We start from the raw sequence: 101,846 nt of genomic DNA, 5'->3' as shown, positions 1-101,846 counted from the left end.
ACACAGGAACCTCAACAAAGAAAGAAGAAAGTGGATCGGAGGAGGGCCAGGGACAAGCAGGTGGCGACAGGGCAGAGCAAGACTGCTATTTTGAGAATTACTAAAAGGCTCAGACGCCAGCTGGCACTGGAGACCTTTATTGGTGGCAGTGCAGGCAGCCAAGCAGGATCACCACATCTGTTTGAAGGTCACGTGGCTTCCCAGCGTCCCTCCCTGTGCTCTTCACCCTTCGCATTTTCCTACACTGTGCCCTCATCCTCCCTTGTCAGTTAGATAGTGTCTGCTGACCTCTGGCTGTTTACACAGTTTCTGTCCTTTTAGTTTCTCTGGCTTACTGAATGACTAATACAGGATATTAACATTGATTTAAAAAGAATATTGCCAGCCATCATGACTCGGGCTTGGAACTCCAGAGCTCTAGAGACAGAGGAGGCAGCACTATTATGAGTTCAAGTCCAGCCTGGGCTATATAGCAAAACCTGACTCAAAACAAATAAATAAGAAAACTGAACTAGAATGTAAAGACTATGACCCAATGGTAGTGAGGAGTGTTCCAGCAGGCACCAGCTTACTCCTGTATGCGTTGCAGTCCATCTCCAGGGCCTGGGCTGTTTCTCCCCAAACAGAAACACTTCCTACAGTTTTCCTTCATCTTCCAACCCACTTCCACATTTCCATCTCATTATTTCCAGCTAATTTTCATTTATGATTATGGATGTTTGTGTCTGTGCACCATGTGTGTGCCTGGTACCAGTGGAGACCAGAAGAGGGCATCATGTCCCCCGGAAATGGAGTTGCAGGCAGTTGTGAGCTTCCATGTGGGTGCTGGGACCAAAACCAGGGTCTCAGGAAGAAAGCCAGTGCTTGCAACTGTTCAGTCATTTCTCCAGACCCTCGAAGTGTTGTGTTGTTGTTGTTGTTGCTGTTGTTGTTGTTGTTAGGGTCTCATCAGCCCAGGCTGTCCATGAGCTCATTTTACAGCCAAGGGTGTCCTTGAACTCCCCCCCCTCCCAAGTGCTGGGATTGCAAATGTGTGCTACCATGCCCAACTTCACTGTCAACTCTTCCAGAAAACTGTATTTGTAATAATAAAATAGAGATCACTGAGTTGGATGTGTTCATTTGAGGCCAGCTTGCATAGTGAGAACCTGTGTCAAAAACAAAGGGGGCAGAGAAGGGAAAGAGAGAGGAATCACAATGGATGCTATCACCATCACCACTGCCACCGCTCCCGTTGCTACCACCAGTGTGTGCAGTGTTTTGTGTTTATGCAGGTGAATATGCACAGTATGTGGAGACCAGAGGTCACCTTTGGGTCTTACATCTCAGGAGCTTTCTGCCTTGCCTTAGTTAATTTTCTTTTTCTTTCTTTCTTTCTTTCTTTCTTTCTTTCTTTCTTTCTTTCTTTCTTTCTTTTTTTTTTTTTTTTGACAGGTTTTCTCTGTATAGCCCTGACTGTCCTGGAACTCACTTTGTAGACCAGGCTAGCCTCGAACTCAGAAATCTGCCTGCCTCTGCCTCCCGAGTGTTGGGATTAAAGGCGTGTGCCACCACGCCCGGCACTTAGTTAATTTTCTAATGCTGTGATAAAATGCCACAACCAACGCAACTTATAGAAGAAAGAGTTTATTTGGGGTTTATGGTTTCAAAGGATTAGCGTCTGTGATGGCAGAGTGAAGGTAGCAGACAGTGGGCAACCGAAGCAGCCGTGTTGAGAGCTCACATCTCCATCTACAAGGCAGGAGGCAGAGAGGGCTCATTCCAAATGGCATAAGTCGTTTGGAACCTTAAAGTCTGCTCTTAGTAACACCTCCTCCAATAGGGTCACACCTCCTAGTCCTTCCCAAACATTCCCCACAACTGGAGATCAAGTATGAGCCTGTAGAAGCCATTCTCATACAAACCACCACCCTGTGACACAGTCAGGGTCACACTTACGAGGGCCCAGCAATTTCAAAGTTTAGAGGTTGGGGGGGCTGCTTAATGCATATCATCAGGACCTGCTGTGTGTCCATCTCGCAGACTCTTTCTTCTCCAGTGCACCCCCACCCCCAGGCTCTCACAACTACTCTTTGTAGGAGGCAAGATCCCCTACCTGGAGAGCCACAAATCTTGGTTAGTGCTTGGTAATTTTAGGATACCACCTCCCTTCTATGAACCTATTTTTTCATGACAGTGTGTTTCAGTGACACAGGATTCAGTTAGACTTGCTGGCCAGGAGCCTTAGGGACCCTCCTGTCTCTGCTCCTAAGACTGTGATTACAAGAACACTGTACAACCTAGGTCTGGCTCTATTTCCCAGGCTGGCTCCAATTGTACAAAGCCCCTCTTTCAGTGCTAGGCTCCTCCCCTCCCAAAGTGCTAGGATGACAGGCAGATGCCACCGCGCCCAGCTGGAAGCTGCCATTTTGAAACCTCTTATCAGGCACACACACTTTAATTCTGTGTTTGACTAGACTCTCATTAGACAAGTGGAAGACACCAAGCATATCCATTTATTAAAATCCCTATCATTGCTGCACTTAAGAATAGACAAGTCCAGGGGCCGGGCGTGGTGGCGCACGCCTTTAATCCCAGTACTCGGGAGGCAGAGGCAGGCGGATTTCTGAGTTCGAGGCCAACCTGGTCTACAAAGTGAGTGCCAGGACAGCCAGGGCTACACAGAGAAACCCTGTCTCGAAAAACCAAAAAAAAAAAAAAAAAAAAAAAAGAATAGACAAGTCCAATAGCAATGTGGATTAGGGCCATGATGGGGGTGACACCTGCCTGGGGGGTAGTTTGACAGCGTTGGTGAGCTAGGAATACTTTTGCTCTGAAGGGTGGAAGCGAGGGTTGCTCCCCAGCACCAAGCTACCAGTAATCCTATCCCTCACAATGGCCATCCTGCCTCCCAGAAACTTGGAAATAAAACCCTGAACCGCTGGCTGGAGCAGTGGTTCTGGTGTTAACAGAGCACACTGCTCTTCCAGACAACTCATGCTTGATCATCGCACCCCTGTAGGACAGGTCACAGTCGCCTGTAGCTCCAGCTCCATGGGATCCAACGTGCTGTTCTGCTAAGAGCCCACACGTGTACATGGCAAATACACAGAGATACATAGAGTAGAGAGGGTTCAGCAATTAATAACACGTATCACTCTTACAGAGCGTGATTGTTTGGTTCTCTGTACCCGTGGCAGCCGGCTCACAGGAACTCCAGTTCCAGGGGATTGGACACCTCTGGCCACTGCAGGAACCTGTACTACGTACACATACCCACCCTCACATATATAAATATGCATAGTAAATATTTACAAATTGAGTCAAGAGCCTGCATCGCAGGAACAACTGTCTGGTATTTCTGCTTCCTTTTTGACAAGAACTGAATTTTCTAGGAACACAACACCTCATACAATTTAAGAACACTTAGGATTTAGTCTCCAGTGGTGTCTTGGTCTTCACTGACTGTATCACTGCACATCTGCCTGTATCACTGCACATCTGCATCAGTGCACATCTGCATCAGCCTACATCTGCATCAGTCCACATCTGCATCAGTGCACATCTGCATCAGTCTACATCTGCATCAGTGCACATCTGTATCAGTCCACATCTGCATCAGTGCACATCTGCATCAGTCTACATCTGCATCAGTCCACATCTGCATCAGTCCACATCAGTATTAGTCCACATCTGCATCAGTCCACATCAGTATTAGTCCACATCTGCATCAATGCACATCTGCATCAGTGCACATCTGTAGATGCACCATCAGTGGGGTTTCCCCCCCAAAAGTCCTGAGGACACTTGCAGAACACTGTCCTTTAAGCACAGTGGCCACTACCATCTTCATCAGAGCAGCTGTCTGATGACCCAAAAGGGACTGTCAAGATCAGGTCTGTGGAAGTTTCCTCGGAGAAAGTGGACATGGGAAGTAAGTAAGACCCTCACTGAGGCTCCAGCTGGATGCAATTCTGTCCCTGCTGTCTGTGCAAGAGTATACCCATGGTAGAAGGATAATTGGGGGTGGGGGAGGCGTTTATGCAGCTTAGCTATGCAGGGCTGGGACTTGGAAGTGATGTGGGGGCTTGGCTAATGGTCATAGGCCACTAGGGGTGGGTCTTTAGAAGTTATAACCCAGGGCTGATCTATTGTGTGGTGGGTTGAAGATGCTTGGCCCAGAGATTGGCACTATTAGGAATTGTGGTCCTGTTGAAATATGTGTGTCACTGTGGGCAGGAGCTTTAAGATCCTTATCCTAAGCCAGGCGAGGTGGCATACACCTTTAATCCCAGCACTTGGGAGCCAGAGGCAGGTGGATTTCTGAGTTCGAGGCCAGCCTGGTCTACAAAGTGAGTTCCAGGACAGCCAGGGCTACACAGAGAAATCCTGTCTCAAAAACAAAAACAAAACAAAACAAAACAAAATCTTTATCCTAGCTGCCTGGAAACAAGCTTTCTTGTAGCAAGCAGCTGTCAGATGAAGATGTAGCCTCTTAGTTCCTCCTGCACCATACCTACCTGGATGCTGCCATGCTCCCACCTTCATGATAATGGACTGAACCACTGAACCTGTAAGATAGCCCCAGTTAAATATTGTCCTTTATAAGAGTTGCCTTGGTCATGGTGTCTGCTCACAGCAGTAAAACCCTAACTAAGACAATCACCATGTGATTGAGCTACTCCCTCCTACCACTACATGCCAGTCTACCATGCCAGCCTACCATGCCAGCCTACCATGCCAGTCTACCATGCCAGCCTACCATGCCAGTCTACCATGCCAGCCTACCATGCCAGTCTACCATGCCAGCCTACCATGCCAGTCTACCATGCCAGTCTACCATGCCAGCCTACCATGCCAGTCTACCATGCCAGTCTACCATGCCAGTCTACCATGCCAGTCTACCATGCCAGTCTACCGTGCCAGCCTACCGTGCCAGTCTACCATGCCAGCCTACCATGCCAGTCTACCATGCCAGCCTACCATGCCAGCCTACCATGCCAGTCTACCATGCCAGTCTACCGTGGTGGGCTGAAATCCCTTTGAAACCATGAACCCAAGCAACTCTTTCCTCCTTCATTGTTATACATTTTGACCACAGCAATAAGACAAATAACACACCTGGCCTTTTTCCTGGCAGACCTGTATGCATTCCCTACTCTCCTTGACCCTTGACCCTCTTCTCTAGGCCTCCTTCTCTTGTGGCATTTACCATTCTCTAACAGCTTGCCTTCCTGGTAATTATGGCATTATTGTGGCTGTCAGCCTACCCCAGTACAACAGAACATAAGTCCCATGGTAGGAATGGTCTGTGGTCATGGCAGCTCACCAAGAAGTTCACTAGGCTTGTTAATGGGTGGAGGAGGGGAGTCTCTTTCTCTCAGAGATTGCTCAATAACTATTACTCATTCATTCATTTTACTGGTATTGGAATTCTGTCGGGACTCCACCCCCCACAGTTAGCTGGCAAAAGCCAGGTAGGCCTGACCCACTATAAAAGGGGCGGCTTGCCCCCTCTCTTGTCTCTCTTCTCTTGCCTCTTGCTCTCCCTCTCTCTGCATTCCCTTCCTCCATTTCCCCACGTGGCCATGGCCAGCCTCTACTTCTATACTCTCTCTGTCTCTGTCTCTGTCTCTCTCTGTCTCTACTACCCTCTGGACTCCCCTCCCCATGCCCTAAATAAACTCTATTCTATACTATACCATCGTGTGGCTGGTCCCTCAGGGAGACGGGATGCCTTGGCATGAACCGGCCAAGGCATCCCCTTCCCCATACCTCACTGCACCCCCATAAAACATATTCTTATACCCTTTTTTTGTAATAATCTTTTTATAACAACTGGCGTGTTTGTTTTGTCTTGTTTTTGAGAAGTGGGAGGGAAGGAGTCAGAGTCTCGTGCATCCCATGTATCCATCCCATCAAATCCACTATGGATGATGACCTTGAACTTCTAACCTACCTGCCTCTGCTTCCTAAGTGCTGGGGTTGCAGGTGTACACTGCCATTCTGTTTTATGAGTGTGGGGCTCAAACCCCAGGATTCTTTCATGCTGGATAAATTGCTAACGGAGCTGTATTCCTGGCTCTTTTTGTTTTGAGACAGATCTCATTATGCAGCTTATCCTTGCCTCAAGCTAGATTCCCCTGCCTCAGCCTCCCAGGCAGTACATTGGCAGGAACTCACACCACCTACCCTAATGAAACCTCACCCGGCACAGCACAGGAGGTGCCTCCTCGTGTGCCGGTGAGTGCTCCCTGGTGGGTTTTCTGTGCCTCTGTCACTTTCACCGTGTGTACTTGAGCCTAACAGAGCACTGGACTCCTCCATATAGCAGAACTTGGTAGAGTAAGCTGGCATACTTTATGGTAAGTGGCCTTCTACTATGGGGTGTCCACCATGATTCCTTAGGACAGACAGAAGGAGTGTCCCTCCTCTCTTCCACCCTCTGGCCTCCTCACTTCCCAAGATCCCCCATAGATGTACTTCCGGTCTATCTGGAAAACATTTCCCTCCTACGGAGGTAATGACTTCCGCCTGTACCCATTACCATCAGCCCTGTTACACTGTCCTGCTCTGAGTTCTGACTACTCTCTGTCTCTAGGGAGGACTTGGCTGAAATCTCCGAGGCAGGAGATGAATCCTGATGAGAGCCAAAGTTTCTCTGAGGCGGCTCATGGCCTATAAGCTGCTGCCCAGAATGCTGTGAGTGGGGGAAGGGAAAGCTCCCTTTGGCTATTGTTGCAGACAGACAGCAGGACACCAGCACACACACTCAGCAGCTGCCCTCGTGGGTATTTGCTATGAGGCTGTTGAGCTCCAAGAGCTCCTTTTGGGAGGACCATGCTGTTCTGGTATGTCATCATTCCAACTTTCTCATGGTAAGCTGTCATTTCCAGAGAGAGAGAGAGAGAGAGAGAGAGAGAGAGAGAGAGAGAGAGAAAGAGAGAAATGAGACAGCCTTGGATCAGCAAATGGTTCTTCACTCACTGGCTGTGCGATCCAAGGCTTGTTACTAAGCCTCTCTGTGCTTCTGCTTTCTCATCTATTTTCTCCCCTTTCTCTCTTTCCTCTTTTAGATAAGAGCTTGCTAGGTAACCCAGGCAGGCTTTAAACTGAAAATGTTCCTGCTTTAAGCCACCAGAGTTCAGGGATCATGGGTCTGCATGACCAAACCTGACTCTCTTCCTGTATCAGTGGTATCTGTTCCTCTGTTTAAAAAAAGCATTAGCTGGACCTGGATTGTGCAGACAGGGAGAGGTGTGGGTTTGACTCCTATTGTGACCTGGGTATCTGGGAGCTATAACCAAGGAGCAGGCTGGAGGCTGCTGATAGGAAATTACCAGGAGAGAATATTAGAGCTGTCTTAGTTAAGTTGCTCTCAGCAGAGCAGGAAGAGGGAGGACTTAGTTTATTCGAGATTTCAGAGGCATTGGTCCAACTTCTATCACGCTGGCCAAGAAGCAGAGAGAGGGATGGTAGCAAGAAAGGGGTGAGGGCAGAGCATCTCGTGTCCACCCCCTGCTTCCTCCCAGGGGTGCCATCTAGATGAGAATTCATCAAGATCCAAGGTCAGAACTTGCAGTATCTAACTGTGGGCAATCTGTCACACACACAGCAGGATGGAATGTCTCAAATTAATCATGAGGTGATTCGAACTCCAATCAGGACCACTGTGGCGACTAGTCACCACAGGGAATTAAGGAGGTTTCTGTCTAGGCTGAGCTGATGAAACTGTCACTGCAGATAGATCAGGTGACAGATACCATCTAGGAAGGAGGCCCTACTCAGACAGTGAGGGGCAGCAGGTATTAGGGCTCCTTCTTCCTAAGTGACTGTGCAAGGCTCTCTGGCAACACTAGGGTTCACAGGGGAGTATACAGGCAGGCTTAGGAGTTGGTCAGGAGCCTTACAGTTAGGCTACACAAAGAATCTTAGTCATCTCTGTTCAGCTCAGATATAAGAGGCAGAGGCAGGGCACTGAGCTCAGAGTTATATGTAGATCTAAGTCTAGAGAGGACCCGCTGCGCTTTCTAGGTTTGTAAGTCCCAGAACAAAGAATTGGACCAGGGTGAGAAAAAAGTAGAGGTGCTGATGGACCCCACCTGGGAGTGTGATGAGTCTTTTAAGGCCTCTCCTCTCGGGAGAGCGCCTTGGGTGAGCTTGGTTTGTTCCTCGTAGCCCTGGTGAGGGAGGAGTTCCCAGGCCTTCGGCCAACTGGCTTCTTTCATATGCTAATCTCCCCTCCAGCCCTATTCCGCCACCAGTTGCTGTTAACAGAAGACCACCCCACCTCCCAAATTGGGTGCTTTATAGAGAAAAAAATATATAGTTCACACAGTCTCCAGCTGGGTAGGGATATCTGTTCAGTGAAGAGGAACAAATACAGCTTCTGGAACATTCCTGTGAAGCAAATTGCCTGGGTGCTTCAAAGGTATCAGTAGCTGGAGTGGGGGCGGGGCAGGGGTGAGGTGGGAAGCTCTGTAAAGCTCTTGCATAGTAAACAGGAGGTCCTGAGTTCCACCCCCAACCCTGGGGGCGGGAGGGGCGGGCGGGCAAGGAAACAACAAGAGTCGGGATTGGCAGAAGAAAGGGAGGAGGTGGGGTCAACTGGACTAAAGTAGAGTAACGTGGAACTGATGGTTCACAGCCGACCTCCTCTGCTTTCCTCTGTTGGTGCTGGCTATTAGTGCGAGCAGGAAGGTCCTTGGGATTTCCCAGCACCCAAAGCTGAGAGAGCTGCCATAGGGAGTCGACTGGGGAGGGATGGCACAGTGGGTGACGCACTTGCTGCAGAAGCCTGAGCATTCGAGGTTGGACCCTCAGCATCCACGTAAAATTGGGCTCAGTCTGTAATCTCGGCTCCTACCTCGAGAAGACGGCCAGAAGTAGCCTGGGGAGTCCCCAGGCCAGCTCGGGAATGCAGCTGTGAGCACCAGACTCAGCTTCCCACAGGTAGAAGGAAGACAAATGTCTCTCGCTGAACCTTGAACTCAGCCGGCCACCAGTAAACCCCAAGTGTTTTCCTCTTTCTAGCCCATGCCCCACAACCCTCACCCCAGAATGGGGTTACAGTGTGAGTGCAGTCACCTCTGGCTTAGTGCTGGGGATTTGAACTCATGTCCCCATGATTGCAGCAAGTGCTCTAACTCACTGAGCCCCACTGATTTAGAGACACTTGTCTTAATTAAAGGCATGCTGTGCTAGCATTAAATAAACGGGGCTGTCTGGTGCTTTCAGGTTCGTCTTGGAGTCTGTGTGTGGGATTCTTACGATTCTCTGATGGACCCAGTCATGCCAGCCAGCATGGCACAGAAGCAATGTAGGTCGTGTGGCCCTGAGGTCAAGCAGACCCAGACCATAGCACTGGCTCCGTAGTTTACTGATGGGCAAGGCAATGTTACATAAGTTTCCTTTGTCCCTGTCCGAATTACCTCCCCGTGTCTAGATTTGCATGTCTTTAAACTTAAGACACGTTATGACTATGTTTTCTGGACCGGACTGGGAGACCAAAGCTCAAGCACTCTGTTCTCCTGTCACATGATTGAGTGCATGATATCACGTGCCAGGTGGGCACCTAATCTGAGCTTCTTTGACCAGTGAGTCCCTTTCGTAGACTGGGCTAGATCCTTTCCTAGTCTCCTTTCCTTGACGAAACCTCCCTTTTCTGCCTCACACTAGAGGCAAGTAGCCACAAGAGGGAGCCAGAGAGCAGGCATGGGAACCGGTCAGGCCACCTGGGGAACTTTGCCAAGTTTGTATTGATGGCACGCGACTCTGCAGAGGTAAACACCATCTTCCCAGGAGAGGGCAGACTAAATCTTGGTTATAATGAGTGTTCCCGAAGGTGGCCAGGGTTCTGCTAGGTCTCTGGGAACCTGATCTCTGGCTGCTATGAACCGGTCACAGCTTCTGAAAAAAACACCAAGTCAAATCCCTTAGTGTCCCAGAGTCACCACCTTTCTTTTCTTTTCTTTTTTTTTTTTTTGGTTTGTTTTGTTTTTGTTTTTGAGACAGGGTTTCTCTGTGTAGCCCTGGCTGTCCTGGAACTCACTTTGTAGACCAGGCTGGCCTCGAACCTTTCAAGTAGTGCTTTATGGTCTTTTTCAGGCTAGCTGAGGATATTTGGGCAGAGATTTGGGTGGGGCATTTATTCCGTTTTTGTTTGTTTGTTTATTAGTTTTAAAAAGTGTTTCACTATGTGGTCCCAACTGGCCTGGAACTCCTTTTGTAGAACAAGCTGTCCTAAAACTCACAGGTCCACCTGCCCCCACTTCAGTGCTGGGATTAAAGGCATGAGCTACCATGCCTTGCCTTGCCTTGCCATGTGGGCGTTTAAAAAATGCCTCAATGAACACAAATGTGCTTACATTTTAAAACGTATTTCTCTCTCTCTCTCTCTCTCTGTGTGTGTGTGTGTGTGTGTGTGTGTGTGTGTAAGTCAGACAACTATTTTTAGTAGGTAGGAAATTCCCACCTTTATACCATGTGGGTAGGAGTCAGGCAAGCGTGGATTCAAACACCTTTATCCAGCTGAGCGGTCTTGCGTGTATGTTAAAGAACTATGTCTATAACCATATCGTGATCTTCTTGGTCTCAGAACTAGGTGATAATATCCTCTGAGATAAGCAGGCAACAGAGTCTGTTTGCTGGTATAGTGCTTCCTTAGGGAAGGACCCTGCAGTGCCTGAAGCACCATGCAATAGTCAGAACGACAGCTGACACAGACACACACACACACACATTTCTTAACAGTACCGGAAAGCAAATGGCTTGCAACTTATCATCCTCATCCTTCAGATGCAGTTCAACGGAGAAGAGCCACGGCGCTATGTGGCTTGTCTCCGGAACATCCTCATCTGGGGAACGCCACCTCAGCACCCCCTCAGCGCCCCAAAGCTTCTATCTGTGTTGTTTCCTGTGCGAGTACAACTCGGAGCATTTAAGCTGTTGTACCAGACTCATCTTGCCCAGTGTCAGAATCTCTCGTTCAAGACAGGCTGGGTGTGAAGTATGCCTATAGTCCTGGCACATCAGGAGCTCAAGTCCGGTCCGGCTACTTGAGACTCTGTCTTGAAAAGCTAACATCATGGGCCCCATGTGAGAGCTTAGAAGGTAAAGGTGCTTGCTGCTGTGCTTGACAGCGTGACGGAAAACAAGAATGGACCCCTACATGTTGTTCTTGGATCTCCATACATGCTCCCATGGACCCCCAATAAATAAAATGTAATTTAAAAAAACACCTCTCTATTTTGTTATGAAATTCCCCCTCTGTAGCTCTGACTGCTTTTAACTTTCAGCAATCCTCCTGCCTCAGTCTCCTAAGTGCAGATTACAAGCCTGAGCCAACAGTCTGGCTGATGTTTTCCTTCCTATTGAAAGGCAGGATTTCACTAAGTCACCGGGACTGTCTTGGAAAGATCTGGGATGACAGGCTGGGTCACCACCCTGACCACTTGGTTTGTTATTGGATGGACAGTGTCGCTCTAGTGGTGAGTGGCAGGGTGCTCACTTCACTGTGGTGTCTGATTCTGGTGATCCGAATTTCCATGTGACTCTTTGCATTTCTTTAGGATCCCACGGTGTGGCCAGCAAGGCTTTTGGAGCTAGTCGCTCCAGCCCCAATGCCTTCGGCATCCCCTGGGGACTCCATGGCCCTGACATCTGCTGAGCGGAGGGGTGGGGCTTTCATGGGAGACAGTAGTGTGTGTACACCGGAACGAGCAGTAGTTGTCCATAGCCACCGTCTGCAGGGACCTGCTGGTTGCTAAGAATACTGTAGCCGGCCCCTGGATACCAGGACGACACGCGGCAGCCTGCGCACAATCCTAGGTCCTACCCAGAGCACACTGTGAGTGTGAGAGAGGCGCTGCGCCCGGGTGAGACGGTTGCCCTGCACAGAGGGTAGCGGCTGTGGCACGGAAGCAGGAGCTACGCAGGTGGATTGGGTGAAAGTGGGGCGGGAAGCAGGGGGGAGCGGGAGGGGGCGCGGGCGGATCTAGGAGCTAAGGGCCCCGACAGCCTCTGCACCCCAACCCCAGCGCTGGCCTTCTGTGGTAACAAAAAACGGGGTAGGATTGTCTAAACTGCAATTTGCATGAGAATAACTTCAAGATCAATTTCCTTTCTTAAGAAAGTCCCATAGCCACAGGCCCAAAACCCCGAACGTGTCTAAGCCAATAATAAAAAACGTCTCCCTTCCTGCCTGTCTTCCACCGCGACTGCTTACCGCCAGGTCTGCGGCCAACGCAAGAACCATCTCACAATGTCTAGGGCAGAGTCCCCGGCTACATGGGATGGTTTCCAGAAGAGAGAGACTGGGTGGGACTTGTGTGTCTCCTATACTTGGGGTTCTCTTGTGTGAAACAGGGAGAGTTCTGGGACGCTACTGCTAAGCACCCTAAGATAACAAAATGATGAAACTCTAATACTGCAGAAATCAGGAAACGGTGCCTGACAACTGAGAAAGTGTTAGAACCTAGTGGGGAAACCCCCACCCAATTCCCGACTCGGCGTGCACCCAAAAAATCACGAAAGACCATCATCTTGATGTAAATGCATGAGGACGTTTAATTACAGAGCTCCGGCCTGACTTGTATCCCACACAGGAGATAACGGATGTGGGCCACGAGGCTCGAAAGCTAGGGGTTTTTATGGGGTGAGGGGCTTAGGGGTGTGGAATTCAGCATAGTGACACACTAGACACACTATTGGCTTATTCAAACATTAACAGAAAGATTACATGTTAGCAAAAGGGCATCAGGACTTTGTTCCTGTGGGCTGGGGGCTTATCTTTGTTCACATAGCAACCAGTTGATGTATGACTTTACCAGCGTCAAGGGGCAGTAGACAGAGGGGAGGTTCTGGCCAGGTGGTGTTGACCCAGACAAGATAGCCCTGTTATGTCTTCACATTCATCTTTATCTTATGGTCAAGATGTTCCCAGGAATGTTTTAACTACGGGGCATACCCAGGTTTGTTTTTCTTTTTTCTCAGCCCCAGGCAGCCTCTAGACTCACAAACAACCAGCAATTTCTGAGTACTTTATATGACTTTCAGGTCTTGAAATTTCATCTTTCAAAAGGACCTTTTGCCTTGTGGTTCCTCCCCACTCTCTCTGTGACCCCTGCATTCCTCAGTTGCTGGCAGCTGGGGACTTATCTCTGTCCCAAACCAAGCCATCCTCTAGGGGACCATCTTCTACTTCCTCTCATATTTTAAGGCCTTTCCTCAATTTGTGAGGAAGAAAAGTCCCATCTCTCCTTTAGGGAAAAAAAAAAATCACCATTTTGCATTTAAAATGTAAATTTTACTCACTTGTTCTTAAGTTTTTGTTTGTTGTTGGTTTTGGTTTGTTTTTGTTTTTTCTTTGTTTGTTTGTTTGTTTTGTTTTGTTGGGTTTTTTTTTTTTTTTGACAGAGTATCCCTGTCTATGGGCTGACTCCATTCTTGTAGCCCTGGCTGGCCTGCCTTTGCTATGTAGACCAGGCTGGACTTCAACTCATAGCTCTGCCTTCCTCTGCCTCTTGAGTGCTGGTGGTGCACCCCAAGATTTTATTTTTATTTTTAATTATGAGCATGTGTGTGGTTTGTACACATTAGTGCAGGACCCCTGAAGGGCACTGGATCCCCAGGAGCCAAGTTACAGGCAGTTAGTTACCTAAAGTGGGTGTTGATAGGTGATTTCTCATCTACCAGTGAAATGAGCCAACTCAAGCCAGATCAGAGTATATTAAAGTCAGGTTTATTGGGAAGCTGGGCCCCAAGGATGGAGGCCAGGGAAGTTACAATGGGGAAAAGGGGTGGGTATGGGAGGAAGACAGAGCTCTTTAGCAGAGAGAGAAGAGGAAAACAAAAGAGAAGGAAGGGGGGAGGGAATGAAGGAGGGTGACGGGGAGGTGCAGGGAGAGGCAGAGGGACCAAAATGTCTGGATTATATAGGGAAGAGCCTCGGTGGAGGGTTGCCCAGTCCCTGGGCTGCTAAGTTCAGGGTTAGGGACAGGGCATGCCAGGTAGGGACTGAGAGGTGCGGGAAGAACCTGGGGGCCAGGTCTGCTTACCAAATCCCACTCTCTGCAATAACAAGTGGTCTTAAACACTGAGGCACCTCCCCAGCCCAATACATTTATTTTTAATTACATTAGTTAATTGTGGTTTTACCTTTTGTTTTTGAGACAGGGACTCTTGTCATAGTTTGGCCTTAAACTCATGTGTAACTGAGGATGCCCTCAAACTCCAGATTCTCTTGCCTCTACCTCCTGAGGGCTGAAGTCACAGGACTCACTGGCTGCCCACTGTCTGGTTTATCTGTCGCGAGATGACTCACAGAGCTTTGCGTATGCTAGGTAGCCCTCTGCCTGTTGAGGACATTCCTAGCCCTACTTAGCGTTTTTGATGTGGGTGTCAATATTGCAAGCTAAGAACAAGAAGTATAAGTCCCATCCCCCCCTCCCACTCCCCCCTCCCACTCCCCCCTCCCTCCCTCTCTCCCTTCCTCTCTTTCTCCTTCCTTGTTTAAGAGACAGGGTCTTTCTCACTATGTTTTCTGAGCTGACTCCATTCTTGACATCCTCCTGCCTCGGTCTCTCAATAGCTAGGAGTTCAGACTTGTGCCACTGCCCCCATCTCTTTCCTTCCTTTGGAATGTTTCCTTCTTAGAGGCCTCACTGAGGGAAGGTAGAGTGTATCTGCTCGGCTGTGATTTCTCTAGGTTGAGTCTTGGGTGACTAGAAAGGACGTGAGCCACAAACGTCCCATTTATCTCCAGTGTTGCCTCCGCTGAAGAGGTGGAGGATTTTGCTTCCATTTCTCAGATAAGGAGGGTAAAACTGAAACTAGAAGAGGATGAAGAACAAGAGTCAGGATTTGAATTTTGAACTGCCTGCCTTGAGCTGTCAGCCACATCCACACTGCTTCCAAGGCACGGGCCACCTGGGATCATAATTGTGAGCTAAGGCTACCTTCAGATGCTGCCTCAGGGGTGCTGGCTGCAGAACACACTGTCCCAGAGTTGGGAGCATCTGTGAGACCAGGGTCTACCAGTACTATGTTACCAAGGGACCCACAGTTCAAAGCCCAACTTACTTCCTTATAGTGTCGTAGAAATAAAACACTGAGCTGAAAAGGACTTTGCTCTCTTTATTGTCTTGATGCCAAGAGGACATCGGAGGAGGAGCTCGGGCCCAGGAAGGAAAGAAGAGTTGAGCCCCAGCGAGGGCCTTGGTAAACCACAGCACTCAACCCAGGCGCTGGAATACAAAGCAGACAGATCTGTGCTAAAGGTAAGACTTGGCTTTTCATTGGCAGGGAGGGGACAGGTGCTAATGAGGGGGCATTTGTAAAACTTTCCCAAGCTGGGTCAACAGTTCCCCTTTCCCTGCCACCAGCTGCGTGGCAGGCTGCCCAACAGAATAAGGTAGACACTAGGCCAGCATGCGGTGTGCACAGGGATCTCGTACAAGGGCTGAAAGAGATGAGACTTAACGAGTTATTTTTAAAAAGGAGGTGTCTGCTTCCTTTTTCTTTATGTCTGCCTAAGCAGTCTTCTTCCCAGAGGCAGTGCCCCAGGGTTTAGCATCTCTGCAGTTGAGCTTTCTTCCTGGAAAACAGGTCTCTCTGGCTATAAAAGCCCAAGCCTCACAATAGTCTCACCCCACCTCTGGTCACAGAGTACAGAGGGAAATTACTGGGATGTTCCTGCGGACCGAGGGAGGCTGAGTTAGGGTCAGCAAAGGAGGTCACTAACATAAAGGGGATGCTTGGGAATGTGTCCGGGAAGAAGCACCACACTGGGCTGCCCTGTGGCTTATTCCTGGGTATGGATGCAGAAAACGTACACCATGAACATATGTTAGCCAAAAGAATTATGATCTGGAAATCCAGAGCACTCCCGTTAGGACCACCTGTGCTTCAGCTGCCTCCTACCTAGTGAGAATCCAGGCTTTTCTGCTCCTCACTGTGTTTTGCTAAATTACTGTTTCTTTCTGACCTTGGTTTCCCCATCTGTAGAAATGGGTAAGATGCTATGAGCTCACACATCTGCAGGAAAATATCAGAGCTGATAAGAATACATGATATATTGTCACCTTGATCCCTGCAACCTCCTTACGCTCTCTTGATCATCTTCCTCTGCTATCATTGATGATGTTGTTGATGATAGCAACCAAAGTTTAAAGTCTTTGGGTAGAGGCCCTGGGGTCACATCCCACTCTGCTTCTGTGCAACCTTGAGCAAATTATACAACCTGTTTGACTTCAATATCATCATCATAAGATGGGCCAGGCAGACCTCCCCAGAGGTTTGAAGGTTTGATGGCTGAGATGAAATAGCTTGGTTTAGTGTAGACACACAGACAAGCCTTCAGTACATGGTTCCATCTTTATTTATGAATGTCAGCATTACCCTCATCAAAGGAGATTCTCTCTGAACTGGAGGGAGGAGAAGTGCCCATTGGGGATGGATACCAAGGAGAGGATTTGAGCCTAGCAGGAAGTGCACACCTGTGATTCCAGCACACGGGAGACTGAAGCAGGAGGATTTCAATTTTGAGGCTCCAGATCAAAAATTTGTTTCCAAAATCAGAGAAGAAAACAAAAACAGAAGGAAGATGGAGAGAGGGGAGAGGGGAGAGGAGAGAGGAGAGAGGAGAGAGAGAGAGAGAGAGAGAGAGAGAGAGAGAGAGAGAGAGAGATGGCTCAGTGGATAATAGCACCATGCAAGCATAGAGAGTCCAGCATCCATGTGAAAGCCAGGCACAGTTGTGGACTCCAATATCTACAGCACCACCAGGGACAAAGACAGAACTTCTGGCCACCAGCCTAGCACCAGGTTTAGTAAAAGCCTCTGTCTCAAAGGAATACAGTGGGAAGTGATAGCTCAGAACACCCAAAGTTCTCCTGAGCCTCTTCTCCGAATGTACATGTACTCATGGTGGGAGACGGGCTATCAGGAAAATCCCCCACCAGCGTTATGTTAAGGTATAAACGCCATCAATATCCAGTGAATCACCTGTTGAATATTTGTGTCATGATTTCCCGGAATGAGGTGATGAGGCTATCTGATTGCTGAGGTCATTTGCAGTCAGAGACCAAGCCAGCTGTGGGAATGCTAATCATCAGAAACGGCTGTCTCTGCAAAAGAACTGATCAGAACAAGCAGAGGATTTCCATGTTGTTATTGAACGTTGGGCTGAACCAATTCCATTTCCTGTGGTCTTTTGAGTCTGAAGAGCATTTAAAAATAAAAGAAAAACCGGTTTCATTTTTTTTATAGTTCACAAGAAGATTTGGAAGCCTCTAATGGCTGTGGTTAACATCCACATTAAATGAAAAAAAAAAAAAACGGTAAAGAAAAAAGTTATTTTTCCATAAAGAAGATGAGATTTCCTTTTTGACAGAACATTGAGGTATAAACAGAGTAATCAAGGGAATGTCCTTTAAATGAGGACAGGAGGGACTGTCTCCCTGAGGTAGATTTGCCTCGAGATCTGTCTTTCCAGTGATGTGTAAACTACAGGGTCCGGTGTATGCTCTCTGACCAGCTGAGCGGTTGAAGTTGAAGGTGGACCATGCTTCCCTTGTTGCATATTCCATGTCCTGCTCATGGAGCTTGAAGTGACTTGAATCTGAGGTTTGTGTGCTTGAACACTCCCAGCTGCTAGTGACATGTTGGAGGTGATGGGGCCTGCTAGTGGAGATGGATCCCTAAGCTGAGGACCCACCACAATAGACTGAGAGTCACTCTAACCATGAGTTCAGACATGGCCTTTCTATGATTCCATCAAGTCTTCTGTCACAGAGATGAGAAAATTAACTGAGAGAATCTGTATTGTTTCAACTTGGATTTTGGGCAACATATTTTTTAGTTTTAAAAGTCATGGGCGGGGCCGGAGAGATGGCTTAGCAGTTAAGAACACTGACTGAGTTCAAATCCCAGCAACCATATGGTGGCTCCAACCATCTGTAATAAGATCTGACACCCTCTTCTGGTGTGTCTGAAGACAGCTACAGTGTACTTACAGATAATAAATAAATGAATCTTAAAAAAAAAAAGTCATGGGTTGAGAGAGATGGCTCAGCCATTAAAGGCTAGGCTCACAGTCAAAAGTCATAAGAGGCACTTCTTTGTCCAAGATGATTTCAGGGCTGGGAAGATGGCTCAGTTGGTAAAGTACTTTTGTTGTAAGCATGAGTTCACCCTCTAAAAGTGGACCCTGGCCTAGTGAGATGGTTAAATGGATAAGAGCTCCCATTGCTCTTGCAGAGGCCCAGCGTTTGGCTCCCAGCATTCACATGGCAGTGCACAACCATCTGTAACTCCAGTGCCTAGAGACTAGCTGTTCCCTTCTAACCTCTCAGGGCTCCTAACTACACATGGTACATACATGCTCAGGCATATGTACATGTGTGAGTGCAGGCACACACACACACACACACACACACTCACATGCACACCATTTCAAATGTCACAAAAGAGATGATAAAAATTCAACACTTTCTCTTGTGTCTTCTACACCAAACATCATTCGGCCACATGGTAGATGACCACCCTATTTGTTTGGGGGGGGGTTACCATGGTAACCACCTTTAACCTTATGGGATCTGTTGTCTCATTGGTTATTGTGTACACATGTACACATGCCTGAGTGTGTGTCTCATTATATGCTTTGGTGCTTGATCCATGTAGCTATCCTGCATGCACGCTGTTCTGAGGGCTCAGGAGTCCAGCTCACCAACTGTCTCCTTCTCTCCTTCCAGTGTCGTTATTTTAGCCTTTTTCCTTTGTAGCTAAGAATCAGGGTATCTCAACTTTCACATATCGAGATGTTTGATCAGGAAACTTTGTTGGCTTGTGCTTTGTGAGATGTTGAGTGTTAGACCCACCTGTATGCCAGAGATGGCAACAACATACTGTACTAGTTCTCTCTCTCTGTCTGTCTCTCTGTCTCTGTCTCTCTCTGTGTGTGTGTGTGTGTGTGTGTGTGTGTGTGTGTGTGAGATGTGTGTGTTGGTACAGAGATAGGTCCTGGCTATCCTGGAACCCTCTATATAGACCAGGCTGGCTTCAAACTCACAGAGATCCACCTGCCTCTTCCTCCCAAGTGCTGGGATTAAAGGCATGTGCCACCATGTCCAGCAGTTACTTTTCTCATTGTTGTGACAAACTGCCTGACAGTTTGAAGGGAGTGTTTATTTTTGGCTCCCACTCGGAGGGTCCATCACAGTGGGGAAATCTTGGCAGCAAAAGCCTTTGACAGCTGATGATATTACACCCACAGAGAGCAGAAATGATGAAGGCTGCCCTCGGCACTGTTCCCTGTATTGTGGAACCCCAGCTCAGCCCATAGGATAGTGCCTCCCATGGTTAGAGTGGGTCTGCCCACCTCTGCTAACCCCATCTAGAACCTGCTTCTCAGGCCTGCCAGAGATTTGTCTCCCAAGTGATTCTAGGTCCCATCATACACACACACACACACACACACACACACACACACACACACACAACATTGAAGTCTGTCAGACACATACACACACACACACACACACACACGACATTGAAGTCTGTCAGACAATGGGACATTCAGTTTCAAGACCCCACCTCCATACCTCCACATTTGGATCAAAGTTCTCTTCCAGTTTCACTCTCGGGCTTCTAGATGCTGCCGTCATGTACTGTGGCAGTTAAACGTTTTATGTTTCTTGAATGTTGGGAAAACAGTTTGCTCCTGTGCTTCCTCCTGCTGAGGCTGTGGTGGGTGTCACTCCACAAGTTCAAGGCCAGACTAGACCACATAGCAAGACCCTATTTGTTTTTTGTTGTTGTTGTCTGAGACAGGGTTTCTTGGTGAAATAGCCCTGGCTGTCCTGGATTTGCTTTGTAGACCAGGCTGGCCTTGAACTCACAGAGATCTACCTGTCTCCTTGGTGCTAGGATCAAAGGAATGCACCACCATGGGTGAATTCCCGTAAAGAAATGTTCCTTGCAGTCAGCAATGGACCTGGCAGGGACTCCGAAGAAGAAAGCAGCAAGTGCCATGGGGGCCTGTCCCAGTGTTGGCTCAGGGCACCTGTAGGAGAGTGTGGCTTACCCTGTGACAGGAAAGGAAAGAAGTGCTCCCTGGGAGGGTCAGAGTTTGTGCCAGGGCTTCAGGATTTAGGCTCAGTGCCAGGTCCAGCTTCCTCTAGTGTTTTGGCAACAGACTAAACACCTCTGTTGACGTTTGAGTGCTCTTGAGGTCCTGGCTTGTGGACACAGAGGGGCAAGGCACAAAGAAACTTGGGCTCTGGGACGTCCAAACTTGCGTTATGTCTCAACAGAGTCTCCTAGGTTTGGTGGTACGAGGCTTTTCAGGACTAGCCAATTCTATTTCAGCTGGCCCATAGTTGAATTAAATTCCAGTATTTTCTACCTAGAGTTAGTGCAACATCCCCAGGTTAAGGGCTCAGTCCCACCGGGTACCACAGTTCAGATACAAGTGACTAATCCAGGCTTCAGTTAAAAGACAAAATTATAGTGAGTTTATTTGAAAAAAAAATATATATATATATACACAAATACATACAATTTTTCAAATCATATTTATTTATCTGTTTGCACAGCTGTGACACACATGTGGTAGTCAGAGAACAACTTTTGGGAGTTGGTTCTCTCCTTCTACCGTGTGAGTCCTAGGGACTGTCCTCAGGTCATCTTGCTTGGTGCCATGCTCCTTTATACACTGAATCACCCTATCTGGCCCCCATCCCCTTTCAAGATAGAGTTTTGTACCCAGCGTGGTGGTGCATGCCTTTGATCCCAGCACCAAGGAGACAGGTAGATCTCTGTGAGTTCAAGGCCAGCCTGGTCTACAAAGCAAATCCAGGACAGCCAGGGCTATTTCACCAAGAAACCCTGTCTCAGACAACAACAACAAAAAACAAATAGGGTCTTGCTATGTGGTTTAGTCTGGCCTTGAACTTGTGATCCTCCTCTCTTATCCTTTTGAGTACTAGTACCACAGGTCTACACCACCACACCTGACTAAAATACACAATGCACTAAGTTGCCAGTGTCTTCTTGATCTTTTTATCTTCTTTGCTGCACTAGCTGTGTAGTGCAGGCCTAGTATGCAGCTGGCCAATGCTGGACCACTAAGCAGCTTCCCCATCTTTGAGTGATCTTCATTGACTTGTGTTGTGATTCTAGAAGCAGGCAACTGCCCAGTTTTGATTAGCTGAGTGCATGATAACCAGAAAAAGATTGGGAGGTCCAGAAAAGGAACAAAAGCAATTGATTGATTAGTGGTTCTAAAGTTACTTTCCCCAAAAAGGTTGAAGCAGAGGGGCCTTGCCTGTCCTGTTGGCTGAAATCGGCTTGTTGGGAAATTGGCTATCACCTCTCCTGATTTTTTAGAAGAGCAAACAATGAAGTTTTGACTTAATAAGAAACTTTGGTGTGAACGACTCCGTGATGGTTTGTTCTGTGGAGTCTGGCACACAGCCTCATTTAAGTTTTATTTAATATTAGAAAGCTTTTTTGTGTGGTGTCTCTATGTGTGTGTATGTGTGTCTGTCTGTCTGTCTGTCTGTCTGTCTCTCTCTCTCTCTCTCTCCATCTTGAGGGCTTACAGCTGAATTAGCTCACCCTACCTAGTTCTTTCTGAACTCTGACTGACTGGTTTAACTCAGCTATTCTGGCTCAAACTCCTTTCCAAGCTGACTGATCCAACATGGCTTCTCTCAGCTTCTCACTGAATTGCTGTCCTTGGCCTCAAACTAACTCTGGCAATTAGTTCTAATCTTCTGGCTCCTTCTTAGTCTCTGGCTTCAACAACCTCTGCTGCCCTACACAGAACTGCGTGAACTAACGAATGAACTCAACCCCACTGCACTGCATTCCCTGTACTGACTCCTAACTGACTTTCTTCCCCGCACTGCTCTTAAATAGCTTCTCTTTCCTATACTGCTCTGGAGAGAGTTGGGCATATCCTCATTCTGTCAGATCGTTCTCTGATTTGTCACTTTGTCTGGCCCTCAATTAGATGTCACTTTCAAATGTGGCTGCTTACTTCTACAAACTGATTTTACCTTAAAGGTATATAATAAGGGCATGTCTGTATTACAGTCAGATCACAACCTTGCCAGAGTGCCCATGTTGTTGTGTTGTTGAATTAAAATTCCTCCTCTTCCTCCTCTTCCTCCTCCTCCTCCTATTTTTCTTCCTCTTCTTCTTCCTCCTCCCCCCTCCCTCTCTGTCTCTGTCTCTGTCTCTGTTTCTCTCTCTCTCTCTCTCTCTCTCTCTCTCTGTGTGTGTGTGTGTGTGTGTGTGACATATGTGTATGCTTATGAGGGACAGAAGTGAACTCACTGCTATGTATGTGACTTTTTCCACGGGTGCTGAGGATCCAGACTCAGGCCCTCACACTTGTGCAGAAGCAGTTTACTGACTGCACATCTCCTGAGAGCCTCGACACTGAACTTCTCTGACCTTCCTGCTACTCCTTCAATGGTTTAGTCATTTGCTGAAACTGCTTACACAACTCAGGGAAACAGTTAATACTCTTATTTATTTATAGGTTTATTGTCATAGTTATGAAAAACCTCTGACCAACAACCAGATGAAGGGGAGACAGGGTGAGGTGTTTAGGGTAGGCACGCCTCTTTTGCTCCCTGTAGACAAATGGCACCAATGAAGTATGCTATCCAAACAGTGCCTGATGTGTTGAACCCATAAGTTCCTGGAACCCCTGAGTTAAGGGAGTGGTGTGAGGTCTTCATTGCATCAGCATGAGCTTGTGAACCTGCCATCTGCAGCCTGTGTCTTCATCTAGGACAACAGAGGCGAAACTGAAAGCCCAAGCTGCTGCTCTGTCACCCCAAGAGTCATTGCATTAGAGTAAAACAGAAAGTTTCTGAGCACAGGTTGCTCTATCAGGAACTTTGCTCAGAGACCATATAGTTCCTATTATTATTATTATTATTATTATTATTAAAAAATTAACTTTAGAGTGCTAGGATTCAAATCCAGGGCCATGAGTACACTAGGCTAATACCCAACAAAGCAGCTACAGCCCCAGACCTGAAGTTTTAAGTTTAGATTGAAAGACTCCAGGGCTGGAGAGATGGCTCAGAGGTTAAGAGCACTGACTGTTCTTCCAGTAGGGCCCAGGTTTGATTCCCAGTACCCACATGTCAGCTTGCAACTGTCTGTTACTCCAGTTTGAGGGGAATCTAACACCTTCATGCAGATACCAACACTCATAGAAATAAATAAGCAAACAAATAAATGAAAAGGAATCACTTTAAATTTTAAAAATTATTTGTTTGTTTGCTTGCTTGCTTGTTTGTTTTTTAAAAAGGAGAAAAGGAAAAGAGAGCTTCCCCCATGGTCTCTCTTGCTCTGGCCATTGTAAGGCTCTAAGGCGCTCCCTGTATATGCCCTCTCTTTTCCACTTCTGTAGGAGAGTAACTTTAAGACCAATCACTTTTTGTTCTGACTCTGCTTCACTCAACTTTCTCCTGGCTATCAAGCCAGTCTCCCCCCAGCTCATTAGAATAGGGATTCTGTTTTACAAAATTCAATGGTGCTTGATTCTAGAATCACAAATAGGACTCAGTGAAGTTCACTCAAAGGCTGGAGGAGGGGCTGAGTGGTCGAGTGCTTGCCCAGCATGCTTGAGGTTCCCTACCTAGCATAGTAACAAGAAGACATGGGTGGAAGACACAGACGGAAGACCAGCAAACATGGCCACAAGCAAGGCTCTGGCAAGGCACACCTGTGGGAAGCAGGGTCCACTCCGGTTCACAGTGCTGGAGGCCCTGAAGGAAACTGATGCAGCAGCCCAGGTCCCTTCATGACTTCCAGTCAGACCCAAGTGTCACTTGGCCCCAGCTTTGATGGGATTGGCTGTTTTGCCATTTCTGTCTGTCTGTCTGTAAGTTCTTTGTGTCCTTTTGAGACTAGAAGTCTGTAGTTCAGGCTAGCCTTAAATTCTTTTTTTTTTTTTTTTTTTTTTTTGGTTTTTCGAGACAGGGTTTCTCTGTGTAGCCCTGGCTGTCCTGACACTCACTTTGTAGACCAGGCTGGCCTCGAACTCAGAAATCCGCCTGCCTCTGCCTCCCGAGTGCTGGGATTAAAGGCGTGCGCCACCACGCCCGGCTTAGCCTTAAATTCTGTATCCTCCTGTTTGAATTTCCAGAGTCCTGGGATGACAGGTACACGCCATCAAGCCCCTCCCTTGAGATTCTGTGCTTTTGCCGTGTCTAATGGGTTGTCCTTTGTGGGATTACACCTGACTTTTAGTTTTCTAGCTTCCGACTCTTTCTCACTTGCAAGCTAGACTTATGAATAAAACATCTCATATCCACTTTGCATTCATAAAATATAAATACCGTTCAAGAATTAAATACATGCCTTGGAATCTATCCCTGGATTGTCTTGGCCTGCTAGTTCCCAATAGTGACGCGGAGACTTTTTACTTATTTGTGAATGCTTAGGCCTTACACCTTAGGCTTGTTTCCAACTAGCTCATGTAACTTAATAACCCCATCTAAACTAATCCACTTTTTCCATGTGGCCCGTGACCTCTCATTCAGTCCATACATCTGGCTTTCTCCTTGTCTGGTTGGTGAACCCCCCTCCCCCTTCACCCCCGCCATCATCTGATTCTTTCCCGGAGTTTCTCTCCATTGCTGGAAGTCCTGCCTTTCCACTCCTGCCTCAGCCATAGGCTATCAGATTTTTATTAAACCAGTCAAAAGGTGATGGAGAAGAGTGTTTAAAAATAACCATACTGGGCTGGAGAGATGGCTCAGCGGTTAAGAGCACTGACTGCTCTTCCAGAGGTCCTGAGTTCAATTCCCAGCAACCACATGGTGGCTCACAACCATCTGTAATGGGATCTGATGCCCTCTTCTGGTGTGTCTGAAGAGAGTAACAGTGAACTAACATACATAAAATAAATAATAAAATAAATCTTATTTTAAAAAAAATAACCATACCAAAGTCTGGATAGTACTCAGCACTCCCCTGGCACAAAAATCAACACGTGAATAATATGAACACGGTCGTTACACAGTGCGCAAGAAGGTCATCCCAACAGAAAGCTCAATAAATCCCTTTAATAATGAAAAATACTTTTAAAAAGTAAGGTATAACCATTTTTGCTAGAGAGTATTTAATTCATTAAATATTTATTTTTGTGTGTCCGCATGCTATAGCGAGTGTGTGGCGGTCAGGGGTTTACGTGGAGACTCAGACCTTCCTTTCAACCACATGAGTTCTGGAGCTGGAACTCATGTTGTCAGGCTTGGTGGTTACCGACGGTAACTTTCCTCACCGAGTCACCTCCACAAGCCCTAAGAGTTTCATCTCCCCTCCCAATCTGGACACCGTAACACTGAAATCATAGCGTGGTTGTTTCCGGGGAGTGGGGTGGGGAGTGTTGAACACGGGCAACATTTAGGTCTGACTCAGAGGCAGAAATGCTCTCTGAAAAAACCCCACAGATCTTGCATTTGCAAATATTTAATTACCAGGAAGTGTTTACATGCGAGTGAAGGTCTTGTTTGTAGTTGCCGTTTGAAGGCTGTTTCCCTTACAGACATTTCTTAATTCTAAGCTGAAGGCGTCCCTAGTATTTGTGATGGGTGCTGAGGTCCCATAGTCTAAGTACCCATCATTTGTATGCTGACCAAAGTACCCACACAGGCACAGGCCCAGTGAAAAATGTGCAACAAGGATGGACACCTCTATTGTCATGCACAAGCCTGAGGGACAGATGGCCAGGCATCTGGGCCACACCCTCAGAAATATGACCATCACTACCCCCTGTGTTAGCAGTTATTTTTCCCTATGGCAGTCCTGGGGAATGAAGCCGGGGATATTCTCTCTCTGTCTCTGTCTCTGTCTCTGTCTCTCTCTCTCTTTCTCTCTCTCACACACACACACACACTGCACACATGCACTAGGCAAGTGCTTGCCCACAAGTTACGGAAAGGCACAGTAAGAGTCCATCAAGATGATATGATATGCCTGGTAAGAAGGGACTGTGACAGTAGCTGGATTGTCTACTGGACAGAGTCTAGAATCTCTTAGGAAACAAAGGTATCGGCACATTGGTGAAGAAGTTTCTAGGTTCAGTTAGTTGAGGTGAGAAGGCTCAGAATAAATGTGAGCGGCACCTTTCCACGGGTTCCCAGACTGCCTGAGAAGAAGAAAGCACTGAACATCAGCCTTCCCCCTCTTTGCTTCTCAAATGTGCGCATGCACCAACCGTGTGCGCTGCCTCACTCTCCTCACACCGTGGCTCTCCCAACTGTGCTGTGTTGGTTTCCCGGAGCTGGGAGCCAAAACATAAACCAACCCTCCCTCCCTCCCTCCCTCCCTCCCTCCCTCCCTCCCTCCCTCCCTCCCTCCCTCCCTTCCTTCCTTCCTTCCTTCCTTCCTTCCTTCCTTCCTTCCTTCCTTCGACCCCTCTCTTTCTATGTAGCCCAGGCTAGCCTTGAACTCACTTATGGTGCTCCTCCTGCCTCAGACTCCTGAGAGTTGGGATTAGAAGAGAATCCAGGTGAATTATTCTCTTTAGATTCCTTTTCCTCCCTCCTTTTCATCATGTTTTGGTTCCGTTCTTATCACACATGCTATTTATTTATTCATTTATCATAGATTCATTTCAATAGAAATCCTGTGTGCGGAGTGGAGATGGAACTTAGGACTTTGACCATCCTGAGCTCTACAACTGAGGTCAACCCTCAGCCTGTAGCAGTAAGCTGATGTCTATTGTCAATAGAGAATGTGTATACTTTGTTTATAATTATGGTTAGATTTCCAGTCAAGGACAAATGGCTAAATGAGGTGCCTACTGACATATCAAAGTGGACTCTGGCCACCAGGTTCTCCCAGCATTCTCTCAGTGCCTACCTGTTACAAGGTCCTCCTGGTTCCTAAACTTCTCCAGTGCAGAGGCTGGGCTGGACTTTCCCTTCCCTATATGATCCGTTTGGGCTACTTGGATCCTTTTAAGCTGTTTGGTCTCTTGGCCTCTGGTTTCCTTGGTTCTGGGCTCCTCACGTGGTCTCCCAGCCTCGTGACCTCACTGATTTCCCCTCCCTGTTACTTCACAAGGCCTGGCTCCGGGCCATGTTCACTCTGGACCCTTCCAGATGTCTGTGGCTGTGCTCTCCCTCACATCTATTGTACGTTCTCACGTTCTCCTCACCATACCTAGCAGCAGTCACATCCTCCCTCTTATTTCTTTTTCTTCTTCCTGTTCTTTTTTTTTTTTTCTGTTCATCTGGTACTGAGACCTCAGGAGTGGCATAAACGAACTCCTGTCCAAGGGACTTGACTGCTTCAAACCAAGGTGCGGATCCGACTCTCCTAAGCTTTGTTCGGATCATTTGTTTCTGCGGGCTTCTGCTACCCGCCAGGTTTGGCCTCATTCCAAATTCCAGAGTCTGCTTTGATATGTTAATAGGTAGCTCAGCCACTTGTCCCAGGTTTGAGACCCAATAGACTGTACACACAATGCTAGAAGAAAATCTTTATTTTAGTGTGACTCTCGGTGCTGTGGCTGGAACATACCTTAAGCATGAGAGGTGAGTGCATCTCAGCCACTGCGCTCAGAAGTAGTTACACAGAAATATAGGCACATCTGATTTCTCAGAGTTTGAGGAGGGGAAAGATTCCTGAACTGTGCAGCACTCTGAATGAGCAAAGGTTTAGGAAACTCCACCAACAAGTGGGCAGATACTCTTAAAAATACATAAATAAATAAATAAATAAGGAAAGAAGTACCCAGAAATAGTGAGGGAGGTCTGAGTTTACATTTTGCTGTATTTGGATAGATCTGAGTGGTTTATGATTTATGAATAGCTGAACACTCAGCTGCTGGGGTTGGCAGAGATGTGGCTACATGCTATAATATGCTATCCAGTCAGGTTACAGCTTGCTCTCTATGGAGACAGCTTGGAAACAGATTTAGTTGCGCAGTTTTCATGTTTTTATGCATGTATGTATCCAAGAAAACACACACACACACACACACACACACACACACATATATATATATATATATATATATATATATATATATTTCATTATTTATGAATGCACATGTCTGTGTGTGAGTATGTGCCTGTTCTTGTGGATACCCCAAGAAGCCAGAAGAGGAAGTCAGATCCCTGGAGCTGGAGTTGCAAAGCAGCCTAATGTGTGTGATAAGAACAGAACTTATGTACTCTGGAAGAGTAACTCGTGTTCTTAACCACCAAGCCGCCTCTCTACCTCCCCATATTTTAAATCCTATTTAGATCGAACTGAGCGAAAGAAGCCCGTCTCCAAGAGCTGTGTACTATGGGCTCCATTTATGCAACATTTTGGAAAAGGCAAAGCTATGTGAGCAGAGAACAGATCTCTGGTGTCTAAGGGTAGAGCTATCTGTAGAGAGCAGTAACTATAAGGTTTTGGATCACGGAACTGCTCTACGCTAATGATGAAAACACTGTGCTAGTCAGCTTCCTGTGACTGTAACAGATACTTGGGCTGACCAGTTCACAGTTTAGGGAAAGTTTATATGGCTTATGGTTTTGGAAATTCCAGTCTGTTCCTCGAACCTATTGGTTTGGGCTTGTGGCCACTATCGAGGTGAGGAGGTCAAAGAGAGGAAGAAAGGGCTGGAAACCTAGAGTCTCCTGTAAGGGCATCTCCCCTCAGTGACTCAAGACCTCCTATTGGGCTCTACCTCTCACAGTCTTCCCATGGCAGTACCAGTCAGGAAGCTAGCCTCGAATACACAGGCCTTTGGGGAGACACAACCCCGAACAGCCAGTGCACATTCAAAATAAAAGTCACTGAAGGCTAAAGTCAAAAGAAAATTCAGGTGGTGCCCATGATCCGATTTACTGTTTATGCAGAGAAAACAAAATAAAACAGAACAAGCAAAAAGAACACACACACACACCACAAAAAACAAACAAACAAACAAACCAACAACAACAACAACAAAACCCCTCTCACTTTAAAAGAGAACAGGAGTTTATTCTAGAGCCAAATTTGAATGGTCATATACTGGGAACACAGATTTAAAGTGTTCCCAAATTCCATGTTCCAATTGGAAGCAGTTTCACGATGTTTTATAGTTCTACAAATCAAAGAAAGTCACGAGTCAAGGCAAGTTTAAAATACGTTGGTGGGTACATCAGAGCGGTACTTCAGAGTACCAGCTCTGGGTTACAGCAGGGTGGGAGAGCTTTTCCTAGGTCTCAGATGCTATCTGATGACAGTGTTGGCTTCTAAGTTGGTGGAAAGTAGTGGTCTAATAAATGAATAGATGGCAAAAGGTTCTTTATCTGTTCACCACAGGATGTTAGTTCTGACACAGAAGTGGGCAAGGGATGGCTGCTCTAGGGGCATTAGAACTAGCCCAAGATAAGGTAGTTAGCTTCCAGGACTGAAACACTCCAGTCACTTCAGTTCTAATTCATCAGTCTTGGCAGACACAGCTGCTCTCCAGGAATCCCCCATTATCATGTTTGGACTTTACGAGGGTGCAGGAACTACCTGAGCTCAGGAGACACACTGCAGCGTTTGGATTCTGACTCGAATGTTTAGCATCAAATTCTCCCAGCATGCAGTGTTTGCTGGGCTGATGATGAGCTTTGGATGCTCATTCAACTGTTTCACAGAATCTCCAACGCACCGCTGGGTTTCATAAGTCGGGAGTGTCTGCGGGTGACTCTGGCCACACACTGCGGCCTCAGAAGGGAGCTTGCTGTTTCGGCCGGCCTTTGTTGGACAGGGCACCATGACATAGACATAGTCGAAGAGCTGCTGAAGACATCTTGATCGAGATGTAGATGTTAATTAGAAAGACTTCAGTGGAAATGTGTTTCTTTTGTGTGTGCAACAGTCTGAGGTTGCTGTCAGGAACCCTCTGCACCTTTTTTCCTTTATTTAATTCTCTGTGTGTGCTTGTGTGTGTGTGTGTTGCATTACTACATTACTCAGGCACCATCCACCTTACTGTTTGAAACAATCTCTCTTGCCTGAAGCTTGCCAAACAGGACTGGCTGGCTAATGAGACCCGGGAATCCTGGTCTCTGCCGCTCCAACAGCGTTATACCACCGCACATGGCTTTTTTTTCCTTTTAAATAAAGTTATTTGTTTACTTTACATCCCAATCACAGCTTCTCCCACCCTCTCCTCTTGGTCCCTCCCTCTCACCCCCCCCCCCACACACACATGGGACACACATGGAGGCTGTACTTTTGAGGCAAGTACTTTACCAAGTGGGCCATCCCCCAGCCCTTGAGCTCTCTGTTACTCCTAGGTAGAAGAAGGAGGTACCATCCTGTTTCCAGCTGACTTTTTAAAAATGATTTAAATATTATTTTATTTTATTTGCCTGCATGTATGTCTGTATGAGGGTGTCAGATCCCCTAGAACTAAGAATTACAGACAGATGTGAGTGGCCATGTGGGTGCTGGGAATTGAACCTCGGTTCTTTGAAAGAGCAACCAACTGAGCTCTCTCTCCAGCCCCCTTGTCAGTCGTCTTCACCGGCTGCGGGTAGAGTGGGGATTGGAGCTGATCATCCAGGCAGTACTGTGGGCTTCTTACATATCTCTTTTATTGCTGCAATGAATGGTTATTTGACTTCAATGACAACTTATTGTATTTGCTTGGAGGCCTTAAATTGCACTTCTGAAACCCATGTGTTTGGGGTTTGATGGAGAGAGGGAAAAATCATGATGTCAGTGTATTCAAGGTTTTCCTCACCACTGCTTCCCCAGACAGCTGATGTGACAGCTGATGTTTTCACAAATGGCTTTCATTTTGAATGACTATAAGTTGGGGAAATTCTTGTCTCATTTCATTTACAGTTATCATGTTTTCTGTCAAGAGAGCTTTTTTTAAAAAAGAAAAACTAATTTTATTTTGCTTACTTATTTTTTAAAACACACACATATACATACATATATATATATAATTTTTCTAAGTTCTTTGAGAATTTTGTGAAATATGTTTTGATCATATTTTTCTTCCCCCAGGCCTCGGCCCCTCTCAGATTCTCTCCCCCTCACTGAGAAGATAACTGCAGTTGGGAGTGGACAAGAAATCCAACTTCTTTATACTAACACACATATAGTGCATATCTTTAACCTCAGAACTTGGAAAGTAGAGGCAGGTAATCTCTGTGAGCCTGAGGCCATCCTGGTCTACAGAGAAAGTTCCTGGACAGCCAGGAGTTGATTCTTCACCTTTTCACCATAAAGAAACAATTGGCATTAAGATGATAATATGCCGTTGCCCTAAGTTAATCATTATCCCATGTGCACACAACCCTAGACGTCACACTGAACCCCATGGCTATGTAAAATATGATGCCAGTCAACAACGTAAATTGGTTTATAGAAGCCTGCTCTATAGAATCATTGATGTCAGCAGTCCCCAGTGACATCTGCAGACCACATTGCATTGGGTACAGTTCCTGAAACTGGGGACACAGTGAGGACACAGTAAGCACTAAGAGACAAGTTTCCATGCAGGGATCTGTTCAGTTAACGGCCTCTCCTTTCTGTTCGGGAAGGACAGATAAAAATATTTTTATTTTATGTGTGTGGGTGTTTTGCCTGCATGTATGTCTGTACACCATGTACATGCCGTGAATTGGATCCCTTGGAACTCGAGTTACAGACGGTTGAGCCACCACGTGTATGCTGGCAATCAAACCCAGGCCCTCTGCAAAAGCATCAAATGCCCTTAACCACCGATCCACCTCTCTATACTCTTCTCTATACTCTTCTCTATACCCTTCTCTATACCCTTCTCTATACACTTCTCTATACCCTTCTCTATACCCTTCTCTATACTCTTCTCTATACCCTTCTCTATACCCTTCTCTATACACTTCTCTATACCCTTCTCTATACCCTTCTCTATACTCTTCTCTATACCCTTCTCTATACCCTTCTCTATACCCTTCTCTATACCCTTCTCTATACTCTTCTCTATACCCTTCTCTATACCCTTCTCTATACTCTTCTCTATACCCTTCTCTATACTCTTCTCTATACCCTTCTCTATACTCTTCTCTATACCCTTCTCTATACCCTTCTCTATACCCTTCTCTATACTCTTCTCTATACACTTCTCTATACCCTTCTCTATACCCTTCTCTATACTCTTCTCAGTACCCTTCTCTATACCCTTCTCTATACCCTTCTCTATACTCTTCTCTATACCCTTCTCTATACTCTTCTCTATACCCTTCTCTATACTCTTCTCTATACACTTCTCTATGCCCTTCTCTATACTCTTCTCTATACTCTTCTCTATAGCCTCTGTATGAAGGATTTTTATTGGCACATATTTATGTCCTCAGCAATAGATAGGTTTGGTAAGTTGTTTTTTACAAACTATATCATGCATGTTAACCATATTCACTACCACATCCTCCTTTTTCTCTCTGCTCTTCCCTCTAAGCCCTTTTATTCCCCCAGACAGTCTTGCTTCTACTTCCAGAGAGAGAGAGGGGTGGAGAGTCATTTTATATATCTCCATAAACCCCAAAATCTACAAATGAGAGAAAATATTATCTAATATCTATCTATCTATCTATCTATCTATCTATCTATCTATCTATCTATCTATCTATCTATCTATCTATCTATTGAGAAAGGGTCTCATTACTTAGCCCTGACTGGATTGGAACTTGCTATGTAGACCAGCCTTACCTCATCCTTGCAGAGACCCTCTTGCCTTTGCCTCCTAAGTGCTGGGATTAAAGGCATGCATTATATATGCCTGAGTTTATTTTCTTTCTAATTAGGGTTTTTTTTTTAAGATTTGTTTATTTATTGTATGAGAGTACACTGTAGGCTGCTTTCAGAAACACCAGAAGAGGGCATCAGATCTCATTATGGATGGTTGTGAGCCACCATGTGGTTGCTTGGATTTGAACTCAGGACCTTTGAAAGAGCAGTCAGTGTTGTTAATCTCTGAGCCATCTCTCCAGTCCCTTCTTTTTAGTTAACTAGCTAATTAATTAATTAATTAATTAAGTCTTTTGAAAAAGACTCTCTACATAGCCCTGGCTGTCCTGCAACTCACTATGTAAACCAGGCTATCCTAGAACTCTCAGAGATCCACCTGCCTCTGCCTCCTGAGTGCTGGAATTAAAGACATACATAGCCATACCTGAATATTTTCTTTCTCAAAAAATACTTTTTAATATACACAAGTGTTTTGCCTGCATGCATGTATGTGCCCCAGATGTGTGCCTGGTGCCAACAGAAGCCAGAAGAGGATATAAAATCCCTTGGAACTGGAGTTAGAGGTGGTTGTGAGCTACTATGGAAGTCCTGGGACCTGAACCAGGGTCCTCTGGAAGAGCAGCAAGTGCTGTTAACCACTGACCCATCTCTCCAGTTCAGTGAGATTTCTTTGAGTCTGACTTCTTTTGCTTAATATGATAATCTCCGGTTGTACACATTTCTCCATGGTTAGCATAATTTCATTCTTCATCAAGACTGCATAAAATCACCATACAGATTCTCACCTCAGTGGCCTGGAGGGGACCCTGATGTCCCTTCAACTTTAGGCTCCTGAGGTTGTCAGTCTCTGAGTGCTTTTTATGCGGCCTTGGCTGCTGGCTTTGTTCTGTTACCTGATCCTTCTAGAAGGCTTCTCATAACACTTGTTCAGGAACGGATTCTCAGGAGCACAGCTGCCTTGCCAAGCCAGCTCACTTTCTGCTCACCTACTGGGAGCGTCATGTAACTCACACTGATTTCCTTGTAGTCTGAGCACTGATTTCCTTGTAGTCTGGGCTAATAAGAAGCTTAAAGCAAAGTTTCGCTCTAGGCTAGTCAAGGTGTTGCATACCTATAATCCTAGCACTCAGGAGGTGGAGGCAGGAGGATGAGGAGTTCAAGGCTAAGCTTGCCTACATACTGCCTAGAGGTCTACCTACCTGAATTATATAAGACCCTATCTTACAAAACACTGAACAGTTCTCTCTTATTGTCACTATGACAACCTAGGAATTGTGCGGTTTTGCTCCTTCTTCTCCTGCCTGTTACAAGGCACTACCTGTTTCTTTAATCATATCCTGGTCCAGTTCACAGATCTCAAGTCTTCTAGAGGTTGCCCAGGGATCCAACACACACACACACACACACACACACACACACACACACACACACAGTGCTCACTAGGAATTTCTGAAGACTGCCTGGAGATGGGTGCTAGGATGTTACTGTTGACGTTAGGCGAGTGCACAGACAGACTCACAGAGCCTGAGGGCCTTGTCCCACACAGCCAGCATGTGGGAGCCAGAGTCCTTTCTACCTGACACCAAGTTCTAGGCTTCCTAACCATTTCATTTTGTATCACTTTTATATTCGGTCTCTCTCTTCTTCCTCACTGGATAGCCAAGGCTGACCCCAAACTCACAACGTAGCCTAGGCTAGCCAGAAGCTTGTGATTTTTCTGCTTCTGCAACCATACTAAGCGTCATGGTCACCACACCTGCAGCCTTCCTTTTCAGTTTCAGTTTAGGTATTGTATATTGGCAAATCCGGATGCAGGTCTTAAGTGTACAGCTTGATGAATGTTTACACACATAGGTCTGTACTTCTAGTAGGCACCTCCCACCCAAGAATAAGATCATAACCCAGCACTCATAGAAAGACCTAGCCACTGCCACCTCTGTCCTTCTCCACACCCACTATTCTGACTAAAATCACCACCTGTTACGAGCCTGATCTTGAACTGGGATGAGTATATACAGTATGTGCTCTTTTGTGTTAACTCAGATATCTGTCAGAGTCATCCATGCTACCTCATGGAGCAAAGGTTCAGTCTTTGTTATCGCTGTGTAGTATTTCACGCTCTGAGAATATCATAATTCATCTCCTTATTCTGCTCCTGAGTGACATCTGAGTTGTTTCTAACTGTGGGGTGCCTTGATACAGTTCTGTGGAGGTCACATGTGACTTGTCATCTTCTGGTGGCTATAGTTATTTCCCTTGGGATGGTCTACATATGTCTATTTTTATTTTCTGAATGTACTAGGCCTTACTTGGCTTTGCTGGATATAAGACCTTGGTTTTATGTAGACCCTGGAAATCTGTAGCATAGACCTGGTCATTTCTACAAGGAAACAAATGAGCTCCAAACCATGTTAGGAAAAATGATTTGCAGTGAAACACAGCATTGGGTCTCTATAGCACCACAGTGTGTGTAAGTGTCACCGTTTGCAAAGATCATATTGTCGTGCAGAGTCTTCTGTTTTGTCAGCAATTAGCAATCAAACTCTAAATTATGTCAAAATGGGAATATGATGACACAGGCATATAGTGGTTGTCTGCCTTCAGACATGGCTGTATCCAGGGGCTGCATACATCACCAGCACTCTTCTTTCTATGTATCTCTTGGCCCTGCCCTCTCCCTAAGGGCAGCGTTTAGGCAAACTGATTAGCAACTAGTAGAAGCTTCAGGCTTAAGCTTTCTGGATACAATTTCAGCAAAACAAACAAAAGTCATAGGATTGATTCTTGTCAACTCTGTTGGGTGATATGCCCTCACCTGATCACTGTGCCCTGGACGAAGAGAATCTCAATCAGGTTCAGTCCCCGGAGCTCCAAACAGGGAGAGGTCCTATCCCAAGGAGACATGTTTCCACAACAGAGAGAAATGGATGCCAGGAAGGAAGAGAAGTGGGGTAAGCCGACTCCCATGGTGCTGAGCTACCTGGAATCGAGTCGGTCCACAAACTTTCTGAAGACATAGCTGAGTGTAGAAAGTTAATATTTTCTTAAGCTTTGGTTATTCAAAGCCTAACCCATGTCATTTACACAGAGATAAAGTAGTCTAAGTTGGCCAAGCTTTAAAAATCTTCTACTTCCTTCTTCAAAAGTATCTCCATTTACCTAGTCATTCAGGCCTGAAACTGCAAAGATGTTTGTATTTTACTTTCCTTATTTCCCCTGCTATGGGCTAGGCAACAAACCCTATTGTATTGACTCTGCCTGTTAACTTTCTCCTGTGTGTATTGTTTCTGCTCCACCCACACTGGTACCACTCCTGTAACTCCAGGCTGAGCTTTTTTCTTTTTCTTTTTTTTAAAGATTTTTATTTATTTATTATATATAAGTACACTGTATCTGTTTTCAGACACACCAGAGGAAGGCATCTGATCTCATTACAGATGGTTGTGAGCCACCATGTGGTTGCTGGAATTTGAACTCAGGACCTTCGGAAGAGCAGTCAGTGCTCTTAGCCGCTGAGCCATCTCTCCACCCCCAGACTGAGCTTTTAACTTCATTGGAAGAGGAACACTTTCTCCTCATCAAATCTATTCTACACCCCTTAAAGGGGTATATGAGCCCAGTCAAGAGCTAAACCCTGTGGGAAAGAGGATGGTGGGTTCCGATTGGTTATGCTGGGTCACGTGATTGTCATGGTTTTGGTTGGTCGGTGCAGTCAGTTTCTGTACCATCTGCACTAAGCGGGAATGAGAGGATTTTTTGGAGGGAAATCAAGGCATTGATACCAGAGAAGGAAAACAGATAGCAAAACACATCTTCAGGACATCTAAAGAAACCCTTATCACTTGACTAGAGAGTGTACCCCATTTGAAGATGAAGAGTTCCTGGAACTGATAAAGTCACATTTTCAAACAGAAAGGGACCCTAGCTGGTGTCCTTACCTGAGTCTTCTGTCTCATCTTCGTAAACTATTCTTTCTTTGTTCACTCATGTTGGTTTGTGCTTTTAACCCTAGAAACAGCAATCAAAGTGTTCAAGGTTGGATACACCTATAATTTCAGCATTCAAGAGGCTGGAGCAAGAGGAGTGTGAGTTCCAGATCAGAGTGGGCTCCACAGTGAGACCTTACTTTAAACAAACTAGAGAACAAACAGTTCAAAGATGAGCTGGTTCCTCTGGTAGGGCACAGCTCAACTGGTAGAATGTTTGTCTAGTGTGCAGGAAGCCCTGCATGGCTTATGCCAGACATGGTAGCCTGTCTGTAATCCTTGAACTTGGGGTCAAGCTCAAGGTCATTCTCTGCTACATAGTGAGCTCAAGGCCAGCCTGGGCTATGGGAGACTCTGCCTCAAAACAATTTTTTGTGTTCTTTCTGATCTTTGGTTCATATCTCCTCCCTCCCCCCAATCATGCAGATATATTCTGTAAGATATAACTGCCGCTGTAGGTACCAGCACATTGAGAAAAGAGAGGTTTATTCTCTTCCACACAGTAGTCTGTGCTGCTAGGATGGCTTTGCTCAGGGGAGCTGCTTACCACTCAACTCTCCATATGTTGTGCTATCATTCCTACAGAGAGCACTGCCATTCTCATGACACAAGACTGTTGTGTACCAGCTCCATTCAGCCCACAGAGGTAGAATGTTGAGATATGGAGGAATGACTTCAGTCCTTCAACAGCGTGCATGACCTGGGAGCTGTAGATAGTGCTCCTGTTGGCCTGCCATTGAGCACTTTCATAGCTTTATTCTAGATGTGGGGAGTCTGAAAAACTCAGTCACTGCTCTCGGAACCTGAGCACCGACTTATCAGAGGGTGGGAGAAAGCAGGCAATTTGTGCAAGGAAGGAAGAAAAATAGCTTACTTTTCCTTTCCATTTTGATTTTTTCAGGTTAATAAAAAGGTTCCTGGGTTGCTACGGATATGGGGATGCTTTAACACAACTGGGTGAAGACTCTGCAGCATCATGTCTTCCTTCCACAAGAATAGCAGCTACATGGAAGATGCTGACTACCCTGGTTACTCAGGGTCTCAGAACCACACACAGAACTATTTGGAAACTCAAGATTATCCGGAATTCCCAGGCTCTCTGAACAATCCAGGCTTCCACCATCCCAGAAGCAACCCGCATTCTTCGGGCTCTAGAACAAACCCAGACTACCCCTACTTCCTAGAAGAGCCAGATTATCCTGGATCTCCGAGTAACACAGACTATCAGGACACCAGGAGCCACCCGTTCTCTGTACATTCCAGAACAAGGCCAGACTATGAGTCTTCACTTGAGCCAGACTATAATGACTTCAGGAGTGAATCTTACCACACAGGTTTACCCATGGAGCCTGACTACCCTGGCTCTCAGAGCCATCCTGGTTTTGCAGGAGTCAGAAGAAGCAGTATGAACTATACAGGTCCCAGAACCAATCTAGGCTATTTGGGATCTCTGGAAGAACCAGACTACCCTGGAGCTCAGGACAACTCTTATTATCATTCCGGCTCCAGATCCCATTCCAACCTGCCAGGCTCCAGAAGAGATGCAGGTTATGCTGGGTCCAGAATCAATTCCTACCCAGATGATTTGGGGGAACCTGATTACCCAGGTGCTGAGAATCAACCAAACTCTCCCCGTTTTTACGGAAAGCCAGACTATCCTGGTGCTGAAGAGGGTGATGGCTATAGCTCTTCCAAGTCCCTGGGAGTCATCAGGAGGTAAGTTCAAGTATATTCCCCCACTGAGGGCCCTCAGCATGCCAGTGGACATTGGTCCAGTGGATTCAATTAGGGACATGTACCTTTGTGTCACTGTGTCTAAATGTCCAATGCAAACAACTTACAGGACAATGCGTTTGTTTCAGATCACAGAGTTGGAGGCCATGGTGTCTTCGTCCCATGTTCTCAGTCAGAACATCATGGCTACAGGAATGTGTGGCAGAGGAGAGAATTTATGTCCAGGAGGGGTGGGGTAGCAAAGAGAGTGAGATCAGGTAGATGGTGGGAGGTTCAGGGACAGAATCTATCGCAAGGATCCACCCTCAGTGACCCTCTTCCTCCACCCAGATTTCATCTCCTGAAACTTCCAGAAAGTCCCCAAATAGTATCACAGCTGAGGACTGAGCCTTTAGCTCACCCGCCTGTGTGGGACAGAGGACCTTAGCATGTGCCATTTCTGGTCACTGTCATCAGGTACTGCTTTAGGCCTTCACAGCGTTGGCTGGGTGCCCTAGCTAGACCAATTCTGATTTTCCTGGGTTAACTTTTGCAAAGGTCCTGTCAACAACAATCCTTATATCTTCCGTGACTTTTTTTGTTGTTGCTAACTTATACATTTTTACCACGTGAAATCTTAACTGACACTGGTCTTATTTTACAGGTACCATTTCCATTTTTAATACTTACAATTTGAGCGTTTTGGTTTTTTTTTTTTTTTTAAATAACTGTCTTAGAAATGATGATACAGGGCTGGTGAGATGGCTCAGTGGGTAAGAGCACCCGACTGCTCTTCCGAAGGTCCGGAGTTCAAATCCCAGCAACCACATGGTGGCTCACAACCATCCGTTAAGAGATCTGACGCCCTCTTCTGGAGTGTCTGAAGACAGCTACAGTGTACTTACATATAATCAGTAAATAAATCTTTAAAAAAAAAAAAAGAAATGATGATACATTCCTGTAATCTGAGCACTTTGGGATGCTGAGGCAGGAGGATTGTGATGTTAAGGCCTGACTGGGTTGCATAGTGAGATCTTTTCCCAAAAGAAGGAAGGAGGAAAGGGAGAGAGGGAGGAAGAGAGAAGGGGGGGAGGAAAGTAGGGAGGGAGGGAGGAAGGATAGAAAGAAAAGAGGGGGAAGGAGAAGGAAGGGAAGAAGAAAGAAAGATAAAGATCCCAGTGCCTTGCACTTGTGTCAGGGAACAAGGGCACAGGACTTGGTATGCAGCTATCAGACAAATGCCTTCAGGACCTAAGTAGTGACCCACAGGAGCAGGCCACACATGCTATCACCTCTGACTGTCAGAGTTACCATTCTGAGATCCACCCTTTATCCCAGCAGCCCCGTTCTTTCCATCTCTCACAGGTCCTCCTATCCTGTGAGCCAGGCTCTGCTCCTTCACTTACAGACTGAGAGAAGGAAACACAGAGTCAACAGCAGAGCCAGGTGCCAGCCTCAGACCAGTTGCCCTTGCTCCTGTCCCTCCCTCCCTCCTATCTGTGCTCCAAGTCAGTTAACCGACTGTTCATTAAAATTACCTGTTACCTGGAGGCCTTTAAAAATGATATAACTAGGGCTAGAGAGATGGCTTAGCAGTTAAGGGCACTCGGCACTCTTCCAAAGAACACAAGTTTGGTTCCCAGCACCCACATGATAGCTTACAAATACCCGAAATCCAGTTCTAGGAGATCCAACCTGGCACATGTGAGATATATATATTCACACACATAAAATAAAGTAATAAAATAATATTACACACACACACAAAATCTTAGTCGGGTATGTGAGTACACAGCTTAAACCCAATGCTCAGGAGACAGAGGCAAATAAATCTCTGTGATTCTGAAGATCGGTACATACAGTGAATAACAGGCTAGCCAGGGCTATATAGTCATACCCTGCCTCAATAATAATAACAATAGTAATAATGATGGTAATATAACTTGGGAAGTAGAAGCAGAAGAATCTAGACAAGTCTCAAGTCAGCCTGGGCTGTGTGCTAGAATCCTATTGCAAAAAAAAAAAAATCAATAAAATAATAATAGTGACAATAATCATAATCACAATATAGCAATAGCAGCAGCAACAATAATAATACAAAAATAAAACTGATCTTGGCCCAAGCTTCTGATTCTATTGTCTAAGATGAGGTCTATGTATTGATACATATAAAATTAAGCTTTATTGCTGCAGGTTATTTGTTCTTTTTTTTTCATGTAATGTGTGTGTGTGTGTGTCTGTGCACCTGTGCTTGTGCATGACTTTGGGTGTCTTCCCCTGGTCTCTCACTGAACCAGAAGCTCACTGTTTTGCCTAGGTTGGGGTCAATGAGCTCCAAGGATTCACTTATTTCTGCCTTTTGATACTGGGATCATAACTCTCAACTTTTCTGTGGGGCTGGAGATTCAAACCTAGCTCCTCATGCTTGCATACCCACATTCTTGCCCTCTGAGCATCTCCTCAGCCCTCAGGTGCTTGGGTTTTACAGCATTTGTCCCTACACCTGTGCTCTCTGGCCTCTCGCCTGTACTTCTGCTCTGCAGTGTGCCCTCAGACTGCACCGATCAGTCCTTCAAGCTCCTTCTGAGATGCTCGCTCTCCATGTAGCCTTCTTGGAACCCCCATCCTTCCTCTGAACCCTCAGCCTGTCTTTTGACACTCCCAGTTCCCACTTGTATTGCTCACAGCTGTATTTAAAAGTGGGTTGTGGCCGGGCGTGGTGGCGCACGCCTTTAATCCCAGCACTTGGGAGGCAGAGGCAGGCGGATTTCTGAGTTCGAGGCCAGCCTGGTCTACAAAGTGAGTTCCAGGACAGCCAGAGCTATACAGAGAAACCCTGTCTCGAAAAAACCAAAAAAAAAAACAAACAAACAAACAAAAAAAAGTGAGTTGTGCAGGGAGGGAAGCTCCTCTGGGGGGTCGGTACCATGTCTTTTTCTCTGAGTCCTTTGTGCCTGCCTCACACGTGACACGTGACTTCAGTCAACCTCACAAGACAGATGAATGGATGTATTATACATGGATACATGGGTGAATGGATGGATAGATGGTGCATAGCATACATGAGTGGTGAATGAACGATGGATGCATACATAGGTGAGTGATTTGTCACCCTGATACTGCTGGATAGAGTGGGATTGTGCTAGTGAGACTTTCTGCCACTGTAATAAACGAACAGACAGAAAAGCAAAGACTGACATAAACTAAATGAGAAAAGATGTATCTTGGCTTATGGTTTCAGAAGGTTCAGGCCATCATGAAGCCCATCAAGTAGGATAAATACTTCATATCATAGTGAGCAAGAGATAGAGAGATGGGGAAAGAAAAAGAGAAGGGAGGAGGGGAGACGGATAAGGGGAGGAAGGAAGGGAGGGAGGGAGGGAAGGAGGGAGACAGAGACAGAGACTATACATATACATTCAGGTGAATTTCTCTTGGTTCTCCTTTGGTTCTATGCCACACACACACACACACACACACACACCACCCACACACACTTTTCTGCCCTTGTCTGGAAGGGTCTTCTCTTAGATATTCCTCTCTTGAAATAATCCTCACAGACACTCCCAGATGTGTGCTTTACAAATTCCCTAGGCCTTCTCAATCCAGTCAAAGTGATAAAAAATGGACCATCACAGGTAGTGGTGCTTTGGGAATTTAAAGATGCTCGGCCAAACATATTCAATGTGACCGCTATTTCCTTGCAGAGGGAATGGCCCCTTTGGCATGCTAGGCAGGAAGAATGAAGATCACCCTGAAGGCATTGGAATGGTATCCATGGAGACGGCAGGTGATCCTAGAAATGGCTATGGTAAGTGTGTGTTCAGATCACTTTAGTGTCCCAGGAAGGAAGCAAAAGGCAGTGAATACAGGCATGCCGCAGCAGCAGCAGCCCTGGCTCCTCCTCCCGCAGATAGACGACCTCTTTACATACATAGAACTTGGTGTGTAGGAAGCCAAGTGTCATCACTAGGATCAAATAGTATGAGGGGAGAAGAGCAGTGGGGAGGGGAGGGGAGGGGAGGAGATGGCGAAGTGGAGAGGAGATGGCGAAGTGGGGAGGAGAGAAAAGAGGAAGAGGGAAGGATAGGGAAGTGGAGAAGGACCAGCTAAGGACAGCACAGGATGCCGGTGCTGTAAGGCACAGGCAGAGCTTCATAAGCTTCGGGGATCCTGGGGATGGTTTTGAAGGCAGCAGAGAGGAAGGGACAGGATGCAGTTCTCTGGTTAGTGTGCACTAGGAGTCTGCTGCATTCTAGGCTTATTGGACCATTTCACATGTCTTACCAGATTGTTCCACCAGCAATCCTGTGTAAAAGTCAGATTGTCATCCCTGCTTTACAGATTATGACAGTGAAGCTCAGAGACGTTGAGTAACATGCCTAGGGGGAACAGCTGGAAAACAACAGGGTTGAGAATTACTCCCAAGCAAGGAGTTCTAGAGTGCACCGTATTCTGTGTAGTTTACCTTTTGTCCTTAACATGAATTGCGAAAGCATATATCGGAATGTGACACTGTCACACAGATGCAAGGAGCGGACTCTGTCCCTAGGAAAATCAGGCCATACTTAGTCCATGTGTCACCAAACATTACAGTTTCAAGAAACCTTTGTGCTCACCTATGTGCTCGGTTTCAATGCGACTTGTGACTCATTAACTAACAAGTACAATCAATTACTGAGTGAGATAGAAACTTAAGTTTATGGAGTTAAAATAGAGTTTTATAAAATGTGTTTATCGGTTACATGAGCATTATTTTGTGCTGAGTCACAAGTTCCAATTTTATTAAAAAATGTTTTGAGTTTTTATTTTTATTTAATGTATATGGATGTTTTGCCTATGTGTGTGACTGTGCTAAAGCGAGCAGGTGGCTATGAGTTGTCACCAACAGGGAACCAAACCCAGATCATCTACAAGAGCAGCCAGTGCTCTTAACCCCTGAGCCATCTCTCTAGCCCCTAAGTAGTTTTTTTTCCAACCGTATGATTTTTGTATTTTAATCCTATTTTCTACCCAAGTTTTTAATCTTGGATCTCATAGGGACCTCAAAGATGTGGGTGACCTTTCCTGACCACTGGGAGCACAGTCAGCCGTTACATGTTCCTCAGTGTCTAGTGTGGAAGGACTGATTGGCCATGTTCTCCTCCTCATTGCAGTGAATCCTGCTTACACAAGAAGAAGTAGTCCTGTCTGTCCAGATAGAAACCTATTGCTGTGCGCACATGATTGGCACACATCACTCCAAGGTAAGTCTTAACCGATCATCACTACAACATCAGTCCTGGGGAAGGACTGGGCTCAAGGCAACCCACGTTGGCAATGGGACTTCATCAAGATCCATGGTCTTCTAATGGATGTAGTGGTGCTTCATTTATCATAAGAGTTTTCCCCCTGCTCCCTCCGTCTATCCTCTGTCTGTCTATCCCTCCCCACCTGCTTTCCCTCTTCTGCAGTGGGAACGGAATCTGGGGTCCGTTGTGGGTGGTCAGCACACACTTTAACCCTTAACCTCACTACTCAGACTTTCCTTGTAGACAATACAGGTTTCCCAGTCTAAGAATCATATTTTCATTAGAACCATCTGGTTGAGAGCTGGGGGAAGGGTCCAGTGGGTGAAGTACCTGCTATGTAGCCATGAGGACTTTCGTTTGAATCACAAGAATACACACACACACACACACACACACACACACACACACACACTATGTATAATATCAAGTACCCATAACTCAGTGCTTGGGGCAGGCAGGTGGATCCTGGGAGTCCACTGGAGAGCTAGTTTAATGAAAATGGCAACCTTTAGGTTCAGTTGAGAGACCATGTCTCAAAGTTGGAGAACAATAGAGGCAAGGCATCCTGACATCAAGCTCTGGCCTCTACATGTGTCTATTCATACAGGTAAGTGCCCCCATGCACAAACAGTTGTGTACAAACACACATACACATTTAAAAAAAATCTTCTTGGTATAATGGAAACCCAATTTATTGGCAAGGAATGTATTGGCTTAAGGGGGAGGGTGTAGGAAAACTTAAGAGCTAAAGGTCGTAATAGCTTATACTTCCTCAAATGGTGCCTGGCACATAGGCAGGTTAGGGGTTTTTGTTGGTCAGTTTGTTGAGTATAAAAACCATCACCTTAGAGTCTGAAGCCAGGGCTGGGTGCCACTGAACTCATTAGTCATCCACCTCCCACCTCTGCTTGGCTCAGCTTCTCTTTAAACTTGACCTTCATAGACATGAGGTCAGGCCATCAGACCCGCAGAAGCCTCTCAGCATAGCTACCCTTCTGAAGGCTTTCCTTTCTCCCTGGCTGTCCAGTGCTACAAGGAACACATACACACCCACATTTGAACCATTTTATCATAGTTGACAAGATAGGGCCACCTGTCTCAAAGCTAATGCTTGTGTTTCTGGGGACAAAGTCCAAAAATAAATTGTGAGAGGATAAAGCAGCTTCCATTAGGTTGGCATGTGTATGTCACTGGAAGTGTGTAGCCCAGTGGCAAAAAGAGGCTTCTCCTTCTTTGTATATGTTTGTGTATGTAGTATGAATCTGTGTATGAGAGTTTGAGGGTGTGTGTGCACTTACAGAAGTCAGGAGTTGACATCTTCCTACTTACTGCTTCAACTTACATATTGAGGCAAAGCTTTCCCACCACATTACATTTTGGCCAGATGTGGTTGCACATATCTTTAATCCCAGTATTTTTCAAGTAGAGGCAGGCACAAATCTATGAGTTCAAAGATAGCCTAGTATAATTATCAAGTTCCAGGCTAGCCAGGGCAACATCATAGACCTTTTCAAAAACATAAATTATGTTTTTGTTTATTATACTTGTTTATTTGTGTGTGTGTGTGTGTGTGTGTGTGTGTGTTACAGTGCACTATGGAGGTCAGAGGACAAACGGGGGAGTTGGTTCTCCCCTTCTACTATGTTGGTGCCCAGGACTGAACTCAGGTCATCAGGCTGAGTCAAAAGCCACTTTAACAGCTGAAGCCTCTCCCTAGCCTCATACCAGAGAGCTTTTGGGATTCCTAGATCCCATCTCTGCCTCCCAAACGCTGGAATTACAGGAGGCAAACATACCAGTGCTTGCATGGATAGTGGCATTTTAACTCACACCCCCAGGGTTACCTGCAAAAATACATTGAACCCTCTCTGCTGAAAGATGAAAGGCTTTGAAGCATTATGAAACTCTAAATATCTAAATATCACATGTGGCTTTATTTAGAGGCAGAGACCAATAAGCCCAAGGAAACCATCAGGGAGACACTAGGGAAGGCCATCACAAAGGCAAGCCTGTGAACACAGAGGACCAAACAAATGGGTTCTTATATCGTCATGCAAATCAAGGGGCCCTTGCAGCCTAAAGCTATTTCTCTGTCAGCTCAGTATCAGAGCTCAGCAGCTCTCAGACTCATCTTTCGAGAACCTTCCCAGGCTAGAGTGTAACTTTTACAGGAGGTAAATAATACAGCCTGGCTGGAGCACAGATTGACTTTAATTATTGAGGAAAAGCAGTAGAGTGACCATCATTACACTGCTCTATCAAGCCAGCATGAGGCTGGAAGAAGAGGCCCCCAGAGGCAGAGAGGGTGAAGAAATAGAAGACACAGCTTTTAATCTCCCTGCTTCCTGATTTTCAAATCACATCACTTGGTGTATGTGAGGCAACCAGATCGTGGGGGCCAGTGTTTACCATTGCAATACATAGCAAAGGACCAATCCTCAACATACTTGCTAATTTATGAGTGAGTGATGAACTAATACACATTGGCACCTTATTCTAGAGGGAGACAAAGGTGAAGTACTCCAGCTCTCTGTTTTGGGTTCAGACCTTCAGTAAAACTGATCTCTGACATCTTAGCCTTAGGCAAGACTCCCCCCATTGAGCCTCAGGGTTTTTTAGCTATGAAATGGGGTAATTGTGAAAACCTAAATAATATACTTGTATTAGTCAGGGTTCTCTATGGAATGTCTTTCTATATTGAGGGAATTTATTTATTATGATGACTTACAGTCTGTAGTCCAACTCCCCAGCAATGGCCAGCTGTGGATGGGAAGTCCAAGACTCTAGTAGTTGCTCAGTCCCACAAGGCTAGTTGTTTCAGCTGGTCTTCTGTAGAAGTTGGTTCCGACAGATGTGCTGGCAACAAGCAGCGAAGAAGAGTGACTCTTCCTCCTTCCAATGTCCTATGTAGGTCTCCAGCAGAAGGTGTGGCCCACATTAAAGATGTGTACCACCACGCCTGGATGTGGGACTTGTTTTGTCCCAGGCTGACCTTGAACTCAGAGATCTCCTTGCCTCAGTCTCCTGAGATTAAAAGCCTGTATTACCTTGCCTGGGCCTAAGCTTTTTTTTTTTTTTTTTTTTTTTGATTTTTAATATTTTTATTACATATTTTCCTCAATTACATTTCCAATGCTATCCCAAAAGTCCCCCAGGGCCTAAGCTTTTTATGGCCACTATGCCTCAAGATCTCCATGCCAAGATTCCAGGTCATAAACTTGTGTCTTCCAGCCTCAAGATCTGTATCACAGGTGAGCCCTCCAATTCTGGATTGTAGTTCATTCCAGATACAGTCAAGTTGACAACCAGGGATAGCTATACAATACTCTAAAGCAGTGATTCTCACTGTATGGGTCACAACCCCTTTGGGGATCAAATGACTTTTTTATAGGGGTTGTCTAAGACCATTGGAAAACACCGATATTTACATTATAGTTTATAACAATAGCAAAATTACAGTTATGAAGTAGCAACCAAAATAATTTGGGGTTGGGAGTCACCACAACATGAGGAACTGTATTAAAGAGTCAGTTTCAGGAAGGTTGAGAAGCAGTGCTCTAAAGTATCGGCTCGCAGTAAAGCCAGGTGATGCTAACCACTGTGGGGAGGAGATAAGAAATTCTTATCCAAGCCTGACTTGTAATAGGAGACAGTGGACAGAATATGTCATATCATCTCTCTGCTCTTAGTTTTAGTCCACTGGAAAAATGAGCAAGTTGGTCCAGGTCACTTGAAAATTGGATTTCTCCAATAATTCTGTTCAAGTCTCTGGCGTTGGGGCAGAGTAATACCTTAGTGATAATTTATTTTTCTCAAGGAACAGAAAGAGTTGAGAAATTAATTCAATAAAAAAGCTGTTTCTATGATTCTCTCAAGGACAAAGTTTCCTTCCTTAGCAGATGAATGTCTGCTTGTTTTCAAAACAAGAAGGCACAAAGACAGAAGGATGGTGAAGGAAAAAGAGCCAGCCAAACCAACTCTTTTTTGTTGTTGTTTGTTTGTTTTTTGAGACAGGGTTTCTCTGTGTAGCCCTGGCTGTCCTGGCGCTCACTTTGTAGACCAGGCTGGCCTCGAACTCAAAAATCTGCCTGCCTCTGCCTCCCGAGTGCTGGGATTAAAGGTGTGCAGCACCACGCCCTACTAAACCAACTCTTTAAAACACCTCCCAAAAGGTGCATTCTCATTGGCTCAAACTGGGTCACATGACTACTCAGCTGGAGCGGAAACTAGGAGACTCTTAAGTGAGTCCTGTGTCTATCCAGAGCTTCTGCTGGCGTGAAGAGGATAGATATCAGAAGGCAGACCTGAGGTCATCGGGAGATAATGATAATGTTAGGAACTCATGTGAGTTTATATAGAAGACATTTAATCATTAGTGTGCACAGGCTCTTGTGTGGAGATCAAGGAAAACTTTGAGGAAGGATCAGTTCAGTCTTTCCATTATGTCACTATGTGGGGGTTAAATACAGGTCATTAGACTTGGCAACAAGTACCTTTAATCACTGAGCCACCTCACTGCCCCTGAGATATACATATCAAATGATGAAAGTCAAGAAAACCTTGTCCTGTGGTTACAGGTCATTTAGAAGACTCCCCACCTTCTGTTTCTAGAACCCCATTGTCTTGAATGAAGGGTTCTGTTTAAAATCTCTCACTTAGCTACCAAGGCAGAATTCTCTGTAGAGAAATGTGTCTCCTCCTGAGGAGTCCCCTCAGGGACAGAGGCAGGAGACATGTTGTAATTTGTGTGGAGCTCTTTGTGAATGGGGCATCCTTTCTCTGACGTCATCGCTCTTCCCTGGTGGGCCCAACCATGGCAGTCTGAATGCTTATGAGACCTTTGATGACCACCCTGTGAAGAACAAGAGTCTTCGTAGGCAAGAGATGCTGTCAGACGACCAAGTGAATGAAATCATCATAGAAGTGGAGAATGTTCCCTCTGGGGTTCAAAATCACCTAGTCTCAAGTCAAATTGCTCTGAGAAAGTCATCAGCAAACCCCGCCTTCAGCGTGGTCTCCTTGTCAGCTGCAGACACAGTAGACTGTCAGATTTTCAACCATGGGAATGACAGAAGGCACAACCGGCTGCTGAGGTTTTCATCTCTGAATGAATCAATTTCTCAGATCTATCATGGCTCAGAGTGCCTGAGCACGGATGAATCCTGCACTTTTCATGAAACTGTTCAAGGTACAGAATGCTCAGAAAGAGTTAGGCAGGTAGCCCTAAAGCTGTCTATAGGTTGCTGTTGTCTAAGTGTGTGTGTGTGTGTGTGTGTGTGTGTGTGTGTATGTGTGTGTGTATTAGGAAGGCATGCAGGCATGCTTACACAACAAGGGGTTTTTATTAGAATGCTCATCTCATGCTGGCCTCTCTACAGCATTCTTTTGAGACAGGGTCTTTCACTGAATCTTTAGCTCCAGGACTCAGCTAGACTGGCTGGCTGTTCAACCCCAGGGTTCCTTCTACATCTGCCTCCCCGTGGCTGGGATGATAAGTCTGCTGCTGTGTCCAGCTTTTCACAATGGGTACTAGAGATCCAAAGGCAGATAGATACTCACACTCCCGTGGCAAGTGTTTTACACCCTAAGCCATGTCCCGAGCCTTTAATTTTTTTTTAAAGACATCAAGTTATTTTCAAGAGTCACTGTTAGGAAGCTAAAGGATGCTGGCAATGAAGAGAGGTGTCACTTTAAGACTTAGTAAGAGCTCATTTTCCAGACAACCGTATTTCATGTGCCTGGAGTTGAGTTTTGTTAGGCATTGGATTTAGTTGTATTTTATCTCATCCTCTGCACCTTTGAGACAGGCTTAATGAGGAAACTGGGGCTCAGGAAAAATCATTACCACCATGGTTTTCTGGGACGAAAGTCTTAGCTGAGACCCTCCAGCCTCTGAGCTCCTGAGGCCAACAGAAATGCTATTTCTGTTTTACCCCATGATACTTCAGATGTGAGAGCCTGGGCCTGAGGCTCAGATGGTAAGGTATTTGCCTAGCATTTAAAAAAGACCCTCTGGGCTCCATCCCCAGCACCACATACACAAGGCATGGTGGTATGTGTCTGTGGTCACGGCATTCATGAGGTGGAAGGAGGAGGGTCAGGAGGTTCAGGTCATCCTCAACTGTGTGTAGAGGTTGAGACCAGTCTGAGCTGCATGAGGTCTTGTCTAAGAAATTCTATTAATATACATTTTTTTTTCATTCTAGGTATAAAATCTAGCATGTGACAGTAAATTCTAGAAGGGGAAAATGCACCTAACCCTTTACTAGCTTAGACTGTGTGCCTCTCCACAGCCACTCTGTAATGGCCTTCTCCTCTTGTCTCCTCCCCTCCACCCTCTCCTCTCCTCTCCTCTCCTCTCCTCTCCTCTCCTCTCCTCTCCTCTCCTCTCCTCTCCTCTCCTCTCCTCTCCTCTCCTCTCCTCTCCTCAGCTTACCTCCCCCTCCCCCTCCCTCGCTTATCCTAAACAGGGAAACAAAAACTCCTCATTTTCAGCAAAGTGAGTTACTTTCCTTAAGGGCACCCCCTTCCACCTCAGTGAACCCAGAGCTTCCTCTGAGGCTTTCCGGTTCCATGTTGAGTCTGAGCCTGAGGAGCAGCCCCCACCTGCCCCTTGGCAGAGCATCCTGCAAGCCAGTCCCACTCACATTAGCAGATGGTCACAGCAGCTCAGAGGTTACACCTAGACCCACACTATCCAGAGGAAGAAACACAATCTTTTGCTTTCCCCAGTTTGTGTAGAAAGAAGAAACCCTTTCCCAAGAAACGTTCTGACCAATAGTATGTCACATGTCTCTGTCTAAGTCCCCAGCAAAGAGGATAAGGCCACTGGATTGGCTTAGACTCACTGGGACCTGTCCCATATGCCTGGAGATGGTGTTTGTAGAAGATGCTCAGGGAAGTGGAGGTAGGGAGCCGGGGTAACCTGGACTCCGTTGGAGTTCATAGTTAACAGGAGGGGATGACTTGGAGGCTGAAGAATGACTATGAGTCGGAAGAGAAGGGAGAATTAAGAAAGCTGTAACAGGGGCTGGTGAGATGGCTCAGCAGGTAAGAACACTGACTGCTCTTCTGAAGGTTCTGAGTTCAAATCCCAGCAACCACATGGTGGCTCATAATCACCAGTAATGAGATCTGACGCCCTCTTCTGGTGTGTCTGAAATCAGCTACAGTGTACTTATGTATAATAATAAGTAAATCTTTGGGCTGGAGCAAACAGGGCCTACTGGAGTGAGCAGAGGTCCTAAAATTCAATTCCCAACTACACGATGGCTCACAACCATTTGTACAACTACAGTGCACTCACATAAATAAAATAAATAAGTTAATTAATTAAAAAAAAAAGAAAGCTGTGACAATTGTCAGGGACCTAGGAAAAGGCACTCCAATTGCCTGGAGTTCAGAGAGACACAGGTGGGCAAGATCTGTTGCTTTGTTCAGTAATAGTTTTGCTTTGCTTTTGCTCTTGTTGTTTGTTTCTTTGTTTGACTAGGGAAATACAGAAGTATTGGATTAGAATAGTCTAAATGTTAGCTTTGATTTTGAGCACGCATACACGCACACACACACACACACACACTTGTCTCTGGTCACTTCCATTTGTGATTTTGCTTTTTGAGACAGGGCCCCACTATGTAGCTCTGGCTGATCTGGAACTCATTCTGTAGACCAGGATGGCTTTGAACTTATAGAGATCCATCTACCTGCCTCTGCAGGAGTACCGGACTGAAAGGTCTGTGCCACCTCAGCAGACCCCATTTGCGATCTTTGCATTCTCCGAGTCTATATTATCTCCCGTGCCAGTCTCTATGGTGCAGAGTGTTCATTGTTCAGCACTGGGAAACTGAGAGAACAGAACCATCAGTTCCAGGACAAGCATCTGTCTCAAAATAAAACATAGTATTGAACAGTCTAGTTCAATACTATGACTGATTGATTGATTGACTGACATATTTATGAGGGATGTGGATGAGACAGGACCTCACAAGGTAACCCAGTATACTAGTTACTCTTCTATTGCTGTGGTAAACACTGTGACCAGGACAACTAACAGGAGGCATTTATTTGGGCTTGAGGTTCCAGCAGGTTAAGAGTTAGCTGTAGTGGTGAGATGACTCAGCCTACCAGAGTACTGGTTCCTCTTCCAAAGGTCCTGAGTTCAATCCCAGCAACCACATAGTGGCTCACAACCACCCGTAATGAGATCTGACGCCCTCTTCTGGTGCATCTGAAGACAGCTACAGTGTACTTATATATAATAATAAATAAATCTTTGGGCCGGAGGGAGCAGGGACTGAGCAAGCAGAGTTGACCAGAGCAAGCAGAAGTCCTAAAATTCAATTCCCAAAACCACACGAAGGCTCACAACCATCTGTACAGCTACAGTGTACTGAAATACATAAATAAAGAAATCTAAAAAAAGAAAGAAAGAAAGAAAGAAAGAAAGAAAGAAAGAAAGAAAGAAAGAAAGAAAGAAAGAAAGAAAGAAAGAAGAGTCAGCTGTAGTGGAGAAGCATGGCAGTAAGTAGCAGTCGTGGCAACAGAACAGGAAGCCTGAACTCATAGCCTGAACTGAGAGCAGAAGTAGAGAGAGCAACCTGAGAATGGTTTAAGTCTTTAAGCTCTCAAAGCCCTCGCCCCGCCTGCCCCCCGTGGTGCACTTCCTCCAACAAGGCCACACCTCCTAAACCTCCCTCATACAGTACCATAAGCTGAAAAACAGACATTCAAATGCCTAAAACTATAGAGAACATGTCACACAGACCACCATACCCTGATTGGTCTTGAACACATTACGTAGCTCAGGCTAGCTTTGAACTTGCTATCTTCCTACCTCTGCTTTCCAGTTGTGGGATGAGAGGCAAACACTGCCAAGTCTCACTCCAGTATCATCTCTTAAAATGTTAAGACTGAATTAAAGAAAAAAAGAAACAGAACTCTGATCCTTTTCTTCTGCAGGACAGAAACTAATTGCATCCCTGATTCCCATGACAACTAGAGACAGAATCAAAACCATCAGGAACCAGCCAAGGACCATGCAAGAGAAGAGAGAGCTTAGGTATGGCCAATGCTCTCACATGGGAACCTCAGTCTACTGGATTTGTACCATCTCAAAAAGATAAGAGACCGGGCGGTGGTGGCATATGCCTTTAATCCCAGCACTTGGGAGGCAGAGGCAGGCGAATTTCTGAGTTCGAGGCCAGCCTGGACTACAGAGTGAGTTCCAGGACAGCCAGGGCTACACAGGGAAACCCTGTCTCAAAAAAAAAAGATAAGAAACAGATAATGCAGGAGACAGTTCTTCTGCAAGGAAAACCTTTACAGGGTGGAACGCCCCCCCAACTCTCCTCCACCCCTCCCCACAGGCATTTATTATGTAGCTTGAGCTGTCCTCAAATTCAGGCTTCTCCTGCATCAGCCTTCTGAGTGCTGAAATAAAGGTGCGTATCACAACAAGTTTTTGATTCTTGATACAGGCTTGTATGTGGCCCAGACTGCCCTTGAACTTGCTATATAGCCAAAGATTATCTTGAACTCCTGATCCCCTTGCCTCCACTTCCTGAGTGCTAAGGGTTGGGGCTTGATCTGTCTCCCTAGAATGCATGGGTACCCTGGTGTATGACTGCTTCCAAAGAGGATTCTCTGAGAAAAGCAAGTCTCCAGTGAGGTCTAGTTACCACTGTCCAGGCCAGGTACTCGCTTGAATTAGTTTCTTCAGAGATAGGACACGTTCAGTGGTCCTCTTTTCTAAAGCCCAGATGCCAGTCTAACTAGAAAGATGCATTTGTCAAATCCTCCAAAATCTCTAACTCATACATCTTCAGGTCATCAGATGCAAGGAAATTCTGAGACCCTAACATGAAGTAGAGGATTCTAAAGAGGCAGGAGAGCAGATGCAATGCGTGCAGCCTGGGAAAGGCTGGGTGAGAATGTGGGAGTCTCTGAAGTAAGCATCAGGAGCCTAGGTCCCAGGACACATGCAAGCTAGCTTTGTTTGGACAATCCTACCGAGTTAGTTACTTTTCTACTGGTGTGATAAAACACCAGGACCAAGGCTACTTGTAGAAGAGTTTATTGAGATTATGGTTCTAGAGCATTAGAGTCCACCATGGCAGAGAGCAGGCATGGTGATGGAGCTGTAGCTGACAGGTCACTCTTGAACCACGAGCAGAGAGAGCAAACTGCAAATGGCCCGAGTCTTTGAGACCTCAGAGCCCACCCACAGTAATGTTCAGAGAGTCACACTTCCCAAAGAGTGCTGCTAACTGGGAATCCAATGTCCAGTGCTCCTCCCCTCAAACTCTGGGGAACATCTCAGTCAAGCTGCCACACCTACCGTGGAAAGTGAACAGGGGAACCTGTGAGAGGCATGTGGGGATAGTCTACAGTTTAAAAACTTCTTTAAATTTCAAACCACTCTAAAATAAAACTTGGCTTTAAAACAAACAAACAAGCAACAAATAGGAAAATCTGGGGAGAAAGCTCAGTTAGAAAATGCAAGCATAAGAACTGAACTTACATCATCAGAACCCATGTAAAAGCTGCCACCCTTGTGACCACCCTTGTATTTCCAGGGCTGGGGACATTAAGATGCAGGACTAAGTGGTTCTGCTTTGGCCCCCAAGAGGCTGGAACCTACAGGCAGAGGCCTCCATGTCCAGGAGTGGCTGGGTTTTTCAAAAATGAATTCCACTGATGTCCTCTATTTTCTCCTATTGTTTTCCACAGAAAAATAGTTGACAAAGAAAAGAACAAACAGTCGCATGGCATCCTCGAGGCCAACTGCTGTGCTCAGTGTCTGGGCTCCCTTTCACTGGTGAGTCAACTTTTAAAGACACTTTTGTTCCCATGCCTTTGATCTCAGTCCTGGGGAGGCAGAGGCAGATAGGGCTCTGTGAGCCAGAGGCCAGAGCTCCTCTTCATAATGAGTTCCAGGTTATCCAGGGCTACATAGTGAGACTTGGTTCCCAGCCGAGGTTTCCATTAACATATAATTTGCATGTTACTGCTGTAACACATGCTACATGAACACCTGTGTACAGCCCGTTTGCATGATCAAGTCTGATTAATTAGAATTATCCTCTCCTTGTCCTTCTGTTATGCCAACAAACTTGTTTCCTGCAGACAAGGAACCAATTAGCTTGGTGAACCAGTCATGTTAACTATGATTACCTACAGGGCACAGGAAACTTGCAGGCTGTTGCACCACTGAAGATGTCTCTCTCCCCAGCAACCCTTAACTACCTTGCATGTGAGCCCCTCCCCCAGCAGCTGTTAACTGTCTACATATATTATGGGGGAGCCAGGGCTTTGGGTCCTTGCTCCTGTCCAACATGGAAAATGAGTGGGTCCAACCTTGCACAGATCTCCTGAGTACCCACAGCTGCTGAGGGTTTAAGAGTGAAAGGCCAGCCGGGCATGGTGGCGCACACCTTTAATCCCAGTACTTGGGAGGCAGAGGCAGGCGGATTTCTGAGTTCGAGGCCAGCCTGGTCTACAAAGTGAGTTCCAGGACAGTCAGGGCTATACAGAGAAACCCTATCTCGAAAACCAAAACAAAATAAAACAAAACAAAACAAGTGAAAGGCCGTGTCACATGGGGGCTGGCATCCCCCATGCTCCTCCTCTCTTCTTCCTACTTAACTGCCTTCCTTGCTCCCTTTCTGCCCTCATTCCATCCTCTTCCCTCCCACCCCCCCACCCCCCGTGCTGGAGATTGAACCAAGGTTGAGCACATGCTAAAGGTTCACTCTACTCTTTAGCCCTTGAGGTCCTCTCTCCTAGATCATTATACAATATATACTAGGCTATCGTGAGCTATGGTCATCCCACCTCAAACACACCAGCACTCGTTCCTTCTTTACCTCAGCCCCTCTCAATCCTTCCTCCCCTCAGTTCTTTCCTGCCTTTAGTAATCACTATTCCATTCTCCCACATATGAGGGGGAGCATGCAGATGTGTCTTTATGTGTCTGGATTATTTCATGTTGCATAATGTCCTCTAGTTCTATCTACATTTCAGCAAGTGATATGGTCTTATTCTTTGTAGTACATACACAGAGAGAGGGAGAGGGAGAGAGAGAGAGAGAGAGAGAGAGAGAGAGAGAGAGAGAGAGAGAGAGAGAGAGAGAGAGAGAGAAGAGAGAAAGAGAGAAGAGAGGAGAGAGGAGAGAGAGAGGAGAGAGAGGAGAGAGAGGGGGAGAGAGAGAGAGGAGGGAGAGAGAAGAGAGAGGAGAGAGAGGGGAGAGAGAGAAAGAGAGAGAGAGGAGAGGGAGAGAGGAGAGAGAGAGAGAGAGAGAGAGAGAGAGAGAGAGAGAGAGAGAGAGAGAGAGAGAGAGAGAGAGAGAGAGAGAGAGAGTTTACCCATCCATGCACCGAGGACAGCTAGGTTAATTCTATATCTTAGCTCTTGCATATGGTACTACAGGAACTTCACTGGTATACTGATCTCATTTCCTTTCATTATATACTATGCTAGATTGATTTCTACTGTTATTATAATAAATCACCATAACCAAAAGCAATTTGGGGAGGAAGAGTTTGGCAACACGGTCCATGGTGAAGGGACTTCAGGACAGGAACTCAAAGCAGGAACCTGGAGGCAGGAACTGAAGCAGAAGGCATGGAGGAGTGCGGCCTACTAGTTTGCTCCTCATGACTTGCTCAGCCTGCCTTCTTATAAACTCAGGACCACCTGCCCAGAAGTAACACAGCCCACAGTGCGCTGCTCCCTCCACTGCAATTATTCAGAAAGATGCCCCCACAGATTTGGCTACAGTCAATCTGACAGAGGTAGTTCCTCACTTGAGGTCTTCATTTCCTAGATACATCTAGGTTTGTGTTTGGTTGACAAAAACTGACCAGTACACATATGTGGAAGTGGGAGGCTACATCATTTGATAGTTTAATATTCATTCACTCATGTGGGTAAATGGGATAAGCTAAGCAAGAATGTGACATCAGTGACGTCAAGGGTCGGGGTGAAAGGAGGATGGAGGGAAGGGAAGCCAACACTCACGCTGCTCAGGCCAACATGGCTGGGAGTAAAAAAGGTGGGAATGAGAAGGTAGAATGTTAGTGACCAGTCTGGCCATTTAGAACAACCTGGGAAGGTGATAGTAGGAATACATGAGAGGGTCATTGTGATCATGATTGAAGCCACCTTAGCCAGTGACCCTTGAAGCTGCCCGGCTGGGAACGGGGCTCTTGGAGCAGGGCTGTTTGGCTATTACAACACCCACTCTAGATCTCCTCCTCTTTGTCTCTCCAACCTAGACTTACCGCAGGACCAGGAACAGCCTTTCAGAGCTCCTCAATTACATCACCTTGTGGCAGAAGAGATTCAAGGTCATTGGAGGCAAGTTTGGAACCAGCGTCCTGTCCTATTTCAGCTTCCTGAGGTGGCTTTTGAAGTTCAACATCTTCTCATTCGTCATGAACTTCAGCTTCATCATCATCCCACAATTCACCGTGGGCACAAAGAACACCCTCCAGTTCACTGGCTTGGAGTTTTTCACAGGGGCGGTAAGTTCTCTGTTCTCCACTCAAGTTCACCACAATGGAAGGCTATGCCTTGCGCTTACTCAGACCTCTCATTCTGCCTGATGGAGAAATGGCCAGTTCTCTCTCAAGTGCTGAGTGGGGCAAGACATTGTGGGGCGAGCCAGTGAAACACCCAGAGATCCAGAACCAGTGTCACAGGCTGTTTTAGCCATACTCCACTTCTCTTCACATCTGCACATGAACCGGGCACTCCATTCTTACAAAAGATGAGCATTCCTTACAGGATACCTACTCCTCTTCTCTTCTCTTCTCTTCTCTTCTCTTCTCTTCTCTTCTCTTCTCTTCTCTTCTCTTCTCTTCTCTTCTCTTCTCTCCTCTCCTCTCCTCTCCTCCCCTCCCCTCCCCTCCCCTCCCCTCCCCTCCCCTCCCCTCCCCTCCCCTCCCCTCCCCTCCCCTCCCCTCCCCTCCCCTCCCCTCCCCTCCCCTCCCCTCCCCTCCCCTCCCCTCCCCTCCCCTCCCCTCCCCTCCCCTCCCCTCCCCTCCCCTCCCCTCCCCTCCCCTCCCTCTCTCTTTCTTTCTTTTTCTTTCTTCTTTTTTTTTTTTGTTTTTGTTTTTGTTTTGTTTTTCGAGACAGGGTTTCTCTGTATAGCCCTGGCTGTTCTGGAACTCACTCTGTAGACCAGGCTGGCCTCAAACTCAGAAATCTACCTGCCTCTGCCTCCTGAGTACTGGGATTAAAGGTGTGTACCACCACTACCCGGCCTCCTTTTCTTTATTTCTACAAATACAATCAATCCTCTTCTGGAAAATTCCTACTACAGAGGAAAATGAAGGAAAGTCCATTTTCCCTTTCTTCTTTTCTCTATCCTCCAAGCTGGGAGTATCCTTTAAAATATTTTTAATATTTTTATTTGTGTGTGTGTGTGTGTGTGTGTGTGTGTGTGTGTGGTGTGAAGAGAGCATCAGATGCCCTGGAGTTATATATAGGTTATTGTGAGAGCTGTGCAATGTGGGTGCTGGGAACTGAACTCAGGTTCTCTAGGAAAGCAGCAAGTGCTTTTAACTGATGAGCATTCCTGGAAATTTATTCTTAATTTTGTTAGACAGGACAATGGTGATGTGATCATAGGAATGGATTCTGTGTTTTCAGAGCTGCATGTTGAGTGACTTCAGAGTGAAATGGCCTGATGTCTGAAAATGTTTGCCTTTGACTCTTTTTCAATCAGTGTACATGCATGCACACACACACACATACACACACATAAATATGCACATACACAGACACATATACAGGCACACATACACAAACACACAGATATACACATACATACATATACACATACTCAGATACACACACACATATATACACATACACAGACACATGTGCACTCACACACATGCCCACACCCACGCACAGTCCTAGTTCATAGAGATGCAGAGGCAGGTTGCTTGGTGTGTAGTTGTAGCAGCTTTGCTCTACAGACTTTCAAGAGCAGACACTTCTTCAATGCCAACTCACAGGGTAGAGGTTAGATGCTTCAACAGGCAGCTGTGTTGATAACACACTGACTGATGCTAAGAAGAACACGGGTTTATAAAACTCTCCAAGATGCATGGTAAAGCAAGCAAACAAACAAACAAACAAACAAAAAACCTTTTATGTGTTTTATTTTTTTATTGTGCAGGGAAGCCAAAGCTCAGACTTCACACATTTCAAACAAACACTGTGCAGACAAGCAACACAACCAGCCGTCCTCCTTTATGTTTAATGAATCATTCCCCTGGGTCTATGCTTCTTTGTTTGCCTAACATCTATCATTTATCTACTTACTGATCACTTGCTGGGTTGATGCTTCTATGGGAAGAGAAAACAGTCTACACAGGTACATCATTTCCCCCTTATTACAAAAAGTGGCACCAGCTAATATGCAGGCACTAATGATGTCCTGCCTTCTGGAACATCTGGCCACTTCCTGGTGTTTGCTCTGTCCAGTCAACACACTGAGTAGATGGCAGAGGTTGAAGATGTCTGCCCACTTGGCTTTCGGGATGCTTGGCTTGATCCCCAAGTTCAGGTGCTCACAGTGGGGTTCCTCAACTGCAAAATCACCTTGGTTTGAAATTCTCTCCAACTCTAGGAACTCAGTTTTAGAATATCTAGGTCTCTTCCTCTGGAAACTATAACCAACCTTTCAGTCCCATGGTTCTTTGATTCACTCAGCCACAGGTACAACATATGTTTTTAAAATGTGTGTCTAGGATGGGGGAGGGGGTTGACTTAGTGGGTAAGAACCCTTGCTGTACAAACATGAGGATCTCAGTTAGGATACCCAGCACCCACATACAAAGCCAGCCATGGCTATGTCACCTGTAATATGAGCACTGGTGGGCAGAGGCAGGAGGGTTATTGGACATCCAGCATAGCCTTCTAAGCAGCAAGCTCCAGGTCTAGTGGGAGTCTCTGTCTTAAGGGAATAAGGGGGAGGAGAGTCATAGGGCAGAACACTTGTTTCTTCTCTGTCCAGCAGCATACTCATGCATACACACACACACACACAGCACACACAGGCATGTGTGCATGCACATATTCACAAACAATACATTTTAAGAATTGTGTGTGTATGTGTAAGCATGTAAGCAGTCCTGGTCTTCATCATTATTCCCTTAATTACACCTATATACAGAACATTCATACTGTATTAGGTGTGTCATCTCAGGATGACTTAGAACCTGGGAGGATGGGCACAGGTCCTGTGTAGACACTAGACCACTGCATGCAAGGGACTTGAACATCTGCAGTTGGTGGATTCTTCAGCAGCCCCAGAGCTGATCTCCTTGGATGCCAAGAAGCGACCATGAATGCGTGAATAACTGCAGACAGGGACCTGCGGAACAGCCATTTATTTCTCAAGCAAGTTGCTTAACTCGAATCTCTCTACTATTCCTGTCAGGGTTATTTTGGGGACACGGTGATGTACTATGGGTTCTACACCAATTCTACAATCCGACATAGGATGGGCGGAGCATCCTACAACATGCAGCTGGCCTACATCTTCACGATCGGAGCCTGCCTGGTCATCTGTTTCTTCAGTCTACTCTTCAGGTAGAGACTCCGATCTGATCCTAAAGCTTATTTTATTTGTGTGGGTGCACAAGTGTGCATTTGTTATGTGCACATGTGTGCACATTAGTGGGGGACAGAAGATTTGCCCACATTTGAGGACAGAAGACAATTTTGGGTCTTCTGTCCCTCAGGTACTCTCTATCTTTCTATTTTATTTTTTGTTTATTTGTTTGTTTCGTCTTTAATAGGGTCTCTCTTGGGCTTGGAATCCGCCATGGAGGCTTATCTGGCTGTCTCTTGAGCTCCAGGGAGCCATATGTCCTTGCTTCCCAGTGCTGGAATTATAAGTGTCCACTATCATATGTAGATTACTTTTTACATGGGTTCTGGGAATTGAACTCTGTTCTCGTTCTTGGGTGACAAATACTTTACCAACCGAGCTGTGTCGCCAGCCTCTAAGGCTCATCTTAGATTTAGGCAAACTCCAAGAAACTCTATCAGTAAACCATGAAGATGGGCATAGTGGTGCACAGCTGTCATTCTAACACCTGAGATGGTGAGGAAGGAGAATTTTTGAGTTCACAGCCAGCTTGGGTTGCATAGTGAGACCTTGTCTCTAAATGAAAGCTATCCCAGAACACAGCTTCTCTGCAATGGTGACTTCAATGGCTATCTGTGCTCTCCTTGTCTTACAGTGCAGAATATGAAAGGGATGGGAGATGCTCGTGTGCCTTTAAAAAATTAAGTGATCAGTCTAAAAACAGACTAGGTAGCTGAGGCATTGCACACGCTAGACAAAGTGGAGGGATGGTCGGCAGAGAGGAGGTCCAGATGGGAAGTGAGCTCAGGAGTGTGTCAGCCTCTGTATTCATTTGCAGATGATTAAGGCAACAGAAATCTGTCTTCTCACAGGTTTGGAAGCTGGTAGTTCTAGATGTAAGTGTTAGCAAGGTTGGTTTCTCCTTAGGAAGCCTCTCTGGCTTACTGAAGGCCATCACAATAGCTTGGATCTAGGATGTGAGAGGTGTGGTCTAATGGGGGATCTTCAAGTCACTGAGGGCCTGCCCTCAGGGGGAATTGTGGGGTTCTGACCCCTTCTGCTCTCAATTTTCCACTTCCTCGGTTTTCTTCTTCCTCTTCTTCCTCCTCTCCTTCCTCTTTCTCTCATTTTATTTTGCAGTTCTGGAGAGGAGTTGCAGCCCAGCCCTAATTTCTTCTAAGAAGAATGGCAATGTCTTTGATTAGAACCCACCCTGAAGTCTTCATCTTACTTTAATTATCTTGTTTTCAAAGGCCTTGTCTCCAAATGCAGTCATATACTCATGTCCCAGAACTTACAGCTTTAACATCGGAATTTGTGGGACTCACAGTTCAGCTCATGTCATCTCCCTGACAGCATCATTGTTCAAAGAAAAAAAAAATAGGACTTCATTGAAACTTATCAAACTAGAACACATTCTTTCAGCTGTCATCCAGTGCAACGCATCATGGGAGGGCAGTGTTGCTTTCATTCCACACTGACAATGTGCCCAGCTGTATGCCAATGGACTGCTGGTCTGAGACACTCCGTGATCTCACAACAGAGGCTAATGAATGCCTCTTGCCATGGCTTCTGTAGTTTTCTGACTAATGTCCCCCCCCACCCCAGGATTCCTGTTTCCTGATTCCTAGAACCCATGGGCATCTTGCCATCATCCCTACAATACCAATATCCAGAGAGGGGGTGGGGGAGAGAGAGAGATTGAGAGAGAGTTGAGAGAGAGAGAGAGAGAGAGAGAGAGAGAGAGAGAGAGAGAGAGAGAGAGCTTGCATGTGCGGGCACACACAGAAACATGTAGAAAACAGAGGACAACTCTGGGTCTCTTCTTAGACGTTGTCCACCTCCTCTGAGACAGAATTTCCCACTAGCCTATAGCTAGACTGGCTGGCTGGTGGAGTTCAGGGATAGACCTGTTTCTATCTCCTTAGATCTGAGATTATAAGCATATGCTTCCACACTCTGCATTTTTACTTTGGCTCTGGGGATATAAACTCAGGTCCTCATGTTTGCACAGCAAGAATTTTACTGTTTGAATCATGTCTCCAGACCCTTCTACAACTTCTGATCCCAGAAATGTGAGATTATGCCCCTACAGTATATTAAGCAATAGTTGATGATCTTTTGTTGTAGAAACATGGATAGTATTCTCATCATCTCTCTGTGAGGTTATATTGTTGTTATCCCCATCATACAGATGTGGAAACTGAGGCTCAGAATACTTACTGGGGCAAAAAGCCCTCTATTGGCAGACTTTAGGCTTTCAGGCTATGCCTGTCTGATCCTGTCACCTGTATAACATTGTGCTGGTAATTCCCCCTTCTTTGAGAGAAGAATTTGGACTGCCCATATTACCTTTCATTATCAGTGAGTGACGTGTCTCATCCCTGCATGCCTCAACACCTTCATAATAATGTTTGCACATTTTGGTTTCTGCCTTCCCCCAGTATGGCCAAGTACTTCCGGAACAACTTCATCAACCCCCACATATACTCCAGAGGGATTGCTAAGCTCATCTTCTGCTGGGACTTCACTGTCACCCATGAAAAAGCTGTAAAGCTAAAACAGAAGAATCTGAGCACGGAGATCAGGGTAAGTCCCAGACTCCAGAGTCCTCACCACAAAGTTCTCCTCCACCAGCCTTCCTCACCCCTGCGTGTCTACAGCTTTTTTCCTCTTCCCCTCCCCTCTTCCTTGCTTTTTCTTCCCTTTCCCAATTCCCTTTCTCTTTCCCTTTGTGATAGGGTTTCAGCCAGGCTGAGGTGTGTACACCTTTAATCCCAGCACCTCAGGAGCCAGGGGCAGGTGGATCTCTGTGAGTTCCAGGCTGGGGCGGGGGTGGGTAGGATGCTGGGGTGGAGTGGGGTGAGGGGTGTTCATGTGTATCACAAGCTGATCTGGAATTTAAGATCCTCCTTCCTCAGACTCCCTGGTGCTGAGATTATAAACCTTTGCCTCCACTCATGGTCTTGTCTATAAAATGTTTAATTATGGATAACACCCAATGCCAGCCAGTGCATGGGGACACCATGTCAGGCTTTGTGATTGTCTCAGCCTTCCCTGGGGCCAGTTTAGCAGTTCCTCTGAAAACACATCCACTTCTTGAGCTTCCACATTAAAAGTTCTACCCTAGAGCAGTGATTTTTCCATCTGGAGCAACCGTGTCCCTGGGGGGGGGGGGAGCTTGAGCTATCTCTGAAGACCGTGTTCAGTTGCTACAGTTAGGGTAAAGGTGCGGTGGTGTTGAGTGGGTAAGGTTTGGGATGCTGTGAAGCGGTCCATGTACCAGGGAAGCACGGTCTGAGGCTGTGCTGCCCTGGTCTACAGAGACGCCTTTAATCCCAGCATTGGAGGGGCAGATACTGGAGTCCAAGGCCAACCTGATCTACAAAATAGGGAGTTCCAGGACAGCCAGGGCTACAGAATGAAACCCCGTTTCAAAATACAAATCAAAACAATAATAACAGTAAAGCAAACAGTAAAATAAACAGTAAAATAAACTATAACTTATCAATAAATGAGCCTTGATGGCAGCTTTAACTTCTTCCCCCCATGTGGTTCTCAGAATTGTTCATTAAGAAAAGGCTTCTGTGGAGTGTTTTGTTACGGTGTACACCTGCCATCCTGGAGAGGCGGAGGCTCGGGGATTGTATGTTTAAGGACAGGCTAGGCTACACTGTAAGACCTTGTTTCCTCCAAACACAAAGATAAAAAAGAAGAAAGGCAGGAAGAGAGCGTCTGAAGGAGGGAGGGAGGGAGGGAGGGAGGGAGGGAGGGAGGGAGGGAGGGAGGGAGGGAGGGAGGGAGGAGAGGGAAGGGAAGGGATGAAGAGAGACAACGAGGAGAGGAGGAGAAGAGGAAAGAGAAAGAAGGAGCAGAGGGAGGCAGCACAGAAGAATGCACACCATGGCCGAGGGCCTCTTAGGTCTCTCTGTTGGTCCAAGATGGAAATGGAGTTTGAAGTCCTTGTGCTTCTCTGGCGTCTTGAGGTTTCCCCTTGGTCTCCCATGATCCAGCTTGCAGACTTGCAGCAGACTTACCCTGCTGCTCCTGTGTGATCTGGCAGCAGACTTACCTTGTTGCTCCTGTGTGATCTGGGCTAGCCCTGTGTTCCCGAGGATTGCTGCTGACAAGCAGGGAAGGGCCAGTGGGTCCCACTGACTGTTCTACTGGCACTTGCAGGAGAACCTGTCTGAGCTCCGCCAGGAGAAATACAGGCTCACATTCAACCAGCAGCTGACCCGATTTTCTGCTCACGTAGCCGCTTGGCTCGTCTCTACTGGAGTGACCGCAGCCTGCTGTGTAGCTGTCTACTACTTGGCTGAGTATAACTCTGAGGTAACTCTGCTGAGAGAGCTGGGGAGGACCGGGAGGCCACTGGGCAGATGCAGAGCAGATGCCTCGAGCTGGGCCCTGTGGCCAGCAGCAACTGCACCCATAGAGCCTTGCTTCAAACTGTGGAACCAAGCCTCTTCTCATGGCCAGATCTGCACTTAGGAGTCCCCAGGGTATAATGCACATCACAGGGTGAAGCGTACCAGGCTCTTGTGGACGTGGGACTTTGGCAGAGAGCTGGGATCAAGTTCTCAAGTCTGTTTTTTGTTTTGTTTTTCTTCTGCTTTTCTGAGACAAAGGCTTGATATACAACAGAGGCCAGACTTAAATTCCTTATCCTCTTGCTTCGGCCTCCCAGGGGCTGAGACTACAGATGCACAACACTTTTTATTGATTCTGTCTCCATGCCCCCATGACACTTGACAAAGTAGACACTCTAACACATGGGTGAACTCTTAGAGGACTTAATCTTCTTTGATCACAGTGTTTCTCCCCTGGTTTAAAAACAAGGGATATAGGATTATGCAAACCTGAAGGGTCGACATTGGCCATATGGAAGTCTGACTTGAAAGAGGGGAAACTGAGTCACAGTCCTTAGAGGCCACCGCAGGGTGGAAGCTGTGGCTGAGCAGCTGCAGGTGGGAAAGCTTTGCCTCCCATATCTTCCCTGAAGTGCAGGGCTGCTACTGAGAGACTCAGAAGTCCTGGGTGTACCCACCTGCTCTGTGCTGAGCAGGATCAACTGTTGACATAACCCAGTGGCCGTCAGTCACTAATGAACACAGCGTCCTGTGGCTGAGCTGGGCTTTGTTTCATCTTGCTGAATTCTAGTGAGTCTCTGTGGCTTGAAGGATGCACCCATGGCTCAGAGATGCCAAGTGCCCAGGTTCCCCTCAGCTGATCATCAGAATGGGATAGAGAGGCAGCCTTAGGACCCAGGTAGGCCAGCTAATTTCCTCAATGATCTGACAGAAGCAGTGCCAGGGAGGAAGAATGTAACTTGGCTCACAGTTTTAGGGAATGCTGGTCCACCTTGGAGGGGAGACATAATGACTGGGCATGGTTAGCATAGGTGGGAGTGGGTGGGCCCTCTTGATGGGTCAGGAAGCAGAGAATGTGGGAGGCACCAGAGGCTGGCTTTTGACCTTCAAAGGCTGGCCCCCTGTAATGCATTGTCTCCAACCATGCTTCCTGCCCAAGGACCCACAGCTTTCCACAACAGCATTACTAGCTGGGGACACACACACACACACACACACCCACACTTCTAATTTCATAACTTACCCATGATAGGAGGGTCCCAAAAAATTACTAAGAGGTGAGAGGTGCTTTCAACACCTCTATGAGTGGATACAGTGGGTCAGGCCTCAGGAGAAAGAGAATGAAACACATCCACAGGAATCATGCCAAGGAAAATACTTGGCATAGTTAACCACCATCCTTATGTAAAGGCACTGCGTGGGCAAGCCTCCTTCCCATTCAGTTGTTAGCACAAAGGAAGTCAGGTGAACCAGCCTCAGGCTGTACAAAAAAAGCAGGGACAAGTCAGCCCTGAAGTCATATACATACAAGTAACATTATATGGCCTGAGCAGGTTGAATCTATATATTTGTGAACATATATGCATATGATATATGGGTAACAACAATTAAAGAAAAAAAAACCATAAATTTGAAATAGAGAAGAATGAGGTATACATGGGAGAACAGTGAGGAAGAGGAAAGAGAAGGGAGAAAATAATGTAGTTATATTTTAGTTTGAAAAATAAAATAAGGGCTGGAGAGATGGTTCATTGGTTAAGAGCACTGACTACTCTTCCAGAAGTCGTGAGTTCAATTCCCAGCAACCACATGGTAGGTTACAACAATCTGGAATGGGATCTGATCCCCTCTTCTGGTGTGTCTGAAGACAGATATAGTGTACTCATATATAAAATGAATAAATAATTGTTTTTAAACAAATGTAAAATAAGGGGCCAGACATGGAGGCACATGCCTTTAATCCCAGCACTTGGGAGGCAGAAGCAAACAGATCTCTGTGAATTTGAGGTCAGCCTAATCTACATAGTGAATTCCAAGGACAGCCAAGCCTACGTAGTGAGATCCTGTCTCAACTGCCCCGCCCAAACGCTCAAATAATAACGATGATAATATAACAACAATAATAAAAGAATGGCAGGAGAAATCCCACAGTGTTTAGTTTTCTTGCCTCTATTCTCCTATGGCTAAAATAGATTCTGTTTCCACAGCAAGAGAACGCAAGTTCGTAGCTCAAGGTATCCTGGTGAGGAGAGCCAAGTTCCAGCAGAGCTGTTTGAGTTTAGGTCACTGTTCTAGTTTTGCTCTGATGTCATGAAACACTCTAAATAAAACCAACTTGGAGCATAAAAGGCTTACTTGGCTTATACTTCCAGGTCACAATCCATCACTGAGGGTGGAGGCAGGAACCATGGGTAAACAGTTTGTGGCTCCCCCACAGGCTCATGCTTAGCAAGCTTTCTTATACAGCCCAAGAACACCTGTCTAAGGATGATGCTACCTAAACTGAGCTTGGCCCTCCTGCCTCAATTAACAGGGCAGTATCCCACACACTTGCTCATAGGACATCTGATCTAGGTGATTCCCCAATGGGGTTCCCCCTTGACACTTGACTCTAAGTTGTATGGGGTTGACGAGAAAAACTAACCAGCACACTGCTCTGATCTTGTGCTTCCTTGCTGGGTGATCCTGGGGAAATGTATTTTCCTCTCTGAGACTCAGTATGCCTCAGAAGAACTGTGTGTGGGGTTCTCTACTTGAGACCCTCTGAGTGTGTGGAGAGGGTCCACAGCTCTGTGGACCTCTCAGGCTTATCCTCCAACCCCGCAGTTCCTGAAGACACACAGGAACCCCGGGGCGGTGTTGTTGCTGCCCTTTGTTGTGTCCTGCATCAACCTGGCCGTGCCTCGCTTCTACTCCATGTTCCGCCTGGTGGAGAGGTATGAGATACCAAGACAGGAAGTCTACGTCCTCTTGATCCGGTAGGTGTGCTAGGCCTGGTTTTAGCTTATTTCCCAGAGCTAGGAGTTCAATTCAAAGTCAAAGTTCTGTTCCTGAAGGAAGGCATTCCAGGAACAATGTGTCATGCTGGGTTAGCAGCTGCCGTTGTTGGGTTTTTATTGATGCAATGAAACACCACAGGCCAAGAGCAAGTTGGGAGGAAAGGGTTTATTGGGCTTTCACTTCCGCATTGCTGTTCATCACGGAAGAAAATCAGGACAGGAACTCAAACAGGGCTGTCCCAGGGATTAACCTAACCCTCAAGTGTAGCCACTGTACAGGGGTCCTGCCTAAGAAGCCCGGTACCCACTGCTTCATGCAGGAGAAAGCATATTTTTGCAATTCACCCATCAAAACAGAGGGAGGATGTTCTTGGTGACTCACTGGCTCAAAGCCAGCACTCCTTGGTGATGCCCATTCACATGTATAGAGACGTGCTTGATGAACAAAACCCAAAGCTACCCAGTTTCTGTCTGTCCTTGCTAGCTGATCCTCTGGCTAACTCCCGACTCTAACCATGAATCTGCACAAAGTGTCCTCACTGATCACCTCCAGAGTCCTTCCTCTCTGTAGCTTTTAACCTGAGGCCCATATGCCAGCTTCCTTTTCTGTCTGACTCCTTATCGTGCCCTGCACTGGCCTCCCAAGTGTGCTCAGACAGGTCTAGCTCCATAGCTACCTCTGCTCTGGCTGTTCTCTCTGCCTGAAAGTCTCCTCCCACATACAGCCCTGGGGATCCCTTCCTGATTTCATTTTTGCTTCTACTCAAGTGTTGTCCCTTAATGGAGTTCTTCTCTACCACCCTATTCCTTACATTATCATTTTCTTCCACTTCCTAGTAATTTATCTATTGTCTCTCCCAGCAGTGTGCACAAGTGTGTGCCTCTCTGTCTCTCTGTCTCTGTCTCTGTCTCTGTCTCTCTCTCTCTCTCTCACACACACACACAGACACAGTGAATGGGGAAATTGTGTTATTATTTACAGTACCTGGGGCTCTGTAGATGCTCAAGAGTAATTAGTAAATGACTGACTCAATAAATCAGCGAGTCAATCATTTTCAATTACATTATGAAACTTCTAATCATAATTGATTTTTGTACCACCATTATTCCTCCCAATCCACCCACAGGGAAGGGATCCACTCTCATAGGTGTGATGGCTAATATTGATTATTGACTGGACAGGATCTATAATCATTTAGCAGACAGACAGATCGTTGGGCATGTCTGTGGAGGAATTTCTAGATTGGCATAATGGAAGTGGGAAGACCCACCCCAATTGTGGACACCCCCAATCCTAAGGGCTAGGACCCCAGACTGAATGAAAAGCAAAGAATAGGCTAGGCACAGGATTCACCTGTCTTTGCTTCCTGACTGTGTGTGCAAAGTGACCAACTGCTCATGTTCCTGCTGCCATGGCTTCCCTTCTGTGTTGGACTTCACCCTCAAACTGAGCACCAAACCAAACCAAACCAAACCAAACCAAACCAAACCAAACCAAACCAACCCTCTTTAACTCACTTCTTACCAGGTACTTGGTCACAGCAATGAGAAAAGTACCTAATACATTGGGCATGTATGGAGGAGTAAATATTAGAGGTTTCTGTCACACTTGAAGTTTGGGTAAGATAGGTACCTGAGATAGAGTTAGAAAGTTTAAGAGAAATGATTCATTGGGGGCCTCAGGACAGCATCTTGGATAAGTATTCAATAAATAAAAAAATGTTAAGCACATTTCTTATACTGTAACGGGCTGTAATGGGAGAGAAACTGGCTCAATTGCAGGGTCAACAGAAGAGTGTATTCGTCAGAACACATTAAGTTTTGCTGTAGTAACAATCCTCCCCAAGCCTCAGTGGCCTGAGGCACAAAGGTTTACTTCTTGCCAGTGTTGCTTGTACATTGTAGATTGGAAAGAGGGTTGTGTGCATGTGAGACTCACCAAGGGACCAGGTTGAGGTATCAATACACATCTAAGATAGTGCCAACGTCCCTTGCAAAGAAGTTCAGTATGTTCTGGAAGCTCTGAGGGTAGCATGTGTTCAAGGTTAGAACTGACATATGGCACATCTGCTCACAGTTCATCTTCAAAAACTCATGGACATATCCAGCCTCCAAGCTAGGTAGGCAGAAACGTGTGCCCTACCGAATGGCTACAGGGAACAGGAGACTGCCAATGAGGGTGACCAACGAGGGTCACCAGAGCTATCTTCTCTTCTGTTCTATAGAAACATCTTTTTGAAGATCTCCATTGTTGGAATTCTTTGTTACTATTGGCTCAACATTGTGGCCCTGTCTGGTGAAGAGGTGAGATCTATGTGTTGCTCTAGTCTGCCTTGAGTTTTGTTTCTAGGCCTTCAATCACCAAAGAGACTTTGAGTTTCCTGACAGCCATCACACTTCATTTTGGGAATAGGAGAGGAAAGAAGCTGGTGTGGGAAGTAGCATAAAGCAGGCGGGCTTTGTGGAAAAACTGAAATGTCAACCAAATACACTCAGCCTCTTCAGCATCAGCATCTGTAAGACAGGTACCACTCAGTATCAGGGGTAGTGCGAGTATTGTGACCAACCACTAATCTTTCCAAATAGCCTGAGGTTGGGCACAAGATCCTTCTTGAGGTTTGGTGGGTTTTATCCATACCCCAGACACTGTGGGCTCTGCTGAGATGCAGACAGGTAGCTCATTGCATGGTCACATCCTAACCCTGACCATCCCTCACACACTCAACATGGCTTTTCTCCTTCTCCTGCCTCAGACCATGGGTTTCTGGTCCTTGCATCTCACAGTGGTGCCCCAAGTGCCCTCAAGAGAAAGCTAACCCTGTTGGTTCCAAGAGTCTTTCTCCTTAGAATGCCTCTCCTTCTACCACGAGTTTCCTGTGACAAACAAAACGAAACAAAACAAAACAAACAAAAATCCCTTTGTATCATACAGAGTTCCTAGGTTGTGATAAAGAATAAGTGATTTCTGACTCTACTTCCAGTACTAAGGCACTATGGGTCCCTAAGGACCCACACTGGCCAAAAAACATTGCTATGTCTGGACTCAAATTATTTGTATAACATAGAATTTTTAGCTAATCTTAGTCATCAAAGATGTTCAAAACCAGCTTTTCAAGTTAGGATGTGAGAGAAAATATCATGTACTTCTGTCCACCCATTTAGTCTTCCATCCATGTATTCACTTATTTATGCATCCATCCCTTCATTCGTTAACCCAGTGATTCACTTATTCAACTAACATCTATCCACCCAATATTCATCCACCCACCCACACACACATCCATCCATCCATCCATCCACCCATCCATCCATCCATCCATCCATCCATCCATCCATCCACCTATCCATCCACCTATCCATCCATCCACCCACCCACACATCCATCCATCCATCCATCCATCCATCCATCCATCCATCCATCCATCCATCCATCCACCTATCCATCCATCCATTCATCCATCCATCCATTTACCCACACATCCATCCATCCATCCATCCATCCACCCACCCATCCATCCATCCACCTATCCATCCATCCATCCATCCATCCACCCACACATCCATCCATCCATCCACCCACCCACACATCCATCCACCCATCCATCCACCCACACATCCATCCATCCATCCACCCACCCACACATCCATCCACCCACCTATCCATCCATCCATCCATCCATCCACCCACCCACACATCCATCCACCCACCTATCCATCCATCCATCCATCCACCCACCCATCCATCCATCCACCTATCCATCCATCCATCCACCTATCCATCCATCCATCCATCCACCTATCCACATATCTCTCCCTGCATTCATTTATCCAGTCATGTTCCCATCCATCTGTTCACCCATTCTTCTACCCATTCATCCATCCATCTACCCACATTTCCCCCTTCATTTACCATCTATCCATTCTTCTACTCATCTATCTACCCATCCCTCCATCCATGAATCCTCAGGCTATATATGGAAATCTTCCTTCTCCTTCAGCTAGATATGGAAGGTGCTGGTGTGTCCTCTCATAGTTCTGACTTCCTGGAGAGGTTTCTGTCTACCAGCTCACACCAACTTGTGAAAACTTGTAGTCCCTTTTAAAAATGACATTTTCATTACTCGCAAGTTCAATATTTTTATACAATGTAGAAGTCAGTAAGCAGAAGAAAATACTTAAACCTGGTGAGGGAAATGGGGTCTAGAAGGGACAGGGCAGACATCAAATATCTTAGAAGTAGAGCTCATGATTTAGGAACACTTTGGTACATGTGAGCCTTACAGGGTATGTAGGGAAGTACAGAAACACACACACATACAGAGAGAGAGAGAGAGAGAGAGAGAGAGAGAGAGAGAGAGAGAGAGAGAGAGAGAGAGAGAGAGAGAGAGAGAGAGGAGAGAGAGAGAGAGCTGTTTTTGCAGATTAAGTCTCCTTTTCTGGGTGCAGAGGGTGTAGTCAAATTGAACCCACATGCGCTCTGATCTGGGCCACCAGACCTGATCCTGATTCGTGTCTGCCTTCCAGTGCTGGGAGACCCTCATTGGCCAGGACATCTACCGGCTCCTTCTCATGGACTTCGTGTTCTCCTTGGCCGATTCCTTACTGGGGGAGTTTCTGAGGAGGTAAACATTAGTCAGTTGTGAGTGGCGCTATAACAAGAGCCTGATTCCTGGCTGAGCAGGAAGGGGTGGGGTGGGGGGTGCTGCCTTGCCTGCAGTGTGTCTAATCTGCCCATTGTCCTTCAGGGCATTGCTCTCTTCTAACTTAAGTACATTCCACCTCAACCTAACAGCTCACACTGGGTTTAGGTTGACCCTGTCCAATCTTCTCTTTGGACAAAAGTTCCAGAAATAAAACACACAGAGCCACTTGGAATCTGTCTCTCCCTTTGACTTTGTCTGTGATGTGGAAATGAAAATTAGGGCCTCCAAAAGCCGGGCAGTCACTGCACCACTGAGATGGATCTCCAACCACATGTGTATTATTGCTGAAGATTTTTTTTATTAGGTATTTTCCTCAATTACATTTCCAATGCTATCCAAAAAGTCCCCAATACACTCCCCCACCAGTCCCCCACCCACCCACCCCCACCCCTTGGCCCTGGCATTCCCCTGTACTGGGGCGTATAAAGTTGGCAAGTCCAATGGGCTTCTCTTTCCATTGCTGAAGATTTTTTAAATTTGTTAGTTGTTTATGTATATGCATCCAAAGATGATGTCAAATTTCCCAGAACTGGGGTTAACTGGGGTTAACTGGCTTGTGAGCCACTCAGTGAGAGTCCTAGAGACTCAACTTCGATTTTCTGCGATAGCAGCCAATACTCTTTTTAATAGCTGACGATTTCTCCAGCCCATGCTAAAATCCTTATCTGCTGTAGATGATTTTAATATTCCAGCATGTATTCCTCCATATTTGTGGGTCTTGTTTATTGAAACAGAGACCTGCTACACAGCACGTGTCAGCCTTGGACTCCTAGCAAACCTCCTGCCTCAGCCTCAAGTGCTGGAATTATAGGTGTGGAACACCACACCCAGCTAGACTGACTTTCCTCCCAGATTTCTCTACATACACATTGCCACACATGTGCATACAATATCATATTCTATAATCTCCAAAAAATGCAGTTATTGTGGTTTTGCTGCACAGAGCATAAGGATCCTGGTTTAAGGTTGGTAGGATCCTTGCAGACAATGCTTGTATGTAGCAGACCATGCTGGACATACCTAGCCCATTGTTTTAGGATAATTAAGTCACTGGTGCTTATTTTAGGTGGATGTGTAGGACTGGGGCACTGGGACCATTGGCCAGATGTGGTTCTTTTTTTATTTTTATTTTTTGCAGTGCTAGGGTAGAGAGAGACACAAGGCCTCCAAGTGCTACGTGAGCACCCCACTACCAAGCCATACCTGAGTCCTGCCTGGTGGCTTCTGCTTCATTTTTATTCATTCACTTTGCCGTCATTTGATGTGCACACCCCTCTTCTTTCTAGGTGTTGCTTTTGCTGAGGCTGTCCCTCAAGGTCTGAGACTTGTTAATTCTCTCCCACTGAGTGACACTCCAGTCCTGGACACTCCTGTGTTGCCTCAGTTTCTCTAGAGTGAGATGCCATGATATGATGTCAGGTTTTCTCTGTGGCGAAGCTGAAGTTCTGTACAAACTTGCTTTTATTTCTGCCTCTGTGCAGAGCCTGAACGTAAAGGGGAAAAGCGTTTTTGTTGTTTAACAGATTTGGGGGTGGGACATGGAAACTCCCCTGAATAATGAAATCTGGCTGAAGAGATGGCTCAGTGAGTGAAATATTTATCATACAAGCATGAGGACCTGAGTTCGAGTTTCCAGAACCCACATAAAGCCAGCCGTGGTAGCACATATATAATCCCAGTGCTCTCAATGGGAGATAGGAGAAGTGCCCCCTCCCAAACTACTCATCAAAAGACCCATCTCAAACAAGGTAGAATGTGAGGGCTAATACCCAATATGGTCCTGTGACTTCTATATGCACACTGTGCCCATGTGTGCAAGCACATAAATGTGAAGATACACACATACACATATCAGACACATGAACAACGATTTAAAACAATCATAGTAAGAGAAGAGAAAAGAACATGTCATTAAAGAACAATGTGAGCCAAGCAGTAGTGGTACACACCCTTAATCCCAGCACTCCAGTGGCCCAGGCAGGAGGATCTCTGTGAGTTCAAGGGCAGTCTAGTCTATAGAAACAGTTACAGGGCAGCCAGGGCTACACAAAGAAACCTTGTCTCAAAAACCCAAACCCAAACCAAAAAATGTCAGCCATGTGCCAGGGCCAGGCAAGGCAGGTCTACTCCCAAGAGCAGTTGGGGAACACAAGCTGAACTTGCCAGCAAGAGAGAAGAATTCAGAGTTGGGTGGGTAGGAAAGGATGGGTGTGGGAAGAGGGGGAGGGTAAATATGATCGAACTGTGTTGTGTGACAGTCTCAAAGATTTAACAAAAACATTATTTAAGAAAACAAGAAAGAAAAGGATCAAGTTTCCCCAAAGTATATAGTGAGCCCGTTTCCTTCTTTGCAGAACACAGACCTTCGCTGGCTCCAGAGTCATACCCACACCCATGGCTCAGTGGCTCAGTGGCAGAGTGCACGCTTAGCATAGCAGGGCCCCAGGGCCCATCCTCAGCACCAAAAAAAAAAAAAAAAAAAAAGGTTTTAAAACTGCATTTGTGAAAACAAAAACTAATTAGCAAAGAATGGATGAACCAGAAAGTAGGGGGGCCAACTGAGCTAAGGGGGGCAGGCAGCCCAGGATCTCTAGAGTGGCTTGCATTGACTACAGTAGTTCCCTACCTGACAGCCCTGTTAGGCCTGCACCTCCCCAGTTATCTCCACTGCTGGAGAACTTGCTGTAGACTGGGGGCCTTCAGCATTTGCTCTGGGACCTGCAGCTTCATTCTTGACTATTGAGGGTCCCTGCTGCTGCTTGTCCCGGTTGGCAGAGGTCTCTGAATTGTCACTTGAGTACTAAACCCAGAACATTTTCACAGGCTCATTGGGATGAAGTTCATCACCAGTCTCAGCCTACAGGAGTTTGACATTGCCAGGAATGTTCTAGAACTGATCTACGCACAAACTCTGACCTGGTAAGTTTTGCAGTGCAGTGTGGAGTGCCCCAGTCGCTTCCCACCTGGGGTGGACTTGGGAGTCGTGGTTTTAGGTCCCTGATCTGTTGTTTAAAAATCTGCATAGGTGACAGCAAACTCAGCTAGTCTGAAAGCTGGGAACATAGCATGCGTTCTAGATTATTGTTCGCCTTCAGGGAACCCCGAAGATGTCGGATGAGAGTCAGCTTAGGGCAGGGAAGCAACCTGGAGACCTACAAACCATAGGCAGCTGTAGTCCTGGTTTGTTTGCACTCCTCCTGTTATACCCTCTCCCCCATGACACCCTCCCTTCATCATATCCCCCCCATCACACCCTCCCCATCAACCCTCCCCCATCACACCCTCCCTCCATCACATCTTCCCACCATCACACTCTCCCCATCACACCCTCCCCATCACACCCTCCACCATCACACCCTCCCCCATCACACCCTCCACCATCACATCCTCCCTCCATCACACCCTCCCCCATCACACCCTCCCCATCACACCCTCCCCCATCACACCCTCCCCCATCACATCCTCCCTCCATCACACCCTCCCCCATCACACCCTCCCCAATCACATCCTCCCTCCATCACACCCTCCCCCCATCACACCCTCCCCATCACACCCTCCCACCATCACACTCTTCCCATCAACCCTCCCCTCATCACACTCCCCCATCACACCCTCCCCCATCACACCCTTCCCTTTCACCACTGCCACAGTGCTTTTTCTAAAACTCTGGATTACTCCCTATAGTGTTGAACATCTGTCTCTCCCTAAAATTGTGTGTGTGTGTGTTTGTATACATGAATGTGAGCTTGTTCATATGTGTGTAGAAACATGTATGTGTGCACACATGTGGAGACCAGAGAAAAATCTTGTTGTGCCTCACAAACTGTCCACTCTTTTTTAAAAAAAATTTTTAGATAGGGTTTTTCACTGGAACTCACCCAGTAGGCTAGGTAGTTAAGGGAACCCTTTGGAGCCTTCATCTTTGCCTATTCAGGTCTAGCATTATATCACATGCTACCATGCTTAGCTTTTTAAATATAGCTTCTAGGGCTCGAACTCATACTTACTTGCTTACTTACTTACTTACCAGATGGGCACTTTACCAATTATGCTGTGTTCCCCAGCTCCATGTAATTCTTACACTGAAACAGAATCACCAATGTGATAGTATTAGAGGAAGATTTAGCCTTAAAGTGGAGCCACCATTAATAGGCCATTATAAAAGAGGGCCAAGAGAGGCTTCTGTATCCTTCTATCATGTGAGGATAGTGAGAAGGCTCTATCCATGAACCAGGAAGTGAGCTGCACTGGACACTGAATCTTATCAGCCCCTCAGTCTTAGACTTTTGGGCCACTCAAATTTTGAGCAATAAGCCTATGCTGTTCTAAAGTTAATCAGCTAAAGGTGTTTTGTCATAGTGTTCCAAATTAGTAAATCAATTGCCAATACTCTTAATTTTATGTTATGTATATGGGTGTTTTTCCTGGATGTATGTATGCCATGTGTACGCATTGCATGCAGAGGGCAGAAGAGATCATCAGATGCCCTGGAACTGCAATTAGATAGTTATCAGCAGCCAAATAGGTGCTGGGAATTGAACCTGGGTCCTTTGAAAGAGCAGTCAATATTCTTAATCACTGAGCCATCTTTCCAGTCCGGTGTGTGTGTAGTTTGTTGTTCGTTTGCTTGCTTGCTTGCTTGCTTGCTTGCTTGCTTGCTTGCTTGCTTGCTTGAGGCAGCTTAAAGCAAGATAGCACTATGCAGCTATGGCTGACCCAGAATTCACTATGTAGACCAGGCTAGCCTGGAACTCACAGGGATACACCTCCCCTGCCTCCCACCGTGCCCAGTACAATCACCAATACTTAAAACACAGAAGATTTCATACGTAATTTTCTTTAAAGATCTGGCCTTGAACTACAGTATTTCTGATGTGGCCCAAACTCCACTCTTGCGTCCCCAGTGTCCCCAGTATTGGTTTGTCTTTTTTCAGTGAACTTATCCTCCTTTCTCACAGTGGAAAACCTAACTGCACTCAAATCTCCACAGAGAGAATGAAGGTGGAGGGATACTTGTTTCTTATCCCTGTTCGAAAGGCCCTTCTTCTCCCCCGCCCCTGCCCCCACTCCATTCTTCCCTCTGTCCCTCTCTCCTCTGCCTCCCTCCCTCCCTGGATTACGTTTTTAAGGACAGTCAGGATGGCCAGATCATGGACTTTCATTCTGCTCTGTTTCTGTGGCAGGGCTGAGGATCAAATCCAGGCCCTCATGCACGATAGCCAAGTGTTTCAGCACTGAGATAGCCCTCCTAGCTGCTGGCATCCCTCCTCTACACAGGCACACTTGGAAACCTTAGAGCAGCCCGAGAGTCTTTCCTTACTTATTATTTTAACATGATGGAGTTAATACCAGAGTTTTGTGTGGTCAGATCTATGAGTGTAGCTTCTGACATTACTGGGAGATGCAACATCACATATCTATTGGAACTGGGCTCCATGACTCTGCCTTTTGATTGGTTGTGACTTTCTGTAGCAATCTCCATGTGCGGCAAAGAGAAGTTTCTTTGAAGAAGGGCAAAAACTACACTTACCTGTGGCTATACGGATAAATGTTTGTCTGTTAAGGACACATGGATTGTTGTTAAGGATCATCATAGCTAGCTTTCTTAGACAGCCCAAGACCACCTGCCTAAGGATGGTACCGCCTACAGTGGGCTGGGCCCTCTTGCATCAGTTATCAATCAAGACAATCCCACACAGACGTGCCTGCAGGCCAAACTTTAATTGAGGCTTGCCTCTCAGATGACTCCAGGCTATGTCAAGATGACAGCTAGAGCTACTCTCGATGTACTTTTCACCCCATAAATGTTATCACAGTAAAACCGAGAGCACCTGGAGGTTGCCCAACATGCAGTTGGCACTGTTGTCAAAAAAAAAACAAAAAACAAAAAAAACAAAAAAAAAAAAAACAAGGGTAGGCTTCTTTATATGTTGAACATGTTAAGCACTCTGAGAGAAGAAGGGGTTTCCTGAAATGGATTAAAAAAAAAAAGGAAGAAAAGGAAAGAAAGAACTCAAAGAGAAAGATACCTAAGTTCATGTGAGGCGCCAGCCTGCTCTGTCAGAAGAGGGAGAGGAAGGGAGGAGGCGGTGCTGACGGAGCTTATGATTCCTGGAATAACAGATTTAATAATAATAATAATAAAGTTTTAAAAAATCTCTACTGAAAAAAAATAGTAATGGTGGTAAATTATGAACCTGGGTAAAAATGGGCTTTCCAACTGCCAACCCTTTGAAGACACCCCAAAAAGAAATGTAAGTGGCAAGTAAGGAGTATTACATTTAAAAATAGCAAATGAGAGAGCTTGCCTTGACAGAAGATAGAGGATGTCTAAGGACAAGGCCTGAAGTTGTCCTCTGATCTCTACATGTGTGCCCTATGTCCATACACACCTACATCCCCAACAAATGCACAAGCTTGCACATGTAGCCATGTACACACACACACACACACACACACACACACACACTGGCCATTATGATTGATTGATTGAGACAGTGTCTCATTTTGTAGCCTGGCTGACCTGGAACTCACTGTGTAGACCAGGCTGTCCTTGATCTCACAGAGATCCACCTGTCTCTGCCTCCCTAGTGCTGGGAGACAGGAAGATTGTTAGGGATATTGCTGGCCACCAACCTAGGCCCAGGTTTGGTGGGAGACCCCCCTCCCCCCATCTCAAAAGAGCAAGATGAAGAGTGATGGGGGAGGACACCCAATGTCCTTCTTTGATTCTGCACACAGATGTGTGCATTCATTGCACACACACATATGCTATACACACAGATAAAATTTTTTAAATTTTTAAAGTGTATGGATTGGCAGGTGTGGGGTGTTAAAGCCATCCTGGCACCAAGCTTCCTTGGGAATACTGCAAGAGAGTCAGAAAGCAAAAGACTTTCTGACTTGTAACTGAGTGCACTTTATTGTCTATCACGACAGGCCTTCTCGTGTGCCATGGAAAGGATGGGGGCCACACATGGGAAGGATGACCTCACATTTGAGACACACTAGATTAGGGCACATTGAAGGGCCTCTGATGGTTTAGTGGCTCTGTGGTGGGGAAGAGGGATGTTCTCGCTTTGTCTCTGCAAAGCCTTTTCAGATCTGAGGAGGGAGCAGGCATGGTGGGATGTCTCTGGTCTGCTGTTATTCAAACATCCCCCCTCTGCATTAGTCTCCTATGACACTACACATCAAAAGGAACACTTACCATGATGAAGTACCACATCACAGTGTTGGCAAGTGGCTCCTTCCCAAGCCCACGAGTCAGGATTTGCCCCATGCCTCTCTCTCTAGCTTATAGCTGCCCTCCCCTTTCCTGTGTCTTCAGACACTTGTCCACCTTGTTTGTGTCCCACTGGCTTCTCTTAAGGACATCACTCATACTGAATTAAAGCCTACCATAGTGACCATGAGCCTACCACATTCTAACGCAATTCCTTTTTTGAAGAACTCTGCCTCTAAATCCAGTACTGTGGGGTGTGTGTGTGTGTGTGTGTGTGTGTGTTAGGTCTTCATATATGAATTTTAGGGGTCGAGATTATTTCCCTTGTCTCTGCACCCTGTTCTCCTCGTGTTTCCCCAGGTCTCTGACACTCCTGTTTTTCTTGCAGGCTTGGAATTTTCTTCTGCCCTTTGCTGCCTTTTATCCAAATGATCACTCTCTTCATTATGTTCTATGTCAAAAACGTGAGTTGGACCCACATTGCAACCAATTACGTTCCTTTGATAACTTATGACTTGGTGGGAGTTTGGGGGAGATCCCAGCTGGGAAAGGGCTGTGGGGAGGGGTCAAGAAGCCAAAAACAGGGAGGCTGTAAGTAGATGGTGGGAGAGTTGGCCCTTGGTGGGGTCCTAAGGACTGCAGTTGGCCGCAGGTGGTAGGAGTTCTGTTTCTCTTCTCAGGTCAGCCTGATGATGAACTTCCAGCCCCCAAGCAAGGCCTGGAGGGCCTCACAGATGATAACTTTCTTCATTTTCTTGCTCTTCTTCCCATCCTTCACGGGAGTGCTGTGCACCCTGGCTATCACCATCTGGAGGTAGGGACCTAGGCTGAGGTTTTAGTGATGGGGTGGATAGATGTCTGGTTTTAAACATGGGTTTTATCATCCAGATAGGAAGACAGTTGCCACTGAAATCAGTTTGTTATTCACAGTTCCCAAGAAGGGAAGGCTCTCCATGCTATGCAGGGCCACGTGAGGAAAAGGCAGAGGTAATCAGGAGGGAGGTGGACTGATGGACAAGAGCCTTTGCTGCAGTTTCTAGGGGAAGGAACAGATGAGGCAAGTTAGCAAGGCTAGGGATGGCCACTTTGGGTCTTTTTAGAAGGGTCTATAGCCTTGGGGGCTATTATAGGCATTGAGATCCTGACCATGGGGTGACTGGAGCCTAGGAACATGCTCCAACAATAAAAGCCCTGTCAAAAGAGGTGGCTATGCTGCTGGCTATTTGGGGGTATTTGTCTTCATAAGAAGTCATGCTTCCTAGGCTAGCCCTGGAAAAGGAAGCCTCCCCAGGATCAGTGAGACTCTCAGATGGTAAACATCAGAGTAGAAACCGGGCTTAATACAGAGCTCAGTTCATGTTCCTGGGATAGTCCGCAGATACAGGGGCCAAGGGAGGGAACACATCCTACCCTAGATTTATTCTGTACATCCTACACCATATTTAGGAGCCATGTCCTCATTTCTCATTTATGCCAAGTGTTCAAGCTTCCCAAACTGGGAGAGGCCACTTCCTCCACAATGAGAGGGAAACTTGACTAAAGTGAACCAGAGATCCTGGCTGAGCTGGCCTCTCCCTTGGGCACCATCTCACTGCAGCCCCAAAGCTCCCGCTCCATTTCTAGACCCAAAGGGTCCCTCTCCATATGGTCAGGGTCCTCTCTCCGAAGGGCTCTCTCCATATGAGTCTCAGCTCCGAGGTCAACTCTAAAGCATCCTAGACACCCCTGGCTGCTGCTGGTGCCTCACCCCTTTCCTTTCTGAGGCCCACATTTCCGTCCATCATTCCATGGTTCACAGTTTACCTATATAAGCTTTACTGCATGTACGTGCACCATGTGTTTGCCTGGTGCCTGCAGAGAACCTCAGATTTTCTGGAACTGCTATAGATGGTTTTGAGACACTATGTGAGTGTTGGGAACTGAGGCCTGATCCTCTGCAATAGTAACAAGGGTTCTGAACCTCTGAGTCACTTATTCTGTCCCAATCCTCACTTCTTTTGTCATATCTAGTCCCCACCCTCTCCTTTTAAAAAATGTATTTTTTTATTTTATGTATATGAGCAAACTCGTTGTCTTCAGACACACCAGAAGAGAGCATTGGATCCCATTACAGATGGTTGTGAGTCTGTGGTTGCTGGGAATTTAACTCAGGACCTCTGTAAGAGCAGTTAGTGCTCTTAACCACTGCGCTATCTACACACACATGCACACACACACACTCACACACACACACACACACACACCTTCTTAACCTTCCAGTTTCTACTCATGTGTAACAGCTGATGGTACCTGAACGCAAGGTCACACGTGGCTTCCATAGCTAACAAGCTTCCCTCTTGGTGGGTCTTAAATCTCATTGCCAAGAAAACCCCTCTGATTGCTCCCAAGATACTGCTAGATCATTGCCTGGAGTCTGGATTGGCCACTGTGGTGGGTGATACCACTGCAGAGAGTTGGTCCTCACGTGGCACATAACTTTCCATGGAAGTAGAGTGTGGGGAGAGCAGGCAAGATTTTCCGTGTCTAGAGCCCAAGCCCAGGAGGGACCCCTAGATTGTGAAATGCACCTGCATTTCAGACACCTGCATCAGAGTCTCAGGCAGCAGGTGGTTTTCTGGTTTTGTCTTCAGACTGAAACCTTCGGCTGACTGTGGCCCGTTCCGAGGCCTGCCTTCCTTCATCCAATCCATCTACAGCTGGATTGACACTCTGAGCCGCAGGCCTGGCTACCTGTGGGTCGTCTGGATCTACCAGAATCTCATTGGAAGTGTGCACTTCTTCTTCATCCTCACCCTCATTGTGCTGTAAGTGGGGTTCCTCGGGAATCGAGAGGGAGGAGAAACTAAGGGTTCTTGGGAGCCCTTTGTTGACATGAGATGACAGTGGTCCTAGGGATGTTCATTTGGGACACAAAGAAAGGTGTGCAGAGCAGTGAGGCCAGGATGGTCTCAACTCTTCCTTGAATAGTTTTCTGTAAAATGTCATTTAATATTTTTTAATATTTAATATAATAAATATTATATTATTAAATACTCATTTTAGATATGCATATTATATAACTATTTGATGTTTAAATATTAATGTTTAATATGTAATTTTAACATTTATTTATTTTTTATTATTATATAAGTTCACTGTTGCTGTCTTCAGACACACCAGAAGAGGGCATCAGATTACAGATGGCTGTGAGCCACCACGTGGTTTCTGGGAATTGAACTCAGGACCTCTGGAAGAGCAGTCAGTGCTCTTAACCACTGAGCCATCTCTCTAGCCACATTTAATAGTTTCATATCTAAGCTTTTTCTGTATGCTCTACAAAGATAGTATACTTACTTTCTCCCTTTGTGCTGGAGATATAGCTCAGTAATAGGACATGAGCCTAACACGTGCAAGAGCCAGGATTCCAGGATTTAATCCTCAGTACCGGAAAACAAACAAACAAACAAACAACCCCCCCCAAAGAATATCAAAATAAAATTTTTAAAAAGAATGAAAATGTGTGATAATTCTCAGAAATTTTCCTTTGGAGTCTGCAAGATATAAAACTGGCCCAGACTTTGTTGACATTTAGGGTTTTTGTATTTTAACTTTTAAAACTACCCATTTCTGACTTCTTGTGAAGAGTCATATACACTGGGTTCACTTTCCTGCATGGAAGAGCTGGTTGGCCTCCTTGCTGCAGCTTAGCCCCCATGACACTAGACAGGGCTGCTCTTTGTCAAGAGACACAGGACTCAAGGGCTCAGACCCTTAGAGCCAGCCATGGATCATAGAACAGTATCTGTGCTTTGCTGATGAGGGCAGTAAGTCAGTGATAGGCTGGATGCTGATACAGGCTCCATGTTGCGCAGCCTGATAGTGGAGGCAGAAACTCCTAGCTCTCCATGATGCTCCCTCCCTGGTACACCGCAGCAGCAGCAGCAGCAGCAGCAGCAGCAGCAGCAGCTGTGACTGACACTTTAGAATGGTAAACTGGCCTCCAGACCTGCTGCCCCTGCAGCGCTTCTCTTTCACGGGCCCTGCTGCTGTCTCCCTTTGTTCTTCTGACACTAAATGTGGATATGACAGGGAGGTTTTCTTACACAAAGCAATCCTTCAACACCACAGGTATCAGCTGCCTAGCCTACCATCTCAGTCAGTTCTGATCCTGGCATCAACCTCACAAGTTAAGGGCTTGATCCCACAAAGCACAGACTAGCTGTCAGGTTCAAGACCCATGTGTCACCTGTACTTCTGACTGGCTTTGACTTTGAAGGTTCCCATAATCTCCTCATATGCAATAACTTGTTAAAATGACTAGCAAAGCTCAGGAATTATACATTTATGATGTCTAGTTTATGATAAAGGTTGCAACTCAGGAAGAGATGCTCAGGGTAAAGGATGTGGAAGAGTTCTGTGCCCTTGCTATTGGTGTTTGATTATATTTCTAGCACTTCCCGCCACTATAAGATCATGAGGGACAAGGACTAAGCAGCCTACCTATTGCCTCATTTTGAGACAGAATGTTGTTATGTGGGCCAGGCTGGCATTGAACTTACAATCCTTCTGTTTCAGCCTATGTCCAGCTCTTCAACCATCCTTATCTGTGTGATAACTAGTCCTGCATCTTTAAGGCCTGAAGTCACCAAACATCTGATATGAATTCAAAAGACATTCACCACTCTGAACATCTTAAGAGGGTTTTTGTTGTTGTTTTATTTTGTTTGTATTTCGAAACAGGGTTTCTCTGTGTAGCCCTGGTTGTCCTGGAACTCACTCTGTAGAACAGGCTGGCCTTGAACTCAGAAATCTGCCTGCCTCTGCCTTCCAAGTGCTGGGATTAAAGGCGTGCGCCACCACTGCCCAGCTGTCTTTTTTTTGGGGGGGGGGGGTTTGGTTTTTGAGACAGGGTTTCTCTGTATAGCCCTGGCTGTCCTGGAACTCACCTTGTAGACCAGGCTGGCCTCGAACTCAGAAATCTGCCTGCCTCTGCCTCTCGAGTGCTGGGATTAAAGGCGTGCAACACCATGCCCAGCTTCCGCTGTCTTAAGAGTCTTTAAAGCTGTACATAGAGATCAGACACAAATATGAAATGCCTGTGTTTATTACACCAGAAGCTTGATAGGTATGCAGAATCTGGGGGCTGGGATGGCTCAGTGGTAAAGTCCTCGCTGTGTGGACATGTGGACCTGAGTTCAGGACCCCAGAAGCTGAATATGACAATGTAACACTAGGGGAGCAGAGATGGGGGGGTGGGAGGAGAGGGGGAAATCCCTGAGGCTCAGTGGCCACTCAGCCTACCAGTTGGTGAGTACAAGCACCAGGGAGAGACGGAAGAGCAAGTTGATACAGTAGGATGCTAGACTTTCAACTCTGGCTTCCATGCACACTTGCACAGGAACATGCACGGACATGCATGTGAATGCACTCACATACGCACACACACACACAGAGCAGAATCTCAAGTTCTACTAAACCCGAATATGTGCTTGAAAAAAAAAATCCAAGAAATGAGCATCACTTCAAGTGTACACATACACTCAAACTGTATGTGCTTTAAAAATGTGGATGCCTGGTCTCTGCCCAGAAAATATGTGTGTGCTTGATCTAAGGGCCAGCCCTGATGTGAGACTTATTTCTACCTCACAGGTGTGCAGCAGTGGGTCTCAACTTCCTATTGCTAATACCGCTACCCTTTAGTACATACAGTTCCTCGTGTTGTGGTTACCCCAATTGTACAATTACTTTTGTGGCTACTTCATAGCTGTAATTTTTCTACTGTTATTAATCATTATGTAAATATATGTATTTTTATGGTCTTAGGTAAGTAAACCCTGTGTAAAGGGGTTTGATCCCCCAAAAGCTCATGACCCACAGGTTGAAAACTGCTGCTCTAAAGTACTTAGCCTGCTACCCTGTTTAGACTTCTCAGGGACACACGGGTCAAAACCCCCATTTGCAAGGAAATATTCCAGTCCTTCTATACCCCACTAAAGCATGGAGTTTCAAAGCACTGTCAGGAGTGTCTGTCATTTCTTCTCTTGCAGAATCATCACCTATCTTTACTGGCAGATCACAGAGGGGAGGAAGGTCATGATTCGACTGCTCCATGAACAGATCATTAATGTAAGACTCTCCGTCCCCCAGTCCCCTGCCCTGTAATACCTCCTCCCTCCCTCTCCCTCCTCTGTCAAGAGTATAATAGACATTCCCAAACATATTCCAAGACAGAGAGAATAAATAGTACAATGAATCTCCAAGTCATCATCCCCCTGTATGTGTGTGCATGTATGTTCTTGTGTGTGCAGGTACACAGATATGTGTATGCACATGTGTGTCATGTATGCACAGAGGACAACCTTGAGTGTCATTCCTCAGACTCTGTCCACATTTAAAACAAAGGAAGACAAGATCTCTCAAGATCTTCTTGGCCTGGAACTTGCCAAGAAGGACAAGCAGGCTGGTCAGTTAATCACAGGGAACTCCCTGCCTTCATTTCCTCCCTGCTGGGATTAGAAGCACATGCCACCATGCTTGTCTTCTTTGTATAGGTCCTAGTGATCCAACCTACTTGTGAGCATTTCACTGATGGAGCTGTGGCTTCAGCCACCATTGACATTTATATACTCTCATTTCATCCCTGCTCTCATTTCAAATATATATATATATATATATATATATATATATATATATATATATACACACACACACATATATATATACATATATACATGTGTTGTGTGTGTGTGTGTTAACTACCTCTCTCATCACTGTGACACAATAGTCAACAAGAAGCTGCTGGAGGAGGAAGTATTTACGTCGGCTCACAGTTTCTGTCTATCATGGCAGGGAAAGTAGGGCATAGTTCATGATGGCAGGAGCATGTGGCAGAGACCCCTTACATGTTGGCAGATCAGGAGGCAGAGAAGTTGGGCTAGAAGCAGAAGCAGGTGTCACCTCCAAGATCCACCCCCCAGAAGCCCACTTCTGCTGGTTAGGTGGCACTCCTGATGGTTTAGCAACCACCTGAGATGATCATTCCCGGGGGCAGCCCTTCCTTCTGGGGCAAGTCCAGTGGGTGAATGTAGAAGCAAGGAGGGAAACAGAATGTGATCTTGAAGCAGAGGCCACAGGAATATTAGCGCGAGTGGCACTTACATGGTTAAGGTTGTTGGGGTAATTGTTACAAGCAGGACGTTAAAAAACAGTGGAGAAACAGGTATGCAGTCGGGGTGCCTATGCCTGTGTGAAGCTGGGACAACCATGCCTCTGGGAAGTTGGGGTGACCTGCCTGTGTGAGGCTGGGATGTCAGAGCCTGCATAGAGGAGACAAATGTGCTTACCTGGCTCCCCACACAGGAGGAAATAGTTCATGCCTTCCTGCTTTAGGGCTCACAGGAAAGTGATTCCAGTTTCCTGGGAGAAGGAATATTCCCTCTGTTTCTCTTTGAACTGTTGAATCACAGATCTCAGCCAACACAGATAACTTCTCTCATCAGAAGTATGGTGGCCACTTCCTTCTGGCTTATGGACCCCTTTTTATTCATGCCTTCTTCACCTCGCACAAGCACATGTTTTCCATGCTTTACTCTTAATTTTTCTTCTTGGCAGGAGGGCAAAGATAAGATGTTCCTGATAGAGAAATTGACCAAGCTACAGGATATGGAGAAGAGAGTCAACCCCAGTGCGCTTGACCTGGAAAGGAGAGAGGTGGAGGTGAGGCCACCGCTGTCCTGGGGACACACACCTGCATCCTTTTGACAAGTGTATTGGAGAGCAGACACCAAACTCGGGGGTGGGAGGGATGGGGGGCATGTTTGTTTCTATGTAAGAGGCTCTCTTGCTGTATAGCCAGGCTAGCTCCTGTTCTGAGATCTGGGATTATAGGAATGTTCCATTCTACCTATGTACGGCCTCTTACTTTCTGTCCTAAGCATTTTTGTGCTTTTATATATATATATATATATATATATATATATATATATATACATGTCTGCATGGTGTGGCCCAGGTTATGGGTCACTGTGCACATATATATATATATATATATATATATATATATATATACATGTCTGCATGGTGTGGCCCAGGTTATGGGTCACTGTGCACTGAAGCGTGTTCTGCTCTCATGGAGTTCACACTTGTTTTAAATCACCCAGGAACACTGAGAGTGTCCCACTCAATAGTTATCCCTTTAGTGCACATCCTTCCAGATTGTTACCGGGGCATCAGCAACCACACCTTTGTCTACCAAGACTTAGATGAATAGAGTATAAAGTATGGGTTTTATATTTTTATAATCACAGCATGCTATCCAAATGGTATTATTATAGCTTTCCCTTCACTGAACACTGCATTCTGGACATGTTTGGTCACTTGAGTTGTCTGGGGGCATTTTAAGTACTAAAACAGGTATGTTATGAAACATTGTATGAAAAACTGTAACTTTGTGATGCTGTGGATAGAAACTAGGGCCTTGTACATGCAGGCAAGTGGTCTGAGACACACCCCTAGACCTATTTGTTAAAAGTGCTTTATGTACCCACAGACATGTACATCTGCCCCCATAACATGTTGTTAATAGATATCCTTGTATCAAACTCATAAAAAGATTTTTTTTTGCCAATTTCCATTGATGTCCTGGAATGCACCCATAAAAGGTGAACCGTCCTCAACTCAAAACACTGACAACATAATTTACTACAAGTGTAAATTAATATTGTCAGCATTGCCCATCTCAAATGACCCAAGGTTTTAATATATTAGCTGGCATGTCATAAATGCTCAGTAAATACCTGTGGGATGAATGCAGTATCTGTTGCTAAATCTGAACATATTGGATATTTCTGTAGTTGACGCCTTGTCTCAACCATAGCCCCTTCATTTTAAAATAATGGCAGGCTCACAGATTGTACCATCTGTGCAACAGTCTTAATGTTTGCATTCCTCCTCCAGTGACATGGCTGTCTGTTTTCTTTATTTTCAGCCACAAATCCCTTTGCATTTGGAGGAACTTGGTGCTGCTCCTGGTGAGTGCCAGAACTACCACAGACAGAGACCCAGTGACTTAGCCCAAGGTGGAGGGTGTGCTGTCTGTCACTCTTCAGCTGCAAGCCTGACCTCAGATGATTTTGCTTTTGTTCTGGCCTAACGGAGAAGCCCACGGTGTCACTAGAACTCTGTTTCTATCTGTTCAGGTCACACGTTAGCTCTTTACACAGGAGCCACTTTGTAATGAAGGCAAGATAGCATCACCAACACATCACAGCCTTCCAGGTTCAATCTGGTGGGAAAGGGTCGGGGAATTTAGAAATTTCACATCACTTTCATTCTGTCTGGTGGGTTTATCCACAAACCCATTGCTCTGACTATGAAAATGTGACGGTACCTATAGCCATACCCAAGTCACATGCTTCAGCTACTGTGCGGCTGATACAACCATACAGACCACAGGGACTGGGAACAAACATCTGTGTCCCAAGTCAGGGTCTGTTGCCAGAAAGGGAATGCCTTCTTGTTGCCACTGGGAAGGTAAACAAGCCTGCTCATTTTTTTAGACTAGTTATGTATTTCTGTGTGTGCATGTTCGTGTGCATGTGTGTGTGTGTATGTGTGCGTGCAGGGAAACCAGAAGAGGGAGTTGAGTGTCTGCTATCACTCTCTGCCTCTTCCTTTTCAACAGGTTCTTTCTCTGATCCTGAAGCTTGCATTTTCTTCTTAGCTAGGCTGGGAGTCAGCAAGCTCTAATGATGCCCCTGCTTCTGTCTCTCCCTGTGATATCTGGGTTTACAGGCACATGTGGGATACCTGGCTTGGTACATGGGTCCTGGGATCCAAACTCTGATCCTCGTGGTTGTACAACAAGCACTCTCTCCACTGAGCCACCCCTCCAATCCTGCACTTTGTTTTAAAACAGTATTTACTGACAACAGCCAGTGATGGGAGGTCAAGGGGAGAGTCTAGAAACTCAAAAGGAAGGTGAGAAGGCAGGCTTGAGAAGTGCTGGAGTCTTCCTGGCCTCCCCGAGGGAAGCCCTTAAGCTGGCAGTGTGTGTGTGTGTGTGTGTGTGTCTGCATTAACTTCTCTTGCCTGTGTTCAACCCAGACCTGCGATTGAGGCGGTCAGCACAAGAGGAGAATCCCATAGCCTGATCGCTGTTGTGTGTTGTGGAAGCCAGATGCTGGTCAAAGGGGAAAGAAGGTAAACATATGAGACCACCTCCGTGACAGTTGGGCCTCAGGAGATTCCCGGGAGTGGAATCCAAGCCCGAGGAATAGGATCCACAGTGCGAATAGCTCCATGAAAGAGGGCATGCTTTATTTCCAACCTGGACTGCTGATTTTTCTTCCAGAACAAAATACTTGGGACTTTCCTATTAAAACTGTTAAAATGTTGAAATTATTCCACAAACATCCAGGAAGAGGTAACCTGGGAATGTTGCATTTTTATCTTTAAGAAATACGTGTCTGCATGGTGGGACCTTTACGACTCTCTTCCCAGACCTGGCAATGGTTTAGAAACTGGTGCTAATATTAATGGTTCATAATGAATAAAAAAATGTGATCGTCAATCTGGGATGCAAAGCCTCTGAATGGTATAACTTGGATTGGTGGTGACTTTGAACTAGAAACAGCCCCATGTCATCTGAAGCTGGAGTATAATGAAAGGTTTTATGGCTGGACTTTCTGTCTTTACCGAGTACAGAAGTCTTGGGGTTGGACTAGAAACAGAGGATGTCCTAGTTAGGGTTTCTGTTGCTGCAATAAAACACCATGGCCAAAAGCAAGTTGGGGAGGAAAAGGTTTATTTGGCTTACACTTCCAGATTGGACTTACACAGTCCATCACTGGTGGAAGCTGGGACAGGAACTCAAACAGGGCTGAAATGTCAAGCAGGAGCTGATGCCGAGACCATGGAGGGTGCTGCTTACTGCCTTGCTCCTCATGGCTTGCTTGGCCTGCTTTCTTATAGAACTCAGGATCACCAGCCCAGGGATGGCTCCACTCACAATGGGCTGGGCCCTCGCCCACTGATCACTAATTGAGAAAATGCCTTACAGCTGGATCTCAAGGAGGCATTTCCTCAACTGAGGCTCCTCCCTCTTTGACGACTCTTGCTTGTGTCAAGTTGACACACAACCAGCCAGTACAGGGGAGGTGGAGGAAAAGAATGAGAGCTTGTCCCTAGAAGACGATGCGGATGGTCATTGTTATGGTTTTGAATCTCTGCAGGCTCAGGTTTCTAATGCTTGTTCCCTGGCTGCTGACATTATTTGAGGAAGCTGTAGAATTTTTTGGAGGTAGACCCTTGATGGAGGAAGCAGGTTAGTAGAGGCAGGCCTTTCAAGGATATACCTGGCCCCCTAGTTCCCGCTTTGCTCTTCTGCTTGGTCAACAATGATGTGAACATCTGCCACACCCTCCTGCTGCCACAAACATGTCTTATCTAATGCCACCCTTATCATGACGGACAGAAGCTGTGAGCCAAAATAGATAATTCCCTAAATTGCTTCTGCCAGACATTCTGTTACAGCAAAGCCAATATGATACAGCCATTTAAAAGCAAGCCCACAAGAAATCAGGAGTAGTATGTAGAATCCATGTCTGTACATGGATGCATATGTATATGGTGTGGAGTAGTTTTTGCAGATCTGCCAAATGATTTCCAAGGCACGTGACTCCTTAAAACTGGAGCTGCACTAGGCCCACCTCCCAATAGTGCCAGAGACTGAGTACCAAGGACCTCTGGAAGAGCAGTCAGTGCTCTAAACCTCAGAGCTACCTCTCCAGCCCATTTGTTACCTCCCCTCTCATTTGAACCTTATTGCATTATGTTGGTGCCAAACTGGGTTATGATTTGCCTGCAGCCTCATTGCTAGCTAGAGACAGAACTGAGGGCACACTAGCTGCACACAAGCATCCCCATACCCTCGCAGGCATTTGTTCTCTTGACGATGGCTGATGGGTAAGATGGGATCTCAAGGCAATTTTAGCTTGTGTTTCCCTGATGGTGAAGAATGTTGAACATTATTTCAAATACTTAATTTACATGTCTCCCTTTGAGGGACCACTTACCAGCTAATGGATGTGTGTGTGTGTGTGTGTGTGTGTGTGTGTGTGTGTGTGTGTAGTTCTTTATAGATACTGGATATTAGCCTCCTGTCAGATATTTCTGTTTAACTCTCTATCTTAGCCCCTCTGCTGAGAATTAACTGATGAAATAAATGTGATTCTACTTTAGGAAAACATTCCATATCCAGTTAAAGTATTTTTCCCCTTGTTATTTTTGATAGCGCTGCACTGATTGAACTTTATGTTCTAATTGATTTGCAGTGTTGGGGAATGGATCCAAAGCCTTGTGTGTGCTGGGTTAGTTATACAATCACTTGGCTGTAGAGCAGCCCTTAATACTGAAGAGCTATTTAGAGCGCTTTATCTTTTCAGTTCTGACAAGTGCCTCCTTGTCCTGATCACCAGCCAAGAGGAAGTCAGGCACGTGGCTGCTCTTCTGTTATCTCTTGCTCTTGGTCAGTGCAGTTAAAGTCACCCTTGTCTTCTCCATCTTCAGCACAGCCTCCTACTCCCCCTCCCGATTGCTAGGGTTATAGGTGTGCACCACCATGCCTGGGCTCATGCATTGCTGGGGTTGAATCCAGGGTCTCCTGCATGTCCAGCAAGCACTGTACCAACTGAGCTGCAGCTCCCCTTGGGCATGCTGGGATGTCAAAAGGTAACTCAGACATAGCATTGGGCTAGTTAAACATGGACAGTTCCATGCATTTTCTAACTGTTAACACTTCAGGAAATCGAGACAGTTCGTGGTACAGGATTAGCTACTGGGCTGTCCCTGAATGAATCGCTTTACATATTGTTATTTAATGATCTCACTGGTTTTATGAATCAGGAATTAAGCCCATTTTACAGAAGAAGAATCCAAGGGCTATGCCACCTGCCAGGGTCATACAGAGCCTAAGAGTCTGAGCTGGGAGGCCTGCTCAGTCTAATGCAGTACCTAAGCTTTACCATAAGGCCAAAGAGACAGCACACATCTGTGCAGAAGAGCTGCTTCTGGGGGCCTGTACATAATACTATGCATTAGTATATATTAAACCTCAAAAAATCTGCATGTAACAAATTGTACACACAGATCTGACCTCCATATCTCTTCTGCCATTCCTTCTGCTAATTCTTATTTTCCTTCATATATTTAATTGTAGGCTTAGATTGTTTTTCAAACCTCCCTTATTTAGGGTTCTTAAACATTTCAACCTCCCTTCTAACCCGCCAACCAGAGGTAGGGGCAAGAGAAGGTTAATAGGAAACTGGTTTTGTGGACCTGTTTAGAAGTAGTTCCTTGGGGCGACTCCACTCTTCCTTGTCAGGATACCAGCAGTCCAGTTAGTTCAATAGCAAATGCCAAACATGAATCAGTAGTGAGGACACACACGATCCAGCAGCAACAGCAAGGCTTCACCAGCAGGAGTCAGCGGAAATAGCTAGAATCAGCTGGAATACCACAAGAAGTTTTTGTGGTGCATTTCTCTCTATGAAATGAAGACCAGAGAAGACCAGAGAAGACCAGCGAAGTGTTGCACAGTGTAGCAATGCAAGAGACTCCTCTCACTGTGGGGTTCCATTTGTTTTTTTTTTTTTTTATTTATTTTTTATTAGGTATTTTCCTCATTTACATTTTCAATGCTATCCCAAAAGTCCCCCATACCCACCCCCCCAATCCCCTACCCACCCACTCCCCCTTTTTGGCCCTGGGGTTCCCCTGTACTGGGGCATATAAAGTTTGCAAGTCCAATGGGCCTCTCTTTGCAGTGATGGCCGACTAGGCCATCTTTTGTTACATATGCAGCTAGAGACAAGAGCTCCGGGGTACTGGTTAGTTCATATTGTTGTTCCACCTATAGGGTTGCAGTTCCCTTTAGCTCCTTGGGTAATTTCTCTAGCTCCTCCATTGGGGGCCGTGTGATCCATCCAATAGCTGACTGTGATCATCCACTTCTGTGTTTGCTAGGCCCCGGCCTAGTCTCACAAGAGACAGCTATATCTGGGTCCTTTCAGCAAAATCTTGCTAGTGTATGCAATGGTGTCAGCATTTGGAAGCTGATTATGGGATGGATCCCTGCATATGGCAATCACTAGATGGTCCATCCTTTCCTCACAGCTCCAAATTTTGTCTCTGTAACTCCTTCCATGGGTGTTTTGTTCCCATTTCTAGGAAGGGGCAAAGTGTCCACACTTTGGTCTTCATTCTTCTTGAATTTCATGCGTTTAGCAAATTGTATCTTATATCTTGGGTATCCTAAGTTTCTGGGTTAATATCCACTTATCAGTGAGTACATATTGTGCGAGTTCCTTTGTGATTGGGTTACCTCATTCAAGATGATGCCCTCCAGGTCCATCCATTTGCCTAGGAATTTCATAAATTCATTTTTTTAATAGCTGAGTAGTACTCCATTGTGTAAATGTACCACATTTTCTGTATCCATTCCTCTGTTGAGGGGCATCTGGGTTCTTTCCAACTTCTGGCTATTATAAATAAGGCTGCTATGAACATAGTGGAGCATGTGTCCTTCTTACCGGTTGGGACATCTTCTGGATATATGCCCAGGAGAGGTATTGCGGGATCCTCCGGTAGTACTATGTCCAGTTTTCTGAGGAACCGCCAGACTGATTTTCAGAGTGGTTGTACAAGCTTGCAATCCCACCAACAATGGAGGAGTGTTCCTCTTTCTCCACATCCTCGCCAGCATCTGCTGTCACCTGAACTTTTGATCTTAGCCATTCTGAAGGAGTGAAGGGGAATCTCAGGGTTGTTTTTATTTCCCATTTGTATTCTTTCTATATATCACACGCCCTCTCAAGTGTCAGCAAAACATCACACGCCCTCTCATGTGACAGCTTCCAGAAAACATCACGTGACACAACTGAATTGGGGAGGGGGAGGAGGGGGGGGAGGGGGAGGAGGAGGGGGAGGAGGAGGGGGAGGAGGAGGGGGAGGGGGAGGAGGAGGGGGAGGAGGAGGGGGAGGGGGAGGAGGAGGGGGAGGAAGAGGAGGAGGAGGAAGAAAAGGAGGAAGAAAAGGAGGAGGAGGAGGAAGAAAAGGAGGAGGAGGAGGAGGAGGAGGAGAAACTAGTCTTGAATGGGCTGATAGAAATGGGATCAAGCTAGGAGTGAGGGTCCTGTCAAAAAAGACTTAGTTCAGGTAATGCAAGCTTGTTTCTGGTGAGGAAGACAGAAATAAGACAATGGCAGAGCCAGACACAGTGGCTTAGGTCTGTAATCCCATCATTCCAGCGGCTGAAGCTGGTCCACAATGATTTTGAGGACAGCCTGGCTACAAAAGAATGAAAGGACAGAGTTGTATAAAGGACATGAGTCCATGGTAAGATGAAGACACACACATAGGACATACATCAACTCAAATTCAGCGTCCTGAGCAGGAGGTGCACTACCTTCAATGTAGGAATTTATGATTTATCAGATTTCTTTCTAATTTTTTCATTATTCCTTTGTGGCCTCATATTTAATGGCAACAATTGTAACTAATAGATATCATTGCCTTTGAATAAAAATCCATTGACCAGTTTTTCCACTGAGTTTCATTCTTTGCATCCTAAAGATTTTTATGATTTCTTTGGTCTAAAATAACAACCCTACATCAAAGAAGTTAATGGCTGATATCTTTAAGATGGATTAAATGCTACTTAAAACATTTCAGCCTTTTAAACAAATGTCTTTAAGTGAATAATCATAATTGAGATTTCATTTTCCTGTTTTTAAGGTTTATTTATTGTGCATAAGTACATGGTACTGTCTTCTGACACACCAGAAGAGGGCATCGGATCCCATTACAAATGGTCCTGAGCCACCATGTGGTTGCTGGGAATTGAGCTCATGACCTCTGGAAGAGCAGCCAGTGCTCTTAACCACTGAGCTATCTCCATCCCCATTTTTCTTTTTTCAGTTAAAGGGTTATTTTTTTTTCTGTTTCTTTCTGACATACCATTACATGCAATAGTGTCTTAGGGTTTTGCTGCTGTGAACAGACACTATGACCAAGGCAACTCTTATAAAAACAACACCTGATTGGGGCTGGCTTACAGGTTCAGAGCTTCAGTTCATTATCATTAAGGCGGGAACATGGCAGCATTCAGACAGGCATGGTGCAGGAGGAGCTGAGAGTTCTACATCTTCATTTGAAGGCTACTAGTGGAATACTGACTTTCAGGAGGCTAGAATGAGGGTCTTAAAGCCCACATCCACAGTGTAACATCTCCGTTCAGAGCTCTGTACAAGGGCAAACCATCCCTTTGACATATTAAGATGAGATCAGTCACTGGTGTGGCTTGGATCTGAGTGTGTTGCATCAGTCATCTGTCAGACAGTGGCCTCTAGATCATGCAGTCATGGCTAAATCCACAACCAACCTGAAGCTGATTCTGGTGAAAGACTGGTTAAAATATAGCCAATCTCTCACTTGGAGAATGGTGTGTTATGGAAGGGCATGTTCAAAGACAGTGGAGTTAGTCTCCTCTGGACTTAGTTCAACTGGAGATTTAAAACATGCAAAAACAACCAAACAAACAAACAAACACCACACATTTAAAAAAAAAATCAAGAATAGCATATTCTCATGAGATAGTGAGCATTAATTAGCAAAGAAACCGTCAGTTGTAGGTCAGTAACTTTGCCTGGCCAGGCAGAGGCAACTGTCATTCTGAGCAGCCAGCAGGTGATCGTTAGCTCAAGGCTGAGAAGTCTTTTTTCTTTTCTTTTTTTTTTTTTTTAAATCTTTTTGTTTGGTTGGTATTTTAGGTTTTTAGTTTACTTTTTTTGGTTTGTTTGTTTGTTTTTTGTTTGTTTGTTTTGTTTTTATTGAGACAGGGTTTCTCTGTGTAGCCCTGGCTGTCCTGGAACTTGGTCTGTAGACCAGGCTCACCTGGAACTTATAGAGGTTGGCCTGCCCTTGCCTCCCAAGTGCTATGACTAAAGGCATCCACATCCATGCCTGGTTTGGCTGAGAAGTCTTTGGACAAGCTTCCCCGGACAGTCCCTGCTGACTTTGGTGGGTACACCAACACATGCGTAAGTTATGCTGGGCCACGAAGCTGCCTTCTGGAAATTCCATCTCACTTCTCTCTACTGGTTGGATCTCTTATGAATCACAGTCTTCTTTGGATGGAGGACCCCGAAGAAAGCAGAGGCATCTAACAGAGTCTGGCCGGTCATTCCCAAGATAGCCGGCCATCCTTCTTCAGCTTGCTGGGATCTTGGGATGGAATCCAGGCTGTCAAAGGTGTCTCAGCCCTCTAACCTTGCCATCCTGGGCACCAATGTTCTCCCCACGGTTCCTCAACATTGGTGTCAGGACAGGGACAGAGGGCAAGGCCACTCAACAACACTCAGAGGCAGTGCCAAGGAAGTCACCCAGGAGTACCTAACTTCCCATCATACTCTACTGAAATCACAAAACCTGTGTCGGCCATGTTAAATACTGTTCCAAGATCCTCTGTTTTCTCGAATATTTGATTGCATAAACATGTTTACATCCATGAAAAGCATCTTAAAACTGAACCACTGGGACTGCAGAGCTGGCTTAGTGGGTAAAAGCCATCGAGGCCCTGAATTTGAATCCCCAGCAGCCATGCTTGCCTGTCACCCAGCATCGTGGGAGGGAGGGGACACAGACAGTAGGATTGCTGGGACTTAATGGCTACCACTCTCAACTCCAGATTCAATGGGACCGCCTGTCTCAAAAGAGTAAGATGAGGATAGAGCAAGAATAAGACTCATGTTGTCAATTATACACACACACACACACACGCGCACACGCACACGCACACATCCTGTTACCTTCTTTTGCAGCCAATGTTATCCTTAAAAAGACCAAAGGGGAGGATATGAACAGGGTGACTGTGTTGCATGACAATGATGCGGCCATTTTGATGACTGATTAGTTTGTTGTAGCTGAGCTACAAGGCATGTGGTAGCTGTGTTCCAACCATATTGATTGCTCAGAAAACAGAATATTGACTGATGCGGCAGAAAACTATGGTCAGAGGCTCAGAAGCATGCCCTGTGACAGCAGGAGAATGTACCAAATTCCAAGAAACTCCATCACAATCTCCCTTCAATATGTGCTTGTTCTGTGCCAAGTAAAAACAGGCAGAAACCAACACGAAGAACTCGGGTGTCTTAGAATAATAAGAACAAATCACTTCTGCCAGCAAAATCGAGTCTTTTTTTCCACCAGTTATTGAAAATAGATTTTTTTCCCCTTCACATATTATATCCTGAGTTTGGTTTCCTCTCCCATCCAGATCCATTCTTTTCCTGTCTCATTAGAAAACAAACAGACTTCTAAGGGGTAATAATTAAATATAAGATAAAAGCTTAAAAGATTGGAGTTGAGCAAAACAGAAGGAAAAGAACCCAAGAAAAGACACAAGAAACAGAGACCCACTTGTTCCCACACTCAGGAATCCTGTAAAAACACTAATATGTACCCAAAGGACATGTAGGGTAAAAAGAGAGAAAAATAGAATAAAATTGTATATATATATATATATATATATACATATATATATATATATATATAAAACCCAACACGACACTATGAGACGAAGGACTTCCAAAGTTGCCACTGGGTTCCTTTCCTATTGGCCATCAACTGCTGGACATGAGGCCTGCCCTTAAGAGTAGTTTGTTTCCGCAGTGAGAAAGCTAATTTTTTATTTGCGAGTGGTTATGAACTGGTGGTAGCTTCTGGGTTAGGGATGGGGCCTGTGTCCACTTCTCCTCTCCTCCAGGACCCATGCCGGCCCTGTGCATGCTGCCTCAGCCTCTCTGAGTTCATATGTGCATCAGTCTCATTGTGTCTTAGAAGGTCTTGGCTTTTGTTTTTTGTTTTTTGGTTTTTTTTGTGACTTCCATCGCCTCTGGCTCTTACTCTCTTTCTGCTTCCTCTTCCACAAGCTTTCCTGAGCCCTGAGGGGAAGAATTTGATGGAGAATTCCCATTTAAGGCTGAGTATCTGAAGCTATCTCGCTCTCTGAATAATTCTGGCTGTGGGTCTCTGTTTATTCCCATCTACTACACAGGAGGAAACGTCTCTAATGATGGGAACTGATTTATGAGCAGAATGTCATTAGGAGTCATCTTCTTGCTATGTTCTTTTAGTAGAACAGTATTTGGTTTTACACCAGATCCCTGGGCTATCGAGTCTCAGATTCTTGGTCACCCAAGCAGGGTCAAGTATGGGCTCCATCTCTTGGAGAAAGCCTTAAGCAAATCGGATCTTGTGCGGTTACTCCCTCAAGCTTTGTGCCACCATTGTACTAGCATATCTCACAGTCAGCACACTACTGAAGATCCAAGGGTTTGTGGCTGGGTTGGTGTTCATGTGTCTACGTTGGTAGCGAGCAGAATACCTTGCTGTACCAAAGACACTAGCCCATAGGGTGAAGGCTCTATGTAGGCAGCAACTTGACTTCCCCGTGTTCAGCGAGTTGTGTTGTGTTCAGCAGTAAGGCTGTGCTGTCAAGTTGTGGAGAGCAACCTGCAGTCTCTGCAACCTGCAGCAATAGCTCTGGTTGTTTGGGAGTTCCCATGAGACTAACAATGCAATGAGACATAATCTAATCCCAGTACGGCAAGCTTCGTTTGGTGACAAGTTGTCCAGTTGGGGCTCTGTATTCTCCATTATTTGCCGAGCTTATTGAGATAACCTCCATATATGTATGTACAGGAAGCTTCAGTGGTATTAGGGTTCCATGCTACTCCTCACATGGTCCTTAATTTCAGGTGTCTCTCCCCTTATTCCCTCCATTGTGCCCTGTTCCCAGTCCCTACTTGACTGTTTCATTCCAGCCCTGCCCCTATCCATCCATAACTATTCTAGTTCCCTATCTAGTTCTAGATATGTCTTTTCACCCCAGCCCCTTACTCTATACCTAACCTCTGTGGTTCTATGGACTGTAGCTTGGTTATCGTTGACTCAACAGCTAACAGCCACATACACATGAATACTTACCATATTTGTCTTTCTGGATCTGGGTTACCTCACTTGGGATCCTTTTTTTTTTTTTCCCCTTTTCTTTCTTTGTGATGGTCTGTATATGCTTGGCCCAGGGAGTGGCACTAGTAGGAGATATGGCCTTGTTGGAAGTAGGTGTGTCACTGTGGGTATGGGCTTTGAGACCCTCATCCTAGCTACCTGGAAGTCAATCTTCTCATAGCTGCCTTTGGAACAAGATGTACAACTCTCAGGCTGTGCCTGCACCATGCCTGCCTGGATGCTGCCATGCTCCCATCTTGATGATAATAGACTGAACCTCTGAACTTGTAAGCTAGCCCCAACTAAATACTGTCCTTTATAAAAGAGTTGCCTTGATCTTGGTGTCTGTCCACAGGAGTAAAACCCTAACTAAGACCTCCTCCTCTTCCTCCCCTGCCTCCCATCTCTCAACACCCCTCCTATCTCTGCCCCCACTTCCATGCATTCCCAATCACCTCTCCACTGGTACTTCCCCCTTCTCTTCCCTCTGCACTTTCACCTCTCCCACCCCTCTCCCCCCACCCCTGCCCTCTCCCCATCCCTCCCCCCACCCCTGCCCTCTCCCCACCCCTGCTCTCCTCACCCCTCTCCCTACCCTCCCCACCCCTCCCCCACCCCTGTCCTCCTCACCCCTCTCCCCCCACCCCTGCCCTCCTCACCCCTTTCTCCCTACCCCTGCCCTCTCCCCACCCCTGCCCTCTCCTCACCCCTCTCCCCCACACCTGCCCTCTCCCACCTCCTTTTCTACCCTGTTCACTTTCCCTTTCCTTTGTTCTCCTCCCCTCCTTGCAGCCCCTCCTCTTCTGCTTCTCTCATTTCCTCTCCTGATCCCTTCCCTGCTCCTCTTCCCTCATCTCCTTTCCCCTCCACACCCTACTTTCCTGTCTCTCAATTCTCACCCCCTAGCTCCCCAGCTCCTCCCCTTATTCCCTGACTTCTCTCCATTCCATCCTCTTCCCTCCCCTCTCTTTCCCTGCCTCTCTTCCTCTCTCCATTCTCTCCTCCCCCAGCTCTTCCCTCCCGCATCAATGCTTTTGCTTTTCTCCCCAGACCATCATGTTCCCCCACCTCCTCCCTCCCTGGAGCCCCTCCACCCCTTTCCTGTCTCCCAGCCTCACCTTGCTCCATCTCCCCTCAGCTCTCACCCTTTTCCAGGAACCCCCCCCCCCCTTTGCTCCTCTCCTGCCCTGTTATGTCACATGCCAGGCACCCATTTTGAAGGGTCCCAAGGCTCAATCAGGCCTCAGATGTGTTTTCTGGGGTCACGTTCTCCTCCCTCGTATCACTTGGTCATAGTGTGACATGCTTAGATATTTAATAAATGTTAAAAATTTCAAGAGAAGCCAGGCATGGTGGCGCACGCCTTTAATCCCAGCACTTGGGAGGCAGAGGCAGGCAAATTTCTGAGTTCGAGGCCAGCCTGGTCTACAGAGTGAGTTCCAGGACAGCCAGGGCTACACAGAGAAACCCTGTCTCGAAAAAAAAAATAGTTTTTTCAAGAGACCTTCCTTGGGCTTCAAGCTCGGTGTGGAGTGCATGCTTACCGTGAGTCCCTGGGCTCAGTCCAGCACCAAAACTAATGGAAGGCAAAGGTTCTTAAATGTTTTGAGTCTATGTAGTCAGGCTGGCTTCAAAATGAAGGCTCTCCTGCCTCTGTGTTCCAAGTACTGGAATTACAGGTGTATACCATCACAGCCAGCCTGAAGCTGACCTGTCTGCCCCTGCTAGCTTCTCCCTCCCACCTCTCTGACTTTTCAGCCCCATCTGTGGCCTGCCATAACACCACAAGCTAGTCATGGTGTTTCCACAATCCTGCTGGCATACAGCAGCCAGTGAGTTTTAGAATGCCACCAGTTCATACAGCTAGGGGACAAGAAAGGATGTCAGGTTTTGATACTGTGTGTGAAGGCTCTGGTAATAAACGAGACCTCAAATACTTCTAGTCAACATTTATAAAGAGCCAGGTGTGGCAGCACACTCCCATAACCCCCATAGTTGGAAGACTGAGGCAAAAAGCTTAAGACCAGCCTGAGATCAATAACATGACTGTCTCAAAAACCCAAGGACTTGGGGTGAGGCTCAGGGGTGGATCACTTGTCTAGGATGCACAAAGCCTTAGGTTTGATCTCCAGCAGAGAAGAAACTAGCTTCATTTTAAATGTCACCACTTACAG

General features: G+C 46.1%; 1 protein-coding gene across 2 annotated transcripts; it reads left to right on the top strand.

Moving 5' to 3' along the window:
• Positions 1–11,784: 11,784 nt before the first annotated feature.
• Tmc5 (transmembrane channel like 5) lies at positions 11,785–90,175 on the top strand. 2 transcript variants are annotated; one of them, XM_021166418.2, is made up of 22 exons: positions 11,785–11,915; positions 15,134–15,257; positions 37,618–38,432; positions 42,137–42,240; positions 43,586–43,675; positions 52,679–52,778; positions 54,449–54,536; positions 56,995–57,243; positions 60,174–60,325; positions 62,771–62,915; positions 64,506–64,661; positions 67,526–67,677; positions 69,924–70,002; positions 72,223–72,320; positions 75,225–75,320; positions 80,015–80,090; positions 80,307–80,440; positions 82,257–82,430; positions 85,653–85,731; positions 87,217–87,321; positions 88,592–88,634; positions 89,710–90,175. In XM_021166418.2, the coding sequence occupies exons 3-22, from the start codon at positions 37,693–37,695 to the stop codon at positions 89,754–89,756; spliced, it is 2,907 nt and encodes a 968-aa protein (XP_021022077.1). In that variant the 5' UTR covers positions 11,785–11,915; positions 15,134–15,257; positions 37,618–37,692; the 3' UTR covers positions 89,757–90,175. The 2 variants fall into 2 exon arrangements, with proteins under 2 accessions (XP_021022077.1, XP_021022078.1); XM_021166419.2 differs by lacking the exons at positions 11,785–11,915; positions 15,134–15,257; positions 37,618–38,432; positions 42,137–42,240; positions 43,586–43,675 and adding an exon at positions 48,394–48,908.
• Positions 90,176–101,846: the final 11,671 nt, after the last annotated feature.

The sequence above is a fragment of the Mus caroli genome, unplaced genomic scaffold, assembly GCF_978045245.1.
Source record: "Mus caroli unplaced genomic scaffold, Mus_caroli_1 scaffold_8, whole genome shotgun sequence".
Taxonomy (NCBI): domain Eukaryota; kingdom Metazoa; phylum Chordata; class Mammalia; order Rodentia; family Muridae; genus Mus; species Mus caroli.
Note: the sequence above shows the minus strand (reverse complement) of the source record. Positions and strands in the feature narration are given on the sequence as shown.

Bases quoted from the DNA above. Each gene is read 5' to 3' on its own strand.
- Tmc5 (XM_021166418.2), top strand. From the start codon at position 37,693: ATGTCTTCCTTCCACAAGAATAGCAGCTACATGGAAGATGCTGACTAC. The intron at 70,003-72,222 runs GTGAGATCTATG...TCTGCCTTCCAG, and splicing joins TGGCCCTGTCTGGTGAAGAG to TGCTGGGAGACCCTCATTGG. The intron at 87,322-88,591 runs GTGAGGCCACCG...CTTTATTTTCAG, and splicing joins TGGAAAGGAGAGAGGTGGAG to CCACAAATCCCTTTGCATTT.